Below are 140223 nucleotides of genomic sequence, written 5' to 3'. Positions count from 1 at the left end.
TGGCTCCAGCCGGGGGTGCCTCGGAGTTTTCTCTTGGCTCGTGGCATCGTCCGCATTTGGAAAACTGCAGAGCCAGCAGACAGCAGGGCCGGGAGGGCGCGTCCAACCGCGATGCGAGAACTTTGACATGCAGGCGTTTTGCAAGGAAGCAGTGCCTGCAGTCACTGCCGGGGTGCACGAGGGTCGAGGTGCTGCGGTGGGGGCCGCGGGGTCTGGGGGGAAGGCGTGACTGACCTGCAACAAAGCGTGGCTCAGGTGGGAATGTGGCGAAACTTCCCTCAGAACTTGCGGCCGTGGAGATGCTGGGGGCAGGGGTCCTGGAGCCAGCCCTGTGGTGAGGCTGCCCCAGGAGGGAGGCTCTGGACTTTGGCGGCTCTCACAGCCAGGGTCAGGGTAGGGAGGGTCCCTGTGCTGGGCGTGTACAGCAGGGGCACACGTGGGCAGAGATGGGGCTGGAGGGGAGCAGCCGGTGGTCTCTGGGAGAGAGAGAGACCTCCACCTGGCTGGGGGCTGGGAGCATTCACAGCTGAAGGGCTGGACTTGGCACTGGGCTGGGCCAGCACACTGCCCTCCGTGGTCCCCTTGGAGGTGGCTGGTGGTCCTTTTCTGTTGAGACGGGTAACTTCTTGAAAAGTGGCTGTGGTTCCTTTTTGAGTGGATAGAAGCTCGCCAGGGGTCTGGCTGGACCTAGGGTGACTCTCCTGCCCCTTGGGACCCCCAGCTTTCCCCTGACCTCCAGACACCATCCATATGAATGCCTGGGAATGGGGGTTGGAGAGGCGATCCTAGACCTGAGCCTTGGCCACACCTCCCAGTCTCTGAGGCCTCGTTTGTCAGAGGGTAGCTTAGAAACTTGGACTTCAGACTCCAGGTATCATTTGAGCTTCTCTCAAGGGCGCCCTCCACCCTCGGGGGGCTTGAGGAGAAGCGGGAGCTGGAGCAGCAGTCTCGGTTGTCCTTTTCTATCCTTGGTTCCCTGAGGATGACAAATGGCAGCAGCACACAGAAGTGGGACATTGTTCCTCCGTGTCTTTCTGCCGGGTAGCTCTCTGCTTTTAGTGGGGTGCCCCTTGGAGCCCTGATCACACCCCCACCCCCATGAACTCCAGCTCTGCTGTGCCCAGTGCTGCTGCCAAGCTCAGGGACTTGAGAAATCGCCCAGATTCTTCTGCACGATGCAGGCTTTGCAGACATGGCCCTGCCCTGGGTGGCAGCAGTGCTGGAACCCTCTCCGCACCCATCCACACAGGGATGGCCAGGCTGCCCCGGGGGAAGGGTGGGCAGGGTAACCCTGGACCTTGCCTTGCTAATGAAAGGAGAATTAGAAGTCCACTCAGGTCCAGGGCCTTGTCCTCAGGTTGGGATCAGTTCCTGGCCACACAGGACCTGGGCCCAATGGGCAGACTGTGTATCTGCACCTGGCCTGTCTCCCCACCCCAAGTGAGTGTCCAGCAGTCAGTGACACCCTCCTTCCAAGTTCTACTTTTCACCCAAGGGCCTTACCTGGCCACAGCGGGGCCTCTGTCCCATGCTGCTCCTCTGTCCTCCCAGTGCTGGCTTGGGCTGGGGTGGCTCCCCTTCCTGCATGGGGACTGGCCCCAAGGTCCCATTACTCTGCTTCAGACTCTAGTGGTTTTCTGACTCCTGCTTCGTGGTGGCCATGGAAAGTGGTGGGGAGGAGGGGCCTCTGCTCTCCATCACAGAGAAATTTTGAAATGCTGTGGAAAACAATATCGATACAATTAAGTATTCCAGAGTGCTTAGTTGGCCGCTTGCTAAGTTTACTTAAACCCTGTTTAACGGGTTCATTAGAAGCGGTGAGCACTGGGGAAATTCATTAACAGGAAGGCGGCCCCTGCGTTTGACTGTAAATTGGTATTGATCAGGCCTGGCGGAGGCTGGGCGCAGGCCACAAAGAGCCAGGTGAGGGCCGGCCACCCTGGGCGCCTGTGGGAGCCACCCGCCGCCAGCACAAGCAGCGCTTTAGGTGGTGATGCACCAGGTTTGGGGGAAGGGGAGAGGATGGGTGAAGAAGAGAGCGAGGGATGAGGAAGGGTGTCGGCAGAGGTGGTGGTCAGTGCAGGGAGGCCGAGCCGGCACCAGTCCCTCACTGGGCTGGGCTTCTGCTCTGTGGCCAGACCGAGGCGCCGAGGGAGCTGGCCACGGCCCGGGCCCCTTCCTAGCAGCTTCCAGCCACCCTCTGGGGATGCAAGGTCCACCTGCAACTGTCTTTCTCATGCACGTCTTCAGAGACGGGGCCTGAGCCCTGCCCTCGGGCACTGGCTCTTGGGAGGCCGAATCACCAGGGACCCGCACAGGAAGCCGCCCAGCTGCTGCCCAGGTAAGGCCTGCCTGCTTCTCGGTCATCTGTGCCTGTGGCCAGGCGTGCTGGCTCTCTGCTGGCTCTGACTACCCTGCTTCCTGGCCGCCCGTGGCGGCGTCCTCCCAAGTGCTGTCCCTTCATGCTGTCCCCCCGGCATGTGCACTTGGCCAGGATGGTGGTGCTTCGGTGGAGGGGAGGTGCCGGCAGGAGGAGGGAATGGCTTATCCTTCCTGGGCCACGGGTGGGAGGTGGCATCCTGGGTCCTTTCTTGTGTCACTGATGCAAAACTAAACAGATGTGTGGTGATCAAGGGAGTCCTGAGACTTTAGAGATATGTTGTCTACGTCTGTCCTTCCTGTGTGTGTGGGGGTGTGTGTGTGTGTGGGGTGTGTGTGTGTGGGGGGGGGTGTGTGTGTGTGGGGTGTGTGTGTGTGTGTGTGTGAGAGAGAGAGAGAGAGAGAGCAGGGGAGAAAGGGGAGGGCCTTGGGGGGCCGCGGGGATGCAGGGCGGGGTGTGCTGACTCCAGGGTCTGGGCAGCTTCTCGGGGGGCCCTTCCCACACCCACAGCCATGCCCGCTGGACTACCTGCTTGGGAAACATACTTCTTTATGTGCCCATATGGACCTGCTAAGCTATGGAATGTAAAGAAGTATGTATTTCAGGTCGGGAACTCTCTCGCTGGAGGAAGGGGGCAGCGCGCCCACGGGGCCGCCCAGGGGACGGACAGACAGACGGGCGGCTGTGGCCGGCCGGGCCTCCGTGGCAGGCTGCCTGGGCGTCGGTGGCCGGCCTGTCCCCGGCCGGTATTGTTCTGTCACTTTGCCTGTGTCAGCAGGTGGAAGCATTCACCAGACATTAAATATTCAACGTGCTGACTGCGGCAGAGGGGAGGCGGCCTGTGGCAGGCATGGGGTCTGCCGGGGGGCATGTAGGGGCTGGGGGTGCGGGGGTGCCGGTGGCTCTGGGGCGTCACTTGTTGCCACCCTGGAAGGTGCCTTTGCCAGCAGAAGGGGCTGTTTGTGAGATACAGGCAGGAAACTGCTCAGAGGAGAAGCAGAGTAGGATGGGCCAGCTGCCTAGGAGGGAAGGGGTTGGTTGGCCACGTGCGAGGGGCTTTTTGAGGGAGAGACACTAGGTCTTTGCTGTCAGGCCATCTGCGAGACAACGGTGAGAGCACCATGGGGCTCAGCCTCCCCAGCTCCAGGCCACACTCCCTCCTCTGAGACACCCTGGCCCAGCATTTCTAGGGCACCCGTGATGCACATGACGGGAGACCAGGGCCTGAACTAGGCAACTGGAGCCCCTGGTTCCACTCTGCCCCCCAGACCCCATGCTGCTCTCTGGTTTTCAGCAACTCTGGCTGAAACCGCTTTGCTGTGTGAAGGACGGTGGGGTCACACTGGCCAGTGTGGTGCGGGCCAGGACCCAACCCACCTGTCCTGCACCAGCCAGGTCCCAGGCAGGACAGGGGCTGGGGTGATGTCCTCTTGGCCCCATGGCTGGACTGTGAGCATCCAGGCACTGGGGGCATGCTGTGTCCAGTTCTGAAGGCTGTCTCTGCAGCACAGAAACTTCTCGGTGAGGCAAAGGGCAGCAGGCTCTGGGGGCAGGTGGTGGGGCCAGGCTGCTGTGGGAGGACGGGTGTCCCTGTCATTTTCTGGCTCTTGGAGTGGTGGCGTCTGCAGCCTGCCCAGGGCACGTCCTCCACGGCCTCGGGGCTATTTTTCCAAAGCGTGCGTCACCTCTGTCTTTCCTGCCCTCCCTGGCACTGCTGCCCAGGCCCATGGCAGGTGCCCCGGCCCCTCCTGCACCCTGACCTTTGGCAGGGTTTTGGCCCTTGGGTTGGGGGTGGGGCAGGGAGGAGGAGTGAGCTGGCCTCCTTCTCCAGCTGCTGTAAAGGTCTGGGGGCAGCCAGGTTCTGTGAGCCACTCAGGCTCCTCAAGGAGCTGGATACAAGGAGGCATGGGCAGTTCCAAGCTCACCTGTGGCCACCACCTCCCAGGGAGCTGACTACATTTGAGGGTTCAGGGTCCCTTCCCAGTTTTCAAGTCTCCTCACTTCTGACTCTGCTGGCACCCACTGTGGGAGGTGGAACTGTCCTTGGGCACTGCCTTCCTTCTGAGGCCAGAAGGAAGATGACCTTGCCAGAAGGGGTCAGCGCCCGGAATCCTGGGAAGGTCATCTCTGCCTGCGGCTTCCAGCTCCGGCCGCAGGGAGGGAAGCAGCCGGGTGCGGCCCCCGAGGCCGGCCGCAGACACACGCTCTCTTCCCCTCCATGCGTCCCGCTGCGCATTAAGCCTTTATTGCAGGATGTGGTGTTTAAATAAAAGCATTAGTGTTTTGGAATTAGGTTTGACTGAGCAGTAAAACTAGAGAGTTTGCAGGCAGAGAGAGCCTTGGCCTTCTCAGCTGTAAATTGTGGCGGGTCTCTTACCTGCAGAATTAGAAAGGGGCACCAGAGGGCCCTCCCCGTGAGAACCCCTTGCCCAGTCCTGGTGCCCCCAGCCACTCTGATGAGGCTGTATTTTCTGTAGAAGCTCCATCTCTTGGTTTTCCAGGGGAGGAGCTGGGGATGGGCCCCTAAGCAAGGGCTGGCGTTCCTCTGGGTGGAGTCTTTGGTCCTTTCTGTGCGAAGGATGGGGGAGACCTCTGGGAGCAGTGCCTGTGCTCTGCCCAGAGGGCCTTTAGCTAGACAGTGCCCCCCAACCCTGCCATGCTGCCACAGGGGCTCTGGGGCTCCAGTGAGGGGAGAGGCGCCTGGAGTGAGCCAAGAGGGTGAGAGCAGGACAGCCCACACTCAGGGGCTCACCCGCCAACCTGGGGATACCGATGGCCCTGTGTGGCTGCAGGGAGAGGTCCAGGTTGGGTGGGGTGGCCAATGCCCCTTTCCCAGAGCTCAGAGAGGCCAGGTCCCCGGGGAGGCATCTGAGAATGCGGAATCTGGCCCACAGCAGTCCTATGGCAGTCCAGGTTCTGCTGGTGGAAACAATAGGTCCAAGGATTGTAGGGCTCATCAATTCATGAGGAAATTAGTTGAAATTTTCTATGCTATGGCTCACTATCTCTAGCCATGCTCCAACTGAAGCTTCCACACTGGACAGAGGGCAGCTCTGAATCGGGGTCAGGTTCTGCATGGGTGTGCTCAGGTGTGCTCAGGCGTGCTCAGGTGTGCTCAGGTGTGCCGTGCATGGAGGGCAACTTGTCTTTCCTTTCTGGAGCCAGGTGCCACATACCTTGAGGCATGGTTTCCAAAGAGGGGCTGTGTGGCTCTGTTTGAGGGTTCATCAAGGGCAAGAAACTAGATTGCACGAGGCTTTCAGAGAGGGGCTGGGGTGGCCATGGTGAAAGCCTCTGTGAGCAGGTATCAGAGATATCTCTTAAAACTGACAGCCCCACATGAAAAATGTCGACTGAAGAACGAATTGCTTGTGAGGTGATGAGACTGACCTACAGGACAAACACCTGAGCTGCCACAGCCCCGGGTCCATGAAAGTGAACACTGCTTGAATTGCAACCCTCACCCTTAAATATCCCAAATAAGAAATGAGGGAATCCGAGTAATCTGGGGATGAGGGCCAGGTGGGGAGGATGGCCCTGGAGCCCTTTGCCAGCAGGGGAGGCGGGGCCAGCGGGTCAGTAGGTGTGGCTAGAGGCGGGGCCAGCCCATTGCATTAATTGCTGCCACCTTAGCATAAAGGGTAACTGTGGTCCTGTCTGAGTGGTGCTGACTCAGCTGGCTGCACATCCGACTGCAGAGGGCCTCTCGCCTCACTGCAGCTCTATTCCCTGCCTCTGATGCCCACTGCTCCTTAGGGTCACCAGGCTTGGAGCCCCCGGGGCTTTCTGAGGGGCCTTGGCCTTGCCTACTGTCCTCGGCCTGTCAGCAGCTGGCTTGGGGATGAGAAGAGGCAGATATGACTCTCGGGAAGGGAAGGGGCCTCCCCACAGCCTCAGAGACTGGTGCTGCTTGCTCCGGCCCATTTCCAGCTCCGGCCTCTCTCAGCTGGCCCCACAAGGCCAGGTCCCAGGCATTCACAGCTGGAGTTGCTCCAGGCTGTATTCCTGGCTCCCCCTTTAGTGCCCAAGTACCAAGTCTCTCTGACCAGGGAGGCCTGGCCCGCCGGCAGTGAGGGCTGGGGTCGGGGGTGGGGGGTGGGGAGCAGTGCAGCCGCTGCAGAGCTGCTCCCCAGGGCGCTGCAGTGCGGAGGCGCAGCTGCGGGCAGCATGCAGGGCCGCGCGTCTCAAGGGCAGGAATGAGAGGGCCACCGCTGCAGCCGCCGCTGCTCCTTAGGTGGAGAGACGCAGGCAGCGGGTCAGGCAAAGGCACCAGCTTCCACCTGGGTCTTCGGGAGCCCCACTAAGTCTCAGGCCCACTCTGCTTCCTGTGCTAAGCGGGTGGTCCAACTAGGTGCCGGTGGGGGCCAGAGAGACTGGGCTCAGAGGCACCCCCAGGCCCCCGTATCTAGCCCAGGCAGAGAACAAAGGCGAAAAGGCCACTGTACAAAAGTTGCGGGAGGGTCACTGGCTTCTTCCCCTCCAGGGTGACACCAAAGGACCTGGTGGTTGAGAGTCTGGGGACTCCCAGGGGGTCAAGCCTCTAGTGTGGGGAGGGAGCCAGTAAGGATGGCCGGGGCCAGAGGCAGGTATGAGCGTAATCCAGTGCAGGAGGACGTGTGGGACGGAGGTGGAGTGACCCAGGTATTTTTAACAGCAGGGCGGTAAGAGGGCAGCTGTCCCCAGAACCTGTCACGGGTGCCCGTGGGGACTTGCGAGGCTGAAGGACACCCAGGACAGACACGCAGCTCTGGGCCCGTCCCCCTGGCAGGCCTGCGCACCGCAGGTCATGCCCACATATGGCGACCAGGCTGCGTGTCCCCCCAGCCTCCCGTCCACTGTGGCCGGTATAAATAGTTAGTCCACATTCTCAGCTGTCCTACTGGAGAGGCTGAACTTGGATGAACCCGGGGTGGCCCCCTCACACCCCGCCCGCCGCCGGAGTGCCCGGGACCGCAGCTGCAGTGGCGATGACAGGACAGGCGGTGAGGCTCTGGGCTCTGCCCCCCCCCACCCCCCGTGTTTTGTTCCCTGCTCCCTGCTGGCCCCCTTGGTGGGTGTCAAATCCAGCGGCACCTGGAGAACTCTGTCAGCCACATCCAAGGGTTGAAGAGGGCCAGGAGCTCAGCCGGGACTGGAGATTTGTGTCCGGGGTGAGGGGAGGTGGGAGGCTGGGGGACTCGTCCTATAGCAGGCAGAGGCTGGTGCTGGGGTCCCCCGAGGCCCCGCACCCTGTGGTCTTTCCTCATTGTCTCCGGCCATTCCCTCCTGTGCTGGACATGGCAACATGCCCCAGAGGCCTCACAGCCAGCAGCCTGTCACTCCCCTTCCCCAGGGACCTTGCATGCCTCTATTCTAACCAAGAAGTGAATCTCTAATAATGGAATTTCACCCCCCGACCAAGGGCGGTGGAGCAGATGACCCTGGGTGAAGGAACAGGGCCTGTTGAGTCCCCCTCAAAGCGTAGGTGCCAGTCCTGTGGCCTGGAGTGCACTTCTGTGTCTCCCGATCCTGAAGCTCTGGCCAAGCTGGAGGGAGGATGAAACACACAGGCTTTGGTGTGGCAGTGTCCCCAGCCTGTGGGCGGCCGCAGTGGCCCTCCCACTAGTCCATCTGGGGGTGACGAGGCCAGTCCTGTGCTCTGAGCCCTGCAGTGCCGGATCCAGCCATACGGGCGGATGGGCTGCGTGGATCCCAGGAGGCCCCGTGGTGCCCACTGCCCTTTTCTTATCTCCGGACACATCAGCCATTAATTTGCTCTAAAGCTGCCACCCCTCCCCAGACCTCAGTTCTCCCCCATCTGGTCTCAGGCTAGCAGCTCTCTCTCCTGAAATCACACCAACTTTTACTCTGGTCTGTCTCTGAGATAACAAGACACAAAAATCTGTCTTAGCGTTTTTGCAAAGAACAGCAAAACCCTCGTGTGTCCCCTTCTGTCCTTGCCTTCCGTCGCCCCGTCCCCCTGCTCTTTGGGTCTGTTTGAGGCGAAATTTATCTCTAGGAGGGGCCATCAATTTGCTCTGCTCTTTTTGACAAGTTTATTAAAAACCCGGGCAACTCTGTATTAAACTTTTATCAGTGTTGAGAAATAATACTTTTTTTTTTTTTTTTAAGAATAAACAGAAAAGTTGTGGAGCTGGATTGAATGGGTCTTGGTCAGCATCCGGCTGGGTCATTGCTGGCGATAATGAGAAACGGGGCTGTTTTGGGGATGTGGTTCCCTTTTGCCTCTGAATCGTGAGTCTCCCTTGAGACTCCCCTGCACGGTCACAGCAGCCCAAACAGAACCCCGGGAAGGCTCCTTTGGCCAGGCCACTTGAACTCCCAGGATCGTCATTCTTTGCTATTGATTTTAATAATTAACCAAAATCTGAAATTAAAAATTAATTTAATGGTGAATCCTAGTGTTAATAGGTAGTGCTGGCACTGAAGAAATATTAGGTTATTGATGTTTAAATTTTTAAAACTCCATACTGAAAAACACAAAACGGATCCAGATACAAGTGGGTGGCACCTCCCAGGTCAGGAGGGAGGGAAGTTGGCAGGGGGGAGCTGCCCCCTGCCTGAGGGTATGAGAATGGAGCTGGAGGGGAGGGGGCTTGGTCTTGGGGTCCCTGTCTCTGGGATGACCCGAGGAGCGTGCAACTTCAACCTCATGAAATGTGCTCTGAGGGCAGCATCTTTAATCTCAGGTGGGTCTGGTCAGTTGGTCATCCATAAGTAGAATTTGGTGCCACATCTTAACTAAGGACATTGGCCATAGTGTCCACTGTGACGTCCCTGGGGGTGTTCTCTGCCCACAGTGGACGCTGTTTGCTGAGGCCCTGGGTCAGAGATTGTGCGGCAGCATGAGTGAAGTGGTGCCTTGCTGCCCTTGAGAGGCAAGTGGCTGGGGCACCCCTGGAGCTATGACAGCGGTGACGAGGCATGAAGTGACAGTGACTAGGACCCGGCACCCCATGTAGGGAAGTGGAGGCTCAGAGAGGCCAAGGAAGCCCCGGGAGCTCCAGCTCGATGGGTATGCTCCAGAGCCCAGGGTTGCTCTCTGCTCCACCACAGGCCAGACCTGGGGACTGCTGGGGGTGCTGGGCGCCAAGGTGGAATTCGCTTGGTGAGGCTGTGCTGAGCCTGCTTTCTCAGTCTGGGGCTTTATCCAATGCAGGGAGGCTTCCTGGATAAGGTGGTCACCACAGCTCTAGGCCTGAGGGTGTTCAGGAGCAGCAGCAGCAGCCCCACAGCCTTCTGGCCCTGGTGTCAGTGTGTCACTGCCCCGCTGGGCAAGGCTGACCAGTGTGGCCCGAGCCTGCTGTAGGCGCGAGTCTCAGCGCACGCACGGAGTGCTGGCCTTTGTCCACATCGCTGTTTGCTCCAATTAGAACTAATTGGACACAGATCACATTTTTCATAGCATCTAATTTTCTATTGATTTTAACAGGGCTGCTGGTGTTTTCGGCAGCGGTTCCCCGCATCTCGTATCAGTTGCTGCTTAAAAATGCTGAGTGTACTTCCCCATGTGGGGTGATTCCATCAGCAGATGTTTTAAAACCTATTTAATTGTTTGGTTCATAAAATGCACAAACTGTATTAGCTGCAGCCTTGTTCCTTCACACGCTGGTAAAAAGAGAGGCTGAGGGCGGGTGCAGCCCCGCTTCTCCGGCAAATGGCAAATTCACCAGAACCCAGGCTATCCCCGTGCCAGGCCATGCCCTGGGCCAGAGGCATTGCTCACATAAATGCAGAGTCTGTGACGTGACTGCAAGTCACCAAAGGACTTGGCAGCAGCCTCACCTGCTTCCTTGGGAGGCCTCGGGGCTTAGCCCCCTTGTGCTTCCTTCTAACCTTGGGGTCAGAAGCCCTGGAGCAGCAGGGCAGCCACATGGGGAGGGGGCTGTGGTCCGCCTAGGGTCATTTGGGGGAGGCCAGTGCAGGGCCTGAGAAAAGGAGTGGGGACCTCCCAGGTAGAGTGGGGACTTGTGGGGTATCTGGTCTCTGAGCCATGGACGTGTTTAAGAGCTTGGGGCTTGTAGTCCATTAGTATTTGGACTTTTCTAGATAGAAAAGAAAAAGTATTCCAAGGAAGGTGGGACCCCCGCTGGTAGGTGGGACCCCAGGATACAGTGAAGAGGTGCAGGGATGTCTGTCAAAGTGAGCTGAAACAGCCAGCTGGGCACCTGGGCTGCAGGGGCCCCTCACAGTGGACCCTGCCGTGGGCACTGCCTTGTGTGCCCTTCAGATGCACAATCAAGTGTGGTAATCACTTATTCAGCAAAGGCTTGCTGGAACATTCCCTGAACAAGGGCATGGGGGGTGTGAGAGGAGTAAGAGGCTGGACATCCACAGCCCCCAGGAGAGTGGCCCCTGGGGAGGAGAGATGGGTGGGCTGTGTCTGGGAGCAGGCGACACCACTCAAGTCCCTGTGCCCTGCTCACTGGGACCCCACAGGGTTGCAGGCGGTGGCATCCTGGGTGCTCACACCCTGCGGGCTTCTGAGCAGCTCAGGGCAAGCTCGCTTAACCAACCCAGCCACAGGGCCATCAGCCATTGTCCAAGGTCAGGCGAGGTTCTGCAGCCAACACCCTTGCTGTGGTGCCCATGGGTGAAATGCTTGCTGTGCTCCTTGGTGAAAGAGTCTGCCAGATCCCTGTAGGAAAGAGCTGGGGTCTGGACCAAGCCCCTGCCCTGGGTGCTCTCTTCTGCTTCAGCTTCCAAATGGCCTTGAGCAGGAAGCCAGCCAGGCTGAAGAGGGGACTGAAATGTGCAAGGGGCTCTTGTCAGGAATAGAGCGTTTGATGCAGAAGCAAAGACCTCTCATTTGGGGAAATTCCTCCAGCTGCAGGGATGCGTGGCGAGAAATGAGGAGAAGAGGTGGGCTGCAGGGAGGTGCCAGCGCAGATCACGCCTTGGGGGGTCACCCACCTGGTGCTGAGATCTGGGCTCTTGCCTGACAATGGACTGGGCATCAGCTATGGGGTGTCTGGCTCTCTTCGTTGGTCCCCTCATGCCAGCCGGGGCATGGAGCCCACAGGGCAGTTCTGTTGCTTGTTAAATCTCTGGCTTCATTAGGAATATCGACAGGGGTGATAAACGCATCTGGGTTGCTTCTTCTGCATGGTGTCTTCACCGGGGATGGGGCTACTGCTCTGGGGAGTCTCATATCTGCCCCTGTACCCTGTGCTCCTGGAGTTTAACCAAGAAGGGGTTTGCAGAGCTGAGTCCTGTCAGCCCCGCTGCCTCCAGGGCTGAGCTCCGATAAAGGCCAACCATCTAGTCACAGGTGTGAGTCTAGGAGGGCCTGGCACCAACCCCTGGGCTCCCCCTGGACTTTGGGGAGGTGGTCTTGAGGTGAAAGGCCAGAGCCATCCACAGAGGGGTCCTGGCCAGGCTCTGACCTCAGGAGGGGTTGCTGAGACAGGGATAGGGGAAGACAGCAGCCTGCGTGGTGGGGGCTGGGGTCTTGGGGGTCCTGGAGTGGCCCTGGAGGGCGGGCGTGGTGCCCTGTGGCCCATCTCCACTGCCCGGGCATCTGTGGCCATGGTGTCAGGAGACAGGGGCAGAAAGGGTCCCAGAGAAGAGCAGTGGGGGGAGTGGGGGCAGCAGGCACGTGTGGTCACATCTCTCAGCCAGGCTGGTCTGTGCTCAGAGCGAGGGCCGCACACCGGACATTGCATCCCCAGTGCCCCGACCCTGCCATTGCCCCCGATGGGTCTAGTGCTGGCAGAAAAGCTAATTTTCCGAAAAAGAATCTGCTCCCTTTGAATCACTGAGGGTGATCAGGCAAATTTGGCCTGGGCTGGCTGTGCTGACCTCACGCTGACCGGGGGGGCCACCCTCACACACCTGACAGGCTGCTGGTCCCCAGGTTGGGAGCCAGGGCCCCAGAGAAGGCCCTCAAGTGGGTCTCCATCTTGCTTCTCCCCCTACAGGCACACAGGTCTAGCTTCCCCGGAAATCTCAGGCCCTGACCACCTGCAGCCAGGTCAACTGGGCTCATGGTCAGCTGGGGCCCACGGTGGGATCTGGGGCCTGTCCTGCCTTGGCTGCGGCTAAGGCTGTGATGGGGGCCAATACCCCTTCTGGCCGGCCCCCAGGATGTCCACCCATCAGGGCAGGTCCTGATGGTGGTTGCTGGGCCCCAGGGCCTAGGTAGTGGTGGCGCCAAGGGCCTTGGACGAAAGGTAGGATGGCTGGAGAATCAGGGAGTGACCGTGGGGGGAGGAGTGGGATTCAGACGCTGGAGGGGTGGGCGTCAGCTGCAGCAGCAGGACCTTCTGCCTCCCTGCACCCCCCATCTCCACCCCTGCCTCCTCCAGTCGACCCAGTGGGCGGGCAAGCACTGTGTGTGTGTGTGTGTGTGTGTGTGTGTGTGTGTGGTGTGTGTGTGTATGTGGTGTGTGTGTGTGTCCTTGAGTTTGTGAACTTATGTGTGATTCTGAGTGTGAATGGTGTGTAAAGATGAGTTTGTGAGTGTGTATGTGTATGTGTCTATATCTGGGCAAGTCTGTGTCTGAGTGTGTGTGTTTCAGGGGTGTGTGTCTGTGTCTCTGTATCTATGTATCTATGCACGTGTGTCTGGTGTGTGTGTCTGTGTTTGGTCACGTGACTGACCCTCAGACCCCCCCACCCTCGCTCCACCATGCCTATCCACCCCAGCCCAACGGAGCTCGGGGGCCCCTCAGCTCAGGTGGTCTCAGGGAAGGGTGGAGCCGCACAGCCTGGACACCCTGTGGCCCCATCTCATCCAGACGTCACCCAGAAGCCGCCTTCATCGTTGATGCTGCTGTTTCCCGCGGACCCGGGACCGAATGCTTTGCTAAAGCTGGTAAAATGGAACCAAATCAACTGTTCGATGGATTTGGTCCCCTTCAACCAGCTGTAGCTGCGCATTGATGGCGCCTCGGCCCTGCGGGAGGACACACGGCCACATGGAGGCCACTCAGGCCAGCTCGGCCAGGGGACCCAGATGCCCCTCCTCGAGGTGGGTTCCTCGGAGACACCCTCCCCTTGCCAGCAACGAGGAAGCAGAACTTGGCGGCCCCACCCCCACTGCCCTCTCCAGTTTACTGTGAGAATAAATGTCTGCTGCACACCACAGCATCACCGAGAGCGTGTGTCCAGGAGCCGGTGCCACGTGGGGTCTTCACCCACGTCATGCCCACTTGGCCTTGCTCTGCTTTCCCCTTCAGAGCAGCCTTGGTCCAGGAGGTCATCGAGGGCTGCATGGTTTCTTTGGGGGTGCTGAGGGTGGTGATTGGGGGCAGGCCCACTGAGTCCCTGCTCCCACGTGTCCTGGGCCACCCTGGGTCCTGGGATAGCTGGTTGCTTGATCAGTTGGCTCCTGACAGAGCCCATCCAGAAAACCCCCCACACTGAGGAGCCCCACTCCCGGTATCCTGTCTCCTTCCTGCTGAAGCAACTATCAGTTTAGTGTGGAGTCCTGCACCCACTGAGGACTCGGGTGCCCACCCCTCAACCTCAGGAAGGGAAAACTCTGGGCTTGCAGCCTGCCAACCCCGCCTCCCCTACAAAGCTGGTTCTTGCCCCAAAAGCTGATCTGTTAGCTTTCAATGGATTGGATCCACTTCATATCTGTCTCCCATGGGGGTCAGAGCTGCCAGAGCCCGGGAAAGGAGCACCCACCCTTGGGAGGGGAGCTTCTGTGCAGATGCTGAGCCCAGACCAGGGGCCAGTTTGCTGGCTGGGCTCCCGTTCCGTGTGCCTGGCCAGGATGGTCCTCCAGGTGAGGGTGGAGGTGCCTCCAGGGCCCTGCCCAGAAGTTGGGGATGGGCGGACCCAGCGCCTCACCTTCTGGGTTCTGGGAGAACCTGTTATCCAGGAGCTTTGGAGGCTCTTGGAGAAGGAAAGTGACACATTGGAGCCTGGATGCAGCATTACCACTGCCCCCTACAAAGACTTAGCTGGGATGAGTGGACTTCTCTTTCATCCTGAATCTCGAGTTCATAGAGAGGACACTGCCCTCCTCCCCCCAACTCCTGACTCTGTTTCTCTCACATAGTATCTCTCAGCTCCAGCGGATGGACTTCTGTGTCAGGTAGACATTTGGGTCTCAGTAGCTAAGGGCTTATAACTTTTGAACGGAAGCCTGGTCCTCATTTTGTCCTGGATATTTCTTTCTTACAAGGTAGCCCTGAAATGCTCGTCACATTATAGTAAAGAAAAGGAAATTCTTGTTTGAAAGAGATTCATTTTTCTCTCTCTCCTTGACGACATGGATTTGCCCCAGTAACCGGCCCCAAAGGGTGGAGGATGAGAGGGGATGGTGGTGGGAAAGGTGGCCAGTCTTTCCTATGAGGACAAGTGGGGTCAGGGGGGCTTTGCTGAGGGTCCACGGGCTGGAAACCCCCTCCCTGTCTTTTTAACAGCCTCTGCAGAAGGAACCTGCTTCCAGGTTTGCCTGACAGAGGTGGGGGCTCAACCTGCTTTGTCAACTCCCTATATCTGCCAGTTTCGGGGAAGCCCTTTCACTGTCAGACTTTCAAATAAACACGACAGTTGGCCCAAGTGTCAGCAGAGTCTCTGTGTGTGACTTCCTGTCACATCTCTGGTCTGGTCACACCCAAGGGAGAAAGGAGTGGGGCAGAGAGGGTAGGAGGAAGAGAGAACCAACAGACACCCTGGCGGCTACTCATGAGCCAGGCCTGGGTCACTTGACTGCTTGGAGGTGGTAGGAGTCTCCCCACCAGAGTCACTCAGGCTCTCCGGAGAAAAATCATGGAGGTGTTAACACCATGGGAGAAGGACACGGGCAGACAGAGCCAGGCTCCCTGCACCTGGAGCTACCCTCACTGCGCTGAGGGCTGTGGGTGCGGGAGGGCTGGCTGATGGCCGCTGATCACTTCCACAGCTCAGCTGTCTAGGTGCAGTAGTGGGGGGCTCAGCCTTCTATGTATAGTGGTTGGGGGGCTGTCAAGTTATTTTCTGGGCTTTGACTTTATTTCTAAAAATAAGTAAAAGTAGAAATGTTACAGTGCAGATGTCAACAAGAAGCACATGTTCTGTAGGCTTAATATAACAGAAGCCCGGATGGATACCATCCAGGCCACTGAAGGGCTGGTTTCAGTAGATGTTTAGTGTTTTCCGGGACTCTTGTGTCCACAGTGAGAGACTCACAGGAGGACATAGACTGGTCCCCAGGGCATGTGCCTCCAATGAGGATGGTCAAGCATCAGGAGGCAAGGGCCCTTTCCAGGAGGTGGGTGGGAGTGTGGGGCCCTGACAGGCACCCAGGGTGGGAGGGGGGTTCCCAGCTGGTGAGTGAAGTCCGTCAGTAGGTTCACTGGGAGATGGCCAGGTCATGTGCTCCCAGTCAAGATCGGAGTGAAACGCAAATGACACCCAACAGACCCCAGGCAAAGCTGAACCGTAGTTCTCAGCTTTCCTGCCAGAAATGGCTTTCTCAGGGGAGCAGGGCTAGACCCTATGGAGGCTCTTTTGGCATCTTCTAGCACCAACCAGGGACACAATCACTGACGGGACTACTTGCACTTAGTTGCAGCTTTAAATGTAAGCCCATCATCGCTCCAAAGACGCCGATGACAATGTGTATGAATCTGCTCATCCCTCGCTTTGGCTAAGTGCCCCAGTCCTGCATAAAAATATCAAATCAATAGCCACACATTCATTCTTCCCGAATGAACCAAATGCAGCTCCCACTACCTGCTTCTCCCTGGGTGGGCCTTCTGCTTCTCCTGACCTGCCCTCCTGTGGGTTTTGGGGCCTGGCTCAGGTGGGGTCAGCTGCAGTAACTCCCTGGGACAGCCCCTGCCCAACCCCTCTGGTGTCTCTCCGGAGGGCCTCAGGGGCTGGGCTGAAGAGGAGGTGTTCTGTGTCCCCCAGAACTCGGAAAATCCTAGAGAGCAGCTTTGGGGGCGCTGAACTTTCTGCAGTCCTCTGGGGTTGTTCCTGTCTTTGAAGGTTTTATAGTGATTCCATATCCAAGGTAACTCTTTCCACCTGGTGTATCCCCTTCTGGCCCCCTTCCTCCTGAGCTTGGCAGAGGGGCATTGGGGATAGGCAGGAGACCACGTTTTTCCAGCTGGTTTGCTCATCAGGGGAAGAGGAGCAAGGCTGGGAGTCACAGCTCTGCTTGAAGACCTTCTGAGGATGGGGAGGACACTGCAGTCCATCAGGGAGAGGAGAGGGGCTCTGGCCAGCACAGAGGGGAAGGGGGCCCAGCGGGGACCCCAGGTCCAGCCCAGACCTTCCTGCGCCCCCACATTCCCAGGTATACCAGAGACACAAAGGTGAGCTGAAGTCATTGGCAGAGGTGGCAGGACCGGTGGGTGACTGGCTTCTGCTGAGAAAAACTAGGGCCAGGAACACCCGATCGTTGCCTTGAAACTGAAGGACATTGGGTCCCTGCTCAGGTTTGTCAGAGATGCTTCTCTGTTAGCAGGTCTGCTCGGGCAGTGGAGCTCAGCATTGCCTCAGAGAGTTAATTCCTGGAGCCAAGAGTGAGGGAAGTTGCTGCAAGAAGCAGGTTTCCCCATCCTCCCAACTCCATCATGACTCAGACAGATCAGAGTCTGAGAGTCGGAGTGCCCTTGTATGGGGGGGGGGGCTGCCACCCCTGGCCACCTTGCCCACTCTGGCAGCTGCAGGTAGGACCCCTGTCCATGTGGCCATTGTCTCCTCAGAGAAGAGAAGCTGGGAGGGAAGCCGGGGGTCAGCAGAGCAGTGCCGGGGGCCAAGTCCACCGGGAGGCAAGGAGAGGCCTCTTCAGTTCAGTTCAGTCGCTCAGTCGTGTCCAATTCTTTGCAACCCCATGAATCGCAGCACGCCAGGCCTCCCTGTCCATCACCAACTCCCGGAGTTCACTCAGGCTCACGTCCATCGAGTCCGTGATGCCATCCAGCCATCTCATCCTCTGTCGTCCCCTTCTCCTCCTGCCCCCAATCCCTCCCAGCATCAGGGTCTTTTCCAATGAGTCAACTCTTCGCATGAGGTGCCCTCTTACATGAACCTAAAGGCAGAGTCAGCTCCTTCACTGGAGGACAGCCCTGTGAGCCCACCGGCCACCCTCAGGGAAGGCCATGTGCTGCCCTGAAGCTGCCAGGCCCATGTGCAGAGGCCTCCACGAAGTCCTGTTCTGGGACCTTACAGGAGATCCCCAAGCCTGCTCTCATCTAAGCTGGGGCTGCCCTGCTTTCCTCTTCATGGTGAGGACGAGGAACCAAAGATGCTGTGCCTGGGATTCACAGCCCACCAGGGGAACACCATCCGCATCCCTGCCCTGATGTGTGGTGCCTGGGGGCAGAGAGAGCTGGGGAGACCTGGGATGCAGGACATGCTTCCAGGAATATCCAGAGTCTCTCACTCCGGGAAGGTGCCCTAGTCTCCTTGTGAGCCTCCCTCCTGTTCTCCTTCTATGTCAGCAGAGTACCCCTACTAAGACCCTCCCCCAACCCTCATCCATCCCCGTGGTCCCTCCCCCATTCACAGCACTGAACTTCTGGCCACTCTCAATGAAGGACATGTCAGCTCTGGATTTGGCACAGTTTTCAGTCATTCCTATTATAATAATAACACAACAATAAAAATAGCACCTGCACATCATGTGCCTTGTCACCCCCAAACAGAAGGTCCCCCTGACCGATCAGAAGTTCCCTGCTTGGGAAGAAGCTATCGGGGGACTGGACAGGGCACAGAGGAAGGCTGGGGGACAGGAAGTTCCAGGACTGGCCAGTGGTTTGTGGAGGGACCTTGGGTAGTAATTTGACTTCTTTATGTGAGGAAAACCTGCCCAGGGAAGCCAGTGGGTCGGGCAGGGGGATTTGGGCATAGTGCTTCCTTAAACAGTAGAAAAACCAGTGGAGAGCATTTTCAGGACTTGCCTGTGGACAGCTCCCTGCCAAGCTCACTGCCTGCCTCAAGGCGAGCCCTAGGCTGGTGGGCAAGAGACGTGTGGGGATGCCCATGGGCGCACCCTGGGGAGCTGGGCTTGCAGGCACGCAGACCCACCCCGTGCCCTCCCCTCTGTGTATCTCTGAGCCCCAGGTACTGATGCCAGAGGAGGAACCCTTGAGCTGGAAGACGAGAGCCATTAATCAGAGTCTCAGCAACTTAATTACAATGCTTGCTTGCTAATGGTTCCAGGCGCAACTCAGAATAAAGGTGTTAACACAGAGATTCACTATATTTGGGGACTCCCTGGCCTGAAAACAGGCCTGCCGAGCTTCTATTATACCCTCAACAGACCTAGTGCCAACACATGAATTATTCATGAGGCACTATATTAATTGTATTGATCTATCAATAATTAATAACAACATGCTAATAACCACTTCTGTGGCTAGTCTGTGCTGCTCGCTCACGCCCTTCCCGTGATGTCCGCCCTGGGATGAGGACCATACAGCTCCAGGGGACCAGAGCCTAGCCAAAGGGCAGCGGAGAGCAGTGGGCACATTGCCTGACTATACCCCACCCTGCCAGAGGGCAGTGCAGAAAAAGTGGCACCGAATGGCATGGTGACACGGGTCCCTCTCCAGGTGTGCCCAGGAGGAAGGCCAAGGGCATAGTCAGATGCGTCCCTTAGCTGACCAGTTGCTTGTGTGTGTGTGTGCTAAGTCACCTCATTCATGTCTGACTCTTTTGTGACCCCATGGACTATAGCCCGCCAGGCTCCTCTGTCCTGGGATTCTCCAGGCAAGAATACTGGAGTGGGTTGCCATGGCCTCCTCCAGGGGATCTTCCCCACCCAGGGATGGAACCTGCATCTCTTAGGTCTCCTGCAGTGGCAGGTGGGGGTCTTTACCGGTTGCTCAGGTATTCCCAACTGTTGGCTGGAGCTCTGTGCTGCCGGGGTGGGCCCATGGGGGTCGAGTGTGTGGGCTCCGGGCCAGCCTGGCTCCAGTCTCAGCTGTTCTCATGTCAGCAGGCCGGGGTGGGTCTCTTCACCCCTGAAGCTCCACTTGGCCTTGAGGAGGGACCTCCTGCTGGGGGAAGTGTGTTTTAAAAATAAAATAAAAACAAGTCAGTGCTCTGCCCCTTGTCCCTTTTGCAGGGCTGGGAGGGAATGCTGTTTGGCAGCTGGTATTTGGCGAACCCCATGGAGGCTGGTGCCAGGAGCCCTCCTGCCTCTGGGTTCCCAGTCCCTCTTCACGGGGGCACTTTCACCCAGATCACTGTTATTAGCCCCATTTTAAAGACTGGAAAGGACATTCTGGCAAGTTAAGGGCCTCATCCAAGGTCACAGCCCATAGAACACCTGAACTGGGCTTCAAACACAAGCAGAAGTTTCCAGAACCACAGAGCAAAGCCATTAGGTGCCCCTCCTCCCATCCAGCAGTTGGAGAGGTGGCACCCTGAGCCTTGTAGACAGCCCACTCCCCCCACACGATCCTGTAGCCCCTCCCCTTCTTTCTCTCTGCTTCTTTTTCCACTCTCTTTCTCTCTGTCTCTTCCCCATGTAATAATGATGGTTCCAGGATGATTAATTGGAGGGCCCCCGAGCATAGCAAGCTTGTCCCTCACGGGGGCCTGTGGGGTCTCCCAGACACACTGGGACCCTTGGCTGCTCCATACCTACCCACACGGGCTCTTGTCCTCGGCTTTTTGGGGGCTGGCTCCTTGGGGCACATGACTTGGAGCGGAGCTATCACAGTGAACAAAGGCCGTGGATCTTGCTTTTGTGCCCTTTTGGCAACTTACCCCAGAAGAGGCCTCAGCTGAGCAGAGCAGACCCTTGGCATCACGGGGAGATCCCAGCGGGGCCCACTTCCCAGTGCTCCCTGGGGGAGGGGCAGGTCATCAAGGACAGGGGATGATGGGAGGATGTAGGATGGGGTTCCTAGTGAACTGTGAGTTCTCCTCGGAGGCTAGCTCTCATCCCTTCCAGAAAGTGGGGTTTGCCTCCAGCAGGGGGCCGGGAAAGGCCGCCAGGCAGTGTCCATCCCCCCAGGGCTGGCTGTGCTACCATAGGGCTGCCCTGAGCCTCAAGTCATGCTGACAACTTGGGGACACAGGCCCGGCTGGCAAGGTCCCTCATGGGCAGCATCTCCCCACGTGGCTCAGCAACCAAGCAGGGAACGGGGACTGAGCAGACGGGGTTTGCAGTTGGCAGGGGGCATTGGGGTCTTCAGTGCCCATGGGTTTGGGGGCAGGAGGCCTTCCAGGAGAAGCAAAGGTGCAGAGATGGTGTGACCTGGCTGGGGGCAGCACCCTGGCAGCCTGTCACGGGGCCTGCTGGGTGACCGCAGCCAAGTGACCACATGTCCCAACGTCAGTGTCCTGGGCCAGCCATGCACCCTCATGACCACCCAAGGGTCAAAGGGAAGACTTTGCTCAGCTCCTGGTGGGGAGAGCCAGGCGAACAGGCAGGAAAGCCCGGCCCATAGTGGACCCTGGACCCAGAGGCCTGTGGGTGCCTCTTGGGGGCACCATCCTTCCCAGGCCTGCTCCCCTTTTCTGTGTGTTCCTGCCTGAACTTGGCCTTGAGGGAGGACCTCAAGGTGGGAGAGGCCCTGCAGGCTTGCATGGCAATAGGGGCCTGGTGAATGAATCTGGAGTCTTGGTGCAGCCAAACCAATGCCCCAGTAGCAGCCGCATAGATTGTGGGGGTCTTCGAGCACCAAACCCCACATCCAGGAACCTGCGGTCCCTAGAGGCTGTATGGTCCTGTTGGGAGAGGGGTTTGCTTTAAAGCAAGTTTGACCAAGAAGCTGTTCCTAAGGCTCTGGAGAAACTGCTCGCGGACAACTTGGGGGAGGGGCAAGGGGCTGGGGTGAGAGGGGCAACTGGCATTTTTCTCACTGTCTGGGTGTTAAACCAGCAGCAATGGCTGCTTTCACTCAAAAATGAGCATTGGAAAGCTTTGGAACACAACATTCAGAGAGCAGGGCGGTGAGGACCCCAGGTCCTAAGAAACCAGGTTTGAGCAGCCGTCCCCCTCCCCATGCACAATACCCTTCCTTGCAAAGCCCCCGGCAGGGCAGAGGACTCCCAGTTTGATTCCCTCTCTCCCCACTGACCCCTCCTCTGGGAGGACTTCACGAGGGCCTGCAGGTCTCTCCCTTCTCTTCTATTTGCTCCTCCCGTCAAGCTGTTTAGAAAGAAAGAGCTTAGCACTCCCCGCACCCCAACCCTGTCCCTGAGTCTGCAGCCCAGCCTACCTGTTATATGTGAGTTTCTGTGACTGAGACCCATAGACTCAGGCTGCTCGGAATATATTCGTCCAGGAACCTGGGTATGTATGTGCTAGGTGACGGCAGACAACCCAGAGGTGCTTGTCACTGCCTCTCTGGTCTGAGAGGGGAAATGGACAAACAGCAAAACCGGTAAACTGTGCCCTCCCCCCGACCAGTGGGGCCACTGCCAGGCTGGACACCCCCGGCAGCATCTCCCACTGAAGTCCCCCACCACACACTGATGGGGATGCCTTGAGGGGAGATGTCAGTCTTTGTTCAGCTGCTGGGACAGGGACCACCCACATCACAGTGGGCCACCCACTTTCCTTGAAGTTGGCTGATTTAAGCACCTGAACTGGTGTTTGACCAAAGAATTGGGCACCAAGGCCCAGGTGATGGAGCTGTGAAGTCACCTTCTCCCTCCCCAGTGTAATGGGGGTCTTCCCAACCCCACTGCCAGAAGGCGGGGAGGCCTGGTATTTTGGGGATTAAGTCACATCTTCCACCCACTCTCCCAAAGGAGGGCTGTGAAGTAGTGGCAACAGTCTCGTAAGGATTCATGGCTTCTGGCTCCAGGGAGCCTGCAGGCCTGGGTACTGTCAAGCTCTGTGCTCATCTTCATCCTAACCCACTCAGGAAACACCTGAGGAGGTTCAGTGCCAGGCTCAACAGAGACCAGTAGAGGCAGGGCGCATGGGGTGGGAGGGGTCAAGGCAGTCACTCCTTACCCGCTTTGGGTGAGTTATCATGGAGGACGTCCTGGGGGAAGGGATGTGAATCGTAAGACCCACATGATGGGTAGGAGTTCTGAGCAGGTGACGTCTCCCAAGTTGTCCCCAGACCTTCTGGCCACCTGGGCCTTGAGTGCCCTCTGGGAATGGGGATAGGTGTGCACCCGTGTTCTGAGTACCAGCAACATGCTTCTGCAGGTCGCAGCCACACCAGCTCCAGGGCTTGCAGTCACAGTGAATTCACCCCGCTTTCCCCGCGCTCACCTGGACATACATGGCTGAGCTGAACACACGATGTGTGAGCAGAAGCCCCCTCAGACCCAACCTTCAGTGCAAGGCCCACCTGCCCCACAGTCAGGTATGACATGGCGGCATAAACACAGACCACATGCCCAAGACACACAGGCCACTCACACACGTCCGCTGCAGGTGACAGGCCACCACACAGACAAGGTGGCCGGCTCTCCTATCAGAGTTGGCTGTGGGCATGTCTAGGAGCAGTGCACGTGACCAGCAGACATCCAGAATATTCCTAGCCCAAGGTGGCAGCAGGTGGCCCTGCCCAGAGCCATGTGTCCCTCCTGCTGGCCACACTCCTCAGCCCAGATCAGCCGGACTTTCCACAGCTGAGTGGATTGGAGCCTAGGGACTGAGGGCCTGTGTGACCCGGGCAAGTTGCTGCATCTGTCTGGGCCTCAGTTTCATCTGTAAAGTGTGATGACTGAGAAGCAATACATTGGGGCACATTGCGGAGGGAGAGCGCTTAGACCCAGACCCACGAGGAGAGATGCCCAAGGCTGGAAGCGCTTCAGGGATCCCACCCTGGGGCTGCCACCCAAGCAGGACTGGGCATCCCCCAGGGCTCATCCTGCAGCCGACATTTCCTGGGCTGCCCAGACGCTGCCTTGAGGCTACAGAAGCACAAGTGGCTGACGCATCACTGCCGCTCCAGGATTCCACAGATGTGTGAACTGTGTGTTCCTGAGGGCGAGTGTGGAAACCTAATTTGGTGGCTTCATGCTGCTTATACTTGCTAAAGAAAGCCACTTCAAGAGTGTGTCTGATGAGTCCCTCCCTGAGCGGAAAGCTGCCTGGAAGCCCTGGTTCTGGAAGGAGGGTGGACAAGCGTCTGTAGAGAGGAGGGTTTCCTGAGTGAGTTCATCCAGGAGCACATGGCACCAATGTCAAATGGCTCCTCCTCCCAGCCTGCAGCCCATCTCTGGGACACCATGAGCTGAGACTCTGACCACACAGCTAATGTAGCGACTATGGGACCGAGGGTCCTTGGAACCCATTGTAGGAAGAGCAGCTTCCAGTAAACTTCATCCCAGGACTGGGAGACTGGCGGGCAGAAGTGGGACCCCCTCTCAAGGAACACTTGGTGAACACACTGCCCAGAGCCAGCCCCTGGTTAGGCTGCCATAGTGGGGAACACTGGCGTCTTTGTCTGGGTGCCTGAAGCAGGAACTGGACAGAGGTTTGGGGTAGATACATAGTCTGTATGGAGGTGATGCCAGCAAAGCCTTAAGGAGCTGGGAGGAGAGACCAGGAGGAGAAGAGGCCATGAGGGCAAGCTGATGAGGGGTGACTGCCTTGGGCATTGGGGCTCAGTTCCACCGAGGAACCTGATGTTGCCCCAAGTGAAGGACCCGAGTGTGGGACACTGGGTGTCTACCACCAGCCCCCATCCCTCTTGGAGATGGGGCCTCTCTCCAGGAGGCTCTCCACCTGCCTCGTACACTGTCCACTCAGGCCACAGATGTCTTCTGTGGGTGGCAGATGCCAGAGCTGTCCAAGGTGGCCTCAGGACCATCCACAGCCACCCCCCACCTCCCTTTGTGAGCTTGCTTTCAGCACCAAGGAGAGCAGCCGCCAGGCCATGCTGGCCCCACACCAAGGTCTGTGTTCTCTGGGACACTGACGCCTGGGTTGGCAGCAGGCTAAGGTCAGGTTTGTAAACCACACAAAGGCAGAATTTTACATGGTTTTATGCTGAGGCAGAAAGTGCTACAATTGTCAAGAGTGATGGCTTCTCAGGCAGTGGTTTGTGCGGGGCAAGGTTTCCTCTTTCACCTGGGACATGAATAACCCTCTTCCTACCATTCTGCCTGGCCTTTTACTATTGATATATAAGAAGCTTCAGGTACACGGTGCTAGGGCTCAACATCAGTGTACACTATAGAGTGGTCACCTCCACAAGGCCAGCTGCAGCCCACCCCTAAAGCCCCACCTCTGGTAATCTGCTCCCTGTCTCTATCAGTTTGTTTTGTTTCATTTTGTATTTTTAGATTCTGCGTGTGCGTGAAATCACATGGCATTTGTCTTTCTCTGGCTGACGTATTTCACTTAGTGTAATACCTTCAAGGTCCATCTGTGTTGTCACGAATGGCAGGGTTTCATTCTTTTTATGGCTGAGTAATATTCCATTGTGCTTGTACCATATCTTCTTTATCCATTCACCCATTAATGGACCCTTACATTGCTTCCATGTTTTGGGAGTTCCCTATCCATCCATCTATCCATCCATCCATCTGCACACCTCCTTGCCTACTGGGTTAGACAGAGCTGACACAGGCCTGCAGGTGCATGGGGCCCTTATCTCAGCAGAGCTGGTGTGAAAGTCTTACAGGGACCCAGATATTGGGGGGTGATCCTGGTCAAACCAGCAGGAAATGGCAGTGCTAAGCCCTGAAACCAAATCTGGGGTGCTCAGGCTGGCCGGGTCTAAACTCCAAATCCTGCATGGCCAGGGCCTTCACACATGTCTCCATGTGTGCAAGTATGCACACATGTGCATAGAGGTCAGAGGGCAATGGAAGTTGTATTGAGTACAAAGTGTTGCACACAAGACATGTGTGAGCATGTCATACACACACTCATGTACGCGTGTACACACATGCACAACCCAAAGCACACCCACAGCCACCCTTCCTGTGCCCCTGGGAAGCACTTTCAGAGACAACAGGTGAAAATGCGCAGTTCCAGCTCTGGGAGAGTTGGAGCCCATTTTTGTCCCAAGTCCTTGCCTGGTTGGTGGTGAAGAGTGGGGCTCGGCGACTGGTTGGAGCAGTGCTGGGCCTGGCATGTTGAATGTGCCAGGCAGGCAGCTGAACAAGGGCTCGGGCCAGCGTGGGGCCAGGTCACAGAGATGGGCTGCGGGAAAGGGAGGGGTGGGCCAGGCTGTGGCAGCCACAGGGGGAAGCGCCTCTGCTGCAGGTCCATTAACAGCATGGATGGAGGCTCCGGGCTGGAGCCAGAGATGACTTAAGAGAACACCAGAGGGATGGGACGTGGTCCAGGAGAACAGACCCGTGCCAGGTGAATAATTCAGCAGGCTGGCTGAGACAGGAGGCAGGCAAGGCTGCTCTGAGCAGCCAGTGAAGGGCAGGCAGGACGAGGGTTGGCAGTGGGTTCTGGGTCATCCCCACACCCATGGAGAGAATGGTGGGGAAGCAGAGGTATGTAGGGCTCCCCACCCAGTCCCCAATTTGTACCTAAGCTGATGCTTGGCCTCGCCAGGGAGAGGGTTGCAGGAGGGCACTGCCTGGCGACACGGGGCTCAGGACTCCTGCTGGACCTCCCACTGAAGAGCAGGAATCCAGGGTCAAGACAAGGTCAGGGGAAAGGTCTGGAATGTGGGTATCAATTTGGGGTCATCGATATCTGGATGACCTTGAAGCCTTGGAACTAGCTGAGGTCACTGGAAGTGCGGACAGCGGGGAGAGGAAGCCTGAGTCCTGCAGCCCCAGGAAGGGAAGGAAAGAGGGGAGGCCGGGATGGGGAGTGTGAGAGAGAAGTTGGGGGATACAGTGTGTGCAGTCTGGCCAAGCACACAGTAAGTGCTCAATAAACACGAAGTCCTTGGTGGCTCAGAATGTAAAGAATTTGCCTGCAGTGCAGGAGACCTGGTTTCGATACCTGGGTTGGGAAGATCCCCTGGAGAAGAAAATGGCTACCCACTCCAGTATTCTTGTTTGGAGAATTCCAAGCACAGAGGAGCCTGGTGGGTTACAGTCCGTGGGGTCGCAAAGAATCAGACACGACTGAGCGACTAACACTTACACTCTTTTCAGTAAGTTGTTGGCTTAAATAAAGCTCCCTGGTCAAGAGACTGTGGGACTCACCTGCCTGAGTCCAGATGGACAGACAGCAAGCTGATCCCCAGCGTCAGTGCGGTGCTTCCACTTCAGCCATGTGCCCACGTTGCTGTGGTTCCCCTCCTCTGCTTCCTTGTGTGAGGCTCGGGTCACACAAACTTCTAGGAGTATGGGGGCTAGCTATGCCAGGACCCACGCAAGCCAATACCCACCTCCTGCATCCTCTTCCATCAAGGGTGAGGAAGTGCCTCCCATGGATGTCCACCCGGAGCCATATTCACCATGACCAGAGGGCAGAAGTTGCAGGACCATTGTTCAGGAAAAAATACTGAGGCCCCCACGGGTGGAGTCCCAGCACACAGTAGGACAAAGCCCTGCCCTGATGGCTGCCAGTGCCCAAATCTGAAGTCACCCTCCGTGCGACAAGGACAATGACCCTCCAACCACCAAGAGGGGAGACATGTCAGGACAAGTGGCTGGCCTGGGACACAGATCAGCTGCATCTAGCTGGGGACACCGTTCTCCATGAGCCCCCTGTGGCCTAGGGAAGGAAGGATTGGCTGTGGGGGTCCTCTGCTCATGTCAACATGCCCACAGCTGCTGGGGGCTCTGGCTATGTCAGCCTGACCAGGCCTGGGTGTTGGAGGGTGTGCTGGGCCTCTCATCTGGACAGCCTCAGGGGAGGCCAGGCTTGATGAACATCAGGGCTGCCTTAGCCAGCTCAGACTGCTGCAGCAAAATACCACATACTGGGTAGTTTAAACTACAGAAATTAGCCTTCTCAGGGGTCTGGAGGCTGGGAGTCCAAGATGAGGGCGAGCACAGTTTGGGTCTCGGCTCCCTCTCTGGCTGATGGACAGCTGCCTTCCTGCCGGGTCCTCACAGGGCCTGCTCTTGGTGTGCATGCAGACGAAGTACTCACCTTACCAATCCTGCCACAGGAGCCATATCCTCATGACCTGATGTAACCCTGATTGCCTCCCAAAGCCCTGGCTCCAAATACCATCACATTGGAGGCAAGGCTTTAACACGTGTATTTGGGGGAATTTTAGGAGGACGCACATTCAGTCCAGGACATGCAGAAATCCTCAACAGATACTGAGAAATCAAATGCAGCAAGAGTAATAAATATGTCATAAGTAAGTGAATGTCAGCTGAGGCTGAAGCTCCAATATTTTGGCTACCTGATGCTAAGAGCCGACTCATTGGAAAAGACCCTGATGCTGGGAAAGATCGAGGGTAGGAGGAGAAGTGGGTGACAGAGGATGAGATGGTTGGATGGCATCACTGACTCAATGGACATGAGCTTGAGCAAACTCCGGGATATAATGAGGGACAGGAAAGCCTGGAGTGCTGCTGTCCATGGGGTCTCAAAGAATCGGACACAACTGAGCAACTGAACAATAGCAACAACAAAGTGGACTTAGCCCTGCAGTGCGTGGTTGGCTCAGTGCTCAGTACAACTCAGGGAGTGGTGAGGAACAGGCCTGAGCTGCCCTGTGCCTGGTGGGGGAGGCAGAGTGTGGCCGGAAGCTGGGTCAGGTCAGCACATTGATGCAACATATTCCTTTCCTGCATCAAAGTCCGACCAACATCTTCATTACCAGCACCAGCTGCCACCCTCCCCCCTCCACCATGGGGAAAGGGGGGCTGGGCTGGACTCAGTCTGAGCTGGGGGCCATCAGGCCACACATGGAGTTAGGAGCAGAGGGCTGGCTGGAGCCCATTCTGGCCCCCTACCTCCCATTCTCTGGGCCGCTCTGGCTGCTTGGGACGATAGAGACCTAGTCAGACCCAAATTTCCCGCCCCACACACCAGCTCCAGGGGGTGAATAATTGATGGCAGAGCTGATGAGCTCAGAGCTGGCGGCGGGGGCGGTCTGGCCGGACGGCAGTGACTCAGCGGGAAGGAGGAGACGGGAAGCAGGCGTATCTCACGCACACCCAGCCCCACGGTCACAGGCAGGAAGGGGGACGTGAGACATATGGGCCATGACAGCTTAATGGCCTTTGGTTAAAGCAGCCCCTGAACAAGTTAGTTCAGGGGCGCTCTGTGCTGAGACCACTCCATCAGCTGGGCTGGGAAGGGTGAGGACAGGCAGGGGTCTCAGCCCTGCTGGGGTCTGAGGACAAGGCCTCTACACGCCTTCCCACTGTGCTTGCTCCCCTCGAGCTGTGGAGCCCTGTGCCTGCAGCAGCAGCAGCAGCAGCAGCAGCAGCAACAGCAGTAGCAGCAGCAGCGTGGCCAGGTGGAAGGGGCAGTGGCTAAGCAGGAGGGACCCTGAGTGGGAAGGTGGGGCCACTCGGGCCAGCCCTCAGCCCCAGCCCTCCAGCAACTTCCTCGAGCCCCCATCTGGGACCCCTTTTGGGGCGTGGTGCCACCCGCCCCTGCCCCTCCTGTGAGGGCTAGCTTCTCAGAAACAGCCGGCCATTCTCTGCCAGAGCTGCCCGCACCAGGGACGGTGGGAGGAGGGTGCCCTGCAGCCTGCCCGTCCTCCAGGGGCCAATTGAGGGATGGCTCACAGCAGTGTCAGGATCAAGCCGCAGGCTGGGAACCCAGCATCGGTGGCTGCTGTCCAGGTGAACAGGCCGCCATTGGAGACTCGCTGGCCATTGGGAATCACATTGGCCTGTATTTGTCATAAACGCTTCTCTGAGTCACTCTGTGGCCTGATGCACAGTAGGGCTGGGCAGCCTGGAACATTTAAATTTTTCACCCTCAGGAATTGCAGGGGAAGTCTCCTCCAAAAGTTCTCCCTCACACCCGTCTGAGCAGCTTTATAACATTCAAGTTGCTGCTCATGCCTGTTGGGCACAATTTCATTAACAAAGAATAGGGTACTTGTGGGTGACACCCTCCTCTTCCTGTGAGGACCAAGCTGCTTGACTTTCACGCAGGTAGGCGGCAGTATCTGAGATTCTGAAAGGAGAGAAAGATGCTGCTGGTTGGAGAGATAGACAGGTGGGGGGGGAGGGGGGTTCTGATGAAGAAAAACCCCTTGCTGGAAAACAAAGGGTAAAAATAGCAGCCCAGCTAAATGGACCACACTCCCAGGCAGTGATGCCGGCACTTCCTGCCCCCTGCTCTCCAAGGACCCATGCACTGACCCTGCGCCGGGAAGCGCTGGGCTGGGGGCCAACGGAGCACTCTCAGAGCTGAGAGAGGCCCAGATTTAACTGGCGTTATTCATTAGCTGTTTTACTCAACTGGCTGGCCGGGCCCCAACACAGCCCTGGCTGCCTCCAGGGTTGCAGAGATGTGGGACTATGGGCGAACATCCCCCAGGGCCAGGCAGTGTTCACCTCACCACCCCCCAACAGCATCCTTCTCCTTAACACTTTGGCGACATGTCCCAGAGACCCATACTCCCAGAGCTCACCACCCTTCCCCAGGCCCCATCCAAGGAAGCTGACTGTCAGCTCTCACTTTCTGACAATTTGGAACCCAGACAGCTGGATGACAGGCAGATAAGGAATATTTGTTACAGCTTCAAATGTCAAAAATCCCTGTGCATTAATTGCAGGCCCAGGTGTGTCCCTCACTGTGGGTGACTGAGGCTTCAGTCTGAGGAACCTCTCAATTACACACGTCACGAGCAGATTCTCCGAGCTGTGGGCCAGCTGGAACCCTAGCTCATTCCAGCTCGAAGGCCACACACGGAGGAGTGTGAGGGCCACTGTGTGTCCACCACGGGCATGCTAATTTTAGGTTATTTGGTTTCCTCTTTAAATAGTATCCAAGGTGACTAGCAATGTGCATGCATGCTTAGTTGCTTCAGTCATTCTGACTTTCGGCGACCTCATGGACTGTAGCGCGCCAGGTTCCTCTGTCCATGGGATTCTCCAGGCAAGAATGCTTGAATGGGTAGCCATGACCTCCTCCAGGGGACCTTCCCAACCCACATCTCCAACCCACGTCTCCTATGGCTCCTGCATTGCAGATGGGTTCTTTACCCACTGAGCCACCTGGGAAACCCGCCCTTCTCCACATTAGAAGCATAAACCATTTAAAAAGTCTCCTCCTCCAGGTATGTCCAGTGGTGGCACAAGCCCATGCCAAACGAAGGAAGAAATACGGGTGAGGGCAGCTGGAGGGGCCAGAAGGCTGAATGGCTTCCAGCCCAGAGGCCTCAGCTTTCCCCCCGAGGGGTCATCCAAGGACCAGGACTTTTAGGAGTGGAGCGCCCGCCCTCCGCATCCCCTGTCTGGCCAGGCGGCAACATTACAGTCATCGGCTGCAAGGATGCTAAACATAAAACGACTGCTTTCCGGGAAAACTGCTGACGCGCGGGACTCTCTGGCAGAGAGAGAGCTTGAGGGAGTCGGGCCTCCCGGATCTGCTTGACACGTGATGGCTTAGACCGTGATCAATTTTCAATCCCTGGAACGAAAATAGTCTTGATTTATGAAATTCCACAAGTTGATTCTTCTTTATGTCGCCCGGCATTAGAAAGTGGCATTCTCCCAGGCAGGCCTGTCGGGCACAAGGGTGACCTCAGACAGGCCCATCTGAGACCCACCCAGCACCCACAGCACCCCGTGCCTCGCACCTCCAGATACAGCAGAAGCAACTCAAGTGTTCACATCTCCCAAGGAGCCCAACCATACCCACATGGGCCATATCTGCAGGACCCTGTTTCTGTATTTCCATGGCTTTCACAGGCTCCCCTCTCTGAGACCTTGTTTGCACTTGCTGGGGTCAGCAGTGGTTCTGAAACTGACCCTGACCTCAGGGGTCACCACCCAGAAGATGAAAGATGATGAATTAAGCGAAGACAACCCTTTCCAAATCCACCCACCAGGAAAACTTTGTATTCAGGGGGGTTGATGAAGATCTATCAACTTCAGCCCATTTAAATACCATATAATTATATTCTGTCTGCAATTTCTGGTCACTAATGCAAGACCCTCAGCTAATTATGTAAGTAAAGTACTTGAAGCATCATTTAGAAGCCTTGAGTCACCACATGCCCCAGTCTGCCAGACAGATAAAGTAGTGGGCACACAGATGAATCATTTTATTATTCTGGGATGAAGAAACAAGCACCACTGAGGAAAAGACTGATGTATTTGACCTCGTGAAAATTTAAAACGCCTATACGGTTAAAGATACCATAAACCAAAATTAAAAGCAAACAGCAAATAAGTGTTTCAATCCATGTTACAGATGGACAGTCAACAGTGTTCTGAAAAGGCAGTATTGAAGTATTGAAGCACTGGCACATCCACAGAAATGGGCAGAAGACTTCAACAGGCATTTCACCAACTACACCGAGCAACTCATGACAAATGCTTGACTTTGCCTGAATCAAAGATACACAGTGAAAGAGCCAGTGACATTCAATTCATCTTCTGCCAAACTGGCAAATGATGATTTACATTGTCAAGCCAATTCTGTCCAAAGGACAGAGAAAAGGCATTCTTATGCTCTGCCAGACTGGTTCCAAATAGGAAAAGGAGTACATTAAAGCTGTATATTGTCACTCTGCTTATTTAACTTATATGCAGAGTATATCATGAGAAACGCTGGGCTGGAAGAAGCACAAGCTGGAATCAAGACTGATGGGAGAAATATCAATAACCTCAGATATGCAGATGACACCACCCTCATGGCAAAGTGAAGAGGAACTAAAAAGCCTCTTGATAAAAAGTGAAAGAGGAGAGTGAAAAAGTTGGCTTAAAGCTCAACATTCAGAAAACGAAGATCATGATATCTGGTCCCATCACCTCTTGGCAAATAGATGGGGAAACAGTGGAAACAGTGTCAGACTTTATTTTGGGGGGCTCCAAAATCACCAAAGATGATGATTGCAGCCATGAAATTAAAAGATGTTTACTCCTTGGAAGAGAAATTATGACCAACCTAGATAGTATATTCAAAAGTAGAGACATTACTTTGCCAACAAAGGTCCGTCTAGTCAAGGCTATGGTTTTTTCAGTAGTCATGTATGGATGTGAGAGTTGGACTGTGAAGAAAGCTGAGTGCCAAAGAATTGAGGCTTTTGAACTGTGGTGTTGGAGAAGACTCTTGAGAGTCCCTTGGACTGCAAGGAGATCCAACCAGTCCATTCTAATGGAGATCAGCCCTGGGTGTTCATTGGAAGGATTGATGCTAAAGCTGAAACTCCAGTACATTGGCCACCTCATGCGAAGAACTGACTCACTGGAAAAGACCCTGATGCTGGGAGGGATTGAGGGCAGGAGGAGAAGGGGACGACAGAGGATGAGATGGTTGGATGGCATCACTGACTCAGTGGACATGGGTTTGGGTGAACTCCGGGAGTTGGTGATGGACAGGGAGGCCTGGTGTACTGCGATTCATGGGGTTGCAAAGAGTTGGACACGACTGAGCGACTGAACTGAACTGATGCTCTGCCAGGAGGAGTAGAAATGGGTGTGTTGTTTTCGGAGGGTGCAAAGACAGACCAAAACCCCAGTAAAATTCGTGGAAATATGTCCTTAGGAAAGAAGTTTCCGCCAGAAGATTTTCATGCAAGGATACATCCTACATAATCCCCAAAGCTGGAAACAGTCCATGTAAGTTAGGTCAATTATGGTGGAACAGGATGTAGCCACCAAGAAAGCTGTAGAAGAATATTCACGGGCACGGAACAGTAACCATTGTACACTGTGCAGTGGAGCGAAGGGGCTGAGAAGACTGGGCAGCAACATGTGCCCACTCACTTATAGGAAAGGAACAAGCGGATAAATCGATGGTCAAGGGCACGCTGACCCTGGTCGCTGCTCTCAGGGGACCAAGCGACTGTCGGGAACTTTCTCACTACAAACCAGGAGAAATGACGAGACGGTGGGTTTCCTAGCTCCACTGCTGACTAATCAGCTTTCCGTTCCCATCGATTCTGTTCTATAAATCACTTCCAATTGAATTATCTGGAATCATAATGCAAAGAGGCACGCACTTTAACAAGACCGGCAAACACAGACAAGGAAGACGGGCCCCTCCTCTCAACCGATTCAGTGAGGCGATTACTGTAATAACAGAGGAGGAAGCAGCAGGGCGGCCGGGGCAGGCCCACTGTCATAATATTTTCCTTGCAATTAAAACAGAATTTTTAAAAGGTAACGTGAGTGGTGGAGAGGAAAAATCAGTGCCTGCCTTTCAGAGGTGAATAAAGGCGGACCGTGGGAAACAGGACCTGCATTCCAGCTCTCCGTTCACCAGCAGTGGCACCCAGGCAAGCTGCTTAACCTCAAGGCTTTATCTTGACCTGTAACATCAGGGGTGGAGGGGATGAGCCTATCTGCCCTGCAGAGGGGTTGTCACGGGGTTAGAATCCTCTTCGGAAGTATCTGATAAGAAGTGTGTGTGGCTATTGTCAGGTATGTTAAGATATGTCAGGTATATAAGCATGACACACCTCCTTTCCACTGGAATTTTGCTTGGATAAAACTTACAGAAATCTAGTTAAGGCTCATGCATACTCTGAACCCATCAGCTCTGCACAGACTCCCCAGGCAGTACCAGTCACGACAGCCCCAAGCTGGAGACAGCCTAGTGTCTACATGCCATTTTAAAAAGATATTTTTATTTATATATTTGGCTGCTCTGGATCCTAGTTGTGGCATGCAGGACCTTAGTTGTGGCATGAGGGATCTAGTTCCTGACCAGGGATCAAACCTGGGTGGCCTACCCTGGGAGCTCAGAGTCCCAGTCACTGGATCACCAGGGAAGTCCCTCTATGTGCCGTTTATTGGATAAGTGGTTGCGTGTTCGTATAATGGCACACAACACAAAGAAAGAGGCTACCGCTGTATGAGACAACCAGGATGAGTCTTGCAAGTATAATTTACATGAAAGAAGCCAGCCACACACACACGTACTGAATGATTCCACTGAAGTAAAAGACAGGAAGCTGGAAAAGAGGACACAGCCTCTCAAAAAAGTGAGCCTAGAATTGTTGTCTGACCCAGCATCTCCGCCTCTGGGTATTTACTGGAAGGAATAAAAGCAGGATCTTGAGGAGACGTTCACAGAGTTCTTCGTAACAGCATCACCAAAAGGTAGAAACAACCCAGGGCCAGTGGCACCCTCTGCTTTCTGTTTAGGGGACGTCGAGCCCAGGCCTGGAGGAGCCAAGGCCTTGATGATTTGAGGCAAGGCTCAGATCGGCTCACTCAGCAGCTGAGTCCAGAGGACATGGTAAAGGACACCCCCTCCCAAGAGGATCCGAGGGGACACCTGAGGCCCTTCAGGTGCCCAGAGACACAGGGATGGGAGAAGCGAGCCTGCTGGGGGATCCTGTAACTTCCTTTTCTGCTGTAGTGAAGACGGGGACTACCAGGCATGGAAGAACCACACCTGCCTGGACACACAGCCAAGAGTGAGAACTGGCTCAGAGGCAGTGCTCCTAAAGTCACCAGCAAGGTCACCTTCCTCCATGAAGCTGATTCACTCCCTTCCCTCCTGGGAAAGCTGAGTCCCTCATGCACCCAAGGTTCTCACTCAGCAGGACCGGCAGCCGGCCAGACGTCCCTCCCCTCCTGCCTTCAGACACTGGCAAAGATACCCGCTGTCCTGTGGCTGCTGGAGTTGGAGTAGCTGGGCAGACCCAGGGCCCGGAAGCCCAGGGCTGCTGATGTGATCTGAGCTCAGAGCACGGAGAAGCCGGTTCCTATCCCTCGTGTCCACCTGTTCCTTCCGCGTGGAGCCCCTCCTCCAAGGGCAGGTTTCTTGCATAGCTGCAGCTTTCTAGGGAACCAAAAAGAGGGCAGGAGAGGGTGGTGACCGGACACCCCTGCCAGTCTGCCTGTGTTCCTGGTGGCTCCAAGGTCCCGAAGCAGCTGGCTGACTTATCACCTTCTGGGCGTCATCACCTTCTCAGACATGCATCCCAGGGAGGCGCTGCCTAAGGTTTCTATCAAAACACAGAGGAAGAACAGGTAGGAAACACAGGTGAGGGGTGGAGACCAGGGCGGCGTCCAGCTCTGTGTGACTGGTAAGCAGCCACCCTCCATGCCCACAGGGTTTTCACCGTGCCTGCTGCCCAAGGGAGGTGCCAGGAGAGCGGGTGTCAGACCGCCCTGTTTCACGTGTCTTCTAGTGCTCACCCACAATGGCTGGAGAAGAGTGGCAGCACCTCCCGGCTTTCACAAGGCAGGAGGACCTCAAGAGACACAGGACAGCGTCGCTGGGATAAAGCCACAGCCACCTCAGCAGACCCGGGGCTGGAGGACCAATGTCCCATCATGGACCGCTCACTATGGCCCCAGCTCTGGAGGGTTCCATGGCCCCACCCTGCTCACCACTGGGCTCCCTGCTTTTCGTCTCAGGCTGGCTTTGCTGGCTTTCTCAGTTCTGGCTCTGACCAGAACACTGCGAACACAGAACTCTGGGTGTACAGGTTCCCTACTGGTGCCCAGTGGATCAGGCTGCCACGCACCTCCCCCAACATACACATTTACCACCAGGGCCACCAGACTCCTGCCCCTACCTGGGTCAGTCTCACCACCAGCCCCACAGCCACCCAGGAGCCCAAGAGTTTGGTGGGCCAGGCTCAGGTCAGCTCCCCACTGGCCCTGCCGCAGGCCTCCAGCCCACTGTCCCCTGGCCTGCCTGGAGAACTTGTGGCCCCTCAAAGACTGGAGAGCTTCCCAAAGAAAGAGTCACTACTCATCAGATGTCTCCACTGCAGCTGCTGATGGCAGGTACCCCCCACATGACCTCCACATCCTGAGCACAGGGTGGGGTGGAGGCTGAATGAGCCTGGGACATGGTACCCCAGGAAGTGACTTTGACAGAAGGGTGAGGAGGCCACTGCCCGTGAGCAGTTAGTAATCAGCAAAGCAGAGCTCCTCTCTGGAAATGCCCTCTGCTGGAAACACCCAGGAGAAGTCTGCTGCCTTGCAGGGGAATCATCTGTCACCCAGATTGGCCCTCCTGCCTAAGCCCTCCAGGACCTGCCTCCTCTGACAGGCAGTGGTTGGGGTCCAGGACACCCCCCAGGCCCCAAGAGCCTCTGCATGGTCCAGCCGATGGCAAGAGGGAGAAGAAGCTCCTGGTTGGAACACCATTCTGGGAGCCCAGGGCAGGGCCTTGTTTCTGGGTGGAGACCAGCCTCTCCCCTGGGCCCCAGCTGGTAAGCTGAGCCCCCTATGCAAAGGAGGGGTCAGTGGGACATCCACTCTGCCCACTGTGCTGAGGACTGCGGCCCACACTGATCCTTCTGTGGCAGAAACCATGGGCTTCACACCACTGTGTAGTTAGTACTGTGTCCAGCACCACACCCACCTCATGTAGACAAACACAGAGACACACACACACACACACAGACATACACACATGCAAACATCCATAGACTTAGACACACACAGAGACACAGACACACACCCACAGTGACACATAGACATAGACACACACATACACAGAGACACATACACAGAGACACAGACACACACACCCAGAGACACACAAACATAGACATAGATACACACAGAGACACAGACGCACAAACACAGACACAGATACACATAGACATAGACACACACACAGAGACACAGACACACATACATAGAGAGACACATAGACATAGACACACACACAGAGACACACAGAGACACAGACACACAGAGACATATAGACACACACACACATAGACACATACACACACACAGACATACACAATACACACTCTCCGGTCACCCACAGAGACTCACAGCCTCCGGCGTCACTCACCACTAGGTGGCCCATTAAACCTTCAGGTTTTGTTTGTTAAACTCGTGCATCTAGATTATCACAGTTGAATAAAAATATAATAGAGCCTCATATGTAATTTTACATGAAACAGTTAAAATTAATTTTAATAAATCTTTAATTTACCCTGAAATAGCCCCCAAATGATCATTTCAACATATAATCAACATCAGGGGTTATTAATGAAGTATTTTACTTTCCTTTTTTCTGCTGAGTCTTCAAAGTTCCCAGCTACGTTTTATGCTTACAGTGCATCTAAGTTCAGATCCTAAATCTTTATCAGAAATCATTGCTTATACTTAAATTTCATAAGATCTAGTCGCCGTGATGACTTGTTCTCCTTGTCCGCAGCTCCTGTCGCCTCTCTTTAGTTTCGTTTTCTTCTTTAACCCTTCATTCCTTCTCGATTCTAATTTTATTCTTATTATTGTTGTCTAACGTCTCTGCCACTATCTGGCCATCGTTTTCTAACCCTTATAAGTTCTTCCCTTATTAAAACAATAGCAACGTTGTGAGGATCACGGAATGACCAATCATATACTGAAATTTAAAAATCTTCCCTGATATCGGTGTTTCTTTTGTTTTTTAAAATAATCCCAAACTAAAGGTTGATTTTCTGCTCTAAATTTAGTGTGTTAACATGGAACTTTAATAAGGTTTTACAAGGTTTACAACTTTTATCTTTTCCTAAAGAACATGGAAAAGGCCCCAAATCCATCTCTGCCTAAATTCCTGAAATAGCTGCTCTTCTCTTTTTTTTTCCAGTTTATCTAGTTTGCCCTCAGCATGCTCTTACTCTACCACTTTTCTTTTCATCCTAACCTAACCTTATATACTGGAGAAGGCAATGGCACCCCACTCCAGTACTCTTGCCTGGAAAATCCCATGGATGGAGGAGCCTGGTAGGCTGCAGTCCATGGGGTCGCTAAGAGTTGGACACGACTGAGGGACTTCACTTTCACTTTTCACTTTCATGCATTGGAGAAGGAAATGGCAATCCACTCCAGTATTCTTGCCTGGAGAATCCCAGAGATGGGGGAGCCAGGTGGGCTGCCGTCTCTGGGGTCGCACAGAGTTGGACATGACTGAAGTGACTTAGCAGCATAGTCAAAAATGATACTCATTTACCTGAGTTGTTTTAAACATACTTAAAAGCTTTCAAAAACTGCACAAGTATCAGTTTAAATTTTTAAAGGTAACTTAAAATCAGTTTAACATGCTGGTTGGCTGGGACTGGGTTTCAGAGGCCCCACCTTCAGGTAGCCCACCTGGGTTAACAGCCGTGAGATGAATGACGTTATCAGTGTTCTAAAGGACAAGCAAGGTGGGGCGGGAGCAGATGCATGCCCTGCTGGCATAGAACCAATAGCAGAAAAGTCTCAGTGACCAGGCACTAGCTGGGTGACCTGGGGGGCCAACCCCATCCCTGCAGAAGGATGCCAGCTCAGATCCCAGGCCAAGGGTTTGAAAGCCCTTGGTGCAGGCACAAAGAGGAGAAAGGACAGCAAGGGGACCTGGGGAGGGAGGGTGCCTGAGTAGCAGTTGAGATGCTGGGTTGTGGGCAGAGAGTGGTCCCTAACAATACCTTCATCCTAACCCTAAATCTTAGAACCTTACTTGGCAAAGGGGTATGAGCTGTGAGACGGGAGATGAGCCTGGTAGTCTCTGGGGTTGAGAGCAGGGACGCTAGAGGCTCAGAGCCAGAGGAGACATGCGATGGAAGCAGAGGTGGGAGTGATGTGGGGAAAGGGCCATGAACCGTGGGGTGTGGCACATCTGAAAGCCAGAACAGGAAAAAGCCTCCAGGAGGAGCTCCATCCTGTAGACACCGGAGGCAAGGAGGCCAAGAGCTGCAAGGTGCTGGCCATGTGCTACTCTTGGTCAGCTCAGGGACATGTCACAGTAGCCAAGACTCGCCACCTCCCCGGGAGGAGCTGGGTGCTGCCCAGCACCATGAGGTTGCCGGAAGCCATAGCTGCTTTAAAAGGTTTGATCCATGCTTCTTAAATATTAGTGCATGATGGGACAGTGACCCCAAGGGCACCCCCTTCTGGGCAGCTTGTAGTCTTGTCCCCTGAGCTCTCCTACAGCCCCACTTACTGCCCCACTGCACATATGGACAGACTGAGGCCCATGGCACAGCCCACATGCCAGCCTGGTGGGCATGGACCATGGAGAAGCCCTGATGGGGCAATGTTGTAACATGCCTAGGGTTAGGATCAGGCTGGTCAGGTTTGTCCTTGGCTCCCTGGATGGACCTACTGTGCTGTGTAAAACTTCCCAGGGCTTCCCCTCTGGAGCATTTAGGAGTTTCCATGAGACGATGGGGTTCACCTCTGTGTGCTGGAGTGACACCCACTCACGGGGACAGATGTCCCAGTCAGAGACAGAGGGAGCTGAGACAAGGAGACACGTTTCCTCCTCGACCAGAGAAGAGGAAGAGGGTGGCATGAATATTCAGATCAGTGATGTCTATAAACCTGAATAGCATCACTTGTGTCAGCAGGGTGGTGCAGGGGGGCACCAAGAGAACTCTGTACCTGACTCCACCCTGGGGGACTTCCAGCCTTATGCAAGCTGGTTGTCAATTATTTTTTCTGCTCTAAAGATTTAATTGCTACTGAACCCACTTTTCTGGAACTCTCTTGCTTTTTTCATGATCCAGCAGATGTTGGCAATTTGATCTCTGGTTCCTCTGCCTTTTCTAAAACCTGCTTGAACATCAGGGAGTTCACGGTTCACGTACCCAAATAGGAAAAGGAGTACATCAAGGCTGTATATTGTCACCCTGCTTATTTAACTTATATGCAGAATACATCATGAGAAACTCTGGACAGGAAGAAACACAAGCTGGAATCAAGATTGCCAGGAGAAATATCAATAACCTCAGATATGCAGATGACACCACCCTTATGGCAGAAAGTGAAGAGGAGCTAAAAAGCCTCTTGATAAAAGTGAAAGAGGAGAGCGAAAAAGTTGGCTTAAAGCTCAACATTCAGAAAACGAAGATCATGGCATCCGGTCCCATCACTTCATGGGAAATAGATGGGGAAACAGTGGAAACAGTGTCAGACTTTATTTTTTGGGGCTCCAAAATCCCTGCAGATGGTGACTGCAGCCATTAAATTAAAAGACGCTTACTCCTTGGAAGAAAAGTTATGACCAACCTAGATAGTATATTCTAAGGCAGAGACATTACTTTGCCAACTAAGGTCTGTCTAGTCAAGGCTATGATTTTTCCTGTGGTCATGTATGGATGTGAGAGTTGGACTGTGAAGAAGGCTGAGCGCCAAAGAATTGATGCTTTTGAAGTGTGGTGTTGGAGAAGACTCTTGAGAGTCCCTTGGACTGCAAGGAGATCCAACCAGTCCATTCTGAAGGAGATCAACCCTGGGATTTCTTTGGAAGGAATGATGCTGAAGCTGAAGCTCTAGTACATTGGCCACCTCATGCGAAGAGTCAACTCATTGGAAAAGACTCTGATGCTGGGAGGGACTAGGGGCAGGAGGAGAAGGGGACGACCGAGGATGAGATGGCTGGATGGCATCATGGACTCGATGGACGTGAGTCTGAGTGAACTCCGGGAGATGGTGATGGACAGGGAGGCCTGGCGTGCTGCGATTCACGGGGTTGCAAAGAGCTGGACGTGACTGAGCGACTGAACTGAACTGAACTGAACTGAACCCACTTTTGATGTTTACCTGACTTCCAGGTGCTTTGAAAAGGAGCTTTACCCTGGGAGGTGGGGGAGGGCCTGGCTCCTGTGCACCTCTCAGTCATTCTGGGCAGTTGCAGGGCTTTGTGCTTTCTGGAAAGAGTCCATGTGCCTGAACTCACAGCTTCGCCCTGCACCTGTCACAAAGGGCTGAGCCGCTTCTCTGACACACTGGCTCGTGTCCACAAGGACAGTCTGTGACACAATGGTCCCACTACCAGAGGGTCAGGAGAGGGTGCTATCAGAGGTTGCCAGGAGCCATGCAGTCAGGAAATTTCTTTCTCAACCTGCCCCGGGGCAGAAACTTGCCTCCCTTTGGGCCTGGTAATTTTCCAGAACTGAAACTTTCCTTTCAAGGGGCAGGAAGGACATGAAGCCACTGGCAGCTCAACCAGAAACATTTCCGACCGACCAGAAGTCACAACTGCCCAGAGTGGAGCCAGGACATGACTCAGCAGAGCAAGGGGGTTGGGGGCAGGGGCGGAGGCAGCCTGGGGACAGCAGGGCACCCCCAGGTCTATGGAAGCTGGGAGGCCAGGCCACCCCCTACTTTGCAAACCATGTGCTCTCTGGCCACACGTTAGGGGCCCTGATGGGTACAGAACAGTCTGGAGGAGGTGGTTCAAGTAAGCAAAGACCCAGAACAGGGCCAAAGGCAGGAGAGGGGCTGAGGAGGTCACTATTCCCATTTCCATCTCCTGCTCCCGTGGTGGGAGCACCTGGGGATGACAGGAGGGTACGCCGGTGAAGGCTTCTCCCACTTGCCATGCGGGTGGACAGCTCTGTGTGCCTGAACTCTGTCCAGCTCCCCCTAGATGACCCCTGAACCAGACCCAAGCAGAAAGGAAGTCATGTGTCAGGCTGAGCCTGTGTCCGGGAATCCTGCTCTGCCCTCAGGGCATGGGGTAGGATGGGGGTGGAGGCCCTCCCGGAAAGTGACGTTCAGGTGGGCACCCTCAGGACTCGGCAGGTACAAGGTTCACCTGCGCTCCTCCCCTGACCACTTGGGCCCCTGCACTGCCCCCTCCAAGGCCACTTGGGATGGAACTCCCAGACCTTGGGCCTGCTGGTCATGGCAGCATAACCGTATTGACTGATATACTTTTGACCCGAGCTCGGCCCCAGAAGTGCTGGGAACAGACCCTCCCTCCCACTTCTAAGCAACTTCTGCAGTTCTGTATTTGGTATCTCTATGGGAAGTTCTTTGTTATTATCTAAGTAGTCACTATCCAAAAAGGGAAATGTCCATTCAAACCACACTTTGCCAGTTTTACCAGAAAGACCAGATAAAGCCGGAACTTGCATGAAAGGATGGAGCGAGGCTTCCCTCAAGACAGAGGAAGTAGGCATCACACCCTCCGGTGTCCAGAGGGGCCACACAGTCCCCACTCTCGAGTGTCAGCAAGGGACAAGTGGGGACGACAGACTGTGTCCCCAAGTCCCCCAGTCCCTGTGGCCACCGGGAGTTGCAGGTTGGCCTGAACAGAAGCCTAAGCCAATCAAGTCCACGCAGGTCAGCGGAGCCCTGGGTGTGCTCCCAGAATCCGTTGTGGGGAGGCCCCCATTTCACTTTCCTCCCCAGAAATGAGGGTGAAGAAAACGTAAATGCAAATCCCCATTTCACAAGCTCAGTTATCATAATAAACCATCTCCCTCCCTGGTGGCTAAGATGGTAAAGAATCTGCCTGCAATACAGGAGACCAGGTTCAATCCCTGGGTTGGGAAGATCCCCTGGAGAAGGGAATGGCAACCCACTCCAGTATTCTTGCCTGGAGAATCCCCTGGACAGAGGAGTCTGGTGGGCTAGTCTGTGTGGTTGCAAAGAATCAGACATAACTGTGCAATTAACACTTTTTTTCCACATCCAGGCAACTGCCTATGGGGTAGAAGAGAAGCTGAGAAAGTGCCTTAAGAGGGGGACCCTCAGCCTGGGGTCACTGTCTGGGGTGGACAGTGCGAGCTCGTGCAGGGGCAGCAGCTGGGCTCCAAGAGCGAGCACTCTCCTTGACCGTCACCCTAGGAAGAACTCTGCTCCATGGGCCCACAGGCTGAAATTTCCACTGTTTTCCATCCTTTGGTTAATGTGTTGCCCTGAACAAGACAGAACAAGTAGAACACGGAAAAGCCCTCCCCAAGGCTGCCTTCCTGCCCTGTAGGACCGCAGCTGCCGGGATCCATTTCCTGCTTGGGAGAGCAGTGCCAAGGACAGGAGTGGGGCCGGCTGCCCACAGGCTGGCCCAAAGGCCACCCAGGGTCAGAAGACAGACAGGTGGGTGTCCATGAAATGGGAGCAACCTTACCTGCAGGAGGTGGTGGAGCTTCACTGGAAATACCTTACTGCCCCCTGGGCCAGGTCCCCACAGCCCACACTTCATACCCCCAGGGCCTTGCACAATGAGGCAGCTCATGTGCCAGGGTGGGGGCTGGGGCTGGGGTAGGGGGCATGCGTACAGCTCAGAGCTGGGTCCAGGGTGTGGGATGAGGAGGCCGGGGGAGGGTGGGATGGCAGGTGACTTAGTGAGCAGTAAGCGGCCCTGCTCCCTACAGCCTGGCCTTTTCTGGGTGCCCTCCTCTCCTTGCTCAAGACAGCTCGGGGCCCACTGAGGCCTCAGACCAGAAGCAGGGTTCTCTGGATAGAAGGACACCTGGGGAGAGGTCAGAGGCCTTCACATGGGGTTCTCGATGCCCCCTCCTCCTCCGTGGCCCTCTCTTCTGTTGGCGGCTCCCTCCCAGACCCCTCCCAGCTGAGGGGGCCCAGGGGGCCTAGGCCCCACATACGTGCCACCTAATTCCCACAGATGAGGGCCCATTTCTCACAACCAGGCCTCACTGTCCCTGAAACCCAGAGCACCACCAACACCACCATTGACCACACATCACTCACCACAGTTTGCCAGAGCCAGGGGGAGTCTCCTTAGAAGTGGGACCCAGAAGGCAAGGACACCCCCAGACAGTGCTCCTGTCACTGTGAGCAGAGCCTTGACAGAAGGCAATTAACACCTCCCAGGCCATGTAGAGACATAATTAATGAAGGTTATCAGGAAAATATTTATCAAACACTTGGTTTTTTCCATTTCCCTGATTTGAGGCAACCAGCTATGAGTCACTTGTCATCCGTATTTGAGTTAATCAGACTGGGCAGCCCCCACCTCGCTCAGCCAACTGCGGAGCCTGTGCTCTGGGGCGCTGGCCTGCACAGCTGCCACTCGCCGGCTCCATCCCATGGACAGGCACAGTTGTCTATGCTTCACCCACTGATGAACGCTTCGGTTGCTTCCATCTCTTGGCAGTTGTGAATAGTGCTGCTGTGAATGTGAGTGTGCAAATATCTTCTCAAATCTCTGCTTTCAATTCTCTTGGGGATAATATCCCCAAGAGCATTGCAGGATCATATGGTAATTCTGTTTTAAGAGGTTTTTTTTTGTACAACTGCCAGCCTGTTTTCCACAGCTGCACCATTTTACATTTCCACCAGCAATGCATGCCCTCGGACTTTTTGAAAAGCCCCCAGAGGGTAGAGAACGGGGTGGGTGTGCTCTTGAAAAATGCTGACATGAATTCCCTGGAAATGCTGCCCTGGGGCCTCCCCCTGCAGCTCCGACCCACACGGGATCCTGGGGCCCGAATCGCTTGCAAACACGCAAGGGATAGGAACCAGAAAGTCTGAACCAGAGTGGGCCCAGCTCTGAGGAGTTCATGGCTGGGGGTGGGGGTGGGGGCTTCCAAGGGCAGAGAATGGCTTGGCCCAGTGGTGGGGGAGGAGGGCTGACTCAGAGCTGGATCCTCAGAGCAGCCCAGCACAGGGGAGCAGCCAGAAAAAGGGTCCTTCCAGAGCAAGGAAGGGATGGGGAGGCGGGGGAGAGGGGCTGTGGGTTTGAGGACCAAGGGCTGGAAGGAGCCCAGCCCCTACCTCAGTGGCAGGTGTGCGGACTGACTGCGCCCACAGCTGGACCTCGCCTGTGACTGAGGCCTGCATGGGAGGAGCTGGGGCCATCCAGGGAGCTGGCACTGCCTTGGGGAGACACCCCCACCTCAAAAACATGGTATCCGGGGCCTGGGCAGAGCCCTCCTGCACTGACTCCTTTCCTTTGTGGCTTCCTGTGTGCTGAGCTGGGGGTGCCTGGGCCCCCTCTGAGGACCCAGCACTCCCAGTAGATGAGGGTGGGGGTGTCTAGGAAGTCAGCACCCCTTCCCCCCACCACCCAGGGCTGACAGTGGGTGCCCTTCCCTACCTTTTGCTAAAACAGGTGCCAGGCCGCAGGGGTGCAGCCACCAGGTACCTCACTCTGCGGCATCTGGGTGTCATGAGTATCGTCCGGTGACGAGGACCTCACTCACCATGTGTCACTGGAAGTGGCCGTCACCAGCCAGGACCGGAGAGACCATGGACGCAGAAACATAGCCACCATGCTCAAGCCAAGAACGAATGGTTCTCCTTTAAAAATATCCTGTAACAGAGCTTCCCTGGTGGTTCAATGGTTAAGAGTCCACCTTGCAACGCAGAGGACGCCGGTTCAGTCCCTGGTCTGGGAAGATCCCACACGCGGCAGAGCAGCTAAGCCCGCAAGCCGCAGCTGCTGAAGCCTGTGCGCCCTGAGAGCTGGTGCTCTGCAACAGGAGAAGCCACCGCCGAGAGGCCCGTGCATCACAACTAGAGAAAAGCCCGCGCAAAGCAACAAAGACCCGCCACAGCCAATAAATACATGTCTTAAACATCCTTTGATATTGTTATAATGTCAATCTTGCAATAAATAAAATTCCTGTGACAAACAGAGGAGGCAGAGGGAGCGATAGACACAGAGACCCAGAGAGCCAAGGCGAGAATAAAGCTGGGGGGCAGGGGCAGAAAGTCAGTGAGGCTGGGGAGGGAGCAAAAGGAGCTGGGCCTCAGGAAGGACATGGGACACCCTGGCCCAGGGTCTGGGGTCCCTGGGAGCCCTGGCAGTTGGATGCTGGGAAGGACAGGGCAGGACAACGCACAGGGTGTAGACAGTGAGCAGAAGGGGCGGTGGATAATCTTGATGAAATGCAGGAGCCCGTGTGCACTGGTGCCCAGCACTGCCCCTGAGCTGACACTGCACAAAGATACACAGACCTGGCCCAGGGACCCGCAGGGACAGCGGCAGAGATGACGAGCCAGGTGCAGAACAGGGGACAGGAAGAGAGAGTGACTCAAGGAATGTTTCCGAGAAGTGAGTGTGGGCAGAGGGGCTCAGCTCTCTCGAAAAGATTCACTGAGTGAGATGAGGACTCAGGGAGGGAGCAGGTGAAGGCCCCAGGAGGGGTTCTGGCCCATGACCCTGTCTGGGGAACAATGGGAAAGGCCCGCGAGGACACCTCCCAGGACCACAGTGCTCATGGGAAGAAGCTGGAGGAAGCCTGGTGGGGAAACGGGGTTGGAGCACAAGGACAGAGGGAAGAAGCCCTGGGTAGTGCCAGGGCCTGAGGCAGAGTCATATGACAGAGGCCTTGTAGGGCGGGGGACACGTTCCCTAGAGATGCTGCCAGAGGGGCCTCGCTGGAACTAGGTGAGTGGTTAGGGGATGGGGGGATGGTCTGGATGGAGCTGAGGGCAGCAGGGGAGGTATTGGGGAGGGGTCTGCACAGGAGGATGGGCTGACCCGGCCACAGTCGCTGAGGTACTCAGGTTCAGAATTGACCTCATTAGCCCAGCCAGGAGCAGCTGGAAGGGTTTGGGGGGTTGAGAGGTGTGGCCGCAGAAGGGGGTCCAGTAGGCCTGGCCCCCACCTGAGCGGAGGGGGAGGCTTCAGGGGGGAAGACAGGCGGGAGGCTGCCTCTGCCGGCCTTGCTGAGCCCGGAGGAGACCCATAGGGCCTGCACACACAGGAATCTCCAGGGTCCCCAGAGCCACAAGTTGCCCCACTTCCTGCTGTGGATCAGGTCATCTGGGATGCAGAAATTGACCAGGCTCTTCAAATCCCCTCAGGGGCTCCATGTTCCTGGGGTTTAATAGAACATTCAGGCCTCTCAGTAAGCCAGAAAATTGCATTTGTACCCTGGAAGGAGAAAACATTCTCCTAGATGGGAGAGGGCCAGCTCCTCTGCAGGGCACTGGCCATGGGCCACGCAGCTGCAGAGGGTTGGACAGACCTCACCACTAAAGGGCCTTAGATGTCGTTCTCTCTCCCTGAGAACTGACTTGAACCCGCCCGCCCACTGGATGGGCCGTTCAGATCAGAGCAATTTGGTACAAGCTGAACAGGGTCCAGGTGGCTGCCAGGCTTCCCGGGCCCCACAGACGGCAGACACCTCCCCAGAAGGAAGCGCAGGACCAGGAGGCATCCCCCTTGTATGCTCTGGGCACTGTCTCCTGATTCCACACCCCCTAGTAGCGCTTTCAGTGGCCTCAGCCAGGCCCCAGGAGCTTGGAGAGGGCCAGGCTGGTCACTCTACACTCAAGTGAGGCTCCTCAGGGACCCCACACACCTCAGGCAAATCCCAGAGTCCCATCCGGTTGCCAGGAGGGTCACCCACAGGCCCAAGGGTCTCCTCCCTGATGGCAGTCCCTGCTTTCCCAAAGCAGGCCCTTCTCTCCTGCAATGCAGCGGCTCTGTCTTCTCACAAACCTCGGCCCTCCAAGGAGTCAGAGGCCACCAGGGCCTGGCAGAGCTGCACTGGTGTCGACAGCACTGGAGTGGCTCTCCACCTTGACCGGCAGACTCATCTGCTCCTGCTGGCCCAGAGCCATGGTTGGCCTTCCTTTCTGGCTGCTGCAAAGCCATGTCACATCCTCTTCAAGGCCACAACCCACAGACTTTTCAGGACCCTGGAGGCAGTCCTCCCAGAGGGGGCGTCTCCCACCCAGCAACCCCCCCAGCACCCTGAGAATGGCTGCAGGGCAGTGGCGACTGCACTGTCTCAGCTCCACCGCTGGGCTGGAGCCCCGGGTGGTGGGCTTCTCAGGGGGGAATTTGTCTCTCATCTTCTGGTGATGGGAGGGGTGACTGTCAGGCCTTGGCACCTGCCAGTCAGATGCAGCAGGGCAGTCTAGGATATCTGGCTGCAGCTGATCCTCTGATGGTTAGAAAGGTCCTAGATGGGGGAGAAAGATGTGTCAAGGGCTCAGGCCCCTATTTGCCCTGGCTTGGCCAGTCCTGATGACTCAGTGAGCAGTTGGCAGGAAGTGGCCATCTCTGGTCATGGTTCTGGGACTCTGATAAGACCATCCTGAGCAGAGAGGACACTGGGGGCCTCGTAACAGAACCCAGCAATAAGTCAGCTTCCAGGGGTGAAGAAGAGGGAAGACAGGAGGTGTGGTTCTGGAGGACTTCCTGGAGGAGGTGAGATAGAGATTTGCATAGTCAACAAAGAAGGAAATTTCAAGAACATTACAAGGGGAGAGGAATGCGGGTTGAGGAATAGCTCATGAGGCATTTGTGGCATGAGCAGTGGACACAATGGGTAGAGCCCTGGGATAGTGAGGCAGCGGGCAGGTGGGACAGGGAGCCAAGAGCAGGCAGGACCGTGGGGGACACAGGACAAGGCCACTGGACAAGAGAAGGATGGGGAAGTAAAGGCGCAGGGGAATCCAGAGGCTGAGAGCAGGATGACACACCCTGATCCACTGAAAAAGCAGAGGCTCCAGTCCCTTGGTGGCCCAACTCTGTCCCTCCATCCCTGGGCCACCGCTCCTTTTTGCTGGTGGTCATGAGTGGCAGGACATTTGCTCCCAGGAGGTAGCAGCTTGGTGGTGGAGATGCCAAGGGCAGGGTCTCACAGCATGGAGAGGTCCCAGCCCCTCAGTTTGCTGAGATTCTCAATCAGATGCAAAAGGAAGAGAGGCCCAGGCACACTGCAGAGAGCGGTTAGTAACTGAATATCTGCATTTCATGTCTTTAACACAAAACCTCCTCCGTGCAACATACTCTTCCTAGTCACCAGGCAGTTACAGGATTGAAGATTAACACTGGGCATTACAGGTGGGTGGGCTGGCATGCAAGCCGGGTAGGAGGCTTGGTGGGTTTCTCTCCGCGTGTCGGTAGACCCTGCGGTGCAGGCATAGCTATGGTTGAAGCTGACATAATGACTCACCTGAAGCAAGGGCTTTCGGCAATGAGAGGTCTCTGCCAAGTGGACCTTCTGATCCCTCATCCATCCCCCAGACTGGCAGGCGGGCACATGCCCTCCGCCTGGCAAGACATTTGCCTCTTTATGGAGGCGGATGCAGAAAGATCGCACACGTGGGTCCACAATGAAATTCAAATGGTTTTTACAGGGAGGTGCCTGGCAGCCGAGGCCCGGTGTCTGGACAACACTGGGCTCTGCCGGCGCCGGGGGCCTGGCATGTCTCTTCCTGAGCTTCCAGCAGCACCTGTGCCCTGGAGCTGCTGGCATGGATGTGCCTTCTCCCCATTCTGCTGCCGGCCTTCCCTAGAACAGAGGCGGCCCTGGGTTTCCTCAGATGTCAGGGCTCAGAGGGAGGGCAGGAAGTTCAGACTCCATCTTCTTCTGCCCCAAACCCAATCTCTCACTCAGGTTCTCTGAGCTATATCCAGCTGGTGGCTTCTAAAGAGAACTGGACACCATTGCATCTGTCAGTCCAGACGCCTATCACCAGCGGAATAAGCCAGATCCAAGAAAATGCTTGTGAACAGGGATCTCTGTTCCCATCGCCACTGCCAGAAGGGCCAAGGCACATTCCTCCGTGTGATTTATCTGTGCATTCATAAGCCTAGGGAGAGCCTCCCTGTCTGCCAGCATTTTGGGAGAATGCCCAGGACCTGTGCAAGGAAATCAGATTCCCTGGCAGCTGCTTTCAAAGGCCACAGATACTCTAAAAAAGAGAGATGGAAATGAAACTCTGACTTGGGAGAGTCACCTTGCTGGGGACTCACAAAGAGCGAGGAAGAGCAGGGGTGTTGAGGCCCCGAGTCAGCCCTTCTCAATTTGTCCATACCAGCCAGCAGGCATCTGCGTTGAGCTGGACAGCGGCCCAGCCCAGCAAGGCCAACATCTCAGTTCACATCAGAGGTCAGCAAAGCAGGGCAACTGGAACACAGAGATCCTGCCATGATGATGGCAGCTCACTCGGAGGGCCTGGGCATGCCCAGTTGGAGCTGAGCCCTGTTGAGGGGGACAGGAGGCTCACAAAGGGTTCCAGGAGAGGTCAGCAAGCGGCCACACAGACTCCAAAGCCATCTGCTCTGTTCCAAAGGTGCTCTCCCTGCCTAAGCTGGAATAATAACTTTGAGGAGACAAAGTTCACTTTTTACCATCCATGGACTCTTGCTACCAAAGATCCTTCCAGAGACCTGTGCCCTCCCCTCACCAGAGAAACTTAATCCCCATGAAGCTCTGCCTTCCAGGATGTTTGGACAACTCTGGGTTGACTCTTTTCCCGGGACCATGCTGACCACATAATCGTCTTCTTGGGTAAGCCAGGTTCGCACTGTCAGCCCACACCTGGACCGCACTGAATAATAACCCCCGCCTGGATGCAACATCTAACAGATCACAACAGCTCACGCAGGCTTGCTCTGTCACCCAGCCAATGCCCTTAGCCTTCAGCAAAACTGTTTTTCAGGCAACACAGTTAAATCAGCGCACTTTGTTCCAGCATGTTCTCGTCATTTCTGAGACATGATGTCAATTGTCACTAGATGGAAACGAACAACTTAGGAATCAAAAAAGGAAGAACAAAAGACAGTTTCTAATGATTCAAATTATATATATGGAAAGTTCCCGCAAACAGAAGTGACCACAAAACACTCCACTAATGTAGGATTTTATGTTCTGCAAATAAAGTGTGCTAGCTGCGCCAGCTCATTTTTGGGTACCACGCCTAGTGTTCCCTTTTCCAGGCCAGAACCCCCAATGCCAAGCCTCTTGGGGCGAGGAGGAGGGGCTTCCTGTTTGGCCATGAACCCGTTCCATGACCCGGAGAAAATTTCTGTCTTTCTATTCCGATCTCAGGAGGAGACACACTTCCCTGAAGTGAGATGTCCAGCTGAAGCCAGCTGAAGTCCACAGAGAGAGGGGGTGTCCACACCAGCACCCCAATTTCAGTTCTTTGTCAAGGGGTCGTGCTCCAAACACAATGCCAGAGGAGAATGATTGACCATAAAAATGTGAAAATCTGTGTGGTTCCTAGAGCTGCCCAGATAGCAGTGGAACCTGGTTTGTGCTTGCTTTCCCTTTTAATGACTTCCTCTGCAGACAAAGCCCCACCGGGACAGAACTTACCAAGTACAGAAAGTTCCAGGACACTCTACCAGGCTACCCTTATTCTCAAAATTTGCTGTGCTCTGTGGGTGACCTCTTGGGCCTCCTCCGGCCCCTCCTAATTCTTCCAGGGGAAGATAGGGTCACCTGACCCCACAGTGCTGGTGGTCAGGATCTGAGCTAGATCTTGGACCCCGTGACACCCTGGGCTGCTGCTGCCCTGTGGCAGGCTGCATGGCACGGGGTCCCAGGACAAGCAGGTGCTCCCCAGGGCCTTTGGGGGTTAGCTCAGGCTAACCTTGTCCTTCACCATCTCCCTGACTTCAATCAAACACATGTCCATTGAATCAGTGAGGCCATCCAACCATCTCATCCTCTGTCATCCCATTTTCCTCATGCCCTCAATCTTTCCTAGCATCACGGTCTTTTCCAAAGAGTCGGCTCTGTGGCCCAAGTATTGGAACTTAAGTATCAGTCCTTCCAATGAATATTCAGGGCTGATTTCCTTAGGATTGACTGGCCTGATCTCCTTGCTGTCCAAGGAACTGTCAGGAGTCTTCTCTAGCACCACAGTTCGAAAGCATCAATTCTTCGTCACTCAGCCTTCTTCATGGTCCAAACCTCACATCCGTACATGACTCCTAGCCACAATCTAATACCATTTTCTCTCTTTATCTATTTTTTTTATGGTAACCTCTTTATGGTAATGACACAGATTTATCTTTTTAAAAATAAATTCACTCTTTTAGTAAAATACATGTCTTGTCAAAGAAAAAAATATGTAAATAATGGTTTCAAGGAATAAAATCTACAATGAAGTTTGGAACCACTGAGTCTGATCCTGCCTCTGACATCTGAAAGGCTTTCATAGCATCCCCATCAGAAGAGGGGCTACTTCTGCTCACACACCACCTGTGATGGGGAGCTCACTATATACAAAAGGCAGGCAGCCCTATTTAGCTTTCCAGGGCAGTACCAAGCCCAGGTCTACAGGGCAACTCAATTCTCCATCCTCACGGGGACATCTCTGTATAGTGGGCATCCGTTCACAGCCGCAGCCTGCTCTGCCAGGTAAAACAGCCAACTGGGCAGCAGTTCTACTTCCTCTTGGAGGGAACCTTACCACCCAGGAACAAGAGTTGGTGGTTTTTTCTCTTAAAGGGCAGCACCGGAAGTGGAGGCCAGTGTTCCAGGAGGAGCTGGATCTTTCCCCGGCTTCCAGGAGCAGAGGCTTGGAGGCAGCCATTAGCCCTGGGGACATCACCAGGAACTCCCAGGACCACTAGAGAGTAGGCAAAAGCTGGGCTCTGAAGGAAGAGCATTTCACAAATAACTGTGTGAATGGGGCCGTCCCCTATAAGCCCCAGCACCTCTTCCTCTGGCTCTGACTGCCCCCCTCCACCTCCCGCACAGGAAGGGGCCAGCCTCTCATGCCTCCTTTGTGGTTCCCGTGGGCTTTACAACCCTAGGGTCACATTTTGGTTATTACTCTGTTACCCAGCTTATCTCAGGATTCAAACACAGACACACGCATGGTTCACTTTTATAAGTTTCTTTTTAAAATAGATGTAAAGGAAAATAAAAAGGAAAAATTGTGGAGTGTTATTGTGATCAGCTACTAATATGTCACTTCCTGGCAACTCTTATGAGTCCTTACATGGGCCAACTTCTTGCCCTGTTTTATTTCATTCAATGTTTTCAACAGCCCTTTAAGGAAGCTTCATCATCACTCTTTCGTAAAACAACGTAGTAACTGAAAGGGTTTCCACAGTGACTCAGTGGTAAAAAAAAAAATTGCCTGCAATGGAGGAGAAGCCCGCAGGAGATGCGGTTTAGCCCCTGGGTAGGGAAAATCCCCTGGAGGAGGAAATGGCAATCCACTCCAGTATTCTTGCCTGGAAAAATCCCAATGCATGGGGTCCCAAAGGAGTTGGACATGACTGGCCAACTAAACAAGTCATCACTCCCGCTTTATTGATGATGAAACTGAGGCTCTGAGAGATTAAGAACTGTGTTCAAGGTTAGGAACATGGGAGGATCTGTAGACTCTCTCATGCTGAGGGCAAAGGGTGTAGCCCAAGCCTGACATCTACTGACGTCAAAAAAAGGATCCTTTTACTGAAAAGGCAACAAGCGGAAAACAGTGGATTCTTCAAGGGAGGTGCCGACCTCACCTTGTGGGCACGACCTGGCCCACGTCCTGGGCACGTCCCCAAACACGCAGTCCCAAACTCTCAGGGGCGCCAGGCGCTCCCGAAGGGTCACGCAGAGGTAGACACCCCAACCTGGAACAAGGCCAGACCGAGGCCGGCAGTTCCCCGGCCCCCACCTACCACTGGAGGCCTTTCCGAAGCGGTAGAGTGGGAGACTCACTCCCTCCTACGTCCTGTCCCACGGTCTCCGTCCCACCATCCCCGGTTCAGTTTCGAGTCAGTTTGAAACTGAGTCGCCGCGTGACTTGGGCAGCAGACTTCACCGCTTGGCTCTCGTTTCCCGGCCTGTGGCTCCGAGATGAGGGTCGCCCAACCAGAGTCGGCTCCAAGGGCACGCGGGGCTCCGGTGCGGCGGCGACCAGGGGGTTGGAAAGGCGTCCAGGCCCCCGCCCCTCTGCCAGTGCTCCTTGCCTCCAGGGATCTCGCGCCCCACCCTCCCCTCCCTGCTCCAGCCCCGGGCTCCTCCCCTCGCCTCTCCAGCCCCGCCCGCCCCGCCGCGGCCGCGCTCTCGGCCAGCTGTCACCTCAGTGGGCGGGCCCTGGGGCGAGAGGGGCCGGGCCCAGCGTACTCGGCGCTGCCATTGGCCAGAGTAGGTGAGGCCTCCGCGGGGGCGGGCCCGGAGAGGATGAATGAAGCGGGAGTGGGCGCCGAGCGGCCGCCAGAGCGTGGTGAGCAGCGCGGCGGCCGGGACCTCTGGACGGTAAGTGAGCTGGGCAGCGAGGGCCGCGGAGGTTCAGGGCGCCTTCATGGGCGCGCCGCCTAGGTGCGCCGGGCCGCGACCTGCTGACATCAGGAGCGCGGCAGGTGCCCGCAGACACTGGGCTGGGACTAGGGGATCGAGGTGGCGCCGGCGCTGGCGCGGCTGGAATGCCAGGCAGCGCAGGACGCTGGGCCCCGGCAATGCGCCCCTCCGCCCGCCTGCCCCTTGGGACCGGCTGCAAAACTGACCCCCTCTCGCTGCCAGTTCCCCGGGCAGGGCGCCTCTGCGGAGGCGAGCGGAAGGGAAGGGAACGGGTGGTAGTTGGGGCTCGGGCGGGGATGGAGGGAGAGCCGGGGGTGGAGGGAGAGCCGGGGGTGGTGGCCAGGGCAGGTGGCCCCGCGAGCACGCAGCTCAGGCCACGCGGACAGCGCCAGTCTAGATGCGCCTCTCGGAGAGGCTGGGCCTCCACCTGCGGCGGATGCTGAGTCAAGGAGGAAATCGTCATGAACAGAAGTTTCTCGCGGGTGGCCTCGCTTTGTTCGCGCCACCGCGCTCCAGACACCTCGGGGAGGGGAGCGCGGGCGGAGCCAGCTCCGCGGGCTGGGCGGGGTAGGTGCGAGGGACTGGTCCCAGCCTGTGCGATGCCGGGCGCTCCGCTGTCCTCGCCCCACCACGCGAGGTCCCCCGAGCCCTGCACAGAGCCGGGGCTTGGGTACAGGGGTCCAGGAGCTGAGGGAGGAGGGACGAGGGTACTGCCCTCTGCGCCCAGTGGGCAGCTTGGCCAGAGGCCTGGAAACCGAGGCAGAGGCTGGGATTCCAAGCCCGAGGAGCAAGCCTGGGCATTGCCGAACCCGGTGGGGAGAACTCGGCCAGGTATTGCCGAACCCGGTGGGGAGAACTCGGCCAGGTATTGGGGTCTGGCTTCCGGGAAAGAGGCCCGTGGGTGCCCCTCCCCTTCCTCCACGTGCCCGGCTGGGGGCTCCCTCTGCTGGGTCAGACTTGGTGTGGGGCCTGTTTCACTCAGGACCACATGAGTTTTCCACAGTGAAGTAATCAAGTTCCTAGTGACCGCTTTTCTTGGTGCTTTTGGGAACTTGGGTTTGTTCTGTCTGATCAGAAACCGGCTCCAAGGAGGAGGTGGGGTGAACCGTGATCACCGTGGTGCTGTTTGGTTTTCTTGTGCAGCCTGGAGTGTGTGGACTTCAGGGGAGAGAAGACACTGGGTTCAGCCAGGTCGGAGGAGCTCTAATACCAGCAGCAATCTAAGGACAGCAGGCTGAGCTCTTGGGTCACTGAGCACTTAGCACTGCAGGCCTTGTGCTGCAGGCTTTGAGTATCAACTCATGGAAACCTCCTTCCACTCACATGGGAGCTGCTGTTCCTCCCACTTCCCAGATGAGTAAACTGAGGCACTGAGCTGCAAGATGACGTGCCCAAAGTCACACTGGAGAATGTGGTAGAGAGGTTTGAGTCCATGTTTGTGTGATTCCAGACATCCTACAGCTCTGTACCTGGGGAAGAAGTAAACCCAGGAGAGCTAGGCCTGACGCAGGGCAAGGTCCCGAAAGGTGGGCGGCAGCTTAGGGGATAGGAGCATTTGGCTGGACTGCCCAGATCCATGGGGGCAGGGAGGAGGCTTTCCCAGGTGCTGCCAGAGGGCAGGAAGGGAGAGGCGTCCTGGTGGGACACCCACCTGCACCTTGACCATCCTGCATCAGGACTCATCTCTCGGTCCTGCTGGGTGGGGTTGGCAGACACTGCCTGGAAATTTTTCACAGGGCTGCTACCTACCCAATGGCTATGCCCTAACCCTGCTTCCCTGGGCGTGGCCTCTGTGGCAGGTGTCCCAACCAAGTCCCTCCCCACTGCCATGGTGAGGCAGCCGGGAGATGGGACGTCAGGCAGGACAGCCGTGTGAGGGAGGTCTTGGGGCTGGTGTCTGGTCCTGGCCTCCGGTCTGTTTTGAGTGCCCAGTTCCCAGTGACTCAGCTTGGAGAGCCTGACCCTTGCTGGGTCATGATGGATTTTGGGCTGGTTGTGGCTTGGGCTCTGGGTTATGTCTGGCTTCCAAACAGTTAAGGTCTCCCCTGCTCACTGTGAAGTCCAAGTTAATTCCAGGGCTCAGCGCTGTCTCCTCCATGCCCTCCATCTACTTGTCTCCATGAGTGCGAATCCAGCCCAGGTCAGCACTGCTGAGCCGTACAAATTTGCAGCTTCACGCACTCTTGCGCTGGAGCGAGTTTCTGCTACTTGTGGTCAATTTGAGGCTCCCCACAGGCTACAGGCAGGTGCTGGCACAGACCCAGGTGCCCACCATCCTGATGGCACAGCAGGCCCAGTGGGGGTGCCCAGAGGACTCACCCTGGCCCAATTCCCACTTCCTGCATTGCTTCGTCTGACTGGAGTGTGGACAGAGACCATGAAAGTATTACCCCCCACCCTGAGCCTTCTGCCCTCAGGCGCAGCAGAGAGCCCACTCCCTGCACCTGGAGGGGTATATACGATAGTCATCGGGACGCTCAGCCACTTTTGTTCCTGGGCATTCAGCTGCTATGTGGCCTTGGCATGGTCATGGTGAGCATGGGTGCCCACATCTGGGCAGGACCCCCGTCTTCACCATGGACAGGCCTGCTGGGACACTACCCCAAGACAAGGCCCGCCAGCTCAGGCCTCTGATGACCTGGGTTCACAGATATTCGGTGGAGCCAGGTCCTGCTGTGGGGGAGGGGGGCCATCCTAGCTATGGACGTGCTGGACCCAGGATGTGTCTCCCGTGGGCTGGTCATGAGGACCCTTCCTCTGCTGGCCCAGGTCAGCCCTCAGCCCGCTTATGTCCGTGATGGCCATGGCACAGCCCCTTTCCCACCAGAATTAGCCTCTTGGACCACATCTCTGGGGGCGGAGGACGCACTCTTACAAAAAAACCCCAAACAAAACAAAAAACCACGTGCCTCTTACAAAAACTGCTCAGTCATGTGTGGCCACTGAGGCTGCCTCAGGTCCAAGTACCAGGCTGGCCTGGATCTGCTTGTCAGTGTCCAGAGTCACAGGCTCACGGACTGTGGGCTTCCAACATGTCTTGTCCTCCCATGTGGCTGGGGGCCACATGAACATCCTCACCATGGGGCCACCTTTCCCCAGTGGCTTTTTTACCCAGCAAGCCTTGGGGATACCTGAGGAAGACAGGGGTCTTGGGATCCCTGGGCTGAGGGTGGCACTCCCTTCCCACTCGGGCTTGCTCAGGGCCCAACCTCTAGGCAGATGCATGAGTTGGTACTTGGACCCATAGGCCTAAGAGGCCACCTGGGAGTGGCAATGTCCAGCCTGTGCCAAGGCAGGCCCATCATGTGGACGGAACCTGCTCCCAGCACCCCCAGAGCCATGAGAGCCTCTGCAGGTCTGTTCACCCCACCCTCCCACAGTCCGGGCTCGGGCTGTGGACTCAGGGTGGGAGCAGGAATGTCCATGCTGAGACAGCAGGACACTCCCTGCTGGATAGGTCCTCCCAGGTCTCCTTCAGACAGTCTTCCATTGTCGGCCTCCATGCAAAGCAGCCGGCTCCCTGGCCACTCACCTGTGTGTGGTCACCAGGTTTGCAAATTAGGGTGTGCCGATGCTGCAGTGGCTGCCCCAGGTCCTGACGCCCGGGAGTCTGCTCTACAAATAGCTTTGAAACATGAAAGTCCCCACCTCTTCCCCACCCAGTCAGAGAAGGAGAGATCAGGAGGAGTTTAGGAGGCGAGGGGAGATGGCTGCCTGCAGAGCCCCCGGGGTCATGGGGAATGGAAGGAGCAGGGTGGGGAGGCCGGGAGACAGCCAAGCAGGCCATGGTACAGGAGCTCCATGGGGCTGCTGTGTCGGTGCGGGGCAGTCACCACCGTGTGGTTGTGGCTGGTGGCCTTGGAGCAGTCAGGTCAGGATGTCTGCTGGCTAGAGCACGAGGAGGAAGGAGAAATGAAACCTGCAATTCTTCCCTGGCTGCCAAGTTCTCAGTGGCATCAGGATGGAGTCTGGAAGCACCCCACATGTGTGGATGGGCCCCACCTGCCCACCCCAGCCTCAGGTCTCCCTGGGGCATTTGCTCCAGCTGCAGCCAGACTATCCCATGGGGAGCCAGGCTGAGGAGTCTCAGGGGCCCAGGCACCACCACCTGAGGCTTAACATACTACACTGGGTAATCCTGCATCCTTCCTACCTGCTGGGCTTTGCAGACAGACTTCAACTGGGAGGAGTAAATGCCTGGGGCAGGCTTGAGGAAGAAATGAGCAGGGCCAAGAAGGCGAATGTGAAAACCACCGAGGTCAGTCCTTTACTGACCCCAGGATCTCAGTTCTCATAGGCAGGGCCACAGTGAGCCACCCACATGGGGCTGCGGGCAACTGTGAAGATGCAGGAGGATGGGGGAGAAGGAGCCAGGAGGGGACCCGGAGTCCTCTGCACAGGCACCTCGGGATGCAGCCGATGTCCAGGTGTTGGAAGAAACCTTATCCTGCTAAGATAGCTATGCGTGAACGCACAAGTACTCGCACATGCATGCACCTGAGTGCGCTGTCTCACTTCTCTCGAAGAAGCCCCAGGTGAGGAGCTGCTGGCCGGAGGCCCCAGGGAGCATGTTGTTCTCCTGCTAATCCTCTTGCCTAATCCTTCAGGCTCTGACTCCCCCTAGGGAACAGGGAGAGGTTCTGGCAAGAGGGGAGAGTCCCCCCAGTCCATCCCCTCCTCCTGCTTCCGACCTGCTGCCGCCTGGCCAGGAGCAGGCCTGGGTGGGACAAGGAGCAGGCATGGATGGGACAAGATTCCCCTGTAAGAGCAGGCTCTCTGGGGAGAGCTGTGTGTCCTGCGTGGCCCAGGAGGACAGTCGCTCTCTTCCCTGCATGTGGAGGGCATTCTCTATGCGTCTAGGGCCAGGAGGGTGGTCAAAACCTTCATCAGAGTTGTTCCCAGCCTCAGATGTCTTCCCACGAGAACCAGGGCAGTAGAGCAGCAGAGTGGGCCTGCCTGGGTGGTCAGCAGGTGCCCCAGGACCGCCAGTCCCCTGCTGCCCCCCACTTTGGGGTCACGTGGCTGGAGTACTCTGGAGACTTTGTCCTGGGGCAGTGGTCCAGCACAGGGCTGAGGGGAGCCCTCCTGACTCAGGGGTGAGAGTTGCATCCCTAACATGGGGGCACCCATGGTAGGGATTTCACATGTGCAGGAGATAGCTCAGTGTGCCGGGCCCAGGGGACAGGCATGGATGAAGATGGTGGCAGTGTCCAGTCAGGTGCCCCTTTCCTGCAGCCGGACTCCTGGGCCTCTGTCAACTCCAAGCTGTGAGTCTCTCAGCAGCCTGTGCTATTTGGATTTGCAACTGGGGCAGTTTGCTACTGATTCTTAAGTGGTGGCCTGGAATGTGGGGGACTGTGAACTCGTGAACGGGATGGGGTCCTGGGGATCTCCACCCCCACTGCCCAGCACAGACCTTGCACAGCAGGTGTTGACTCAGGATTAACTGATGTGTGAGTCAGGGTTCTCCGGAGAATCCCAGTTGATAGGAGACAGATTGCTATAAAAAGAGACTAATTAGAAGAGCTCAGCCCACTTGATTTTGTAAGATCTGCAGTTGCAAGCCGAGATCCGGCAGAGATGAAGTCATGGTTCCATCTGAGAGCCACAGTCTTGAGACCCAGAAAGAATGGTAAAGTGAAGTGAAGGCAGGAAAATGCCCAAGTCCCAGTTCAAAGGCGGCCCTGCTGGGCAGAAAGGGGAAGGGTCAGCCTTTCTGTTCTGTTCAGTTCTTCAACTGACCAGATAAGGCCCACTGTCCTAAATCTACTGATTTAGATGCTCACTGATTACAGAAATGCCCTCACAGCCGGCACCTGTAATGTTTGTCCAGTGTCTGGGGGGGTGAGCCCTGGGACCCACCAGACTGACAGGTAGAATCTGCCATCACGCTGCTCTTGGCTCTGAGATCATGGACAAGGCACCAGGTTTAGCTGCAGGTTCAGCAGAAGTAGGGGAAGTGCGATGTGTCTGGAGTTAGATGGCTGCAGGCTCTCAGGTGAGGGTACCTTTGCCCTGGACCTGGGGTGCTGGCCGGAGCAGGCCTGGCCCTCCTGTGGTTCAGTCTCCATCCATTGTCCCCCTCGTGTCCCTCACCTCCCATCTCCTGCTCGAGTCTTCCTTCACCGTCCTGCTGTAGTCACCCGACCCCTCAACCATCAGCCAAGCCTGAAAGTTCAGGTCCCGGAAGAGATGCCACGCTGCAGGTCAGGCCTTAGTGGCAGGTGGGAAGCAGATACGCTTTTCTGCTAAAACAATTTCCAAGTAGATGGAAACCTAGGCCACACGCACAGGGCCCAGGAGAGGAATTGGAGGGGTGGCCCAACTTCCTCCCCAAGCCCTGCAGCGTTGTCCAGTCCTCGGGGGACCCAGCTGGCCTTAAGTGGTGCTGCCACTGGACTCTGCCGCCCTGCCACCCTCCCGCTCGCTTTTTGGCCTGAGACAGAGAAACAAAAGACAGTGGTCTTGGGGCTCAGCCTGGCTTTCAAGGGAGTTGGCCAACCATATGGAGGACAGCTGTGAAGTCACCTTCTCCTGGCTGAGGCTCGAGGGCTCGGGGGGCAGGGGTCACCTCTTACCATTGCAGAAGTAGGTCCAGGAAGGAAATCACCCTGAGTGGCCTGGGCTGCACCCCCAGGCCCTGGCAGTGTTGTCTCAGGGAGCTGATGATCAGGAGCCTGAGACAGAGCAGCTGGCCATGCCCACCGCCCCTCACTCTCACCTGAGTCTACGTCCTGGACTCATGGCAGTGCCTGAAAAGCCCTCGTGCCAGTGCTGGCATCTCCTGCAAGCCCGATTCTCAGCAAACCTGTGGCTGAGATCAAGTTCTTGAGCTGCGCACATAGCAAAGTGTCCTTTAAGCACAGGGCAGGCATCAGCATGACGGTCTGTGTTCACTTCTGGAGCTGGCTCCTAACACCACACACACCCAGCACACGTCACCCAAGATCTTGGTACAAACTCAGGAATCTCCTCCTGAGGACCTGGGTACACAGGGCCCTCCTCAAGGCTGAGATCCCCATGTCACGGGATCCATGTGCCTGCCAACGGAGGGGACACCAGGCGCCACTGGCTCCACGTCATGGCCATCTCTGCCTGTCCCTCCCAACACACAGACCCCCCAGTGCCTCCGTCGCACCAGGGCCCACCTACCCAATTTCTGATTCAAACACCACTGATGAGGGTGGACGTCTCCAACTGGCGCACAGCACACGGAGCAGAATCGGGCCTCAGTTACAGTTCGGGTGGATTCCTTCCTAGGCTGCCTCAGTGGAGGGGGGTGGTGTCGAGCTCTGCACTCGGGCTCTTGTGTCCTGGCCATCACAGCCACTCCTGGCGGACCTGGCCAGGAGGCACCAGGGCTGTGTACCGAGTGATGTTGTGGTCCCATTTATTTCTCATGTCATATGGGTGGTGACCACTGCTGGTCACCTGGTTATATGTCTAAAATGGGATTTTCCATCTGCGAATTGAAGAGCAGGCGATGTGCCTGAGGATAGACTGACTTTCTGTGTTTGTGTCAGAGACCAGAGCTCATGGCTCAGATAAACTTCATGCTGACCTGGAACTGTTTGCACCACCCACACTGGCCTTCCAGTCTTATTAAATGGGCTGTTTTCAAATAGGAAGGACTGTTTCTCAGTGACCATTGCTAGTCGTGAAAGCTTAGCAGCCTGGCTGCCTCCTAAACCCTGCTGGGGCCCGATCCTTCCTGTCCTGGCCCCTGCATTTCTCCTGCTGAGGGGTCAGTGGGAGAGTTAAACAAGCTGGGGGAGGGGTAAACAAGTCCGCGATTTTGCAGATCCTCCTGGGAACACCCACCCACCGATGATAAATCCTTGGCTCGGTACTGCCCTCCATCCCCATGGACCACTGGACCAGCCTCTCCGAGCCACTAATCCCCTCAGCCTGCTTGGGGCAACTCACTCTGGGTCTATTCTAGCCCAGGTTGGGGTCCAGGGCCCTGTTGGTTATGTGTGTGCATTCACGTGTTTGAGCATGAAAAGTGCAGACAGTGGTATGTGCTCAGGTGCACACACAGACGTGTTGGTGCATGTGTGTGTACCTGCCTGTGTATGCACATTGAGACAAAACACTGGAGGAACGAGCCCCATAGCACCAACACACAGTGGCCTCTGGGCAATGATGAGCCTGTTCTGTTTTGCTCTGAGTTTCTGTGTCGGGAGAGTGTCGGAGCCACAGGGCTGGGGGCTGGGGAGGCAGAGCTGTCCTGTCCCAGGGCTCACGCTTGTCACCAGCCACACTGTTCTGCAGCGGCCGGGGCTCCCACGTGAACCGTGGGCACAGCTGCATCGGGACCTGGTCTGCGGGCGCAAATATATTGATTTCTGTCCACTAGGAGCCTTGACGATCCTTCCCCTTCTGCAGGCACCTTCCTTATAGCTCTTATGACCTAGCCTGGTGTGCCAGGGTGTGTAGCTCTATAAATATAGCTCTGGGCGTCGTCATGGCCCCAGGGACAACTGAGGGGGAGTTTTTTCTGTCCACACTTGGCCTCAAGATCTGGCTGCTGATTGCCTGGCAGTGCCAGTTTCCAAAATAAACAGTGGACTCCATGAGTCGATGACACACAGTTGGTCATGGTTCTTTGAATGAAATGTCGTCAAGGACACCTGTGACTCTCACACGCAGTCTCATCCTAACCAGCCCTGGCTGGCAGTGTGACCTCGAGAAAATTGCTGACCTCTCTGGGTCCACTTTCCTTTCCTGGAAGATGGGCTGTGGCCAGACGTGCACCAACGACAGGGACACAGCCTGGGTGTAGAGCTCAGACACCAGAAAGTAGGCTGTTGCTGTTTCATGCCCACTGCCTGGCCCCAAGGGAGGCCAGAGAAGAGGCCGGAGTGAGGCTAAAATTAGCCAACACGGAACCTCTGAGGAGAAGGCCGAGGTCTATAGGAAAGATGGGGCACCCCAGCCTCAGCGCACCTGCAAGGGGCTCATGGGAGGTGGTGCTTCCAGACCCCTCCCAACGCAGAACTGCCTCCTGGCCCCGGGTGTTGGTCCCACCGCAGCCACTTCCCTCACCCTGGGCTGCTTCCCAGTTTGCAAGAGTAACACAAGATAAGCCATTCTTTTGTTTAAAAACAGGCAGTCCTGGGAATTCCCTTGTGGTCTAGTGGTTGTTGGTGGTGGTTTTGTTGCTAAGCATGTCCGACTCTTCCGACCCCATGGACTGAGCCTGCCAGGCTCTTCTGTCCGTGGGATTCTCCAGGCAAGAATACTGGAGTATTTCCATTTCCTCTGAGATTCCACACTGCAGGGGGCCCACGTTCAATCCCTGCTTGGGAAACTAAGATCCTGTAAGCCAGGCAGCTCTCATGGCCAAAAACCAGCCCATGGACATCCCAAAACTGCCATCTCAAGGGCTGAAGGATCTGTTTGGGGCCACTGTGGCTGAAAAGCCCTCTTTGCTCTCGAGCAGCAGGGCCCAGGCAAGGCGCAACTGCCCTGAGGCATGCCTGGTGTCTCTTCCTGACCCCATAGCCCAAGAGTGTTAGTGGGAACAGCCCTCTGCCCTTACCGCTGGGCGTACATCCTGTTCTGAGTGCCTGTGGCCTCCTGGAAGCCAGGACTCCTTGGGGGCTGCGTGAGGGTCCTATAACAGAGGACCACCAACAGGAGACTTACAAGGACAGAACTTTGTTCCTCCAGGTCTGGAGGCCAGAGTCTGGGTGTGGGCAGGTTGCCTTTCGTCTGGAGACTCTGGGGTGGGGCCTCCTCGCCTCTTCCCGCCCCTGGTCCCCCCACCCCGACTGGCGTCCTGGGCTTGTGGCTGCATCCCTGCCTCTCTGCCTCCTTGTCGATGGCTTCTCCCCTGAGGACACAGTCACAGGATTTGGGGCCATCCCCAAGCCAGGTTGTGCATGCATGCCCACTTGTGTGTGACTCTTTGTGACCTCAGGGACTGGAGCCTGCCAGGCTCCTCTGCCCATGGGATTTCCCAAGCAAGAATACTGGAGTGGGTTGCCGTGCCCTCCTCCAGGAGATCTTCCTGACCCAGGGATCAAACCCATGTCTCCTGAATTAAAGTCGGATTTCAGGATGATCGCATCTCAAATCAAAGATCATGTCTGCAAAGTCGCCTTTTCCAGATAAAGTCACGCTCAGGGTAGGGGGACTTTCCTTTTCTGGGGGACCACCATTCTCCCTCCCAAAGTGGCTCCATCACTAGGTGCCTGAAGGGCTCGGTCCACAGATCTGATCTGAGATGAGTCTGGGGCAGCCTCAAGCCTCTGGGCAGCGGCCCCTCCCCTGGCATTTTCATGGGCAGCAGAGGTGTAGGTGTAAGCGAGGCGGGAAAATCAGCTTCTTTCCTCTTAGGATGCATAGTGCTTGTTGTCACCTGGGTTCCCAGGCAACCTTGGGGCAAACAGAGGGCCTGTTGACCTGGCGTAGGGACTGCCCTCTCTCAAAGTTTGGGGGTGTTGGGGTGACAGGAGCCCCTGGGAGCCTCAGGATGAGTGATTTCATGGCCCTGATTGAGCTCCTTTTGGTCAGGGGCCAGGGGTCAGAGTGAGGCCCAGAGAGGGCAGGCTGGGAGTTTGCAGAAAGATGCAGGGTTGGCATGACCGCCCTTAACCTGCCTGTAGGGCCGCAGACCACAGTGGTTTCAGCATCTTGAGAGACTGGCCACAAGTGAGGCCCAGTGCCAGCTGACCCTCCTGTCCAGTGCCACCCCAGGCATCTGGGGCACCTGTCCTTATCCCTTCCTCACTTCCCACACTCCACACTCTGCACTCGGATGGTTTTCCCTTTTGTGCGGGAGTGCGAAGCCAGCTGGGTGTAAGTTCAGAGTAGGGGGCAGTCAGCTGTCCCAGGCGGAACACACAGCTCAAGATGGTGAGCCAAGGCCATGGGGAAGGTGTGGGTTGGGGAGACTCAGGTGTTCACATAGCTTCCGACTCGGTCCTGCTGTATCTCGGCTCTGCTCTCTGCTCTCTGGCCTTGTTCAGGCCAGGGGTGCCCTGAGTGTGTGGGTCTGGATCCCAGGAGGGGGCTGGTCAGGGAGACCACCCCCACCAGGCTGGACACCAGGCAAGCAGAATGCAAGGCCTGGGGGCGGGTTCTCCTGGAGTGGAAACGCTAACCAACAATTCTTCCCGCAGATCGAACCAGCTGTTGGAATCCCGCGCGTCCGTTCCCACGGCTGTCACTGCCACACCCTCAGCGAAGATGCCCCAGCACTCGACGGGGGACAAGCCCCTCGTCTCAATGCCGCAGCTGGTCTTCCCCGGCCTACCCTCGGGCACCGACAGCGAGTGTGACCACACACCCTCCAGCAGGCGGGTGTCCCTCAGTGCACCCCTGAGCCAGCCACTGTGCCAGCCCGAGAAGCGTGGGCCCCAGGCAGCCCAGGAGGTGTGCTACGTGGCAGCTGGACAGCCCGGGGAGGCTTGCGGCTGGCGGGCCTTTGCCCCTGCGTGCCTGCAGGCCTTCAACACACCGCAGGGCTTCCTGCTGTTCCTGTGCGTGGCCTCCTTCCTGCAGGGCATGACGGTGAATGGCTTCATCAACACCGTTATCACGTCCATTGAGCGGCGCTATGACCTTCACAGCTACCAAAGCGGCCTCATCGCCAGCTCCTATGACGTGGCTGCGTGCCTCTGCCTCACCTTCGTCAGCTACTTTGGAGGCCAAGGCCACAAGCCCCGCTGGTTGGGCTGGGGCGTGCTGGTCATGGGCACTGGCTCGCTGGTCTTCGCGCTGCCGCACTTCACTGCCGGCCGCTATGAGGTGCAGGTGGATGAAGTCGTGGGGACCTGCTGGGCCAACCACAGCTCAACATGCAGGGATGGCGCCTCCGGCCTGTCCAGCTACCGGCTGGTCTTCATGCTGGGCCAGTTCCTGCATGGCATGGGTGCCACACCGCTCTACACACTGGGCGTCACCTACCTGGATGAGAACGTCAAGTCCAGCTACTCACCGGTCTACATTGGTGAGTGGGCAGGCGTGCTGGCAGTGAGGCCCACCGGGCGTCTGCTTGTAGCCCAGCCCCATCCAAGCCCCCTATGTGCATTTCCTCATTGGCCACATGTGGTCACATCTGGCCTCAGGGGCTCCTAGGTGAGGTGGCAGGTGAGCACGGGCCTGAATTTCACCTGATGCCTCAAGTGATGGATGTGGTGCTGGCCGAGCTCAGCCTGACCCCCATACATCTTGAGGGTTCCAAAGCACGTGGTCCGGTGGTTAGTACTCTGCACCTTCACCGCAGGAGGCCCAGGTTTGATCCCTGGTTGGGGACTAAGATCCTGCAAGTTGGACTCAGCCAGTGGCCGGGTTACAGAGCTGGGCACTGCCATGCCTCCTGTGAGGGATGGCCTCAAGCCTCATGCTGCCCCCGAGAGCCTCTTGTTTATTTGGGTGAGATTTCTGAGCTCTCAGCCTCATGCTGCCCACTTCTCTGAGCGCATCCTGCACGGTCTACTCTCCCAGGGCAGGGCCGGGGTCAGTGGAGAGCCCCCAACTTGTGCTCCAGCCTAGCCAGTCTTACTCACTGTCCCGCTTCCTATTCCACCGTCATGTGGCAGTTGCCATTCTGAGGTCTGGAGTGGGGACCCAGGTGAGCCTGCAGCCCCGCACGGGTGCTGCCCTCATCTTGCAAAATGAGGGTCTTGGGATCTTTTGGGGGGAAGGAGTCCAGGGGCCATCTGCGAGGCTTTGAGAGGAATGTTTTAAAATCACCTTGAAAGGTTGACACTGGCCGATATCAGACACAGTGGAGACTGTACAAGGAACACCCGGGTTAAGGGGGTTCCCCCCGGGGCTGGGGTGGAGGGCAGCGATGCAAGGGTTTCTCTCAGGTAGGCAGGTGGGGCAGGGGATCCTGACGGCTCTGCTCCTTTCCAGCCACCTTCTACACCGCGGCCATCCTTGGCCCCGCAGCTGGCTACCTGGTGGGCGGCGCCCTGCTGAACATTTACACCGATATCAGCCAACAGTGAGTGACCTGGGCCCTACGGCTATGGTCTAGACCACAGGGAAAGCACCACTGTTGGTGCAGGGGGATGGTGGCCTTGGGCAGGGGTCCAGGCTGGCCCTGCTCTGGTGGACCTGGGAGTCTGGGGGCCACTTGGAGAGTGTAGCCTGGGGGAGGGGACAGTGTAGATGGACAGCCTCCCAGAGCCGGGAGAGACCAGCTGCGACTGCTCCCGTGCTCTTTGCCGAGGCCAGGGCACCAGCTGTGCCCCCTCTGCACTGCTTTGGGGTGTGGGGTGTGCCTTGCCCTGCTCTTGCTGGGAGAACCTGGCCCCCCGCCAGCCGCCTGTCCTCACGGCCTTGTTGGGAGGCAGCCTGGCAGGCCCCAGAGGAAGGGACCTGAGCAGGCTGCACAGCATCAGCCAGCCGGTTACCATGGTGCATCCCCACCCCACATCTTCCCTGATGCCCTTGTCCACTGCTGGTCCCAGACCTGGTGTTGGGGGGGGCATCAGGGCAGAGTCTTGATCTCTGCCTCTCACTGACCAGCAGGCAGAAGGGTGCCTGGTGTGTGTGCTCTGGGTGCTGTGAGCACAGCACTGACCCCAAGTGTCTCTTGCCGCAGGACGGAGCTGACCACCGAGAGCCCACTGTGGGTGGGCGCCTGGTGGGTTGGCTTCCTGGGCGCTGGGGCTGCTGCCTTCCTCGTCGCTGTCCCCATCCTCGGCTACCCACGGCAGCTGCCAGGTGGGTGCTTCCCGCCCCAGGTGAGTGGGAGACAGGACACGCTGTCCCCTGCTCTTCCTCCTCCCTTCATCCACTGGGCGATGCTGCCTTCCTGCAGGGTGGCCCAACCCGTGAGCTTCCTCTATGCCTACCACCTTTACCCGCTCAGGAACCCAGGGGAGAGGCTTATTTCAATGGGAGAAGTGCGCCCCTTTCAGTTCCTTCCCTCTGGTCCCCTGTTGAGCCCTGCAGACTCTCTCCCACCCCCCTTCCCTGCCAGTGTGTCACTACGGTGCAGCTAGTGTCTGTCCAGGAGCCTTGTCTACCAGCTGGTCCCACACCCAGGAGAGGAACTGGGGCCTTGGGTCTCTGCCACTCACCAACACCCATCCTTTCAGGCTCCCAGCGCTATGTGGTCATGAAAGCATCTGAAACATACCAGCTGAAGGACAGTAGCCACAAGGTGACCAGCAACCCTGACTTCGGGAAAACCATCAGAGACCTGCCTCTGTAAGGACCTTGGGGGTCTCTCATCTGTGCCTGTGTGTCCTGCAGACCCATTAGGGTACTCCACATGCTGGGTCTTCACCCTCAGCTAGGAGAGTCCTGTGATCCCTCCAGGGTCATGTGGGAAGTCCACACCCCCTATACATCCCGTGACTCAGCAACCTTCGAGTTTTGGCTCCAAAACTTAGGCAAACAGATTAAGAAGCAGTAGACAGAACCTCCTGGCATGGAGCCACTGAGGGCCTGTTCTGACACCCCACAGCGCCTGCCCCCCACTACCCAGGCCTGTGGACCCAGGGACCCACACACAGGGGCCTGTTCATACTCCTGCATGGCAGGTTCTGGGGGCTGCGCCTGGTACCTCCTCGTGGTTACTAAGTGAGCCCCTGATGCTAGGGTGAGTTGTCCCGCAGACAGTGAGTCCACAGTCCTCAGGGAAGCTGCTGACCCCACCGCCAGGAGTCACCCTCCACCCGTCCTCTGCTCATTTCCCTGGGAGTCACCTGCATGTGCCCTCGGGGCTCCATGGGAGGGACCATCCAGCCTCTGCCTCCTCTGGGGCAGTGATGCCCTGTGTATGTCATGTGTGACCTGGCCTCACTTTGCGGACCTCACTGTGTCAGGACAAACCCAGCCAAGGCTGCTGGGATCTCAGAGGGACCGTGTTCGGGGGGGCTCCCAGTGGGCCAGGGCCTCTCGTCAGGGCATTCTGTGAGGGGCTCTCCCAGGCAGGGGGAGGAGGCGCTCAAGTTACCTGCCTGAATTCAGCCTCACTGAGTGCCCACCCGCCCCGCAGCTTCCTCAGCCCATGAATGTCCCCTTGCGGGGTGGATACTGTCAGCGGTGAGAATGAGCCCCCGATGTCTGTCTTCAACACAGGGAGGATGACGTGGGGTCAGGGAAACCCTGGGCTGCTCGCTGCCTGGTTAGACCCCCCAGAAGAGCCACCCACTCCGGAGTTGCCCCTGAGACTGGCAGAACCGCCCCAGGGCCGCACTGGCTGGGGACACGCTCGTCCTGTCTCCCAACACCACAGTGGAGCTGGGTGGAGGGCCACCCACTCTCTCTGAGCAGAGCCAGCACCACGGGTGTTAACAGCCTGGTCCCCATAGCCCCAGGGACAAAGTGCAGAGATAAGGAGATTTCTGCTCAGGCTTGGCTCCCTGAACTGGCTGCTGCTGATAAAAGGAATCCAGGAACATGGCCCTCTGTCAAGGTCGTGACTAGTTCTCTGAGCCAAAGTTCAATACAGGAATTTCAGCTGAGGAACCTATAGACAGGGATTAAGAAATGAGGAAGTTCACGTATTTCTGGGAAGAGTCACCTGGCCTGAGCCTCACTGAGCATCCCCATAGCCTGAGCAGGTCTGGGTAGGTCCGGGAAGGGACTGGTCACACCCAGGGCTTCCCAGCTACCATACACACAAACACACACAGAAGCACACACACAAACACTCACACATGCACACATAGGCACACACACACGCACACAGGTGCATGCACATAGGCACACACACACGCACACAGTCTAGTCCCAGACAGCCTCACCAAGACAGCATTTCCTCTGCATCTTATTTCCTCCATGTACGTGGGGCTCGGACAGTTGACCAGAAAGAGGCCTGGTCATAAGTCTTCTAGCCTGGACGTCAGTTCTAAAATGGAATCAGGCCTCTGTCTGCAACAGGAGGGAGACAGAGGCTGCCCTGAGGTTAACCTGAGCAGCTGCGGGGGTGGGGTGACTTCATTAGTGTCGATCTCCTCCCCCGGGGGCTGTGACCGCACTGCGAGCTCCTACTAGGCAGGATCCAATTTATTGTTGGCCTGTGTCCTCAAAATGAAGAGCATTTCAGCGTCAGGGTGTCAGAACTGCTTTGACAGGTGCACTGATGGCTGGGCCTGGCGGGGTTTCCCTCCTGCGAGGGTCACACTCTTGTCTGAGGGGCTGGTTCTCCGGGCGGGTCTCCTTCCTAGGAGTGTGACCCAGAGTGTCTCAGGGTGTGGGACTTCCCTCCTGGGAGGGTGAGCCGCAATGTCTGAGGAGCTGGCTCTGCGGGCAGGAGGCTCATGAGGCCTCAGCTGCAGACACAGAGAATAGGAGCAAAGGCGGCCGTCCTCAGCCGCTGTGACAGGCTCTGTCAACACAGCCATTTGTCACCAGACTTTGCCTACTTGTGGGCACCTGAGAAGACCCATGGCTCCAAGAGAAACTGCCTCCAGCCTGCATCACTTTATCAAGCCCCTAGTGTCACCCCACTAGCCACTGTCCCCCAAGTGCCCACCAAGAAGAGTTGGGAACCAGTCAAGCCCACCAGGGGCTCCTTGGAGGGGTCTCTGGCTCCAAACCATGGGTCTTCCCACCACCCCCTTTCACTGGTGGTGCTTGAGTCAGCCCCCCTGCAGGCCCTGATCCCCTCTCCCGGCGGCCACCCAGTCCTGGATGATGACAGCCGCCTGTCCCAGTCCCCTCTCCTGGTCCTCCCAGCTGCCCCCAGGGCTGATTCAGTAGCATCGTGATCCCTCGGGGTCTCTCTCCACACTGGAGCCAGACTCTGTGACCTCCACCTTTCCCAGCAAGCCACGGGTTCCAGATCCGGGCACCAGCACTCGCCTGCCCCACGCTTGGTTTCTCTGGAGTAAATGTGGGGTGTCCCCCGCTCTCCTGCACCCTGCCCACTCCTTCCTCAGAACCAGGGCTCCTTGTGTTCAGGTGGGAAGGGCTCTGACTCTGGCCCACTCTGATTCTCAGTCTCTTCTCTCTGGTCTCCATTCCCCTCCCCATGGAGCAGCTCCATCTGGCTCCTCCTAAAGAACCCCACGTTCATCCTGCTCTGCCTGGCCGGGGCCACCGAGGCCACGCTCATCGCCGGCATGTCCACGTTCGGGCCCAAGTTCATCGAGTCGCAATTCAGCCTCAGCGCCTCAGAAGCCGCCACCTTGTTTGGTGAGAACACTCCTTGAGTCTTAGGGAAATGGGTCCTCTGCTTTTTCATCAGTTTTCAGAGGGGCCTTTGATAATCTCTTCTAGAAAACCCCAGGCAGTGCCGCCCACATGGGCCACACATCCTGGGTGTGTGGTCCTGCCCAGGCAGGGGCCCAGAGCAGGCATCCAGGCTCCTACAGGAGAGCTCTGATCACACTTACGAAGCCCCCCTCCCTGATGGGGAGGAAGGTCATTACTGGGGGCTGGCCAGTCTCTCCATGGGTGCTGGGGAGCCTGGGTCTTTGTGTCCCTGGTCATGGCAGAAGGGGTTTGGGTGGCAGATCCCGCTAGACTCCCTTGGGCCTGGTCGTCCCTGGGAGCCAGGCGATGAGTGTCCTGGGGTCTCCCTGAGTCTGGAGACCTAGGCCAGCTTGGCTGAAGGCATACTGTGGCCAGAGGTGGTTGGCCTTCCCAGGTGAGGGTCCTCCTCAGGACCCTCCTCCCAGCCCTGTTCATGGCATAGCCCTGTGTTTGGGGGCAACCACGGCCTCATAGGGGGCATGCCGGGCATGAGGTATGTGCGGTCCATCCTGGCCAGGCCCCACCCACAGGGCTCTCTTCCCTGTGTAGGTGGATGATGTCAGATTGGGGCCCTATCCCCCGACTAATGCCCCTAGACACCCCTCCTTGCTGGCCTCATTGCTGAGCCTGTCTGCCTACATCCCCACCCAAGCAGCTGTCTCCCCTTCCCCACAGCAGCCAACAATCCTTTCTTAGAGCAGCATGTCCCTGGGGTCCTCAGAGCTGGTCTCAATCTGGGGAGAGGGGCTCACTGAGCCTAGGGGCTTTGAGGTCCCCTCCACCCACTCCCGTCTGCACCCCATCTCATGCCAATGAAGCCACGCACACCGTGCGCTCAGTCACCTCAGTCGTGTCCACCTCTCTGTGACCCTATGGACTGCAGCCCACCAGGCTCCCAGGAACTGGACCCAGGTCTCCCACACTGGGAGAATCGATTCTTTACCATCTGAGCCACCAGGGAAGCCCTACGTCGTACCAAGTGTCAGCAGCCACCAGCTTCTCCAAACACCTACTTGTGGTCAGGCTCTGACTGCCTGGGCCCGGTAGTGTGTTTGTCCTGTGGCCTCCCCAGCGGGTGGGGCTGGGGGCCAGTGACCCATCCTCTTCCCTGTCTGTTCTTCCCCTGCCTCCCTGGGCCTCTGAGTGGCTGGCCTGGTGGCCTCCCCAGGCCCCGGGGTCCCCGAGAGCACTGGTCAGGGTCCCCACGTGAGATGCAGAGCCCAGCACTGCCACGAGAATGGGGCCCCATGACTGTGCACCTCCATCTCCCCATCTGCAAAGCGGAGATGAGACCCAGCTAGCCCCAGCCCCAAGGCCCCCAGGATGGCCCTGAGCCCTTCCCTCTCCTCAGGGTACCTGGTGGTGCCAGCGGGAGGTGGAGGCACGTTCCTGGGTGGATTCTTTGTGAACAAGTTCAAACTCCGAGGCTCCGGGATCATCAAGTTCTGCCTGCTCTGCACCCTGGTCAGCCTGCTGGCCTCCTTCATCTTCCTCATGCACTGCCCCGGGGTTCCCATGGCAGGTGTGACCGCCGGCTACAACAGGAGGTAAGGGCCAGGCAGCACTGGGGTGAGGGGAGACCCCTGTGTGAGCTGGGGGGACCAGGGGTCCCTGGAACGGAGGTGGGGTCTGGCACTTGGGGTGCCGTCGCTGGCTGGTTATAACAGCAAGGGGACTTCCCAGGTGGCGCTAGTGGTAAAGAACCCACCTGCCAATGCAGGAGACATAAGAGACGTGGGTTTGATCCCTGGGTCATGAAGATTCCCCTGGAGAAGGGAATGGCAACCCTCTCTAGTATTCTTGCCTGGAGAATCCCACGGACAGAGGAGCCTGGTGAGCTACGGTCCATGGGGTTACAAAGAGTTGGACATGACTGAAGTGACTTAGCAAATAAGCAAGCATAACAGCAAGGATGATGACCTCAGTGGGGCCTGGTGACTGGTCCCTGAGCCTCTGTCTATAAAATGGGACAGTGGCAGCCCCAGCTGTGGAGCAAAACTCAGAGAGTTCAGAACCCCTCCGTTGAGGGCCGGTGAAGACCAGACCCTAGACTTGCCCCCACCCCACCACCGCCCTCTTCTGCCTGCAGCCTCCTGCCTGAAGGGCACCTGGAGCTGATGGCTGCCTGCAACACTCACTGCGGCTGCCAGACAGAGCACTACAGCCCCGTGTGCGGCTCCGATGGCCTCATGTACTACTCGCCGTGCTATGCGGGCTGCTTGGAGGTGGCCGTGTCTGGCCCTGGCGGCCAGAAGGTAAGCGTGGCTGCTGAGCGGTTGCGGGGCGGGGGTTGGGGCCCTGCCGCTTCCTCCGGTAATCAGCGCTGTTGTTGCGCTCCTCAGGTGTACCGAGACTGTAGCTGTATCCCTCAGAATTTTTCCTCTGGTTTTGGCCATGCTACCGCAGGGAAATGCACTTCAACTTGTCAGAGAAAGCCCCTCCTTCTGGTTTTCATATTCGTTGTAATTGTCTTTACCTTCCTCAGCAGCATTCCTGCACTAACAGCGACTTTACGGTAAGCCCGGGGCAGGGTTCACTCTGGTCCAGAACCTTCCCTTTGCAGCTAAGCTGGAGCTCTGCGAATCCCTGAGGGATGTGTGCCGGGCCCCGAAGAGCTCTGGCAGGAAAGAGCTGACTGCCTCTTGCGGTGCTTGCCACCTGGGGAGGTGGTGATGCAGCCCGGGGCTTGGCCAGGACCCAGAGCCGCCATGGGGGTGTTATGTGTTAGGCAACCAAGCTTCCCCAGGCATTGACTTATGTTGGTTTTTCATTGCAGGTGCGTCTGTGATCAGCAGAGATCTTTTGCACTGGGAATCCAGTGGATCGTGGTTAGAACTCTAGGTACTGTGCTGTGTAAGGAAGCCAAGCACAGTTGTGTGGTGTGTTCACTGCACAAGAGCAGGCATCAGGCTCAAGAGCCTCCCAGCAGGAGGCTATGTAGCCCCAGGGAAGGATGCCATTCCTTAAGAATCCACTAGAGGGACCCCTGGCCATTTATTTGCCCTGAGGGTACTGTTGTTCAGTCACTTAATCTTGTCTGACTCTTTGCTACCCCATAGACTGCAGCACGCCAGGCTTCCCTGTCCTTCACTATCCCCCAGAGTTTGCCCAAACTCATGTCCATTGAGTGGGTGATGCCATCCAACCATCTCTTCCTCCATTGCCCCTCAATGCCCCTCTTCCTCCTCCTGCCCTCAGTCTTTCCTAGCATCAAGGACTTTTCTAAACAGCCCAGAGTGTGCCCTTTCCTCAGTAACACACAGATTCCACCAGAGTCAAAGATCATGGGGCATCTTGGTTGCAGAGGCAAGTCCCCAGAGAAAGGATCCCTTAAGTTCCCTTTGCACCCCCTGAGAACACCTTCCTGAGGGCCCATGATGTATGGGTCACTGGCACTGCACCCCCATCCCTGCTCCCCAGATGTGTCCAGCCACTGAGTGCACCTCTCTTCACAGGCAGCATCCCGGGGCCCATTGCCTTCGGCTGGGTGATCGACAAGGCATGTCTGCTCTGGCAAGACCAGTGCGGCCAGCAGGGCTCCTGCTTTGTGTACCAGAATTCGACCATGAGCTGGTACCTGCTCATCGCAGGGGTGGGATACAAGGTGAGCAGGGCAGTGTTCCCCCAGGGGCACTGTGGGGGAGGGGTGGGAGCCCTAGAGTCCATTCCAAAGAGCCAAGAGTCTTGGGATCTTGGCAGCCCCTGGGTTCTTCCAACAGCTTCATCCCCCACTGGAAGGGGTGCCCTGGGTATCACCCCTGCTTCTGGTTCCCAGAAGGGGATCATTCCCTGTTCTGAGTGGTCACTGTTGGGATGTGATGACCTGATGCCAGTGGAGGCAATGACGGGACAGCAAGTCCAGGGCTTATGTCCAGCCCACCCCCATCCCCCTGCCCTCTGGAGCCCTCACCATCCTCGACCCACTCAGCACCACCCCCCCCCCACCCCCTCGTGGCTTGCTCTGGGGCTCTAGTCAGCTGAGGCTTTGGAGAAATAAAAAACCACTCCCCTGAGCCGAGTCAGGCAGGCCTGCCCACTCGGGCTGGTGGGCTGGGAGGGTCCACAAGCTGAGTTTCGCCCTCTGCCTCTCTGGTGGGCCTTGAGTTACATCCCACTCTTCAGCCTGACCCTCTGCTTTCAACTCTTAAGAGAACCTTTCTGCTGGATCTCTCCACACAAGCTCTGCAGGGAGAAGCTTAGTATTTTCATTTTGAATTTACCCCCATTGGAGGAAAAGGTGCAAGACTTCCCAAATAAAGCAGAATCTTAGGGCCAGTCTATAAGAATGTCTTGGTTTTCTTCTTCAGGTGGAGGGTAGACTCAGGATGTCGTACTGGCAGACAGGGAGAGCCTCTTTAGGGAGAGCCGCAAAGACAGGATTCTCAGCTACCTTTGGGTTTATCTCCCCGAAGATTAGCTTAAAAATAGCCAAGTGTGAGAAGGGATTTGTGCGGCTCTGGACAAGTAGGTCAATATAAAGAGTCTTGCCTACACAGGGAGCCCTGGCCTTTACTTTCTTTTTCCCTGTGTTGTGTGATCCCTCAGCCAGAGCAGCCGGCTGGTATGCAGACCACTGTCTGCCCAGATAGCACCCCCACAACCTCTGCACTGGGGTGGGATCGGCTCCTAAAGTCAGTGCTAATTTTAGTAGGGGAGCGGGGAGCGGCCAGGTGCTCCTGTTGGGTCACAAGGTCACTAGAGGAAATAGCCTCTTGTTGCTGTAGTTTCAGGTCCATCCACCCCTGTGAAAACCCAGCTTTCACACCTTAAACACACACACACACACAGAGGCCAGCATGCCTGCCCACAATTTCATCTTCCGAACGGCCTGTGACTCCAGCATCATCATGGGGTGATCTGGGCAGTGGCTGCAGTGAAGTGACTGCCGACGCTGACCACCTCTTTCTTAGGTTCAGGGGCAGCTATGACAAAAGACCCCACACTGGGGCTTAGACAGAAATTAATTCTTTCTGTTCTGGAAGCCAAGTGTCCGAAATCAAGGTGTCTGTAGTGTCCACTGCATCTGGGGTTTCTGCAGGGCTCTGTCAGCTGCCTCCCCCTCCCAGTGGCTCCTCCGCCCTTGGGTCTCCTAGGCTTCTGGGGGCAGCACCCTGTCTCTACCTCCATCTTGGCTGCTCCCTGAGTGTCTGTGTCAGCCCCCCTTCTCTATGTGGACACCAGTCACTGGACCTCCTGCAGAATGACTGCAACACCCCTAACTTAATTATGCCCACAAAGATCCTATTTTCAGATTGAGTCCTGCTCACAGGTTCTGGGAGTCAGGACATATCTTTTGGGGTACACTGTTCAGCCCACAGCAAGCACCGCCCACTTCACCCAGTGCCCTTGTTTTCAAGTCAAATCTCATTTTTCATTCCCCCACTAAAAATATCGGTATCCAAGCTGGGTCTGGCTGTGTAGGACAGATGGGTCCTCTGGCCAGAGCAGGGCCTGGCTCTCCAGGATGCTGTGAGGAACCCAGAGCCAGGCCGGGGCTTAGAAATGGGAGCACCTGGGACCTCTGGGTGGGCAGCTCGGCCAAGGTCCAGTGGCTCCTTTCTCTTCAGGTCCTGGGCTCCATATTCTTTGCCATTGCCTGCTTTCTGTACAAGAGCCCATTGGGGTCTTCTGATGGCCTGGAGGCTTCTCTGCCCAGCCAGTCCTCGGCCTCTGACCACCCCTCAGACCTTCAGGAAGCCCCCTCAGCTCTCCGGATCCAGAGTGACATCTGACGGCCCAGCTGCCCACCCAGGGGCATGGACTTGCCACATAGCATGTCCTGGAAACACTGTCTCATTGCTCCCTGGACGCGGGGACCCCTCCCCGATTGAGGCCCAGCATTGAAGACCTGCAAAAATCTGCTGGTGGATCTTGGGGGACTGAGCTGATGACCACACATCGAAGCCTCAAGGGCACCGGGGAGGAAGAATGCAAGATGCATCCAAGTGGAAGCCCCTGGCCCAGCCCCCCTGGACCTCGCCAATGGAGCAGGGTGACCGGCTCTTGGCGTGGGAGAAGCAGCTGGCTTCCCGGCTGGATGAGGCACCATCTCTCTTTGGTCCCTCACTCTCAGCTCTTTCCCATGGACTTGGCCAGATGGCGTCCCTGGGAGCCTCAGGGTCCCTTGGAAACATGGACAGCTGTGCTTGTAAAGCCACCTGTGCCCTCCTATGTGACTGCGTCTGTCATTGCACAGAATGCAAAACCACCTGTGGACTCCAGGGAGCTGCTTCCGTGTCCCCTCTTCTCTCCTTCCAGCGGCAGATGCCTGGAGTGAGTGGTGCCCTGTGGAGATGCTGAGCTCCCATCATGGTCTTAGACGCCCAGGGCTCCTCACAGTGCTCACGCTGATGCTGGCCTGGTTGAGGCCACTCAGAGGAAGGGACAGGGATCCCACACTGTGGACAAGCTGGTGCCTTGGGGCTCCTGGGTGGGTCCATGGCATTTTTCAGGCAGCCTGCCTTGATGTCCCACATTTCTCCTGATAAAGAGGAGACCCGGGGGCTGTGTCCTGGGGAACTTCTCTTTCAGGTGTTGTTGTAAACCTGCTGTCACCTCCTGTCCTCAGGCTCATAACCCTACAGCGGGGCAGGAGCAACCTAAGAAGGTAGCTATGGACCCATATTGTGCAAAGCACTTATTTATAGAATTTGTTTTTACTTGACCATTTGCTGAGCACTTGTGACTTCTACCCGGAGGGCATTGGGACTTGTGTGGAATGTTTACTGTCCATGTCCTCTGTTAAAACTGTATGTATGTAAATATATTTTAATATTTAAAGCATATATTCCTTCCCAGTGTGTTTTATAACCATAAATCTGCAAAGTTCAGCAGTTTTGCAAATTGTCTGAGTGGGCTTTTCTGAGCTCATGTCCTTATGGACTGCCCTGGGGTGAGCAGTCGCTTGATTGAGGTCCCTCCCACCCCTCAAAGTGGTGACCCCTTCCCTACGTGACCTGAGTCCCCTTCCTTCAGGGCCCAGCGCCCAAGTTGAGGGCAGGGGGCTTGGCCTTCAGCCAGGGTCCTGCTTCCCACCACTGTCATGAAGCGGTGGGATTCGGTCAGGGTGACTGGGTACCGTGGCCGGCACTTGTGTGTGTGTACACGCGTATGCACACCTGTCAGGCCCAGCCCAGGGTTACTCTTTCCCTAAACGTCCAAATGTGACAGAGCAGTGGCCAGGACGGGGTGTGTCCCTGTCTGCTTCATCTCCTGAAGGTGGGAGGTGGCGATCACCGTTCTCACTGGATGCTTCTCGGAAGAGGCGTCTGGTTCCCGGCTCTGCCTGTCCCGGCACCTGCGGCTGGTGCTCTGGTGTCTCATTACACAGGGCACGTCGGCCCCTCTGCCTCCTTTGGGGATCCATCAGTAGATATCACTGTGGATAGCATCACTGGTTGAATCTGTGGGTAGGGGGGTCCTCAGGCACCAGCTCTGGGTGCGAGCTATGAGCCGGCCCTCAGCCCCGTTTTTGCCAGCTGGGAGTCCAGAGGATCTGCAGTTGCAACCATGGGCTCCAGAGGGCAGCACAGATGCGTCCTGGGCCACAGGCTTCGCCGAACCCAATCTCTCTGGCCCCCTCGCTCTACTGGACCCCCCAGTCCTGTCCCCCGCCGGCGGCCCCTCCCCCAAGAATTCAGGCGGAAACCAAAGAGGGTCTCTCCCTTCCACTCCCCTGGGAGACATGTCTGAGACATGAGGTGGATGCCCATCTTCTTGGAATCCTCATCCTCCGTTTGCTGAGGACTTGCAGGGCCCGGGTTTAAGCAGGAAACAAAGGCTGGTGCATTAACTGATCACCTGCCCTACGCCGGGCCTGGGGCACATGCCCTTGGGCAGCGGGACCCCTGGTGCCTGGCAGAGCCAATGCTTCTAGATTGTATGCCTTCTGTCTCTGTTCTTGGAGACAGGGTGTCTTGTGTATGCATTCACTGAGCCAGTGTGTGCTTATTAAAAATCACATTTAAGAAAAAGTAGCTTTAGTGAAATATAAATGACATGCATGTAATTCATCCATTTGAGGAGAAGGGCTCAGGGGATAGACTGGGATGTCTTGCAGAGTGCACAAAACAGTCCCTCCTGGTCCACACTGCCCATCAGTGTTTAAGCGACACAAACAAATGGAATTTGAGATGAAAGGCAGAAAAGCCCCTAGATTAGAAGTTGGAATAAAGCGTCAGAACATCAAACACACCCAGGGAGCTCTGGGAATGCACTGGAGCCCACAGTAATTACATATCACACGTCGGGTCTGGCAGGCTGGGTAGCAGCGATAGACTAGGGGGCAGATATGGCCTGGGGTACGGGGGTAAAGGCAGACACAGGGCCAGGCTCTCAAAGCACAGCTCCTCTGGGGACGATGATCCTGCTTGCGTGGGGGCCTCTCTGAAGGCGAGACCACTGCCTGTGACAGAAGCCCGCCTCCTCCAGTGACCCAAGGCTGGGAGGAGGGAGTGAATACTGTAGAGGAATAGGCACCGGAACCAGGGGGCTTTTCCGGGCAGAAGGAGCAGCCGCGCAGACACTCGGTCATGCCTAAAGTGAGTCCTGGGAAATGAGTTCTAAATCTGATCCTGTAGTTGGAGCCTGGCTCTGGCAGGGAGATCTGACCTTGGGAGACTTTTGGCTACCCCACCTCAGTGATCCCACTGTAAGTAGGGCCCATATGGGGGCCCACCTCACAGAGCGAGATGAGGATGAATCCATTCTGTGCAGAGCCCGCAGGATGTCTCTGGACTCAGTGGACCATCCTGGTCACTCTAGGACCCTCAGTGCCCTTGTGATCTGAGGCTGGGAGCCGGTGGTCCCTGAAGGACTGGCCATTTGAGGGTGGGGGTGGCAAGGCTCTCCCACCACCATGCCAGCTCCTGGGGGCACAAAGATGAGCTGAAGAGCAATTGCTCTGAATGATAATTTGCACTTAGATTTATTTTAATTGGCAGCACATTAGCCAGGCACATGTGATAACCGTTTAATGACTGTTATATGTATAATCCATTTTATTCTCAGCTGGCTCCCACGGTAATTACATTCTGCTGTGTTTAATTCATAACTTGATCATTTATTCCAAGTCATGCTGGGTTGGTCCACAGGCTCAAGGGAGGTGCCACTCACTGAGGAGTTCAGCCTCTGCTCTGGCCATGCAGGAAGCTGGTGAAGCCACCAACATCTCCCCGGATCTCGTGGGGGCTCTGGGCCGGCAGCTCCGACTCTGAGCCAGCCAGAGCCCACAGTGGGTGGTGATGATGGTGATGGAATCAGCAAAGGCTGAAATGATTTCAGACACTTTCTATTTAATGTAATAGCTGCGCAGGATGTGTGCACACCTCACACCTGGCATACCCAAAAGGCGGGGGCCAACAGCTCAGTGTGAGTCTAACAGGCCTGGGAGGACCTGTGGGTTCAGTTCTGATGTCCAGAGTGTTTCACTTCACCTTTGCACACCTCAGTTTCCCCACTTCTAACACAGGGATGAGACCACAGTACCCGTTTCACTGGAGCCCATGAAGACTGGAGATCCAGAGTATAGTAAATGCAGTCAGAGGTTTTAAATAATTAAAGCAGTTCTCATCCTTGCTGCTCAGGCAAGGAAACTGAGGTCCTCCCACAAAACAGTACCGAAGTGGGTGTATAAATGCACGAAGGTGGAGGCCTTCTGAGAAGCTGGCTGTCAGCCAGGGAGGCTAAGGAGTCCTATTCCCACCACAGGCTGGAGGCCCAGGAGGCTGGCAGTCAGGCTCATTCTGGGTCTGACAGCCTGAGAACCAGGGGAGCTGATGGGTGTGAGTCCCAGTCATTCCATGTGAGTGCTCGTGGCCAGTTTGGTTGACATAGTACAGAAAACATCGCACACACCTGCCAGGCCTCTCTGCCTCTTCTGAGAACTCAGGTGTTCCCAGATGTCTGTCCACCATCCAAAGGGCCTTTTTCAGGCTTTCAGTCCCCTATACTTCCACCAGAGTCCTGTGGGGAACTTGCTTTTAAGGGCAGAGTCCACCACCCTTGCCCGCGCTGGTTTAGAAACTCGGGAGGTTCTTCTACCTGCATTTATAGAGCAGGGCTGGCACCACATTCAGGCCAGCAGTGTTTTCCAGATCCATGCCTGGCCCCACCCTCTATCCCCTATCTCACAGGCACATCCCCTTGGCATGTAGTGTTGTCCACACTGCTGGGAGTCAGCATGAAGTCTTCCACAATTAATCACAGCAGCCCTCATCCCCCACCCCCCGGGCATTGCCGCACCTGGAGGTCCCTAATTAGGAGCCTAATTAGCCCCATGGCCGGTTTCTCATCACAATGGCCCATGGTGAGTCTGCTTTGCAGCTAATGACTGAGTCTTCATGACAAGAATGGCAGTTCCTTCCGGTATTTTCCTCCCACCTTCCCCAGAAAAGTGCCAAGGGCAGCATGCATAAGCCACCCAGGGTCCCGCAGCACTGTCCAGGTCAGGGCTGGCCACTGGTCAGGCCATGGACATGGGGGCTGGTGTCAGGTGACCACCATCCTGTTTTAGCTGGGATGTGGGGGCCTTTGGGGAGAGGGAGCTACTGGGGGAGGGTGGGAACAGGGGAGTGTGCAGGCAGGTGGGGGTAGGACAGAAAAGGGGGCCTGGCTGTTGTGTCCTATGCCTCCCCAGCCTGGATCCCCAGGAAGAGCTCCTGAGTCCACTTTGTACTTGGCCCTTCCACTCTCTGTCTGCGTGGCTGAGCAGGAAGTCGTTTGTCTTAAGGAGGAGAGAGTGAACGCAGGAAGCTGTCAGAGCCGGCGAGGGCCTTACACATCACTTGCCTCCAGCAGGAGCTTCACTGAGGCCATGGTGAACGTTCTGGTTTTTCTCTGGAGGATGAGCTGCCTGCTGGCCCTCTTGGGAAGGAAATGCACTGGCTTCCAACGCCCAGAGACAGAAGAGTCAAATATAGACAATGACCATGCAGGGAGCTGCGGCCCTCATTCCTGGAACACCAGGCGCTCTCGCTTCAAAGGAAGGTTTGACCGGGAATGTGTGGATCAGCCTGTTCTGGCCCATGGAAGCAGCAAAGCTCAGGCTCTGGGGGTCCTGGCAGTCTAGTAGGGGAGGAGGGCTCCTTGCGGGGCAGGCTGCTCCAGGTCTCCTCCTTCCAGAAAGTCCCTCCTCTCCCCAACCCTTTGCCTTGACCCCCAAGCTGCAGTTGTGGGTGATCCACAGAGCAGCAACTGGGCCTCTCTGTCCGGCCACCTTTGGTCTCTGATGACAAAACCTTCCCAGAGCGAGAAAACTGAATCAGACCAGAGCCGTGTGGAGGGTGATGCCTCCAGGCAGTGGGCTTCCCTGGGGTCATTCCCAGTGCAGCCTTCCCCGCTGAGCTGTTTCAAGGGAGGCCAGAGTGTCTCAGCAGGAATTCGGCCCCAGGAGGAGCCTCCCAGGCTCAGGGGACAGAGGACATCTGAGCAGCTCTTCACTGAGATGCTTCACCTCCAGCACCAGCTCAAATGAGCCTCCTTCCTCCACCACCCTTGTACTCCACCCCTGCAGTGGAGAAATGCCCCAGACACGCCCTCTGGTTACCAAGGGCAACCCTGACTGTCTGATGACCAGGCTGAGACTGGACTTCATGAAGCTTCAGAATGAAGAAAATTCCCACCTCCAAGGTCAGAGGTGGGGAACGTGGTGCCCAGTCCACTAGCCTCAGGAAGGGGGCAGAATGAGGACTGAAAACCAAGCCCTGAGCCCCGTAGCTCAGACCCCACACATAGCCCCTGCTAGCTGCCATCACTCTGCAGTCAGATCTTTGCTTTTTCCTTTTCTTAAAAATCTATTGTGATAAGATGTAAAGGAAAAAGAGGGTAATGAAGCCTTAGTAGTCATGTACCCTTTAGTCTGAATTAGCATCAAGTTCTTTACCAAGGGCAGATTTGGATGGTGCAGGAGGAGGTGAGAGGGAGGAAGGACACAGGCCACAGAGCAAAGGCAGATGGAGGGAGGGCGACCTGCAAGAAAAGCCTCCCAAGCAGGACCAGGCACCTCTGAAGAAAAATGCCTTCATTTCTGCTGTAATTTGGGCCAAGCCTGGTTCAACCTCACGACGCTCCAGAGGTCATGGAGACAGCTAGAGGCCAGACAGCCACGTGGGATGGTGTGCTTCAGTGCACTTGGCTCTGCATTTGTAACACAGACACTTCGGGTTTACCACTCATTTCACATTGGGAGCAACAGGAGAGGCAGCGAGGTACCTCAATGGACTGATTCTGAGGTTTAGTCTCATCATTGAAAGGGAAACACCCCCTGATTTCCAGCTGAGAGTCTTTGCAAGTGTAGCATTGCAACTCAATACACACCTTTTTATTTAAGCCAGACTTGGTTTTGCTAACTTTGTTGTGAAACTGCCAAACACACAGAAGCGAAGTGAGCACAGGGTGCCTATGCCCTGCTCCCACCTTCCGGGCCCAGAGCACTCCGGTTTTGTCCACTGTCAACCTAGGGTCTCCACTGAATTATTGTTATTTTAACATGAACTTGACAAAGTCAAAAATCCCTCATCCATCTGTCCATCCATTGGCAGGTGAAGAATAGGGTGAAATGTTGGCTTTGGGGTAATTCCCCAAGGCTTTTATTTTCAAGGCTATCCCACAATACAGCTGACACCCCCAACCCCCTAAACCCGAATGACAGAGCCAGGTACGCATCACCCCCTCCCCTGGGTGGGAAGGAAGTGGACTTGGGCTTCTCAAGAATTTTCAGACTCAGAAGATGCCGGGCTGGGTTTCTGGATTATTTTGAAAGAAGTAGCACGGGGGCCCTGGAATTATGTTTTCTTCAAAACTTGTTTTTCATAAGCAACTGACTGCGTAGGCAAATCAGTCTGTGGCAGCGACGTGCCGGCATGAAGCTAATCATTAGCTGCCACAGGAAGGAGGCGATCATCCCCACCGGCTCCCATCAGACAGGAGCAGCCCAGGAGCTGATGTCTTCATTACCCAGCCTTGAAATTTCCAGAGAAGACAGCAATTCGTGCATGGCCCAGTCATCATCCTCCCACTGATTTCAGAAAAATGAGACCCTGGGCTTCCGCTCGACGCTTTGTGGCCATTTCTCCATCCTCACACATAAAAGAATCAGCCATCAAGTGGATGCGGAATCCTGCCAGGGCCCATGGCAGGCTCAGCACGTCCATTTTTCCTCAAGCACCCACACTTTCGATTCTTGAGTGTGGGAGGGTGGATGGAAACACAAGTCAAGCCAGCTTGAGAAAAAGTGGGGTGGGTGGGCTCATTCCAGGTATGGCAGGATCAAGCGTTAGAGTGATGCCATCAGGGCTCCGGGCCTCTTCCCATCCCCAGCTCTGCTGGAACCAGCCAGGCAACCAGTGACACGGGCCTGCCTCTCCCAACAAGCAGGAAGGACTCTAGGCATACAACTTGTGTTCCCAGGGCAGTGGGGATGGGCACTCTGATTAGCAGGAATGGAGAGGAAAAGACCAGCCCCTCCCCAAGGCCATGCAGGGTGGGCTGTCGGGAACACAGACCCCTGGGATCCAGCAGGAGGGCCAGTCTGGGGCACCAGGGTAGGGGGTGGCACTGTGGGTCTGGACGAGCAAAGCCAACAGATGTCCCCTTCTGGGTCCACGCCCGCTGTCATCGATGGAGCAGCGCCATTCAGCCTGTTGTGGAGAGTAACAAACAGGCAACAGATTGCCTGTGTGGAGGACAAGCCTGTTCCACCAACATGGCATTTGAAACCAAGATAATAGAAAGCAGACTGAGATTCAAGGGTCGTGACAGGTGTCCACAGCAAGGTTATCCACTTTGTGGCAGCCAGCAGCCTCGGCCCTTTTTAAAAGAAAAATATTATAGCTTATCAGCTCTCTTAGCTGTTGCAGCCGTGATATATGGGTGTGTATTTAATATTCAATCTATGGCTCTGTGTGTGTGTGTGTGTGTGTATGTGTGTGTGCAGGGGGCAGGGAGGAAGAAGGCAGATTCAAGGCGACAGTGTGTGTGAAGCGCCTAGAACAATGCCCGCAGCAGAGCCCCGCTTTGATGTCGGCTGCGCGGGCAGCGTATCTGCACGGCGAGCTCGCGTGTATTTATGGACCCAAGAGAGGCTGCGATTTCAGCAGATCGTGTTCGCTCTGCATGCATAATCTGATTATATTTTAACTGCTCATTTACACGAGAACACATTTCCCTCAAACGTGCTAATGCTCTTTTTTTTTTCCCCCTCAATGATATTTTTAAAAACCAGATTGCTGGGCGGTACAACTGCGCTGAGAGAGCTTTCCGAAGTGAAAACAAGCGGCTCTCCGCTTGTGGACGTGATGCTGCCCGCCCCGGAATTACACTCTGAGGGGAACAGACCATGTGTCTGCAGAGCCTTCAGTCCTGCCCCAGGAAAGGTCTTTCCCAGGACTGGGCCCCGGAGAAGGCTGGCCTGGCCCTCACCCCTGCCTGGTCATCCTCCCAGTGCTGCGAGGACGGCCCTGAGCAGGGATGAGAGTGACAGCACATCACTGCTGCCCTCGAGAAGGGGGGCTTCACGCACACCTGCGTTCACTGCAACCCCCAGGCTGTGGTTCTTGGTTACAGCAGCCCCTGGACCCTCATGGGGCCCACAGAGGGGCTCCTCAACTGTCCATGATTAATAGGTCCAGAGGAAGTCCCTCTGAGCCCCCAGGGCTGGGTGCTGGCCAGCCTTGCCCACTCCATCCCCCCTGGTCTGCTTATCCCGTAGGAATCAGGGGCCCATCCAGGGCCTCAAAGCACATCCCTGGGAACTGCAGACTCTACCTCACCTCAGAAATGATCTCAGGGGGCTCTTGCAGGGCAAGGGAGTCCCAGGAAGGTGAGAGGCAGGCAGTGGCAGCCAGAGGTGGACCCAGGCCTGACGGGAGAGGGCGCCCCTTTCCGCCCTGCCCACCTGCAGGCCAGAACTTACTCCCAAGACACGCCTACCTGCAGGGCGAAGGGGAGAGGGGTCACTAATCTCAGACGTGCCCTGGGGACTGCACCCTGGAATCTACAAGCCACCAGGCCTGCTGCCGGCACTTCCGCAGGATTCTCTCCAAGGCTCCTGCCCCAGAGCAGGGGCCACCCGGGCAAGTGGGTCACCTGCCTTCTCTGGCACCTGATTCTTTCCCAAGAGTGCTCAGAGTCACCTCAACGCTCTGAGGCAAGAATGACTAAGGAGACTCGGGTTTTATTTTAGAACTCGTATGAAGTCATTAGGAAATGGGAGACATGTTTTTCTATTTAAGTACTTTTAGGCAACTGGAACTCCTGAGTACAGACAAAGGGCGCAGGTTTCGGGTCTCTGGAAGAAGAGCTGGAACTGCCAGAAGTCGTGTTTATGCAACCATCACCCTCCCGGGGAGATACCCCCACAGAAGGAAGGCCCATGGGGTAGGGGGCAGGGGCCTGTGACCCTTTCTCTTTCAGCTTAAGTCGCAAGTGTGTTCACAAGCACCCCTGGGAAAGCTAACCAGAAATTGGTAAATTTATAAGAGGCATAAACTCAGCTTTCCAGGGGGAGAGCTGACAAAACACTGCTTTTCTCTGCAAGCTGAGCAGATGGAACTGTTTGTCCTTCTGCATCGGATGCGCTGTTGTCTTTCACCCAAGAGAAAGTCTCAAAAAGAAAATGCCTTTGCGGGAGGGGGTACTCAGGGACCCTCCTTGTAGCCTGACCCAAGTGTGGAGGGCAAGGGGGACGAAGGGGGAAGGCAGGGGACTCGGGGTGGGGGGATAACTCTGTCAGTTTCAAACCTGGTTCCCAGAAGTCAGGTTGCAACTTCAAAGAAAATTCTAAAAAGCATCCTTTGTGTTGATCAGCCTGAAATGCATGCCACAGCAAAGCCTTCATAGGAGTAATTTTTAGGAACCTGGGCTGCATGGAAGCTTGTTTTGGAGATCAGATTTTCTCTTTCTCCTTAGATGATCTAACATGCCCTTTTTTTCCTCCAAAACATCATCTTTCCTGACACTTGTCTTTGCTGAAGTCTTCAATGCCCCAGGTGGAGTCCACAGTTGCCAGGCCCTTCTCGGCTGCAAGTGTTGGTGGCTATCGCTTGTACAAGCGCTCTGCTCAATAAATCTCGAAAAGTGCACAGTGAGATGGTTTAGATTGTTAGGAGAAGGGGCCGTGCTGCTGCCGGGGGTGAAATGACAGTTGCAACCGAGGGGTCCCCATGGCCTGAACCCCTCCCCCCAGCCATCTCCCTGCCTGCTTCAGAGGGTGGAGCTCAGAGGGACTAGCCCCCAACCTGCAGCTGGGAACTCAGCCTTCCTCATGCATCCTCCACAGGGACCCTGCCACTGACGGGAATGAAAGCCATACTCTCACTCTCGGGGGCCCAGGAGCTCAGCCCCTCCTCTTCCTCATCTAGCCCACTGGCGGTAAAGTTTGTGGAGCAGTCACCTCCACATGGCGTGTGGTCATGCACCTGAAACATGGTGCTCATAGTAACCTGGTGACACCGGGTCCACTGAGGCTTGGTCGGTTTATAGACCTGGAGCCCACGGTCAGCAGGGTACACTCCCGGCAGCCACACCCTCCCCATCATCTGGCTCTTCCTTGCGGCCACAGCTCAAATTTCCAGAAAGCCAGCCAGGGGCCAAGGGTTAAGGCACAACTGGGAACATGAGGGACAAGGATGTGAGAGCCAAGGCTGGTGCCCAGCCTGGAAGGAGACCTGCCACTCCCGCTCCACTCACTAGCTCTCACACAAGTGTTGCTATATTTTTAGCATCCTTCTTGGAATGCTCTGCATTTTGACATGTGCACTTTCCAGGCTGTGAGTGGGAAGTCAGCAGCCAAACTCTACAAATTACACAGACTACACATCCTTAGCATCTTTAGATAAGTGTTCACTACTCCCCACCCACCTGTAGCCTCATGGGAAACCTAATAATAACCTTAAAAACAATAAAATGTATGTTTTGCCACCAAGTTACTGAGTTTGGGGTCCTTTGTTACACAGCAATAGATAAATAGATAGCTGATACAGGTATTGCTGTGAACCTTTTTTTTTTTTTTAATTTTAGGAAGAAGCCTTCTTGTAATAAGAGTTGCCCAAGGACCATGTGGGGGTCAGAGGAAAGACAGGATGTGACCCCAGGACTCCAAGGACTGAATTCTTGTACACAGGAAAGTAAAGTCCTTGTCACACCCTCTGCCCCTCATCCTGGCTGCCACTCTCCTAAGATGGCTAGATAACTCTACCCCCTCGATCGCTTCAGGCCCAGGGGTGCAACCCAAAGGGATCTGTCCTGGGCTTCATAGCTCCATCCTCTTGCATTTGGAAGCCTGTTGGGGAAAGACCATGGGTGTTGTCAGTCTCGCTGTTCATCATCTAATCTCTTTCACTGGTTCATCAAAAGTCCACTGAGCACCCACTACATCCAGGTACCTTTCAGAGCTTGGGCGAAGGTAGCAAAGGAAACAAACCCAGAACCCCCCCACACACCTGCCCATGGCAGTGGTCATCCAGGCATCTTCCCTCCGTGTCTCAGACTTGACCTTCACCCTGAAGCTCAGGTGACCCCGCCCAGCTCAACAGCCAGGACCCCACCCTGCCTATATCACGCTGGATTCCCCAGGAAGCTGGAGACACCCAGGTGCTGCTGCCCTCTTGGCCGACACAGCAGCTTCCCCAAGAAACTCAGACACCTGCCAGAGCATCTCAGCCCTGGCAGACTCGGACAAGCAAGCTCATTGTGGACACACAGCATGTGGAGTATCAGGGGGAGGCCAGCAAGGCTCAGAGGGAGTTAGGCCCAGTCAAGGTTGTGGTCCAGTCACTGATGGACACAGAAGACCAGCCCCGCCCTCTGTAAGCACCTCACCAAATCTTTCCCTAAAGGGTCCCAGCTGTTCAGGAAGCGCATGTCCAGGGAAATCATAAGCGAAAGAGGCAAACAGTTTGGACTCAGAAGGTTCCGGCTGCCGGGCCATCCGGACAGGCTCCCCGCTTCACCGAAAGAGGATTTTAAGCCGCCGGGGACTCTGGACAAGGTCCTGCCACCCACGTGGTTCGGCAAGGCGGCCCAGGTGACATTTCCTCTGTGGTTTCAAGCAAACGCCTTGTCATAATATTTGTGCTAAGTTGTCTTTTATGATTTTTTAAGCTCCTAGGCTGGCTTGAAAAGAAATCTTTGCAAAGAAGGCCAGCTTAGCAGAAAGGTCAGGGGTGTGAAAACCAAACAGTGAGCTTAAGCTCCCGAATGAGAGCGCATTTCCATCAGGAACGTCCTGAGTGGCAACAGCTACTGGCCAGCAAAGTGGCCACTGGCTACTGCCTTCTTCTGGGGGGAGGAGCAGGGATCTCAAGAGAGGTGACCCAATACCACTGCCCACGGCAAGACCCCCATGTCCCCATGGGTTCAGGATGACCTCTGGGGGCCAACATAGGCCGACACGGCACTGCTTTCTGTGGTGAGGACACTCAACTCCCAACCCAGAACCTATGGGCTCGCCTTCCAGAGAGCAAACCTGGTCTAACTTGGAGAAGTTAAAGCAACTTTTATTTTCTCAGGTATTTCAGCTTCACACCCTCCGAAATCCTCACACAGTCCGCACAAAAGCATGCACTCCACAGGTGTCCACTGAGCGCCTGCTGTTTGCAGTGCCAACAGCATCCAGAACAATGGGGACCCAGGAGCATCAATTTGAACTGTGTACCCATTCCACAGATGACTAAACAGAGGGATGGGGAAGCTAAAACACTCACCCAGATATTAAGCAGCAGGTTGAAACCACTCCTGTTGCCTCTGAGCTCACTGTGGTGGCCTCCAGCAAAGGGACATTTGTGTTTCCTGCGAGGCTACATTTTTAAGCACGTATCTTATGTGCTAAGACTCCGTGGTGGGAACATCAGGGTTCAGTGGAGCGGAGAAGCTCAGGGCCAGCTGGGAACCGGAGACTAAGCACTGAGCCTGAGCTTCTCCCCTCACTGGTCTGAAGTCTGGGCTGCTCGGCCTCACCCCCCTTCCTCAGTGCTCCCTTTCCCTCAGCTCCCTCTGGTATCTGTTCCTGATTCCCAGCCCAGCCAGGTCCCTCTACATCCTGCCAGGCTGGACCCTGAGGATGGAATCTGATGGTCCACGTTCAGGTGGTGATGACAGGCCTGGACCCTACCACCTGCACCCACAACAGCACATGGCCACTCCAGGGAGCTGGGTGCAGGAGACCACCCTGCACAGAGGCAGGCGGTACTTATCCTCTGCTTTCCGATCGCCTCAGTCACCCCCTCCCCCAGTTACTTGTGCTAGAGTAGAGCCCCTGGGAGCCCAGCTTCTGGCATCCCAGGAAGAAAGGGCGTCCCCCCACCTCAGCAGGAAGCCCACTGCTTGGGCAGGCTGGAAGCGACCCGGGGGCAGTTCCCTTGGGGAAGTGGGGCATAGGAAGCTGGGGAGACCCCGGAAAGAGGGGCGAGTTGCCTGAGAAGGGTGCCTGGAAAGAGCCAATATTCCTGGCGCACCCCGCTGGGATCCCAGTTCCCTGGGGCGCTCCTTCCAGTCCAGATGGTCCCTGAGAGTGCGCGGGGGTGATCAGCCAGCCCTGCCCCCTTGCGGGGCGGGGACAGTGGCAGGGGCCGCCTTCTCTCCCCTCCAGCGCCCCCCACGGCTGGGCGCGCCCGTCGCCGCCGGCTCAGTGGAGGCGCAGAGCTCGGGAGGGCGCTGGCGCTGCGGGAGGTGCGCGGAGCGAGGTGCGCGGAGAGCGCGAGCGAGAAGAGAGCGCGCCGGGCAGCCGGGCGTGCGCTCCTCTCGGCTCCACAGGCTTGCCTCGCGCAGCCCAAGCCCCAACCGGCCGGGCGCTCTCCGTGAGAACCGGTTCTGCCGCCCGGGGACCCGAGGAACCGTGGGATCGAAAATTCGGAGAAAGCCGGGAAAGCGCGGAGCCCGGAGGGAAGCTGCAACCCCCGGTGAGTGCGAGCGCCGAGCGCGCCAGGCTGGCACGGACCAGGTTGGCGCTCCCCGGCTCGACGGCGCGCCCCCTCGGCCTCTCACGCCCACCCCTCGGGCTCCCTCTATTCTGTCCCTGCCTGAAACGCACCCCCTCTCCCCCCGGCTTCCAGCAGCGGACCGGGAAAGCGCAGCAGCGCCCGACATGCGTCTCAACAGCTCGGCGCCCGGTCCCTGGGTCGGCCGGACCGACCACCCGTTCACGCAGCTGCCGTCGGTGCTGGAGGGGGTGCTCCTGGCTGCCGGCTTGGGCAATGGCTCTGGCAACCTGTCGGAGTCCGTACCAGCGGCCCCCAGCAGCGACCTGGATGTGAACACGGACATTTACTCCAAGGTGTTGGTGACCATTGTGTACCTGGCGCTCTTCGTGGTGGGCACGGTGGGCAACTCAGTGACTGCCTTCACGCTGGCGCGCAAGAAGTCGCTGCAGAACCTGCAGAGCACGGTGCACTACCACCTGGGCAGCCTCGCCCTGTCCGACCTGCTCATCCTGCTGCTGGCCATGCCTGTGGAGCTGTACAACTTTATCTGGGTGCACCACCCCTGGGCCTTCGGTGACGCCGTGTGCCGCGGCTACTACTTCCTTCGCGATGCCTGCACCTATGCCACTGCCCTCAACGTGGCCAGCCTGAGCGTGGAACGCTACCTGGCCATCTGCCACCCCTTCAAGGCCAAGACCCTCATGTCCCGCAGCCGCACCAAGAAGTTCATCAGCGCCGTCTGGCTGGCCTCCTGCCTCCTGGCTGTGCCTATGCTCTTCACCATGGGCCAGCAGAACCGCAGTGCTGACGGCCAGCACCCAGGCGGCCTGGTATGCACACCCATCGTGGGCACTGCCACAGTCAAGGTCGTCATCCAGGTGAGCAGCCTCTTCCAGGGGGCAGGGGCAGGAGTCAGAGGGCACCAGACCGGGATCTCCCCTGGGAGCAAGGGTCCAAGGCAGACATTCAGGGAAGCCTCAGTGCCTCATCCCAGAAGTAGTTTCCTGTCTGTGTGTCCTCTGGGTTCAGGAAGTTGGAGAAAATTTTGTGTCTCAAAGAAATTTTATTCCTATGAAGCTGGGAAGGAGTGGGGATGGGGGAGGAGCAGGGAACTTGAGAGCAGCCTGACCCCCGGCTTCTTCCCACCTTTTACTCCAGGGCTGCCAGGCCTCAGCCCCACTTATTTCATTCCCTCCTTCCATCAAAGGGGCTGGAAGCCCAGATTACCAACCTCCCTGAAGCCGAGGCTCCGTGGATGGGCCTCAGCCATCCCCAGAGCCCCTGAGGTGTAAGGCAAATGTGTGTGCTGGCGTCCTCTTTCCAGAGGAAGTCCCTCCCATCAGCTTCTCGAAAGGCTTTGTGCTCCCCACAGGTGTGGTCCCTCTCTTCTACAGCAGAACTCCTATCCCAGACTGCTCCCCCAGTGTCTCCTGGCCTGATGCTGTCTTGGGCTGGTTATTTAGTTTAACCTCAGTTTTCCTATCTGTGAAATGGGGCAATCACAGCCCTGGTCTCAGAAGGTACAGGATTCAAGAGAGAAGGTATGGGAGCCCTTGTCTGGCTCCTGGCAGGTAGAAGCAGTCAGAGGCGCTGTCCCTGGTGGTGGTGGTGATGTTGTTTCTGCTGGAAAATCCTAAGGTATTGGGCCTGGTGGCAGATTGGAGGGCCTGGAGTTGGGTGACCAACGCCCTCAGAGGGTCTGGGTGAAGCATGTGGGGACCCAGGTTGGAGACCTCCCTGGGCATTGGCTCAGCCAGGCAGGGGGATTCCGGCCCCAGGGAGATGGCTTCTCAGGCAGGGCCCTGGCCTGGGAGCAGCGTGTCCACCAGAGCAAGTCAGGGAAGAGATACCACCTGGAAGGACATGGTGGCCTCAGGATGTGGGTAGCCATGAAAGGGCGGGGGCTCCCTCCACCCCAGAGTGGGACGGGAGAGGAGGGTCTGGGCTGAGCCAGGTCGGGGTGGGAGTGGCCAGAGAGACTGGCTGTCCTGTCTGGTTGTCCTTTCACGCCCAAGTCATCAACAGCGTCTCAGTAGAACCCATGCTGCTGCCTCTGAGTGTGACAGAGGTGCCGGGCTCCGGGAGCTGGCATGCTTGGGGGTGGGGAACATGCCATCTGCACATCTATCCTGGGCTGCAACTGACCCTCCACAGGCCACTGCCGAGATGGAGCCAGTGGCAGAATTAAGCTCCAGGCTCCTCGCCTGCCCTGGCTCCAGGTGTTCCTGTGCGGAGGGGCCCCCAGCAGCCACGTGTAGCAGGAAGATGAGTCACAGGCGCTGCAGGCAGGAGCAACCAGGGTGCGTGTGGTGAAAGAGTGGGAATTACCTTCCGGCTTCCTCTGGGGTCTTGCAGGCTGTGCTGGGGCTGGGGAGTTGGGAGACAGCAGCCACGACACCTGGCTATGAAGGTGGAGCAGGTCAGTCATGCCCACCCAGGAGATGCTCCCCTGAGACCCCCTCCCCCTTAGACCCCTGTGGGCTGGTCCGGGAGCAGCCAGGGTCGGATCATCAAGAAAACACAGCCACAGAGAGAACCTCTCTTAAGCACCCTTACCCTCTGTTAGTGCCACATGGTCAGACACCCCAGGAACTTGGCTTGGCTTCCCAAAGGGCCCTCCCTGAATCCTTTTGGTGGGAAGCTGCCATGCTGATGTGGCCCGAGCTGTGTCCTGGTCACTCGTCCACTAGGTAAGTGTCTGAGGAGCTCGCACTACAGAAGGACCGCATCTGTGGCCCCAGCTGTAGCACTGCTGAGCGTTTACTAAGCACTTGCTGGCTCCGAGACCTCAGAGAGCGGAGTTTCCATTTTTCTTTAATGGCCTTGGCCATGTGCTTGAGAAAGGCTGATGGGCCAGTTATTAGAGGCACACTTACTTCTGACACCAACTGCTCCTGCGAGGCTCCTTGGGCTCCTGTGTGCTGCTCCGTGTGCCTGAAGGAACATTCCTCATGGAGAAGCTCAGCCCTGGCCTTGCCCCCTCCCCTCTTGTCCCTCTGCGCCATCCACTGTCCCAGGAGAGGTTCCCAGGGGATTTTATGTTCCCCACATGGGCTTCTGGGCCACTTGGCAAATCTGGGCCAATGTCCACTGATTTATGATTTTTTTTTAATTTTAATATCTTTAATTCTTACATGCGTTCCCAAACATGAACCCACCTCCCACCTCCCTCCCCATAACATCTCTCTGGGTCATCCCCATGCACCAGCCCCAAGCATGCTGCATCCTGCGTCAGACATAGACTGGCGTGTCCACTGATTTAAACAGTGACATCTATGCAGAGAGGGGCTGGGCACCTGTATCCATGTCATGGGCTATGTTGGGAAGTGTGGAGAGGTGGGCCAATCAAAACAACCACTCATTCCAAAACTGGGGCCCCCTCCCAGCCCAAGTGTCTCCCACCAGTCCTGTCAGCCCTCCATCCTGTGAGGTTCCATCCTGGACACTTGCAAACAGAAGTAGTGTTTAGAAATGAGGTGCTTCGGTGGTGAGATTTCTGAGCAACTTGGAGCTGCCATTGCTGGATACAGCTGAGAGTTTTCCGAGTGTGTGGTTTGAGTGGACGAGGTGAGAGGAACTCATGGTGAGGACAGGGCTTCCCGGGCCAGCAAAGGCCCTGGATCCAGGGCCCCTGGTCAACAGGGAAGCCTGGGAGGTGGAGCCTGAGGAGCCTGCCCCGTTGCTCTGGGACAGTCCAGCACCTCCTCTGGGCCCCAGAGGGGACTGGATTCAATCCTACAGGGTAGTGGTATCTCCCTCCCCCCTGCCACATCTCCATCCACTAGTAAATCCTGTCTTCCCAAAGCTGGGGAGGGGGGTAGATCTTCCCAATGCTTGGTAGGGGTAGGGGGAGGTAGATGTCCCCTTCCCGGGACCTGCTGCTCTAGGAGCAGGGATGGCGGATATCTAGGCGGTGCCCCAGCTCAGAGCAGCCCCTCTGCATGCACGGTGCCCTGGGGAGGAGAATTAGGGGTCACGGGGCATGTGTACCTTTGTTAGAGATCCAGCTCCAACCCGCAAGGCCACATTAAAGCAGCCTCCCCTGGAATCACCCATCAGACCTGCATCAGCATGGGGAGGGCTCTGGGTCGTCACTTCATTGTTACCATTTTCCAGGACCTGTGGCCCTGGCAGCAGCGGCGAGGCTGAGGGCGACGGGGGGGTGGTGGGGGGGCACCCCTGTAATCTGCCTTCACAGATGGCCTCTTTCACATTCAGTGCCGGTAGCACTGCTCCTCATGATGGGCTGGGCCCAGCTTCAGAAGGGGCAGCTGGCCCTGGGTGTGGCTTGTGCGGGAGGGGCTCATGTCCATGGGCACATCGACTCTGGGCAGCCTCCTGAGCATCAAGGCCATTAAAGTCTGACATGATCTGCGGAGGCAGAGGCCGCCGAGACCTGTCTCCACAAAGTGGAAGAAAATTGGTTCCAATAAAATCAGGCCATGGATCATTTTCTCTGTGTTTCTGTCCTGTGCCACCAGCTGCGCTGTGCCCTCTCCCCACGCCCCCATCCATCCACCTGTTCGCTCCCCTTTCATCCATCAATCTCCCATTCCTCCACCTGCAGCCAGCTCACCTCAGTGATGCTGACACTTGTGGCTGAAGTTTGGCGAGTCACAGGGCCCCAGGAGAGTGATGCTATATTGGGGAAACAGGCAAAGATGTGCCCCCAAGATTGGTGCCTCTTGCTGGACTCACTGCCCAGAATGCAGCTCCTCCCCCGGAAGCATCTGCCCAGCACTCACAACGTGCTGGGTCATGGAAGTTCAGGGCAGGCCAAGGGGCTCTCCTGTATTAAGGGGATTGAAGACATAGCCCCTGAGCACTAGGCTGGGTTTCCCATCAGACCCAGGTGCAGAAAGGATGCTGCTGCTGAGACTGCGGGGGTGCAGTCCTGGGTTCACTAGTGATGTCCCAGCATGCAGTGGGACTTCTTGGTTTGGCAACTGTGCTATGGTTCTGTACAAGGACAGAGTCTGGGGCAGTGAGTGGGGCAGGGACCCCCATGAGCAGTCATCCCAGGAGACACCCACGCGCTTGGGGACTGCAGCCCATCCCTCGTGTCCAGAGTCTCAGCTCAGGGGGACCAGGACTCCAGCCGTTAGCTTTGGTGCCAGCATGGTACACTCACCCATGGGCCCCAGCAGGACAGTTGTACTGGGTGGGGCAGGGCCTGTGAGGGGAGGAGGGTGTCAACCTGCTCAGGTGGTTGGAGGCCTGCATCCCACCACCAGAGAAGCAGCCAGGCTTCCGTCTGGTTGTCTGATGGCTTGTTTCGAGAGGGAGAGGAATCACAAGTTTTTGTTCCTTTTTTTCTGTTCCAGTGAAACACGCATAATGTGAAATTTACCACTTTCTCCATCTTTAAAGGACCACCACCCCACCCATCTCCAGATGGGGACTTCCCCACTGTCCCTGAGGGAGACTGCATCCCCACTGGACACCAGCTGCCCCTACCCCCAGCCCCGACTGTGTGTCTAGGGTTTGGCTGCTCCAGGCCCCTGTCAGACAGGATTTCCAGCCTGCCTTAGTCTCTAAGCTGTGGTGAAGATGCGGTGGTCACGAGTGAATGCACCGTGCCAAGGAAGGAAGCCAGTCTCAAAAGGCTCCAACTGCATGACTCCAGTCATGTGACTTTCTGGAAGGAGAGTGACGGGCACAGGGCGGAGAGGGGAGGGGTACTGGTGGTGGGCAATGCATGTTCTGTGTCTTGTGGGTGCTGCCAGCTCTGATGGAGCATTATCAAAACTCACAGGGCTTAGATAAAGGATGATTTTGGTGAAAATATACTGTCTCCATGAGTCCCTGAGAGGTTAAAGCCAAGTCCATGGCCTCACCCTGTGAAGGCAGTTTGGGTGCCAAGTCCTCTTGGGGGCTGGGGGGTGCCTTTGGACAGGAAAGTACCAAAGGGTCCGAGGGTCATTTCTGGGGAACTCGAATTCCCCAGGCAGCTGCTCATCCTACCCCCCATCACCCCAGGAGCCAGGCAGATGCTCAGCCCTCTGGGGGAGACCATGGTACCAAGCTCACAGCTGTGGGGGCTGCCTGCTCCCTAAGATCCCCACTCTAACCTGGCAGCACCCTAGCATTGAACCTGGCCACCACCATCCCCGGTGACAGGACAGCCCCCCAGAGGAAGCAGCCAGGCTCCTTGGACCCCGAGAGAGAACTGAGGCCCAGAGAGGGTGGGGGCATCCAAGCCAGGCCTACACCTGCCCTGTCCTTCTGCTCCCACAAGAGGCCCAGATGGAGCGCCCATGTGCTATGACCCCTGCCCCCTTTGGGGATGTCACATACGTGCACCTGTGGGGGTGGCTCCATCCCCCATGGCTGGAGCCAGAGGGAGAGAGGGCCAGGGAACCAGGTGGAGCTGGGCCAGTGCACCCAAGCTGCTAGGGAGGGGTTCTTTTGGGGTTTCTTGTCTTTGGCAGCCCAGGATCCAAGGTTAAGCGCCAACTTCTCCACTGACCAGCTGCAGGGCCAGGCTACAGATGTGACCTTCTGTGGCTCGGTTTCCTCAATTACCAGCTGGAGGTGACAATTACTCTGTGGGCCAGGAGTGATGGGGCTGAAGCACCCCATGCAGCAGAGGCAGCTTCAAGGAGAGACAGGTTCTCTGATTTGCACCTTTAGGGGCAACAAGAGCCTTCTGCCCCCAAGAAGGCTCCCCTGCCCAGAGCTGGGAGCTGATCCCATGGTCATAACCCAGTCCCACCTCAAGGTCTGTGTGCACACAGCAGAATCCTGCAGGAGACCCCAGAAACCCCCAAGCCTGGCATTGTTCTCACACCTGTAGGGTCAGGGACCAGACTGAGCATCTGCCCAGCTCCCCTGAAAAGCCTTCGCTGCCTGAGGGCCCCTGAGCCAGGAATCTGCAGCACCATGTGCTTGAAGAATTCCCATGTCTTCTGTGATGACACCTCCCCCTTCACCCCCTTCCATACCCACTCACCCAGCACCACCTGCCAAACACAGAGGGACCTATGGAGACCCTCCCCAAAGGGTGTGCATCCCAGCAGAGAAGACAGACAAGTGGCAACACAAATAAGTACAAGTGAACAGGAGAGGCAGTGGGGCTGTGATCTTTAGGTAAGGGCAGGTATGACAGCATCTGGGGAAGAAGTTTCCAGAGCGGGAACAGAAGGTACACAGTACCTGCTGGGATGACACGGCCAGAGCAAGGGAGCCCAGGGCAGAGCAACAGGTGACGAGTGATCATGGAGGACACAGTTCAGTTCAGTTCAGTTGCTCAGTCGTGTCCGACTCTTTGTGACCCCATGGACTGCTGCACACCAGGCCTCCCTGTCCATCACCAACTCCCGGAGTTTACCCAAATTCGTGTCCATTGAGTCGGTGAGGCCATCCAACCATCTCATCCTCTGTCCTCCCCTTTCCTTCCTGCCTTCAATCTTTCCCAGCATCAGGGTCTTTTCAAATGAGTCAGTTCTTCATATCAGGTGGCCAAAGTACTGGAGTTTCAACTTCAGCATCAGTCCTTCCAATGAATATTCAGGACTGATTCCCTTTAGGATGGACTGGTTGGATCTCCTTGCAGTCCAAGGGACTGTCAAGAGTCTTCTCCAACACCACAGTTCAAAAGAATCCTTTCTTCGGTGCTTAGCTTTCTTTATAGTCCAGCTCTCATATACATACATGACTCCTGGAAAAACCATAGCTTTGAGGACACAGGACATCCTTTATCCTGGGAAAATGGGCCCCTTGGAGACTCTGAGCAAGAGGCCATGTGGCTTACACTTCAGACAACCATTCTCCCTGCTTCTTTGACACAGTGGGGACTCAGGAGGATGGTTAGGAAGTCCACGTGCGTGATCAAGATGACCCAGACCAGGTCACTTTTGGAGAAGTTGGAAAAATGATCAGATACCAGTTCCGTTTGTCTTCTTTCTTAGGCTTAAGTTTATATCCAGGCTTCCCTGGTGACTCAGATGGTAAAGAATCCATCTGCAATGCAGGAGTCCTGGGTTCATTCCCTGGGTTGGGAAGATCCCCTGGAGAAGGGAATGGCAACCAATTCCAGTATTCTTGCCTGGAGAATTCCATGGACCAAGGAGCCTGGTAGGCTGCAGTCCATGGGGTTGCAAAGAGTTGGACAGGACTGAGCAGCTAACACTAAAGTTTACATCCAGAAAAATCATTTGCCTTTGTTTACATCTATGACTTCTGACAAATACAGAGAAGCCTGTAACCACTGGCTCCAAAGACAGGGCACAGTCCTGTCACACAAAGGAGTCTCTGCAAACCCCTGCCCTCAACCTCCCCTCTGATGCCAGGTACACTGAGCCTGTGGGTCTGGCTTTCTTAGAGCACGTAATGCCTGAGACTCACTCGTGCCATCGCCTGGGTCAGTAGCGTGTTCCTTCTGTGTGTGGAGGAGTGCTGTACTGTACAGATGCTCCACCATGTGCTCACCGCTCACTGTTTGAAGGCCTTTTGGGTAGTCTCTGGTTTTGAGCGATTATGAATAAACCTGCTGCAAATATTCATGTGCAGGCCAACGTGTGAACACATGCTTTCATTTTTCCTCATGTAAATATGAGAGTCAGATTTCTGGGTCACACAGGAAGTGTGTTTAACTTCGGAGGAAGCTGCCAGACCTTCCACAGGGGGTGTGCCATGTTGACCATCCACTAGCAACATGGTGGAAAGATAGTTCTCTGCATCCCGGCCGGCTCCAGGCACTGTTGGTGTTCGGCTTGTTTGTTTTTTTGCTTGTCATGTATCCATTCTGTAGGTGTGTAGTGGTATCTTGCTGGGATTTTAACTTGCATTTCCTTGATGACTCATGATATTAAGCATCTTTTCCGGCAGTTACGTGCTGTGTATCTTCTTTGGAAAAGTGTCTGTTCCTGTAGTTTGCCTATCTTAAAATATATATATTTGGCTGTGTTGACTCTTAGGTGTGGCATGCAGGATCTTTAGTTGCGGTATGTGAACTCTTAGCTGTGGCATGTGGGATCTAGTTCCCCTGACCAGGGATTGAACCTGGCCCCTGCATTGGGAGCACAAAATCTTAGCCACTCAATCACCTGGGAAGAACCTGGCTATTTTTAAAATTGGGTTGTTTTCTTTTTTAAGATATTCGTTTATTTGACTGCACTGGGTCTTGGTTACGGCATGTGGAAACTTTTGATGTGATGCTCGGGCTTAGTTGCTCCACAGCGTATGGGACCTTAGTTCCCCAACCAGGGATTGAATCTGCTTCCCCCACCTTGGAAGGTGGATTCTTAACTACTGGACTACCAGGGAAGTCCTGGGTTGTTTGTTTTCTTATTGTTGACCTTTGAGAGTTTTAAATATATATTCTGCATCTAAGTCTTTTGTGAGATGTGATTTGCAAATATTTTCTCCCCTTCTGTGGCTTGTCTTTGTATTTTCCTAATGCTGCAGGTCACAGAGCAAAAGGTTGGAATTTTGATAAAACCTAACTTACCAAAAATTTTAGTGGCTTATGCAAGGTTACAACGCTGTTTTTCTTTTTTCATCTTCTGGAATACTGTATCTTCTGAATCTGTATCTTCTGGAATCCATAAGCCATGGATCATGGCTTATGATCCATTTTGAGTTAATTTCTCTATAGAATGTGAGATATAGGTAATTTTTGCATATACTTACCCAAATGATCAATACCATTTGTGAAAGGATGGTCTCTTCTCCTTTGGAGTTTTCTTGTACTTTAATAAAAAATCACCTGACCTTGTGTTTGGGGCTATATCCAGACTGTCATGTGTCCCTTTAGTCTCTGTGCCTGTATCATCCCCAGTCCCACATTCCTGATTGCCGCAGCTTTATAGAAAGTCTTTCGAGTAGCACAAGTGCTCCAAACTTGTTCTTTTCCAAAAGCATTTTGGCTACTCTAGTTCCTCTGCTTTTCAACATAAATTTCGTAATCAGACTTTCAGTATCTACAAAAAACCTGCAGGGTTTCAGCTGGGATTGCGTTCCTCTATACTAATAGATCTACGCGGGGAGACTTGACCTCTTAACACTGAGCCTTCCAATCCATGTGCAAGGCGCATCACTGCATTTATTTAGGTCTTTGATTTTTTTCAATGGTAGTAGATTTCAGTATACAGATCCTACACATATTTTGTTATGTCTATATCTAATTATTCATGTTTGGAGAATTGTATATATATATGTACTTTAAATTTTTTTTCTATTTCCTATTTTTTGCAGCTAGTATATATGAATGTGATTGATTTTTAGTTATTGGCCTTATATTTTACAACCATGATAAGTACACTTATTAATTCTAGAAATCCCTCTATACATTCCCTGGGATTTTTTGTGTCAACAGAGATGTTGTTTATGATAGAGGAAGTTTTATTTCACCCCTTCCAAATCTTTAATTTCTTTTTCTTGCCTTATTGGTCTAGCTACAACTTCTAGTATGATATTTAATAAGGGTGGAGGAGAAAGTTTCCCTGCCTTGCTACTGATCTTAGAGAGGAAGTCTTTAGTATTTATAATTAAGTTTGAGGGCTTCCCTGGTGGCTCAGATGGTAAAGAATCTACCTGCAATGCAGCAGACCTGAGTTCAATTTCTGGGTCAGTAAGGTCCCCTGGAGAAGGGAATGGCTACCCACTCCAGTATTCTTTCCTGGAGAATTCCATGGACAGAGGAGCCTGGTGGGCTACAGTCTGTGGAGTTGCAGAGAGTCAGACACAACTAAGGGACTAATATGAGAGTTTTAGTTTAAATTTTAGTAAATTTATTTTTAATCAGGTGAAGAAAGTTGCCTTCTATGCCTTTTTTGCTGAGAGCTTTATCACAGATGGCTGCTGGGTTTTGTCTAATCCTTTGCTCCATGTGTAGGCTTGGCTCACACCTTGTCAGTGAAAGCCCGCACCTCCTGCACTGGGAGGACTTACGACTGGATCAGGCTCTTTGGGGGATGCTGTCCATTTGATTTTTGGTTTGGTTGGTTAGGGTGGGTCTAGACTCTGGGGCATGGTTCTTATTCCTAAGGTGCAGACTTGCTGGCATCTCAGTGGGATGCTTGGTATATGAGGAAGACTTCTCTCCCTTCCAGCTCAGCCAGGATACCAGCCACCCTCCCATAAGCCCATCAAGGTCACAGTGTGTGCACACAGCCCAGCCAGCCCAGAACTTACGAGAGACCCCTGCGGGCTTCTGAGGACCCCACCATTCAGGTTACCCTCCCAGCACCCGAATCTGCAGATTAAAGCCACTCCTGCAGCCCCAAGCTCTGAATTCTGCTTCCTCAACTGGAGTAGCCAAGCTCTGCTCAGACCCCAGCTCCTAATGTCACAACGAGGAAAGTGTCCCCAAATAGAGCACTGGGTGACAGCAGACCGCACCTTGTGACTTTCCTGCTCTCGGGGGCCGTGGTGTGTGCACTGTGGTTTGTCTTGTGTCTGAAAACAATCGCCTGACAAATTGTGTACAATTTTATAGTTGTTTATGACAGGCGAGCTTGTCCAGTGCCCCAAGCAGAAATCATCTGTGGATTTTAAACACTGCCTACTTTCAAAAATATCTGAGGCAGCTTATGATAAAAGACTTGGTTCAAGGGGATTATTAAAACAATGTAGCAAAAGAATACATAAAAAGAAACATTGTTATCCTAGAAACATAAAGTGGAAGACAGCCCCAGTGTTTGAGTAAATTTTGTACTGAGGCTTATGAAAAGGTGCAACATTATTTGGACTTAAACATTTTTAGCTCTTTGTCTGTTAAAAGGTGGGTTTATTGTAAATTTCAATAACTCTCTGTGGACACATCTAAAGGTTAAGAGCATTCTTTAGCGAATGACTCAAAGAGAATTCCTCTGTTTGAAGAAACACGCCACTTCCAATGTCCTCAAGTTCAGAGAGTCCTGGGGTTGTTTGGGATAGTCCTTGTTCAGAAATTACGAAGTTGTGAGAGCTCACAGCAGGCCGTGGGATACTGTCACCTGGAGTATCGTTTCCTAGTTGTTTGGCAAGAAAAACAAACCTCCAGCTCCCGAGGGCTGAGAGGGAGTGAACGTGCGTCTGGATCGTGTCGCTGGGGAGCCCTGCCTGTCCAGTCATCCAGGACACGCTGGCTTGGAGCCCATATTGAACACTTGCTCTTTCGTAACTCAGTCCGCCTCGGGCTCCGTGCCCAGCAGGATATGCACGGTCGGAAGCACTGTCCAGGGCCACTATTTATTGCCGGGGACAAGGGAGAAGCAATTACATCTGTGCTGACCCATCTCCCAGGCTCTGCTGATCTGGACAGACCGGCTGCTCCCATTGCTGCCAGCCCCACCTGGGGACCCTTAAGAGGAAGGTGTGTCAGTTGAGGGCAGAGATCTCTATCTCCAGGACCTACTTGGACAGCCAGTCCAGGGACCCCCGCCTCTGGACTGTCATCAATGTGGGGAACCCTGTGGCATCACCCCTTTGTTCTTCCCACCCTAGGGATAGGCCTGGGGGAGGTAGGGCCAAGTTGAAGTTGAGTATCCCCTGGTGATCTCCCAGTGGTCTGCCTATCTCCCTGGACAGCAGGTCAGGAGCTCAGGCACCAGCATCCAGGGAACAAGGCCAGAGGGAGAGCCCCATGAACAAGGGATCAGGCAGCTGAGTTGTGGCATGGCCCTTGCTGATGCGCTTATGGCTTTAGCTGGAGGCAGAAGGGAATGCGGCTGGCCTGAAGCCCCCTCTGTCTCCACAGGCTGCTGCAATGCCTGGGCACCAGATTCTGCCCAGCCCCACTGCCCGCTCTGCTGAGGTGGACCTAAGCACCCCCAGGGGATGCCTTCTCTGCCTAGGGCTGCCCAGGGTTTGGGGAGGAGGGGCAGAGGGGGGCACCTGCCACACCTAGGCCAGGGCTCAGTGGGGCTCAAGTCTCACGGGGGCCCAGAGGACACTGGGCTCCTGGCGTACTCAGAGGCCCAGAAGATTGGGAAAAAACACCAGCCAGCCACAGCGAGCTGGCAAGCAGACAGCATACCCCAGCCAAGGCGAGCTGCTCTGCAACAGTAAGGCGCCTCTGAGCCCCCACCCTGTCACACTCGCCTGCAGACTCAACGTGGATAATTGCAGGGCACCTAGACAGGGTTAACACCCGCTAAACTTCCTGCAATTCATTTTCCTGACAGCTTGTTTAAGAGACACCGTCTTGTGTATTAAAAATACCTACTTTTATGTCAGAGCTGGAGAGCAGCTAGAAGGCACTCAGAAAGCTTCCAGTTAAAACCACACAGGGTGGATCTTCACATTTTGAAAAAGCTCTAACCCCAAACACTTTCTATGCATCTGCCTGTCACGGAAGCTGCAGGAACCTCATGGTCTCATGAGCTGATGGTCCTGGGGTTGCAGCAACAGACCACAGAAATCCATTCTCCCAGAGCTGGGAGGCTGGGCTCCCAAATCAGAGTGTGGGCAGAGCAGGCTCCTTCAGGGCCTCCTGGGAAGGGTCTCCTGCTTCTTCCAGTTTCTGTGGTGGGGGCGTCCTCGGCTCATGGCACCTCTCTGCCATCTCTATTTTCATCTTCTCATGACTTCTCCCCTGTGTCCACGTCTCTCCTCTCTGGCTCTTCCTAAGGACATTTGTCACTGGATTTAGGGCCACCCCTATCCAGGGTGATTTCATCTTGAGATCCTTAACTGCATCCATGGAGACCCTTTTTCCAAATAAGGTCCCATTCACAGGATCCAGGGGTTAGCACGGGGGGCCAGCAATAACCCCACTAGACCCCACTTGCAAGGGCAGAGACAGAAAGTGGGATCAGGGCCAGCTCTCCTGGACAGAGGCCTGGCCCCTGTGTGCTACCTGCCCAGGTCATCTCAGCTCAGGCCCGTGAGGGACCCCTGGGTGAATGCTGGAGCAGGAAGGGCTGAACGCAGACCTCACAGGCCTCCAGTGCAAGTGCCCAACACAGTCCCAAGACCAACCAGGATGGGACTTTCAGTGTCTCAGCAGAGGAGATGCTCTCTGACCTCCCTGCAAGGACATGGCCCTGGGTGGGGTGGGGCTGGGGGAGAAAGAAGACACAGGTCAGTCTGGCCACAAATCCTCTTTCACAGATATTCTCATTTGACCCCTGCGGTGATCCTGTGAGGTTGGGACCACAAACACATGGGTTCTGTCACTGCTTTCTCCCTACACCCCACAAGCCTGGGGCGGATAGGGCCTTTGAGAATGAGCCTCAAGTTTCCTCTACCAGGCTTGGCCAGTTGTTTTACCTGTTCACACCTTGTCAGGTAGCTCCACCTGTTCACACCTTGTCAGATAGCTCCACCTGTTCACACCTTGTCAGATGGCCCCACCTGTTCACACCTTGTCAGGTAGCCCCACCTGTTCATACCTTGTCAGGTGGCTCCTTGGCTGAAAACTCACTGCCTGCTGGAGCATGCTGACTTGTCCTGGCTTGGTCCTGCCTGACACTGTAATGAACCACAGTTGAGCTCGGGTTGACTTGATGACCACGCATGAGCCTACGGTGAGGGACAGGTGCCTGTGACAGTCGAGGGGGTCAAATGTGGAGAGCCAGCCACAGCAAAGAGGTCTGTGGTGAGGTCTGTGGCTTCAGGGTCCATCCTTTCTGCTCCAAGTGTGAAAACTTTAACACTTCTGTGAGGCCTCTGAACCTGGGTCAGAATCCATGCTGTCTACATGTGGCCATGTGAAGCCCAAGGGGACACATGTGTGGAACAAGCCTGGGTTTACTCCTGGGACTCAGCATCTGAGATGGCTCTGCTGTGCAGGGTGGCCGGGAGGGGCAGGTATGGACGCTGGGTCCCTGATCAGGAGGCTGTGCTGGCCCAAGGGTGAGCCAGAAAGGGGGTAGCAGCAGTGAGGCCAGACTGTGGACAGTTCCCCAGCACCCTCCAACCCAGTGTGTGGGCACCCTCCCTACCCGCTAGGCTCCCTGACCTGGGCACAGGGAGGCTCCCGTTGGCTCTGCCTCAAGGCAATCCCTGCTCCATTCCCTGGGGCCCTAGTGGTCCCCTGAAGAGCCAAGAGCTCCCCTCCCTGTCTTGCCCCTGGGCTTGGCCAGACAGGGACTGAAAGGAGCTGCCAGACAATGGTCCAGGGGACGGGGCACCGGCACCCTGATGACAAGGAGTGTCTGGTTGACATTTAAATCATTTGAGCCAATTCCAACCCTTTCTATGAGTGTTAATGGAGTCCTTCCTTGACCTTTTTCACTAAATCTCAAAAGGGATGGGGCACCCCTGGGTCAACTTCCCCCACACTCTCAGAAACTATGAGCTGGGGTCATGGTGCAGGAACTATTTAGAACCCAGCACCAGCATACCAGGACAGAAATAGATCTCTTGGGAGGCTCCGGTGTCCAGGAGCCAGTGGCTCAGGCCCCAGCTGCCTCGGGACTTCCACTGCTATCACCAATAAATTAAACTTGTTTTTGCTTCTCCTGCCCTGGAGAAATAGCCGCTGTCAGAGCGTGGAATCCAGGAGGGCAGGCTCTCAATGAAGGAACGCCCAAAGGGACCCCATGTGACCCCCTCTTCTGCACTTCTTGCCCCTCTGGGAGATGGAGCCGGTCACCCCAGTTACATGTATGTGGGTCCCAGGAGCTCCTGACTGTCCCATGCAGTGTGGCCCCTGGAACACATTAACCCTCCGCAGACATCATGGGGTTAGTCAGTTCACAGATCTGAGGTCAAGTGGCTCCATATCCACAAACAGTGAAGGTGCCCACAAGCCAGGGGGTCTGCTCATCCATTACTAGAAGAGATGGGTGCTGAATGATGCTTGTGACCCTCATCACTTCTGACAGCATCTGAGTGTCACACTGTCATCTCTAGGGTTGCTTTGGAAACCAGATGCTATGGTGCAGCTGACTGATCCCCTGGTTCCATCAACAGGATGAAGGGGTGGGCACTGGTATTTGTGAGGATTGACTGTCAGGAAGGAGAGGGCTTAGTGTCTCCCATGCTCATTGGTTACGCAGGCGCTGGGTGCTCCTGGAGTCCCAGAGAGAGACCATCTCGTTCCAACCAGAAGAATTATCTCCTGAAGCCAGATCAGGTCATGTCGAGCACCCACAAGAGCCCATGCAGGCCCCTTCAGCCCGGAGTCAGGTGCAGGGCCTCTGTGCACACGTGTCCCCATCTCCCCAGACTCGTCACCTAGGGCTCTCTCTCTCTCTGCAGCTCCCTCTGCCCTCTGCCACACCCAGCATGGCACCTGAGCCTGTGGGCACAGTCCCTGAATCTCCATGAGTCTGGAGCAGCAAGGCTGGGAGGGCAATGGGATCACAGGGACCCTAGCCCGGAGTTTGCCGGGAACAGGTGGGTTCAAGTGCCGGAGTGTGGCGAGGCGCAAACAGCTTGTCTCTGCCCCCGAACATAAACACGGCTGTCACCACCTGGAGCACAGTTTCCTTCCCTGTGATAGGGCCCATCCAGCAAGCAGGTTTGAGCCAGCTTCGCTCCACGAGCCTGCCGGCACTCAGCAGAGCAGCTCTGGGCAGTGGCTCCAAGGCCCTGGCTAGCAACCAGCTGACTCCAGCAGGCTGCACAGATGGGGCAGCTGGACAGAACTTCTACAAGGACATGTGTCCAGGACAGCTGGAGGGTCCACCTCGGGTGGAAGAGGTGGACCCTGGGCCAGTCGTCATATCTGGTTGAAAGCTCAAATGGCCCCTGGATGTTAGGCATCCAGGCAAATTGCCTGGGTGACCTTGGTCAGCAGGAGCTTCCTGAGGGCCAGCAGGGAACTGAGGCACTGCCCAGGGACCTGCCCTGTTTCGTCTAAGTTTCCCCGGGTCCTTCCTGGAGTCTGGGGTAAATGTTGATTCAGACTGGCCAGGCGTGGCTCCTGGTTGAGAGCAGGCAAAGCGGGCCACAGGAACAGAGCAGCTGGGTGCCACACCCTTGGCCCCCCAATGCTGCGACTGACTAGGGGCCAACCCTGCCTCAAGTGCCCTACACTTCTCACCCTCTGTCAGAGCAGACAGTGCCAGGCCAATCAGAGTTCCAGGACTGCCCAAACTCCACGGCTCATTCAGGCCCCAAGGGCCATTTGGGCTCTTTACAGCCCTCCCAGGACTCCCTATGAGGACAAGGAAGAGTGACATTGACTTTCAAGCAATGTCAGCTTCCCGAAGCAGGGAGGGCTTCCTGGAGGAAGGGCCAAGAGGCTTTCAGGTCTGGGGAAGTGGGTGATTGCTGCCCCCAGATTTTCTGAGCATTTGAGTTTTGACCCAGTAGGACAGAGGCTCAGGCTCCTTGACTGTGATGTCCTTACCTCCCACCACTGTTCAGCACGGCCCCAGGGCTGTCTCCTCCATGAAGCTCTCCATCCCCTAACCTCACAGCTCCTGTGCCAACCTCAGGCTCCACTCCTCCCTGAATAACGAAGGCGGAGTCCAATAAGGCAGCCCTGACTCCCCAACATCTGGCTTGGTTGGCAAACTGCCAGCTTTACTCTGGGGGCGGACAGACAGATGGATGCTCAAGGCAGGAGTATGCAAAGCTTCCATTCAACCCCGGCTTTGATCTTGCGAGTTTTTACGTTTGGTTCTAAAAACTGCAGAGGGCTCATTTCTCAACTTCCCCTCTGCAAAGCTGTTTCTATTCCGGTGAAAACTGAAGGCATTGGTGGTTTTAATTGCTGGCCAGACCCTGGACCCGTTTCCACTTGGGCTGGACCAGAGCTCTGCAGAAGACAGGTGTGCACAGTGGAAGTTTATTTCTGTGTGCGTGTCTTGCTCACAAAGAGAAAGAAGAAAAGAACCATCCATGAAGGGCAAGCATGCTGACTGGAAGGCTGGGCTTTCTCTGCCGAGCAGATTGCAAGGCAGTCGTGTTTGTGACACAAACACCTGTTCCTCATTCAGAACAGAGGCGCATCCCCCAGAGGCGCGTCCCCCCCCCCGGACAGGCCAGCAGATGCTTGGTCCGGGCACTGGCTGCTGCACCCACAGTCCCCACAACAGTGCCCAGGGCTCAGGATGCAGATGCCTCTCAGCAGAGAAGGACTTTGGGTGGATTTTATTCTGAAGGCACCAGGCACTGGAATTGGAGAGGGGGCCTGTCCCCCCTCTCCCAACTGCAGTCAGAGAGATGCTGTCTGGTCACCATCCTTCCATCCCTGGGAGCTCTTGGCCAGCAGGGAGTCATTGCTGAAATGTGATTGTGCCCAGACACACTCTCCGTGTCTTTCCCAGGCTACAGTCCATGGACTCCCCCAGGCCAGTTTCTCTGCTCTGCCCGAAGCCCCAGGAAGGCCCAGTCAGGAAGCGTTAGGTCCCTGGAGACACAGGCATGGCAGGCAAGGGGCTCAGGAGAAGTCCAGCCTCAGCCCCTCTCACTGGAGTCTGAGGTATCTGGAGATGGTCCCGCTGGGAGGTGGGGGCTGGGCTGTGGCCCACATACTGGACATCTCTGAGTCAGGGGTGACTCGGGTCACATGGGGCCTGTGGCATGGCCAGGACCTGCAGCAAGTCACCTCGAAGGTGGCCTCTGTGGTGCCATCAGCTCCAGCCCCAGGCCCATGGAGGACACTTGTTCTGCCCCTGGAGCTTGAGACTATGTCCAAGGTCCCCGCCCAGGCACAGCCACTGGCAGCAGCATTCAGTGGGTCTGTGACCCACCTCAGCAGCCAGGGTGGAGCTCAGGGTGATGAGTTTGGGGATGGGCAGAGATGATGGCCCAGAGGACCAGGCACCCCAGCTTCCCCACCCAAAGCCCCTACTCATCCAGACCTCTGTGTCCTGGCCTCCTGGACACAAGGTGCCCTGGCCCCCTGGACACAAGCTGCCCCAGCGGGCACCTGAAGGTCTCAGACCGCACCCCAGGCCTTGGCCAGGATGTTGAGCCCTCATGCCTCGGTTTCCTCAGCCTCTCAGTTTGTGCCCACTTTAAATGCAACTGGATGTGTCCTGAGGAAGGTGACCACAGGAGTGGGGACACCCAAGGAAGGCAGTGGGGACTGGGGACCAAGGGGACCTGGTCACTGTTTCTAAATGTCTAAATTCTGCCCAGAGGCAGTGTGAATTTCTTACCATCTCCACGTTTCTGCCTTTCCCAGAATGTCATACAAAGAGTTGGAGTCATAGTCCGTAGGCTTTTCAAATCAGCTTCTTTCACTTAAAAATGCCCTTAAGTTTATTCCATGTCTTTTCAAGGCTCGATAGTGCCTTTGTTTTTAGTGCTGAATAATATTCCATGGTTTGGATGCACCGTGGTTTTTATTTATTCACCTGCTGAAGGAAATCTTGGTTGCTTCCAAGTTTTGGCAATGTGGACACAGCTGCTATAAACCTCAGTGTGCAGGCTTTTGCGTAGATACACGTTTTCAGCTCCTTTGGGTAAATTCCGAGGAGCGCAGTTGCTGGATTGTATGGTGAGAGTATGTTTAGTTATATAAGAAACTACAAACTCTCTTCCAAAGTGGCTGTAATACCATGTGGCATCCCCACCAGCACAGAATGAGAGTTCCTGCTGCTCTGTATCCTCTCCAGCATGTGGTGTCCTCGTTTTTATTTTAGCCACTCACATTGTATCTCCATTCGCATTGTATCTCTCTTGGCATTTTATCTCTAGTTCACGTTGTATCTATCTCCATTCACATTGTATCTCCCGGTCTAGGTTTGCCCTTCCATAATGACTTAGGAGGGATTCCCTGGCAGCTCAGGGGAAAGAATTCTCCTACCAATGCAGGAGAAGAGGGTTCCATCCCTGAGTCAGGAAGATCCCCTAGAGAAGGAAATGGCAACCCACTCCAGTATTCTTGCATGGAGAATCCCATGGACAGAGGACCCTGGTGGGCTACAGCCGATGGGGTCTCAAGAGTCAGACATGACTTAACAACTAAACCACCACCACTACCATCAGTGTCTTAGGATGTCAAGCACCTTGATTTCTTATGCTTATTTTGTCATCTGTATATATATATATATATATATATATATATATATATATATATATATATATATTGATGAGGTGCCTGTTCAGAGCTTTTGCCAATGTTTAAATTCTTGTTGTTGAGTCAGTTGAGTTCTTCTGTATTACGGAGGCTTTCTCGTATGTTTTTATTGTGCCAGGTTGAACCGATGACATCATAGGAAGTCCTGAAGCCGGCAGTCAGCCCTCCAACTTTGTTCTCCTTCAATGTTATGTCTGCTGTTCTGGGTCTTTCGCCTCCTCTCCACTTCAACCTTAGAACCAGTTCATTGATATCTACAAAATTGCTTCTTGAGGTTTTGATGGTGTTGAGTTGAAACTATAGATGAAGAGAGTTGAAACAGTAACAGTATTGTCTTCTTGTCCATGAACATGGACTCTCTCCATTGATTTAGGTGTTCTCTGATTTGTAATTTTTCTTCTGTAGATCCTGTACACGTGCAATTAGATTTATAACTAAAGTAATTCATTTGGGGTGCTACTGGCAAGCAGGGGCTGGCCAGGGTGGCCTGCACACACATCTCCACCCATACTTGCTCACAGGGTGACGGGATCTCTCTTTGCCTTGGTCCCGCATCTGGACCATGGTGAGGATTCAGGGAACTGGCAGCATCTGTGAGTCACTGAGTGGGGCCTGGCAAGGAGCCCCCTTGTCAGGGTTTGGAGATAAAGGCCACTTCCTGGCTCCCTGCTCTTCAAGCAAATTTCCAGATTTTTCTGAACCAGCTTTAGCAGTTAAGACAGTTTAAAACAGGAAGTCTACCTTGAGCCCAACTCAAACCCACTTTGCTTTGGTTCAAGAGGAATATCTTTAACCAATGTCCACGTTACTGGGCCTGTGACCTGCTGGGCAAACACACCCGTTTTTACCTCACAAGCAGGAGGGTGCACGGGGCCCATCATTGGGCTGGTCAGCCTTGGGCTGGCCGGGCCCTGCAGCTGCCAAAGAAGGCCTGAGTATGGACCCCAGGCTCCCTCTGACTGTCCAGCTCACAGATTGGCTTCCCCAGCCATCTGTCAGTGCCTGTGGCTACAGGGGACAGAACCCTAGAGCTCCCCATCCTGTGTCAGAGATGGACGAGGAGCCAGGAGTACACACATCCCGGGGGAGGGCTTGTCCCACTCCCACCACCAGGCCAAGGCCAAGGGAGCCCTGGGTCCCGGCCAGAGCCTCATGCGGCAACCTTTAATTTAGGCAAGTAGGTCAATCTACAAGGGTGCCCCCACCCCACTCCCTGGTGCAGCATCTCTTCCCCCACCTGTTGGGGTCATAGTGAGGCGGACACAGACCTGCAGACCCTGCTGATGTCTAGGTGACAGTGACCTCTGGTGACTGTGCGGGCATCTGTCAGACTTGTCATGTTGCTGCGAGAGGCCTGGGGCCCCAAGTGGGCTGTGTCCTGGGAGCCACGACCCGCCTGGGTATCCAGCATCATGAATATTCATACAGGCAATTGACTTGCAAATCCAAAGTAATTTACATGTCATAAACAGAGTGTGGATGTCTTTTCAGGATAAAATCTGTCAGGGAAAATGAATCTTGATTACCAGTTGTAACACGGAAACAGTCTCCATGTCCATGTCTGAGTCCGTCCTCGCGAGGCTGCTGGGAGGCACTTTGTAGGACCACTCTTCAAAGTCTCAGCTCTGGGGATAAACGTTAGCACAAATCTGGGGAGAAGGAGGCAGTGGGTTCCCTCGTGAGCTGCCCCTGACCTACACTCCTCTCTGTGGGCCGTGAGCTCCGTCTTGGGCAGGGACCCCCTGGGCTCCCCACTGGAGTCAGTCTGTGTCCATCCCAGTGTTCTGGGTGGGGAGGACAAGTTCTAGAAAGTGTGACTGCTGTTGACCAGCTCAGGGCCTCTTACCCAATGATGTGGCAGGTGGCCGGGGCCTTGAGAGGGCGGGTCCACCACCCTCTGATGGAGACTCTTGACTCGGGTCTCAGATAATGACAAAGATTCTGAGCAGATTCTGAGCAGGGTAAGCAGACCTCCCACAGGGATTAGGACTGTGACAAAGCTGTGATTGTCATGTGTCAGGCACTGTGACAGCCCAGACATGGCTGCTCCCCGCATCACTAATGAAGTTCTGAGAGCTGACTCTGACCCCTCCATCCCCCACGGCCACCCTCAGGGCTGAGTGCTGCCCCCACTGTCCCCATTTATGGAGAAGGAGACTGAGGCCTGGGTCGGGGGGAGGGGAGCTGCTCATCTCTGCCTCTTCTCCTGGGTGCTCCCACCCTTCCCAGCACCCTGTCCTCGGGGTTTAGCTTCTTGGCATAACTCCGGTTCATTTCTGGGGCTGGGTAGGTGACAGGGCTGGAAAGCAAGATTTCCTGGGGCACACCTTGTGGCTCCTTCCCGCTCCTTGGAAATCTTGGTGCATCTGGACACTTCCTGGGGTGCGGAGAAGGCCAAGGTCTGTTTCTGGGAGCCACGGCCCCAGACACAGGCTACCCCAGGGTCCCTGCTGCTCCTCCAGTGTCCCCCAGAGAGGCCGCCTGCCCACTGTTCCTGCTGGCTGGCTTCATCTTTTAGCACAACTTTGCGCATGACTCCCTTTAAATGAATGACTCACTTGACCTTGTGCAGGTCCTGACATATCCCGTTTTAGGGGTGACCCTGGGGTTCGAAGGCTGCACTTCTCTCTCCACTGTGGGCCAGAGGTGGGACCCAGGGTGGGGGTGCAGGCATCATGGGCTGTGGGGCGGACGTTTCTGGAAACTGCTCTTCAGGGCTTCTCATAAGAGCCTCAAGCTGCCCTTTGCAGTGCAGTGTCCAGTCTGAATCCCAGGGACTTTTGGTGAAAACTACACACTCATGACTCCAGAGAGCTCGTAGGAAGCAGAAACATCAGCACCTTACTAGCACTTTTTATTCTGGTTGCTTGTTGAAATGGTAATATTTTGAATAAATTAAGTTAAATAAAAATCCATTAATGAAATTATTTCTACCCATTTCTACTTTGTTAATATTGCCATTAGAAAATTGTAAATCATTTATGGCTGGCACAAGCCAGCCTGTTCCATTGGGCTGTTCAGCCACAGACACTGCCCTCAGCGGGGAGGAAGTGGCCTGTCCATGCATGTGGGAATCTTGTGTGTACTAGGGGCCATTCTCCAGAGTCTGCCCAGGCCTCCCCCACCCACTGCCACTAGGGCCCCAACCCACCCCATGTGGAGATGGTTCATCCCTCCCTTTGCCAGCTGTTCTGGACTGAAAGTGTCCCCCCCAAATTCCTATGTTGAATCACTGTCCCTAGTCATGGGTTAAGGGGTTGGGCCTTTGTGGGGTGATGAGATCTTGAGGGTGCAGTCCCTCATGATGGGATTAGTGCCCTTATAAGAGGCCAGAGGGCCCCCACCCTCTTTCTGCTGCAGGAGAACATGGAAGGCAGCCTCCCCCGAGCCTGTCTACACTGGCACCTGGTCTCACCCTCTGGCCCCCAGAGCTGTGAGAGATTGATTCTACCTTTTATAGGCCACACCATTAGGGTGGCCAGGACAGGGTGGGGGGAGCATGTATTCATCTGTTCAGTGTGTGAGTGGCTGGGAGTGCTGTGCTCAGTTCCTGGGCAGCCAGCTGGGGCTGGGGTGGGGGGAGAAGCAACTCAGTAACACATGCCATGCCCCAGGGAACAGCTCACTCTTGACCTCTGTCCTCTGGGGCCGCACGACTGCCCACCTGGCCTGCTGGGGACTACGGGGAGGCCTGTCTCTGCTTGGTGCTCCACACAGGCTCCGCCAACCCGGGCCAGCCCCATTCACAGTTATGCAAATTGCTGTTAATTGCAGGCAGGAGGTAGGGCCTCTGAAAGCCTGTCTGCTCCGTGCCAGGATGCCACAGTTCAGCTGGATCTCGCTTCTGCGTCAAAACCCAGTGTCAGTGGCTTGACACACCCCCAGTCTAACAAATGAACTGACTATGCCTTCGTGACAAGCGCAGTGCTGGGAGGGGGAATTTAGTTCCTTTCATGGGCGGAGAAAAGATGAAGACAAAGTGGCCTCAGGAAGAGATGCCCACTGCAGGGAGAAGCACCCCATGGGCTGTCGGCCCCCACCCTCCTCCACAGTTCGAGGATGGGATGGTGGCCATGCCCCTGGAGCCTCCCCAGGTGGCAGCCACCCTGCCCATTGCTACCTGGACCCCAGGGAGCTGTCTCCATCTGCTCTGATGGACAAAGCTGGAGGCTTCTACCAGACTCCAGGTACTGATGCTGACCATGTCCTTTTTTTTTTTAATTAAAAGATAATTGCTTTATAGAATTTTGTTGTTTTCTGTCAAACCTCAACATAAATCAGCCATTGGTATATATATATCACCTCCTTTCCAAACCTCCCTCCCATCTCCATCCCCATCCCACCCCTCTAGGTTGATACAAAACCCCTATTTGAGTTTCCTGAGCCATACATCCAATTCCCATTGGCTCTCTATTTTACATATGGTAATGTAAGTTTCCACGTTACTCTTTCCGTACATCTCATCCTCTCCTACCCTCTCCCCATGTCCATTTTATTCTCTGTGTCTCTTTCTCCATTGCTGCCCTGTAAATAAATTCTTCAGAACCATTTTTTTAGATTCTGTATATGTGCGTTAGAATATGATATTTATCTTTCTCTTTCTGACTCACTTTGTATAATAGGTTCTAGGTTCATTCACCTCATCAGAACTGACTCAGATACGTTCCTTTTTATGGCTGAGTAATATTCCATTGTGTATATGTACCACAACTTTATCCATTCATCTGTTGATGGGCATCTAGGTCGCTTCCATGTTCTAGCTATTGTAAATAGCGCTGCAGTGAACAATGGGATACATGTGTCTTTTTCAACCCTGGTTTCCTCAGGGTATATGCCTAGGAGTGGGATTGCTGGGTCATATGGTGGTTTTATACCTAGTTTTTTTTTTAAGGAATCTCCATACCATCTTCCATAGTGGCTGTATCAATTTACATTCCCACCAACAGTGCAAGAGCGTTCCCTCTTCTCCACACTCTCTCCAGTATTTATTGTTTGTAGATTTTTTGATGATGGCCATGACTGAAGCGACTTAGTAGCAGCAGCAGCATTCTGACCAGTGTGAAGTGATATCTCATTTAGATTTTATTTGCATTTCTCTAATAATGAGTGATGTTGAGCATCATTTCATGTGTTTGTTAGCCATCTGTATGTCTTCTCTGCAGAAATGTCTGTTTAGGTCTTTTTCCACTTTTTGATTGGGTTGTTTATTATCTTGGCATTGGGTATATGAGCTGCTTGTATGTTTTGCAAATTAATCTTTGTCAGTTGTTTCATTTGTTAATATTTTCTCCCATTCCAAGTTTTGTCTTTTCACCTTGCTTATAGTTTCCCTTGCTGTGCAAAAGCTTTTAAGTTTAATCAGGTCCCACTTGTTTACTTTTGTTTTTATTTCCGTTGCTGTAGGAGGTGGGTCATAGAGGATCTTGCTTTGATTTATATCATCGAGTGTTCTGCCTATGTTTTCCTCTAAGAGTTTTATAGTTTCTGGTCTTACATTCAGGTCTTCAATCCATTTTGAGTTTATCTTTGTGTTAGGAAGTGTTCTAATTTCATTCTTTTACATGTAGCTGTCCAGTTTTCCCAGCACCATTTATTGAAGAGGCTCTCTTTGCCCCATTGCATATTCTTGCCTCCTCTGTCAAAAATAAGGTACCCATAGGTGCATGGGTTTATTTCTGGGTTTTCTATCTTGTTCCATTGGTCTATATTTATGTTTTTGTGCCAGTACCATACTCTCTTGATGACTGTAGCTTTGTAGTATAATCTGAAGTCAGGAAGGTTGATTCCTCCAGCTCCATTCTTCTTTGTCAAGACTGCTTTGGTATTCACGGTCTTTTGGGTTTCCATATGAATTGTGAAAATTTTTGTTCTAGTTCTGTGAAAAATGCCATCGGTTATTTGAGAGGGATCACATTGAATCTGTAGATTGCATTTGGTAGTATAGTCATTTTCACAATATTGATTCTTCCTACCCAGGAACATGGAATATCTCTCGTCTGTCTATGTCATCTTTGATTTCTTTCATCAATGTCTTATGATTTTCTGTGTACAGTTCTTTTGTCTCCTTAGGTAAGTTTATTCCTAGATATTTAATTTTTTGTTGCAATGGTAAATGGTATTGATTCATTAATTTCTCTTTCTGATTTTTCATTGTTAGTATATAGAAATGCAAGTGATTTCTGTGTTGATTTTGTATCCTACAGGTTTGCTAAATTCACTGATTAGCTCTAGTAATTTTCTGATACCATCTTTAGGGTTTTCTATGTACAGTATCATGTCATCTGCAAACAGTGAGAGATTTGCTTCTTTTCTGATCTGGATTTCTTTTATTTCTTTTTCTTTTCTGATTGCTGTAACTAGGACTTCCAGAACTATGTTGAATAATAGTGGTGAAAGTGGACACCCTTCAGTTCAGTTCAGTCACTCAGTTGTGTCCGACTCTGCGACCCCATGAACTGCAGCACACCAGGCCTCCCTGTCCATCACTAACTCATGGAGTCCACCCAAACCCATGTCCATTGAGTCGATGATGCCATCCAACCATCTCATCCTCTGTCATCCCCTTCTCCTTCTGCCCTCAATCTTTCCCAGCATCAGGGTCTTTTCCAACGAGTCAGCTCTTCGCATCAGGTGGCCAAAGTATTGGAGTTTCAGCTTCAATATCAGTCCTTCCAATGAACACCCAGGGCTGATCTAATCTTAGGGGCAATGCTTTCAGTTTCTCACCATTGAGAATAATGTTTGCTGTAGGCTTATCATAGATGCCCTTCACTATGTTGAGGTAGATTCCTTCTATGCCAATTTTTTGAAGAGTTTTAATTATAAATGGGTGCTGAATTTTGTCAAAGGCTTTACTGCATCTACTGAGATTATCATATGGTTTTTATCTTTCAATTTGTTAATATGGTGTATCACATTGATTGATTTGTATGTATTGAAGAATCCTTGCATTCCTGGAATAAACTCAACTTGATCATGGTGTATGAGCTTTTTGATATGGTGCTGAATTCTGTTTGCTAACATTTTGTTGAGGATTTTGCAATCTATGTTCATCAGTGATATTGGCCGGTGGTTTTCTTTTCTGTATGTTGTCTTTGTCTATTTTTGATATCAGGGTAATGGTGGCCTCGTAGAATGAGTTTGAAAGTGTTCTCCTCTGCAATTTTTTGAAAGAGTCTTAGAAGGATAGGCATTAGCGCTTCTCTAAATGTTTGATAGAATTCTCCTGTGAAGCCATCTGGTCCTGGGCTTTTGTTTTGGGGGAGATTTTTTTAAATCACAGCTTCAATTTCAGTGCTTGTAATTGGGTTGTTCGTAATTTCTATTTCTTCCTGGTTCAGTCTTGGAAGATGAACTTTTCTAAGAATCTGTCCATTTCTTCCAGGTTATCCATTTTATTGCCACATATTTGTTCATAATAGTCTCTTGTAATCCTTTGTATTTCTGCATTGTTTATTGTCACCTCTTTTCATTTCTAATTTTGTTGATTTGATTCTTCTCTCTTTTTTCCTTGATGAGTCTGGTTTGTCAATTTTGTTTATCTTCTCAAAGAACCAGCTTTTAGTTTTATTAATCTTTACTATTGTTTCTTTTGTTTCTTTTTCATGTCTTTCTGCTCGGATCTTTATGATTTCTTTCCTTCTACTAATTTGGGTGTTTTTTTTTTTCTTCTTTTTCAGTTGTTTTAGGTGTAAAGTTAGACTGTCTATTTGACGTTTTCCTTGTTTCTTGAGGTAGGATTGTATTGCTATAAACTTCCCTCTTAGAAATGCTTTAGCTGCATCCCATAAGTTTTGAGTTGTCATGTTTTCATTGTCATTTGTTTCTAGAAGTTTTTTGACTTCCCTTTTGATTTATTCAGTAACCTGTTGGTTATTTAGAAACATGTTGTTTAATCTCCATGTGTTTGTGTTTCTTACAGTTTTTTTTTTCTTCTTGTAGTTGATATCTAGCCTCATAGTGCTGTGGCCAAAGAAGATGCTTGATATGATGTCAATTTTCTTAAATTTACTGAGATTTGATTTGTGACCCAAGATGTGGTCTATCCTGGAGAATGTTCCATGTGCACTTGAGAAGAAGGTGTATTCTTCTGCATTTGGATGGAATGTCCTGAAGATATCAATGAGATCCATCTCATCTAATGTATCATTTAAAACTTATTAATTTTCTGTTTTGATGATTTGTCCATTGGTGTGAGTGGGGTGTTAAAGTCTCCTACTATTATTGTGCTACTGTCAATTTCTCCTTTTATGTCTATTAGTGTTTGTCTTATGTATTGATGTGCTCCTATGTTGGGTGCATAGATGTTTACAATTGTTATGTCCTCCTCTTGGATTGATCCCTTGATCAGTATGTAGTCTCCTTCCTTATCTCTTGTAATCTTCTTTATTTTAAGGTCTATTTTATCTGATATGAGGATTGCTACTCCAGCTTTCTTTTACTTCCCATTTGCATGGAATATATTTTTCCATCCTCTCACTTTCAGTCTATATGTGTCTTAAGGTCTCAAGTGGGTTTCTTACAGACAGCATATATATGGGTCTTATTTTTGTATCCATTCAGCTAGTCTGTGTCTTTTGGTTGGAACATTTAATCCATTTACATTTAAAGTAATTATTGATATATATGTTCCTATTGCATTTTCTTAATTGTTTGGGGTTGATTTTGTAGATCCTTTTTCCTCTCGTATTTCTTGACTACATAAGTCTATTTAATATTTGTTGTAAATCTGGTTTGGTAGTATTGAATTCTCTTAACTTTAGCTTATCTGAAAAGCTTTTGATTTCTCCATCAATTTTGAATGAGATCCTTGCTAGGTTCAGTAATCTTGGTTGTAGATTTTTCCCTTTCAGTACTTTAAGTATATCTTGCCATTCCCTTCTGGCCTGCAGAGTTTCTGCTGAAAGATCAGCTGTTGAGCATATGGGGTTTCCCTTGTATGTTACTTGTTGCTTCTCCCTTGCTGCTTTCAACATTCTTTCTTTGTGTTATGTCTTTGTTAGTTTGATTAGTATGTGTCTTGGCATGTTTCTCCTTGGGTTTATCCTGTATGGGACCCTTTGTGCCTTTTGGACTTGATTGACTATTTCCTTTTCCATGTTGGGGAAATTTTCAACTATAATCTCTTCAAGCATTTTCTCATACCATTTCTTTTTCTCTTCTTCTTCTGGGACCCCTATTATTGGAATGTTGGTACATTTGATATTATCCCAGAGATCTCTAAAACTATTGTGTTTTTCCATTCTTTTTACTTTATTCTGCTCTTCCGAAGTTGTTTCCACCATTTTATCTTCCAGCTCACTGATTCATTCTTCTGCTTCAGATATTCTGCTATTGATTCCTTCTAGAGTATTTTTAATTTCAGTAATTGTGTTGTTTGTCTCTGTATGCTTATTCTTTAATTCTTCTAAGTCTCTGTTAATTGATTCTTGCATTTTCTCCATTTTGCTTTCAAGGTTTTTGATCATCTTTACTACATTATTCTGAATTCTTTTTCAAGTAGTTTGCCTATTTCCTCTTCATTTATTTGGACTTCTGTATTTCTAGTTTGTTCCTTCATTTGTGTAGTATTTCTCTGCCTTTTCATTTTTCTTTTTTCTTTTAGCTTATTGTGTTTGAGGTCTCCTTTTCCCAGGCTTCAAGGTTGAATTCTTTCTTCCTTTTGGTTTCTCCCCTCTAAGGTTGGTCCACTGGTTTGTGTGAGCTTCATATAGGGTGAGATTTGTGCCGAGTTTTTGTTTGTTTGTTTGCTTGTTTTTCCTCTCATGGGCAAGGCTGAGGGAGGTGGTAACCCTGTCTGCTGATGGTTGGGTTTGTATTTTTGTTTTGCTTGTGGTTTAAATGAGGCATCCTACACAGGGTGCTATTGGTGGTTGGGTGGTGCCTGGTCTTATATTACAGTGATTTCCTTTGTGTGAGTTCTCACTTCTTGATACCCCTTAGGATTAGTTCTCTGGTAGTCTAGGGTCTTGGAGTCAGTGCTCCCCCTCCAAAAGCTCAGGGCTTGATTTCTGGTCAGGAACAAAGATTCCACAAGTGGTTTGTTATGGCATTAAGTGAGATTAAAACAGATATGCAAAAACAGGAAACCAAAGATGAACCCCAGACAAATTTCAGTTACAAAATCAGGCAAATAATAATTAAAATAATGGAATATACACATATACATATACACCCATGAGCAAAGTCAAAACAGTCCAATAAAAATAAAGTACAATAGACTGACCCAGTGAACAAAAGAAATCAAAAATTATGTTTACCAGTTAAGAATAAAACTAACTAAAACACAAACTGGAAAACAAAACTAAAGCAAGGTGTCAAGTGGGGTATAAAGCAACGAAAACAAAACTAACAAATGTGTTGAGAGGAGAGGAAAGGAAGCAAGAATAGATATGCAGTTAAATAGAGGTAGATGAAGAAGATTTATATACATTGAAGATTAACTTCAAGGGGAAAATAATAGTAGGAAAGTCAAACAAAGGAATAAATGTAGAAAATATATATAATAGGTTTAAGAAAATTAAAATTATAAAATAGAAGAAAAAAAAAACAGAAGAAGAAAGAGAAAAGGAAAAAAAAGATCATGTCCTTTTGCTGTCCTCACATGAGTGGGAGGGCAGGGTCTCCCTGGGGCCTCTAAGCTCATCATGGGGCTCCACCCTTGTGACCTCATCACCTCCCAACACATTGCCTTGGGGGTTGGGATTCAGCGGTTGGACTGAGGGACATATGTTCAGTCCAAAGCAGTTACCCCTCTGTGTAGGGATGTACAGGGCTGCAACCTGGAGGTGGGAGGTGGAGTGGGCACTCTGAGGCACTGCGTGAGGACTCCAGGCCTGGTCTCTGCCCTCCAGCATTTGTAATTTTGTGAGGGACAGAAAGTGAAATCGTTAAACAATGACAAGAAAGTGGAACAGGATACAAATCTGTCTGGGAGGGGAGGCTGTCCCCAACCTGCCCGCAAACAGGTGTAAGATGCCAATGGGAAACACATGGCTTGGCCCAGCCCCTGACTCCCTGCGGCCCAGGGTCCTCACGCCAAACCAAGACAACGCCTCTGCCGTCCCCTTCAAGGCTGTCGTCCTGTTCCCCCGTTAATTAATGTGAGGCTGAACTGAGGGTAAAAGACATAAAATAATGAATGTACAGGCAGGAGAGGGCTGTTTACTCCATCGTGGCCCATGAGGCTGAGGCTGCTGACCACTCCCCCGGGGGTCAGGGGACACGTGTCCAGGGAGCTGAGGCTCTGGTCAAAGCCCATTTCTGGCTCAGAGCTTTCTTCAAAGGCGTCTGGTCTCAACACCAAATTTGGACTCCATGTTCAATAGCCCTCTTGATCAGAGTCTGATTTTCAGAACCTGCTGAATATCACCCAGATTGTTCTCCCTCCACAGAAACCAGGGAGCAGTGACTGCTGAGGCCCATGTTGGCTGAGGGGAAGTTTGTTTAGAAACATGTCCCCTTGGTGGTGACATGGATTGGGGGTGTGGGGTCTGCTCAGGATCTGGGGTGCAGCAGCTGGACAGCTGGAACCTGATGGCCTTCTCAGAGGCCACTTGGGGGGAGGCCAAGGCCTCAGTCATGAGGCATTTCTGTCATTGAAGTCACCACCTGGATCTTTGTGAACCGACGTCACCAAATCACATTGGTCCCCTCGCCCACACACAGTAAAGCTAGTCCACTGACAAGGACAGCACAGGGTTTACTGTTGGCACCAAACCCAGAGTCCAGGGCAGCTGGTGCTGAAAAAGCCTGAACTCTCTGATGGGTTTCAGGGGAGCATTTTAAAGGCCGGCTGAGAGGAGGGGTGGGCATCGCAGGGTGTGTGATCAGCTCCTGCACAGTTCTCTGATTGGTTGTGGGGAGGTGCAGGAGTGGGGCCACTGGGGTTCAGGTTATCAGTCCTCCAGCTCCAGGAGGCTTGGGGGCTGTGAGCACAAGGTCCTCAAGTAGTTGCCATCTTCAGCTGCTTTCAGCATCTGTGCCGCAACTCGGGAATGTGCATCAGATACTTTTATCTGGTGCTTCAGAGATGAGCTAAAGCAGAGGATGTGAGGGGGTTGCCTCAAGAAGGCTTCCCTGGTGGCTCAGTGGTAAATAATCCACCTGTCAATGCAGGAGATAAGGGTTCAATCACAGAATAGGAAAGATCCCCTGGAAGAGGAAATGGCAACCCACTCCAGTATTCTTGCCTGGAGAATCCCATGGAAAGAGGAGTCTGGCAGGCTGCAGTCCATAGGGTCACAAAAAGTCAGACACGACTGAGCAACTAACCCTTTCAGGAAGGCCTTAGAGTGTCCCACTTGGTTGCACCAAAGGGCTAAACAGGACCAGACATGGAAGACAGCTGTGCACACATGCAGCTCACACACACATATATTTGTATAGACATGCATAGACATACAGACACACATGCTCAATATGCCCACTGAAGTGTGACTGGTGTCTGGGGGCTCGAGGGAGGACCACTCAGACATCATCACAGCATGGACCCCTTGCAGGACGCTGGGTGCTCATCTCGACCTGGGCTCACCTACGTGGGTCCCTCTTGCTGTCCCCTCACGGTTGATTTCACAGTTACTTAAGCTCATTCAGCAGCCAGCTCGCCTCTGTCAAGTTTTAATTACATGCTGCTGGTTTTTCAAGTCAGACCCACAGGTTAGATTTGCTGGTTCATAGGAAATACAGGCAAAAGAGCCCCACCCTTCTGCCCACCTCCCTTTCTGTGTAATATGACTGGAAGGGTGGGACATCACAGGTGGTATCAAGTTACCTTTATAAAACCAGTCCCCTCCTGGCCAGCCAGCTTCTGGCAACCTGTCCCTAGGACCAGAGTCTATAAAGAAATTTAAAAAACAGTCCCCAAGTTCTGGGGTCAGACAGCCCAGTCAAATCACACAAATGACCCCTGTCCAGCATTCCCACTGCATCCCCTGTCTTCACAGGACTTCTTGTCAGTGCTTGGGGAGTAAGGGCCTGTGAAAGGTTGAGGAGGGGAACTTCAGGTAAACAAAGGAGGGTGCTGGAACATTCCAGAAGAGACACAGAGCCTGTCCCTGCTCCTCCATCCATGGCCCCTGGGCTGGGAGGTAGCCAGCTGCCCAGGGCCTGTCTCCAGGTAATAGTCTGAGTCACAGCCACCTCAAGTTCCTGCAAGGAAAGAAAGGGCTGATGAGCCTTGAGTGGGGCATCAGTAAGCCTCACACAGTCCCTGTGAGCTGCTGGCCTGGCTCTCAAAAGAGCGAAGCTCCCCTGGGCACCAATCAGCACCCACTCCAACCCCGGTCCCCAGGCCCAGACTGTCAGTAGTGCCCCAGGCACCCAGGGCCTGGGTCACGCAGGGTCCTTCTGCAGCTGGGGACCAGCCTGGGCTGCCTCCATCCCCTGGTCTTCCAGGTGGACCAGCCACCCTGTGTTTATAGGCAGGAGGCAGGTCCAGTCTGAGAAGGGCACGTGCTTGGGTTGCCTGGCCCAGCCCCAGCCTGGGTGGCTCTGCTCTTTGCTCTGCTTCTAGAAACAGAAATCACCCTTCAGGATCCCCCCCACACACACATGCAAAGGACGGAGAGCCACGCATGCTTGGGCCACCCACAACACGCAAAAGCCAAGCCTGTTCCCTGTTCCAGAGGGCCCTGCATGGCCATGAGGAGGATAGCGCAGTGGACCCCATGTGGTCATGGAGCCAGGGCTCTCCTGGGGGTGGAGGAAGAAAGGTCTCCAACAGATACAGGTGTGGGGCATGCCGACCAGCCCCCTGAGGTGTCCCCTTTCACTTCACTGATGGATGTTGTCCTAGAGTGCAGGGCAGCCAGGCCCACCCACACTGGTTGGGGCTGAGTGGATTGGGAGCGCAGGACCCCACTGTCACTTCTAAGGCACCCTCCCTCCTCATCACAGCCATCCAGGTGGAAGCCCCAGGAGGCCTGGCTGAGGGAACCCCTGGGTCATTTCCCAAGGTCAAGCCCAGAGCACAGGGTGCCCCCCATGCCCAGGGGTTGGTCAGCTTGGGAGAAAACTAGAACCAAATGCTGGTTGAGTGGGGTCTGGGGGGATGTGGATGGCCGCTCTCAAGCCCCCTCCCTGACACCGGCCACTTGGCTCCAAGTCCACCGTAATCAGATTGCCCTAAGCAAGGACAGAGCTCTAATTCTATTGAGAGGAGCCGAGACTCAGAGTTCAGGGCCTGATGTCCACGGGGAGCACAGTGACCACACGTCAGTGGACGGTAATTTGAAATTGGGAAGGAATAGGATATTTGCTGAGCTGCCCACACAATTACATGGCCAGAAAGCATTAAAAATTGTGGGGCTGGAGAATCAGCTGCCAGTGAACTCAAGGTAGAGCCACTCCCACCGGCCCTGGAGGTGGAGGACAGGGTGAGGGACAGTCACGCTGCAGCGGGGACACCACTCCTGGTAATCCGTTCCTGGAATACGCTGACACTAGCTTGGACGCCGGTCCCGACAGCACAGCAGTGCCCAGTCCTACAGGACTCATTCTCCAGCACAGCGGGGGAGTTTGCTCAATTCCCCAGAAATCCGCTCCCCACATCCCCAGCCCTAGAGGCTCTCAATTAAGACCAGGCCCCCAGGTTTTCCTGGCCCGGAGCTGAGAGCATTCTCTGATGGCTAAGTTCCTTCAAGATGCACACAGAACCTCCAAAACAGGTGTAGAGTCGGCACTGCTGGTAATCCTGAGTCAAGTTGTGGTCCCACACAGCAGGAAAACACAAACAGGAGGCTTGGCAATGACCACAGGAGCTCGTGTGTGGATACTGGGGTGACAGCAGCCAGTTCTTACTGTCCGGGAGTTGCCCTGCAAGGCAGACTTTGTTGCCATTGTGATGTGAGGTATGGGTTGGGATAAGACCATGATTCCATGTAGGTGCCCAGGTGACCACCAAGGTGCCTTCCTGCCCACATTCACAGAGGTGGGAGCCAGGCCCAGGATTAGACCTCCAGCCCCTGCCCTGCGCCTGTCCTGGCCAAGGACTTTTACAACCCTGTTGGTGGCTAATCAGCAGACACCCCACTGGTCTGAATATTCTCATGGGCTTTTTAGCCAAGAGGTGTTTGAAAACATGACAAATAGGCCTCCAGACCACAGATGGTTTTGAAGCAGTTTTGAGAGAGGCTGGAGTCACTGGAATGTGACTTGCCACCCCAGCTTCCACACCCAGAGTGATGAATGAGCCCCCACCAGCTCACAGCCAAGTTCAGGCCCCAGCACCTGGCCTGTGTGCTGCTGAGGGCAGGAGTCCCCTCCTCTCTCCTCGAGGATGAGCACGGCTGACCCAGCAGGGGTGGAGGGGCAGGGGTGGTGAGAGGCCATTTCCCTAATCCAATTGAGGGTCTCCTGGAGCCAGGCTGGTGCCAGCACTGCAGCACGGCCGGGAGCAGACAGGATGTGACTACCCAGGAGGGGCGGGGGGTGGGGGGAGAGGTAGCATGTCTCCGTGGCTCCAGCACTCAAGAGGAGAAAGACTCACACAGACAGCTGCTGCCTGCATAGGCAGTGGGGCACTTGGCAAGGCTCCTGTAGAGGTTACAGGCTGCTCACCTGCCCCTCATCAGAGGCCACAAAGAGTCTAGGAGCAGTGAGGACAGTGTGGAGTGTTCCTGATGGCCCCTGCCCCCAGCTGGCCCTACTCCCCCCACCCAGGCCCTCCCCACCCCAATCTCTCCAGTCTCTCTCCCCACCAGGCCAGGCAGTGTGGACTGTCCATGGTGCTGAACTCCGAGGCTCTCTGGAGCATTCTGTCCACTCTGAGTCGCTGGTGACCTTGGTCCACCCTCTCCCAGAAATTCCAAGCCAGAAGATGAGCATGAGAACCAGGGTGGAGCAGATGGGAGACCAAAGAAAGAGAGAGTGATGGATGGAGGTTCAGTCCTGAAAGGAGTCATGGCCTTTGCACTACAAGGTGTGCTCAAATTTCTGCAGTTACCCAAAGTGTCCTCTCTGGGAATCTGAGGCGGGGCATGTCCCCCCCTGAGGCTTTACAGATGAGGATGAGGTCCCTCAGCTTGCCCACAACCAGTGGGTGCTCTGTTCACTTACTCTCTGCTCACAGACCAGCCCCATGATGGAGGTGAGCGCCAGGATGCAGGTCACATTGGGTCTGGGCTTTGTCTTCTGTAAAATGAGAGTAGCTTCTACATGCATACTCCACAAGGTGACCTGTACACGGCGCTAAGCATGGGTCTGGCTGGTGGAAAGCATCTATCAAGGGTTATGATGTGTATCATCTAGAAAGTGGAAGTTAGAGGGACGTAGAATGTCCTCTTTTATACTGAACCAAATTCTGGTACTGGAACCATCTAATGGTGAGGGACTGCACCGTGAAGAGCAAGACCAGTGGCCGGGCAGTCAAGCTAAGCCCAAGGTGCACCCAATCTATGGAGCCCTCTCTCCAGGGTGCCCTTCCAGGCACTAAGATGACTAACTTGGTGCCTCAGTAGCGCAGGCAATTCTGGGGGAGACTCAGATGCTCTGCTCTGTGGTTGGCACTGACCTGACCCACAGAGCAGCGGGCCTCAATGTTGGTCTGTTTTCTCTCCCAGACTTTTGTCTGCTGTGGACTGTGCACCCTCTTGGAGGGGTCCCAGCAATGTCTGGAGTATCTGGGGGCCACTGAGATGAGGGATGATAGAGGGCAGTCACCTCGGATGGTGTCAGCCCCAGGAGATTCAAGGTTGTGTCACCTGGAAAGACCTTTCTGCCACCCCAGACCCAGTGTCCTGCCCCTGATGTGAGAGTGGATGTGCTGAGATCTGGTCCCCTCCACCTACAACACCCCACCCCAGGGAGGCAAGAGGGGTGTGTGGTTGGCGTGTCACCATGGGTACAGGACCTGGGCAGCTGTCACAGGATGTGCATTCATTCCATTCATTAATTTCATTTAAGGTCAAGAGGACGTGCCGAGAGCCCCCAGCTCCCAGCCCTCTCCCTGGGTCGGCCTCTGTCAGGCTTCTCTCCAGGGAGCCGCCTGGTGTAGAGCTGGCCTCTTACTCCACAGAGAAGCCAGCTGCTCTGTTCCTGCTCTCCTCACTAAACCATGACGTTGGCCCTCTCTGTCGGTCATTCTCTGTCTTGACAGCGCCCTGTGGTGCGGATACATCATAACTCATCAAGAAGCCCAGGCAGTGGGTGTTGAAGATGTTCTGGGTTCTTGCTTTCTGAGCAAGGCTGTGCTGAGTGATAGGGACACACAAGGACCCTGGAGTGACTTACATCACTGTTCCGCCTTTGGCAATGGCCAAGGGGAGGGGAGGGCTTCCTAGGTGGTGCTAGTGGTAAAGAATCTGCCTGTAACACAGAAGACATGGGTTTGACCCATGAGTTTGGCTCAGATGGTAAAGCGTTTGCCTACAATGTGGGAGACCCGGGTTTGATCCCTGGGTCAGGAAGACCCCCTGGAGAAGGAAATGGCAACCCACTCCGTTACCCTTGCCTGGAAAATCCCATGGGCACAGGAGCCTGGTTGGCTACAGTCCTTGGGGTCGCGAAGAGTTAACACATGACTGAGTGACTTCACTTTCACTTTTTCCTGAAGGAAGGCAAAGCAACCCACCCCAGTATTCTTGCCTGGAGAATCCCATGGACAGAGGAGCCTGGCGGACTGCGGTCCATAGAGTCGCACAAGTAGGATACAACTAAAGCAACTTAACAAGGACGCATGCACAAAGGGAGGGGACTTTCAGCATTTGCTGGGTGAGGAGGGTTTTTTCCCTGAGGTTAGAAGGAGGTGGTCCCTAAACCCTGGGCCCAACTGGGCTGGTCGCCTGCTGGGAGTGACCTCTGCCCACCCAAAGAGGTCATCCCAGTGGCTCCACAGTGGAAGTTCAGACAGGAAGTCCCTTCTCTCCACCTCCCTCGCCCCCCGCAGCCTCAGAAGCTGCTGCACAAGCTGCTGGGTTTTGCCAACACCCTGAGCAGTGTTTTGCACCTTCCCACTCACCACGGACTGCTTGCTGAGCTGTGAAGCTTGGGAGTCCAGAGGCCGGCTCTTTACTAAACACAATGGAATCAATTAAGGGGAGACAGGCGGCACAAAACCAGCTATGGCTCCTCAGAGAAAGAGTGCACAGGATAATAGCCTTGAAGAGGGTGGCAGAGGAGTTGTCTTGGCTTGAGGACCCTGGGCTGTGGAGGGCCAGGGGCTGCGCCAGGCCATGTGCTTCCCACTGGCACCTTGGACCTGTTTGTGGGCAGGTCAGGGACAGCCTCCCCTCCCAGACAGACTTGTGTCCTGTTCCACTTTCTTGTCATTGTTTAACCATTTCACTCTCTGTCTCTCACAAAATTGCAAATGCTGGAGGGCAGAGACCAGGCCCGGAGTCCTCAGGCAATGCCTCAGAGCACCCACCCCACTCCTTCTCACCTCAGGCTGCAGCCCTAGTCCTGGGTAACCCAGCATGAATTCTGCTTCTGGCCCTGAGCCTGGCACTGTCATTGTCTCTCTCTTAGTGATGAGAACGCTGAAGCCAACATGCCCCTCTGGGACCGCCTGAGGTCAAAGCTAACCAGTGGACAGGTCAGGGGTCCTGCAGCTTCCTGATGGTCCTGTCTGACTCAGGAGTGTTTGGAGGGTACAGTGGGACAGCAATTTCTCCTGGGACTGAGAGAATTTTTTCCCACTACTGAACTTTTATAGCAGAATTTTCCAGCAGTGCCTAAACTACTTTATTTTTTTTTAATTCCAATAGTATATCATGATAGCAAAAATTTCATAATTTCTTCTAGCAGACTTGTGGCTTTTATTTCTTAAGGGCAATAAAGGAATATTTATTTTGCACAAGAAGGACTGAAAGTCCAAGAAGGATGATTGCTGGCAGAGCTGGATCCGGGTGTTCAGTGTCCCCAGGGTGCTTTCCTTTCCCCTGTTGTGGGAGTTTCACTGTTAGGCAGGTCCTTCCCTCAGAGGTGAGAAAACAGTATCAATGGCCACAAAAGCAGTTTCCTACTCAGCAGACTCCCAACCCTCAACCTGAGGTGAGATCTCTTTCCTGAGCATCAGGCCTGGGGCCGTTCTCAGAGGATAAGCATGACTGCTACAGAGGCGAGCATGCACCCTGCATTTGTCCAAAGAGGACCCACCTGGGCCTTATGGACTGTGCTCATTGTTCAGGAATCCAGAAGGGGTGGGCGGTTCCTGGGCAGCAGAGGGAGGTCCTGGGAAGGGACAGTGGATGCAGCAGGCCCTGAGCTTCCACCCCTAGCTCTGCGGCCTGTCACCGCCTTCCCCTGCTGCTTGGACGCCACCTCCACCATCTACCATGTTTGCCTCCTTGGGAACGTTTTGGGCCTCTCTTGCTCCCCTGAGTGATTTGCACCAAACAAATCTTGTGCCGTGTCTGTTAGTGAGCTCCCATAGTGAGTAAGGCCTCCCTGCTGGCCTGCCATCCTTCCCTCCAAAAGTGTCCTGGCCACTCTTACATTGTTTTTTCCAGTTGAATTTTAGAGTCTGCTTCTCTATGCCCACATGGTCTCATGTGTCATTGGGACAAACACACAGATGAGGCTGAGGCTGGGCCCTCCACACCAGGGCATCTCTATCTGGAAGGAAAGGTCTGGCTGCTCCTCCTTCCCCTTCTGTCTCTCCTGTGGCTGCACCTCCGGTGTTTCCTGGATGGCTTGCACAGGGCTGAGCAGATTCACTCCTCTTTGCTTGTAGCTGGGAGTGGGCTGCTCCCCTAGTCCCAGAAGTGGGGTGTAGAGTGCAGAACTGGGTGAAGCCTGAGCCCCCATCCATGCTGGGAACCCTGGCAAAATGAGGCAGACCCCTGGCACCGCCACAGTCCAGGCTGGAGAGGCAGGAGAAGCCTAGGGAAGGCACCCCCTCTTTCTGCACTAGCAGGAATCCCCTGCTGGCCAAGCCTTGTCCTCAAACCTCTATTAGGGGGCTGCAGTGCTGGGGCCTTCACCCCACCCTGGAACCTCAAGGTCAGTGCCTGGCCTTCTTCCAACTCAGGGATCCACTGGGGCCTCAGACCAGACTCGGCAACCCACCAGCCTGGGCCGGCCTTTGTCCATCGCTCTCAGCCCCCATATGTGGCTGTTTCACTGTCTGTGCTCAGCAAGGTGTGGTATTTCAAATGTTTTGACATTTAAAATCTGTGTTGGATACATTCGTTTTGTTAAATTATACCTGGCTATGGTGACTCATGGGAATTGATTTGTCTCCTGGGCCTGCACCCCTACCCAGCCCCCAGCCCAGAGCTGCCCCTCAGCTTCACCAGCCCCTCATTGTTCAAGTCTCCAGACCTGTCCCCCAAGCTCGGTGGGGCTGAGCACTCATAAGACAGAGCCAAATGCAATTTTACACCAGAGGGTGTTACTCCCCTCTTCTCGTAGAGCTCAGAAGGTAAGGAATCTGCCTGCAATGCAAGAGACCCCAGTTTGACCCCTGGGTTGGGAAGATCCTCTGGAGAAGGAAATGGCAACCCCCTCCAGTATTCTTGCATGGAGAATCCCATGAACAGAGGAGCCTGGCAGGCTACAGTCCATGGGATCGCAAGAGTTGGACATGACTTAGAGACTAAATCACCACCACCACTGGGAGGTGGTTCAGGACCGTGGGAGACCTGTTCCCCATCACCGGTCAGGGTCACACACATCCCCTGGAGGTTTGTGTCCCTATTGGGAACAACAGTACTTTCTCAGAGAGGCCACAGCCTCTCGGGCTGAGCAGGTGCCTGCGAAGGTGGATCAGCCTAGTATTGCCGAAGGGCCGGGCTCTGGCTCAAGTTCAGGTGTGAGCCGGTGATTTCAGCAAGACTGTCAGCACCTCGGTCTCCCCAGAGGCCAAGAGAGGCAGAAGATGGAGGTGCCAACAGGAAGTGCTCTTCAACGCACTGAGAGGCAGTGGGGAAAGAGGCAGTAGGCAGGGTCCTTGCTTTGTGTCCTAATATGAGCTGTCCACATGCAGGATGAGGGACGCTGGGTGGGCCATGCTGAAAAGAGGTCAGGCGGGGCCACATCCTTGTCCAGACCTGGAAATACAGAGCCTAGACCCTCACCACAGCCAGGATGCTCCAGGCTGGGCCCTGTGCTGGGGGCCCCCTGAGGTGGCAGAGTCCACAGACCCTCAAGCCAGCCGGCGGAGCTGGCCTGGAGATGGGCAGATCCAGCAACTCCCGCCTCCAGCCCCTGAACCTGGGCCAGTGGGCAGGCGAGCACCAGGGCACATCCCCGCCTGGGGCTCAGGGACACCCTCCTCTGTCTCTCTGAGGGCCAGCAGGCGGGTGGGCCCCAGGGTGCATCCCCACCCAGGTCTCAGAGCCACTCTCCTCCCTCTCGCGCAGATCAACACCTTCATGTCCTTCGTGTTCCCCATGGTGGTCATCGCCTTCCTGAACACCGTCATCGCCAACAAGCTGACCGTGATGGTCCGCCAGGCTGCCGAGCCGGGCCAAGTGTGCACCGTCGGGGACCAGCACCGCTCCTTCAGCATGCCCGTCGAGCCCGGCCGGGTCCAGGCCCTGCGCCACGGCGTCCGGGTCTTACGTACGTAACTTCTGGGCCTCGGGGTGGGTGTGGGGGCGAGCTTGGTACCACAAACAGGGAGGTCTAGAGAGCTGGGGAACCGAGCGTGTCAGGCCGAGGCTTGGATGCCAGTTCTTCCGAGGATCAGGCTGCTCTTCATTTACTCACTCGTCCTCCCACTCACCGATTAGCAAGCCTCCGCATGGCTTCAAATCAAGGAGTTTGCTCACAGAGCCGGGGCTGCAGAGTTGGGGTCCTCATGCATGCTAGGCCAGCTGGAAAGGCCAGAGGTACCGTCCCCCCTCACAGGTTCTAACAGGGCGTCCTGAAGTCCTGGAGGGTCAGGTGGAGTGGACCCTCTGTTTCTGTGAGTTGTGAGGGTCCAGCCTCCATCCCTCTGTCCCTGGCCTGGTCTGGGCCTGCAGATGGCATCATGAGGAAGGGTCCTCAAAACCACCTACCCCTCCCCACTCTCCTGAGGCAGCCCCGGCCCACTCAGCCCCCCAGAGCATCCACCCCCACCTTACACCGGCCCCAGCAGCCCCTCTCCCATCTCCCGCTCTGCCCCGGGCTGCTAGCCCCTCACCATCTGCAGCCACTAGTCTTGAGAGGAAAAGGTCCCAGCAGCTCTACCCAACAGGAGCATGATGCCTGCAGGCCCCACATGAGATGTTAAATGGTCCAATAACCATGTTTTTAAACAGTAAAAAGAAACAGGTAAAATTCATTTTGTTCATTTATTACTCCAGTATTTCCCAGATATGATAACCTCTGCCTTCATCTGTGTCCTAAAACTGATGGGAGAGTCACTTCGGGCATGTTTAGCCCTTGGCCTGGCTCGGCTCCCTGCAGCCTGGTGTCAAGTGACCAGCAGGTAGTGTCCAGCAGGCAAGGCCACAGCATCTCTATCTGCTGTGTGTGGATAGGCCTTCTGGAAATCCTGGTGCCTCCAACCCGTGTTTTCTGCTGCTTCGAGCAGGCAGCTCCCTTATCAGGGCCTCTCCACCCCAGGCCTGCGGTCTCCGGAGACCCCCAAGTGGGTCTCGGGGGCTGTGGGGTCAGGACAGCAGTCTGGGTGTGGGCCCCAAACCCAAGACCCCCCACAGATCCTTCTACAACCCCAAGACAATGGCATTATCTCAGGGACCACGCTTCTCTCTTCCCCAAGACAGCATAGTCAGCCCCAAGTTTTCCCAAGCAGTTGGCTTTTTATTGCTCTCTTTTTCATTCTGGTAAAATATACCCAGCGTAAAATTTACCATTTTGACCATTTTAAGTGCACAGTTTGGCAGCTGTGTAGACAATCATATCACTATGGGGCCATCACCACCATCCCTTCCTGCCTTGTAAAGCTGCAACTCTTCCCGTTAATAACAAGCTCTCACCACTCCCCCAGCCCCTGAAAACCACCTTCTACTTTCATTCTCTATGAATTTGACTCCTCTAGGGAGCTCATATAAGTGGAATCATACAGTGTTTGTGGATTTTGTGACTGGTTTATTCACGTGATGTGGTAGCCTCAGGGTTCATCCACCTTGTAGCCTGTGCCAGAATTTCCTTTCTTTTTAAGGCTGAATAATCTTCCACTGTATGCAAGGACCACATGTTTATGCATCCTCTGTTGATTTTAGCTCCTGTGAACAGTGCTATGAGGTGCTGGTATCTGAGTTCCTGCTTTCAGTTATATATATATACACACACGCACACACCCTGGAGTAGAACTGCTGAATCACATGGTCATTTCTGGGTCGGGAAGATCCACTGGAGAAGGGATAGGCTACCCACTCCACTATTCTTGGGCTTTCCTTGTGGCTCAACTGGTAAAGAATCCGCTTGCAATGCTGGAGACTTGGGTTTGATCCCAGGACCTCTCCCTCCAGCTCCCTGAGGTCAGTGTCTCCATGTCTCAGGTGCCGTGGTCATCGCCTTCGTGGTCTGCTGGCTGCCCTACCACGTGCGACGCCTCATGTTCTGCTACATTTCAGACGAACAGTGGACCCCGTGAGTACAGGAGGCAGGGACCGAGGGGGTGAGGCTCAGGTCGGGGGCGTGCTCCCCAAAACAGGTGGGGCTGGGGCACTGAGAGGGGCTGCTCAGGGTAGGGGTGGGAGTCAGTGTCCCCCAGCAGGAGCTCGGGCATGGCTGTGATGGGGCAGGGGGCACAGAAGGCCGTGGAGGGACAGACACCCCTGGAAGCTGCTTCAGAAAAGGAAAGCAGGTCCTAAGACAGTCAGTAGGTTTGGGGGAGTCTGGAGAGTGAAAGGAAGGGCTGGCCCTGCTGGCTGTGGGTAGAGAGATGGCAACCGTCAGGGTCCCTGTAAGCCTGGAGGAGTCATCCACCAGGAGGACCTGGGGCTCCAAGAACATCACGCCCATGCTGTGATGTTTGGGCACTGGCCTTCCCACAACAGCGGTCTGAATCCTGCTGGGTGAGCTCCTCTGCACAGCAGGGCTCCAGGTCAAGGATCATGGGCTCTTCCAAGTGACAGGGAGCCGCTGGGGAGGGCACAGCTAGGCTGATTGAGGAGAAGGTGCAGGGAGTGGAGCATAGTCCCAAACACAGGGTTTCTGAGATTCAGGGCTGCCAGGTGAGGGAGTGAGGTCCCGGTGCATGGAGGCAAGCAAGTCGAGGTGCACAACTGTCTGAGCTGTGTGGAGGGGCTCCTACCCTGGATGTTCCATTAATGCCAGGCCCCAGCTGAGCCTAGCAGCCCTGGGGGGCCTGGGATCTTGCACAGGAAAGGCACACCCACAGGGCAGCAGGGAAAAGTGGAGACTGTGGCCAAGGTAAGCTGCACACCCTACCTTGGGAGGGGGGCCGCAGCTCAGCTGACCGGTGCTGGGCAGGAGTGTATACAGAACAACCTCTCAAGAGAAACCAGAGTCGTGGAGGTTATTATGAAATATCCCCACACTGGCCAGGGCCGCCCTGTGTGTCTGGGCCCACCGGCCTGAGTGCCCTCTCCCCCCAGGTTCCTCTACGACTTCTATCACTACTTCTACATGCTGACCAACGCCCTCTTCTACGTCAGCTCCACCATCAACCCCATCCTCTACAACCTCGTCTCCGCCAACTTCCGCCAGATCTTCCTGTCCACCCTGGCTTGTCTCTGTCCCCTGAGGGGGCGCAGGAGGAGGGGGCCAGCCTTCTCGAGGAAGGCCAACAGTGTGTCCAGCAACCACACCTTCTCCAGCAACGTCACCCGGGAGACATTGTACTAGCACCGGGCAGGCTGGGCGGGAGCTGGCAGGGGACCAGGCTGGGGTCACTCAGCCTCCACCCCCATCCACCCAGCACCTGGGAGCTGGAGGGAGTCATCCCAGGGCCTGCTCCCAGGCATCCAAGGTCCAGGACCCGGCACCCATATCCCAGAGGGCCCATTTCTTTTCAGTTTATCCTCTCTCCCCATCACCTCCCTCCTCTCTTCTTTGAAAGCAAGAGAGATTGCTCTCCTCCCAGATCTAAAAATGGCCTTTAATGAGGAGAAATTTGTGTTGGGTGATAGGCAGTCTTCTTTGTTCTCAAACTAATGGATGTTTAGGGAGAAAAAAATGAAAGGGGCAGATCAAGGCAGGCCGTTGGGCAGCCCAGTTGACATTGGAGGGCAGTGACCCCAAGAGCTGGCGCTGAGAAGAGCCCAGCCGGCAGGACCACCACTGGCCTGGTGCTGCCGAGGGCCTGTGTTATACCTCCAGTCAGCTCAAGACCAAGTCAGCTCCTTGTGCAGCAGGCATTCGACACCCCCTTCAAAGTGTTGTCACAGGAAGTTTTGATGCCACCAGAGGGCTGGGGTCAGCCTACCATTGCCCAGCCCTGGGCCTCCCCATCCTCACCTGTCCTCCCCTGGCCAAGGCAGCAAAGCCCTGCAGGGACATCTCGGGCAGCTCAGCCTCCCAGTTCTCCATTCTGGCTCTGCAGAAGCAAGGCCAGGTCTGTGGGGTCCTGGTGGCCCAGTCCAGGACAGGGACATCCCCATGCACTCTCATTTCTGCTGTCCAGCTGAGCTCCTGCAGCCTGGCTCCAAGCTGCTTCAGGGTGGACACTTGAGGTGGAGGAGGGTCGACCATGTCTCCAAGAGATGCCAGCCCTGGAGCCACAGGTGAAGAGGAGGAGCCACGGGTACAGGCTGCCTGCTGGCCGGCAGCCAGGCAGAGACCGAGACTCGTCCGTCATGCCTGGCCCCAGCTCAGATGCCCAGGACAGCAGGCGCCTCCTTGGTCTCTGGGAGCCAGTCCCAGACAGGACGGCCCGGCCCCAGGAAGGTGCCCTGAGCCAGAGGAGGGTGGCCCCGGGGGAGCTGCTCTGGACCAGCCGGACTAGGAGTGGCCAAGAGACCGAGGTGAAACATAGACCTTTTAAAGCAAGTCATCCCTGGGCCTGGAACACATTGGCCCAGAAGGGAGACAGTCAGACCGATGGTCAGACGGGCAGACAACCACATGGGTGGCACTGACTCAGGATCTGAGAGCTGCTCCTGGTCTGGTCTCAGCCTCCATCCACAGAAACGGCACATCAGATGCTGCAGTGTCCACAGGCATGTCAGATCTGGGCTCTGCTATTGATCGGGGGTCACTTGACCCTCCCAAATCCTCCCTCAAGCTGTTCAGCAAGAACCAGGCCAGGAGAGTCAGCCCATAGCTGGTCCCCATGCCAGGCAGCCCTGCCGTGACACAGTGGCCATCAGCGCAGAGGACAAGGCCAGCCCAGAGCTCCCATGTGGGTGTCACATCTGGACAGGGGTAGGGGAGCCCCTGCCCTGCTCAGCAAGTGGGCATTGGAGTTCAGCAAAGACAGTCTGGTCCCAGGTGCTGGCTTCAGGCAGAGGACCTGGACTCTTTCTGACAGACCCTTAGACCCTTCTGGCCTCCCTGGACCATGCACACACTGCAATTCCCCAAGCCCTGGTTTCCCTGTCTGAGTAGTGGGCATGGTAACTCCACCCATTCAGCCAGAGCTGAGCGTGATGGCTCTGGAGGACCAAGCTTGGACGATGGAAGGATGGTTCACCGAGGTAAGGGTGGAGAGGATGTGGAATGAGATGAGACGCCCGCCACCCAGACCCTCCTGGGGGCACACGGGCAGGGCCTGCCACTGAGCTCTGAGCCCACCTTACTGTCTGCCCACTTCACGTCAGTGGGGACCCGGGTCCATGCCCTGTCAGACACCCTCCTGAACCACCCCAGCTCCTGGTCAGGTCACCGTGGAATGCCAGAGGCCAGCTCTGTGTGCTGTCCATGTCCCTTCGCAGGGTCCAGTGTCCATGAGCCTGGTAACCAGTGATGGCGAAACCCCACAGTGTGCACTGCCCAACCACCCTAATGTCCTGCAGTGACTGGGACACCCCCTCAATAAAGAAGTAAAGGAGCCTGTGGGCCTGTGATGCACCCCCACATGCGAGAGGGGCCCCACGGACCTGCCAGCAGCCATTCACTCACTCATCAGACAGTGACTGTGTCAGCGACAGCCTCTGCTGGCCCTTTTACCAAAATAAACGTGCTTTGGTCCCGTTTCCCAGAGCTGGGGGGCTGGGGACCAGGACCCCCAGCTCAGGTCCCACCTGCCCACAGAGCTTTCAGCAGCAGCCTGTGAGGGGCCTCTCCTGAGCACAAGGTCCCATGGGGCCTGAACGTGGAGACCTGGGTCCACATTGGCTATGCAGCGACACCTGCCACCCAGTGTCCTGATCTGGGGTCTGAGCACAGGCGAGGCCCACCCAAGGGGGTGCGGGGCCCTGTGACTCTTTGACCTCAGTCTCCATGGCCCCTCTAACCAGCCTGGCTCCTCCCTGGGGGCCAGCAGATAGGGGCCGGGTCAGGGAGGGGCACTCACCTGTCCTTGGACACAGCCAGAGCCATCCTCCAGCAGAAGGGCTCCTGAAGCAGGGTGTCCCCTGCTGCCCTCTCCTCTTCCCCTGCTCTGCCTTCATCTCATAGCAGCAGCAGAGTCCCTGGGGACCCCAACATGGGGAGGGGAGGGGCAACATGGAAAGCATCTTTCCAGATTGCCAGCCTCTGCCTTTCTCTTCTGTCTCCTCGGCCAGCAGTCTTCCCCACACTGCCCTTCATTCGTTCATTCACTTGCCAGCTGCCCCCATGAGCCTGGTTTCCTCAAAGCCTCCCCATCCAAAGGGACACGGGGCTGAGTGTGAGCTTCAAGTCCTCTGTGCTTATAAGCCATCCGCCCCATCAGCAGGGAAGTCTCAGGATGCCCACTCTCACTGGCAAGCTCCAATAAGTATGCTGACATTTTACAAGAATAGCCAAAGGAATAAAACTCTAACAGTGGAATTTCAGGCCAGTCATGAGGAGAGAAATTTGGGGTCAGTGGTAGCAGTCCCAAACCCTTGATACCACTGTCCCACAGGGCCAGAGCTCTGGTCAAGCCACTCCCTGCCTCCTGCAGGTTTTCTGAGCTATGGTCCCTGTTCCAGCACAGGGAAGGGGGAGGAATCCACTCTCCTACAGGAAGGCACCTCTGGCCCCATCGCTGTCGCTAGGCAACAGGAGGAGGGCCTGGGAGAGAATTCCATACATTTTGAAATACATTTGAAGAAAGAAAAAAGCATCCGGTGGCTGGCTGCTGGAACACAGGGGAAGCTCTTCTCCACCACCCTGACTCCTCCCCACCCTCTTCCTCCTCCCACCCTCTCCTTCCTCCCATCCCCTCCCTCCTCCCACATGTCCCCCACCGCTTCCCACAATTATGATTTGAATTCCAATTTCTATCAGAACACCATGGAAACCATGTCCAGGCTGAATTGATGAAGGAGAGAATGGGAGAAGGGGAAGGCAGGGGGCTTGTCAGGGAAGGAGGAGTGGCAGAGTGAGGGGCCGAGAAGGGACTGCACTCCAGCTGGGAGGGCCCCCCACCACACATATGCACCCCCACCATGCACATGCATGTGCTCGCACATGTGCCCAGCCAGCAGCAGCCTCCACCTCCCAGGCCTCATTCATCGGCTGAGGTTGCCAGTTCTCAGCCTGCAGTCTGGCTTTGGCCAGGGGTGGGGGCCAGCACCTGGACACTGTCTTCCTGACCACCTGGGCCCCTCAGCCCCACCTCTGCTACCCTCTTTGGAGTGAAGAGAGACACGGGGGCCCTCGTTGTACTCTCAGCACCCTCAGGGATCCCCAGCAAAGCTACAAAGAAACTTAAAGGGAGTTGCCTGCCACAGCCAAGGATGCTCAGGATGGGGGTGGGGATGGGGGTGGGAGTGGGAGTGTGTGGGCAGCTGCACGGGGTCCAGCTGGGCCATGACTCTAGATGTCCACCACCCTAACCCCCTTCAGTCCTCAAGGAATGTGAGCTCAGCTCTCTGGGGAGAGAAGTGGACCCTGGATGGAGTAGGATGGCTGCAGAGGATGTCTGAACCTGGTCTCCACCCGGTGCCCTCCCCACTCCATCTAGCTTGCTGTGTACACATTAACTTTCAAGATGCAAAACCTTTATCTTTTATTATAAAAGCGATTCACTCTTTCATGAAAAAGTGAAATAATATGAAAAATACAAAGTATAGGGTGAAGTCTCAGCTTTGTCCCACCTGGAGGTGACCGTGGCTGACAGACCGGTGAGAACACCACCCAGGGCACCACCATGTGCTACCACACAAACACCCTGGTGCTTGAAGAGAACACACACCACCACTCACAAGACACACACACATGCACTTACATACACACATGCAAACATATGCACATGCACGCCCTCACATATACATGTATATACATACAGGCACACACATGCACACGCAAGCATATACATATACACATGTGAACATATGCATATACACACCCTCACATAACACACATATACAGACATGCATGCACATACAT

General features: G+C 55.0%; 2 protein-coding genes, 1 long non-coding RNA gene and 1 other non-coding gene across 4 annotated transcripts; 3 read left to right on the top strand and 1 right to left on the bottom strand.

Moving 5' to 3' along the window:
• Positions 1-13171: 13171 nt before the first annotated feature.
• On the top strand, positions 13172-13265 carry MIR133 (microRNA mir-133). The gene has a single exon (NR_107882.1). It is a non-coding gene; the product is annotated as a microRNA mir-133 (primary transcript).
• Positions 13266-31341: 18076 nt separating this feature from the next.
• LOC114117601 (uncharacterized) lies at positions 31342-44466 on the bottom strand. Its single transcript, XR_003591246.3, has 2 exons — positions 43658-44466; positions 31342-35223 (listed from the first exon to the last, which is right to left on the bottom strand). It is a non-coding gene; the product is annotated as an uncharacterized LOC114117601 (long non-coding RNA).
• A 9288-nt stretch (positions 44467-53754) lies between these two features.
• On the top strand, positions 53755-77867 carry SLCO4A1 (solute carrier organic anion transporter family member 4A1). The gene is made up of 12 exons (XM_015099785.4): positions 53755-53868; positions 65040-65869; positions 66781-66871; positions 67475-67596; positions 67974-68085; positions 70868-71022; positions 72434-72629; positions 73172-73337; positions 73425-73597; positions 73859-73923; positions 74538-74686; positions 76650-77867. Exons 1-12 carry the CDS (start codon positions 53798-53800, stop codon positions 76812-76814), a joined length of 2295 nt encoding a protein of 764 aa, XP_014955271.3. The 5' UTR covers positions 53755-53797; the 3' UTR covers positions 76815-77867.
• Positions 77868-90716: 12849 nt separating this feature from the next.
• Positions 90717-139569, top strand: NTSR1 (neurotensin receptor 1). Its single transcript, XM_027976435.3, has 4 exons — positions 90717-91876; positions 132210-132411; positions 134301-134391; positions 135363-139569. The coding sequence occupies exons 1-4, from the start codon at positions 91163-91165 to the stop codon at positions 135610-135612; spliced, it is 1257 nt and encodes a 418-aa protein (XP_027832236.2). The 5' UTR covers positions 90717-91162; the 3' UTR covers positions 135613-139569.
• The last annotated feature ends 654 nt before the right edge of the window (positions 139570-140223 follow it).

Source organism: Ovis aries, chromosome 13, assembly GCF_016772045.2.
Source record: "Ovis aries strain OAR_USU_Benz2616 breed Rambouillet chromosome 13, ARS-UI_Ramb_v3.0, whole genome shotgun sequence".
NCBI classification, from domain to species: Eukaryota; Metazoa; Chordata; class Mammalia; order Artiodactyla; family Bovidae; genus Ovis; species Ovis aries.
Note: the sequence above shows the minus strand (reverse complement) of the source record. Positions and strands in the feature narration are given on the sequence as shown.

Bases quoted from the DNA above. Each gene is read 5' to 3' on its own strand.
- SLCO4A1 (XM_015099785.4), top strand. From the start codon at position 53,798: ATGAAGCGGGAGTGGGCGCCGAGCGGCCGCCAGAGCGTGGTGAGCAGC. The intron at 68,086-70,867 runs GTAAGGACCTTG...CCCATGGAGCAG, and splicing joins ACCATCAGAGACCTGCCTCT to CTCCATCTGGCTCCTCCTAA. The intron at 73,338-73,424 runs GTAAGCGTGGCT...TGCGCTCCTCAG, and splicing joins CTGGCCCTGGCGGCCAGAAG to GTGTACCGAGACTGTAGCTG.
- NTSR1 (XM_027976435.3), top strand. From the start codon at position 91,163: ATGCGTCTCAACAGCTCGGCGCCCGGTCCCTGGGTCGGCCGGACCGAC. The intron at 132,412-134,300 runs GTACGTAACTTC...TCCATGTCTCAG, and splicing joins CCACGGCGTCCGGGTCTTAC to GTGCCGTGGTCATCGCCTTC. The intron at 134,392-135,362 runs GTGAGTACAGGA...CTCTCCCCCCAG, and splicing joins TCAGACGAACAGTGGACCCC to GTTCCTCTACGACTTCTATC.